Raw genomic sequence first — 144,179 nt, 5'->3', positions numbered from 1 at the left:
CACCCAGCACTCACTGTGACTTACTAAAAGCTTGGAGCTCCACAGGAGAAAGTCAGCCATCAGCCGGTCTGAACGGACATGTCCTGATGGGCGGCTGCTTGCACATGTCTCTCTCTTCCCACAAAAGTGCAGTTTGACCTTCAGTATCGTGATCGGGAAAGACTGTATTCTATAAGGCTCCTCCATACAATCAACACCTGCACTCAAAGCCAATGGTGTTGTAGGTTGGAGAAAAGTTCTGTAAATGAAGGAGCAGTCAGAGCTTCGGCTGGTTAAGGAAGGCGTAATCTCCCAAAGACGCACGAGCCTGTCAGTTACTGCCCAAAAACACAGAGACCACCTGGATAACAATGCAGTCTTTCCCTACGGAATATGTATTCGGCAGTGGAAGCTGTATTACCAGTACTAATTTAGTGATATTCCTGCAACTATCAAACGATACTTGAAATTGATATTTATAATATAATAAAAAGCATTATATATTTGTTGCATTCACTATCATGTGGATTGCTGCTCTTTGTAAGAGGTGTAGGACAGAATGTGTGATTTATATTCTTAAACCAGTTCAGCCTCCAATTTTAAAGCATAAAGTAATTTGAGCTCTGCAGAAAAGAATTTGAAGAATATAACATAATTGCTGCATTTGACCCTAATGACATTGCGCCATTTGTCATCACTCATTGCTGTTCTCACGGCTCAGGACAAAGATTTAATTCTTCGGAAATTGTAGAGCTTCATTTATTTCCCCCATTGGCAGGAACCTGGCTGTTCATTATAGCTGCTTCCACGGAAACATTCTTCACTCCGACGTGTCCACCATCCTGAGGAGATGCTATATGTCACAGTTAGCACAGGTAAAGAAAGTTCTCCTGCCGCATGACAATAAAGCCGAGATGGAGCGGACTGTCAGGAGCCGGAAGCTGGAAGGAGATCCTTAATAAATCATACACAGCCTGCGGGAGCGGAGAGTCGACGCAGGGGAAGCTGGTCCTCGCTCTAATGGGGGGGTTCATACGGCACTCTGCATCGCTGTGATGATGCTGCCTTTGAGGAACGGAAAGAGAAGGCTGGGGAGACCTTGTTCAGGGCGAGAACTTGCTGGGTGATGAGATAGGCAGCTCTGAGAACCTAAGCTATGCTTAGCCCTGATTCAGCGGCCGGTTCAGCTGGACCTTTATCTTAGCAGGATAATCTGAGCAGATTATCCCACTGTGTGAATGGTCTGGTTGATTAGGACAGTGCGTCTCATCCTGGTCTTCGGGGACCCCCAGGTTGAGACACACTGGACTAAGAGACAAGCCAAACCAAAGGAAGAACAGCGGGTTTGCACCAGAAGTGCATTTTCCTGAGATCTGTTTGTTCACTATTCCTCATAGCTACAGGATTGTGAGGAAGAAGCTTCATGGCTCAATGTGACTCCGGGTTAAACCTCGACGACAAAGAGAACAGCTGCTCATTTTGTGAAATCACAAAACCTTCCCAAGAATACGCAGACAGTGATGGTTATAATTTTCCCAAAACGGTTCTCACAGGTGAAACCTACTGCTCGTGGACAGTAGCACTGCAGGAGCACCACAGAGGCTGACAGAAAACATCGCCCTTCATCCCGGTGTGGCGGTATTACGTCAAACAATATCGATTTGCTGTTTTGGTGAAATATGAACTCCTCTGGAATTACAGAACACTGTCCAGCTTCAGTGGCAGCCCGGATCATTCCTCCTTAAGGACAGTCAGTCAAACATGTCTGTGTTTCTGAGAGGACAATAAAGGAGATTGTCTCATAATAAAAGCAGGAGAAAGAAAAAATGACAGGAAAACAGTAAATACCAGCATTTCAATCTCAAATGCAATAGGTCATATTTTGGTGTCATTTAGCACTCTAAACCTTACCCTTACCATAACACTTTCTTTGAATGTCATGTTTATAAGAATCAATGAAGATATTCATAACACATTATAATGCATTCATGAAGCATTATAAACATGGCTATATTTATAAAAAGGCAAAACACATTATAGCCATGTTTATTATGCATTATGAAGCTTGCCTCTATAATGCACTACAGATACCTTTATAATGTAGTACAAAGCATCCTGACCATTACTGACCATTATAATGCATTATGAAGGTACCTATAGTGCATTATAGATGAGCGCTCCATTGGAGCTTATGATCAACACTATAATGTATGAATGAGTGAATTTATACTTATTCACTCATTCATACCATTTATATGCAGCTCTGCTGCTTCCATTATTACCTAAATTCTAAACCTTTCAATATCGTTTACATTTCCCTTGTTACATTGTTGTTGTTGTCATACCTTGATTTTTTTCTCATCCTGTCTATCTCTGCACTTTATGTATATATGTAGCACCATGAACTTGGGATGTTATTTCATGCCACCACATGTTGGTGTGACAATGAAGCCCCACATGACGTGACTTGACATGATTAAATAACTACTGCCTATTACATCAAAGTGGAGCAAGAAATCACCTGAAATTATTATTATCATTAGACTGCTCTCTGACTGTCGATTATCTCGCATTGACTAAAGGACCCCAGAAGAAATTCATATGTTAAAAAATGCGACTGGCCGCTATTGCTTCTGTTGGATGTGCTGCACAGCGAGCGTGGGCTCAGGAGGTGTCAGATGAAGTATGAGGATCATTGTCCCAGCTGACTGCATGACAGAGTGATTCCACACGCTTCCCAGCGGTACAGCTCGGCTGATCCGTTTCATGTCAGCGGGATCGCTGGGCAGGCGCCGCGCTCTCTACCCAGATTACAAGTGGCTTCACGCAGAGGCTCCAATGTATTTCCTGCTAGTTGTCCAATTATTGACAACCGTGGCTGCATTTTAAAATGCGGGATCAATGCAGATTTAATTATCTCGCAGAAAAAAGGCACATGCGCAATATAACACAATTACAGCTACTGGTCTATTTTTGTTTATCGTTCCGCTAATCTCATTAGCGTTAGAATAGCATTATATACAAGGTAAAAAAGGAACTTCTTAAAACATGAATTAATTTGATATAAATATCCATGAAAGTAAGCATCCATCCGTTAGGCAATTGCTTATCTTGGTTAGGGCTGTGGGTGAGTGGGGGTGGGGGGCTGAAGTCTATCCCAGGCAGTATGGGGTACAAGGCAGGGGGGCACCCTGGACAAGATGTCCAGTCCATTGTAAGACACCCACAGTAAGTTACCCCGCCCACATTCAGGCTGCTGACTTGACTATATCTGGACTGTGCTTTACTGACATAAGTGTGTTCGGTTCTCTGTGTCTTTAACGGAAATGCACCGCTGGGCACTGCATGGCTCATCTCCACCAGCGGCTCTCAGATAAGAGAAGCCCTGACGTCTCCTGAGCTCCGGCCGGCTCTGGACTGTCAAGAGGAGCCGTGTGTAGCTGTAACTTAACCGCGCAGTGCTAGCTAAACTCAAACACCGGTAGCAGGATGGGAACCCAGCCATCGCTCCAGGATGAGGCCTCTTCATATAGCCAAAGTGCTTTCACAGGCACCGGGATCATGCTTTGATTAATAATGTGTTCGTAGGGGAAGATAGTGACACACAGATTGCATTTTTAATTGGAAAGACTTTTATATTGTTTTAAAGCTACATGCATATAATGTATCTATAGGTGAGATACTGTTTTGATTGCAGCTGAAATTTACAGTAAATTGAGCTCCATATCTACACCTAGAGGGGACGTTGTTATATTCGTATCCCGGCGAACACGTCATACACACGCACACGCACACGCACACGCACAATGCCTGTTGACATTTGAGAAGTTACATTGGCTTGGGCAGCCAGAAACAGTCAGCGAGACATTTTAAAACACTGACTCCGAAATGCCACCAGCTGAAGCCTTATATAATTCTTATATAATTCTGACTTAGCTGGTGGAATGGGGGAGTTTCCTACTGGAACCAACGCCCCCCTTCATTGCTGATTCATTACTTCAGTCAGGAACTTGATTCAACATCCTAATTACGGTGGATCACAGTTGTGTGCATGTGACTGCAAAGCTATAAAAAGTCAAGTCAACCTGCAGCAGCCTGTGGATAGAGGGGCTCTGCTCTTCCTGGCCTGAAAATGGACGTGCGGAAATCAGACGGCTCATTTGGTGCGACGGTTCAAAGTCGGCCCAATAGCTACACAGGATTTCTTACTATTGTTGGTTTCCTGTAGTGGATGATTACAGGAACCAAAGCAGAAACTTTCAAACAACCAGAGGTGGAAAGTTCAGGTTCAGGAACTACAAATTCAGACCAACCAGCCAAGTACTCTGTGACTGTGACTCTATATACTCAACTGCTTGGTTGAAACAAAACCTTGGTCTGGATTTGTACTTGCTGGACCTGAACTTTCCACCTCTGCAAATGACATGCAGTGTAGCAGGGTTATTGAGATCGCGGCCCTCAAGAGTCGCGCCCTGCTGATTTTACAGTCTTCCTTTACATGTGAGCCAGGTATGAAGCCTCATTTTGGAGTCGATGTCTGGTTATTCTTCTTTCATCACCATGACTTAAGTCAGTTTGGAAATCCTGCTGTATATTACTTAATTTACATATCAAATATGACCAAGAAGAGAAAATAAATGTATTCATTATAGATATTGGGGCCTTTTCCATTTCCCCGCATTCTTAAATCAGCACATTTTAGACCTGCTTTAGCGACTAGCATTCTGATAAGCTAATATCACAGCCGTGGACTGTTGTGTGTTTCTGATTGGCTGACAGTTACCTATTATAAGCTGCTGCTTATATTTAATGGCTGGTTTAAATTCTGACAGTTCCCAAAACTAAACTGCATACTTATTCATTGCCCACTCAGCGTATTCACACCAAAACCCACCACATGCTGAAACCTTCATTTCTTGGTTCTGTCTTTCAAAAATGTTAATTTCATATTTGAGCAAAAAAAGTAGTTAGTCGTTAATGTTCCGAACAGTTGACCATCGTCAGCCAACCCGTCCATCGCCTAAGTGTTTATCCTGGTGAGGGTTGTGGGGCATATGACATCACTGTGGTCAAATATATGACATGATGTTGTAAGTAGCAATGACTTGTTGGAGGCCACATGTTCACACACACACACACACACACACACACATACACAGATTTGTAATTATATCTTTGTGGGGACTCTATGAGGAAAACTCTAATCCCAACATGGCGATCCTAACCCCTACCCAGCCCTCACCTTAAGTAACTGAACAAAATATGAGACTTTTGGCATTTTCAGGTTCTTGATTGCATTCACAGGTCTTTGCAGGGACCTGAAAAACGGTCCCCAAAATGTCATAGAAAAACAGGCTTTTATTACATTGCGGGGGACATTTCGTCTCCACCACCAAGCCCCCCCCCCCCCCCCCCCAACACACACACACACACACACACACACAGACACACGAAGTCGTACAACAGAGCTCACACTCAATTTAATCGCACCCCACCCTCACACAAACCGAGAAGCATCTGTGTTCAATCCAACTTGCTGACTGCCACCTGTGGAGGGGGGAGGGGGGGGGGCACGGCAGCATCTCCTGCTCCACTAGACAGTAACTCATGAGACAACAGTTTCTGTTTTCCACTATCACAGCCCCTGGATCCCTTCTCATCATATGAGTAGAAAGAAAGTGATAAGTCTCGCTCAGATGGTGGTTATGTAGCTGGTGCTCCAGCCCACGGGTATCTCTCTGTGCCATAAGCTCTGCTGTTAATAGACAGACACGGGCAGTAAATCAGAAACATGAGAAAGATAATACTTTGTCAGATGAAGAAGGTTCTGGAACTAACCTCCCATGCAAATGCACTGTCAGCTTGGTGATAACTACCCCAAGTAAACAACCTCTACTCTTCCTCTAGTTTTTGCACCTGGATGAGAAATTAAGCAGCGCTGGCTTCAGAACTAAAGCAAACTGCTATGGATTAATTTCCTCCCTTCTGCCCTTCGGGCCCGAGAAGCTGTAAGTTTGCTGTGCATTAACAGGCATGTGCTGCGCAGCGGCCCGAGAGGGTTTGCAGTGCATTAACAGGCAAGTGCTACGCAGCGGCCCGAGAGGGTTTGCAGTGCATTAACAGGCATGTTCTACGCAGCGGCCCGAGAGGTTTTGCAGTGCATTAACAGGCATGTGCTACGCAGCGGCCTGAGAGGGTTTGCAGTGCATTAACAGGCATGTGCTACGCAGCGGCCCGAGAGGGTTTGCAGTGCATTAACAGGCATGTTCTACGCAGCGGCCCGAGAGGGTTTGCAGTGCATTAAGAGGCATGTGCTACGCAGCGGCCCGAGAGGGTTTGCAGTGCATTAACAGGCATGTTCTACGCAGTGGCCCGAGAGGGTTTGCAGTGCATTAAGAGGCATGTGCTATGCAGCGACCCGAGAGGGTTTGCGAAGAGCAATTGTATTTTGCAGGTCAGCATCTGCGTGTAAATGGCCTCATTGTTCTAACCCTAACCCTAACCCTTCCCATTTGATGTCTCCATGGATGCTGTGTCATTCTGACTCCTGGGACAGAGACCTAGACTGTCTACAAACTGCTAAGCAGCTGAGATTACAGCTACGCCCTGAGTAAGCTTGCATGTGCTTCATTGCAATGCTGCCTGACCACAGTCTATTTCTCTTGTGCATTTACAGTATGTCTAAGCTATTGCCTTGGTTGATGAAGTGAGAATTGTAAGCACCGTGGGCTGATGGACAGCGAGAGAGCAGTTCGCTGCAGGAAATTACCTCATGCACTTCCTCAGGGAATAGGTGTGATGCTGTGGTATTGTTCTGTCCACATCCTCTAACTGCAGCAATAAGCGCACAATTATATCATCAGCCAAAGTCAATCAGCCAAAATACTTCCCTGTTCTACATCTCATTGTCTCTCTTCACTGCCTCCTTATAAGTCTTCGCCGTTGGCTTTCAGAGCCACTAAAAGAACAGCACCTACGTACAGTGAGTCACTCGTCAGGGCTGACGTTCCTACTCGCCCTTTCCATTAAGCAAGCTAACGTCACCCTGTGAAAACAAAACATTTCTCACGTGTGGTTCTTTGATGGTACCGATTCAAATGTAGTCAGAGTTCTTCACAACTTTCATGAAGCATCTAAAGACCAATATCATCTGTGAAAGCTCCTCTCCTCCTGCAGCAGACCTGCTCTTTGTCTTTACTGACCATTCCTCAAACATCTTCTCTTACAGTAGCAACACCGATGACATTCATATATTTTGCACCTGTCTAGTAAGAACCGTGTGCTCATGGTATCTTCATTTGACTGACTTTTTAATGTTCTAACAATGTTTTGCATGGCTGATATGACCACTGGTATTCTTTACGTCTTACTGGTCTCAGTAGAAGCTCAGTCTTGCAGTACATCTACGTAACATGGCTCTTTGATGGACATTGTCAAATACCTCACTAGAACAATGCTGTGGACTGAATGAATGTGACCACTAAATAATCGATTCACTGTCGGAGTATAACAATAATAAGTAAATTATTATCACACTTTAACGGTGCTAGGATTCTTTGATTTTTCTTTGATATAGTGTCCATTGTTTAGATTTCATTTTCAGTTTTCTGGAGCCTGTTGATTAAGTCCTTTTACATAATTTGTTTCCAGCTGCGGACTAATCCAGACATTGGCAACAACATTTCTCAACAACTAATAAAATAAAAATATGACACAGAGTATAGCAGTGCGATAAGTGATAAACTGAATTTTAGGGCGAGTTTTTAAAGGTGGTGAACACTGCACTAAAACCTTCTATTGAAGCCACTTGGTTCACCTCCTAGACTAACATCCACCTCAAAACAGCCAAAAATATCTATTTGGGCATCCTGCCATATCTCTAGCAGCTCATCTTTTGACTGTCTTCACATCCTGTAGGTTCATTATCTGCTGAATAACAGTTATAACAATCTGGTTAGGGATTCCAAGCAAATAAAAAAAAAAACTTACATTAGTATGCGCATGAAATCACACAGAGCAAAATGCGTAAATAAGAAACCTGCAAAGTACTGAATTCACCAGACACCTACACACAGGATGACATTAATACCAAACGACCATATACAGGTAGGTCTTGATATTTGCTGAGGTACAGGCCCAACCTGGATATTGCAGTCTTACATTTCCCAAGCTTGATCCTCCTTCTGTCACCGCAGAAACGTTGCTAAGATTTAGTTTACCTCGTAGCAGAGTCATTGACTCCCAACACTCAAAATATTACAAATATGCCTACAGGACAATCAATCGACTTATCAAACTTATCGGAAAAAATAATTATATTAATGTTAAACCATATCAAAGTGAAAGACTGTTCCAGAGGCATTAAGTGGCTTTGTTTGATGTTGAGCTGTGACTGAGGTCTACACAGCCTCTAAGATAAGCTTATTAATCCATAGAAGACTAGCTTTGCGCAGACTGCAGGGCTCTCTGCGGCGTTTGGCATACACTCAAACATCTACCACGCTCTCATCTCCTAGCAATCTCATGCTTCCTCATATTAGTATTAGCTAAACTCCAAGGGGAGATTTGGGTTCATCATAATTGCCATGTTTCATCATCTAATGTCCAGTTACCCCAGCTGTTTATAGTCGCGTGGGTTGAACTGGGCTTTCAGTGAGTGATTTATTCTTTCTCCACTTAAGTATGTAGCCCAGCTTTCTACACTGATTCGGAAGCTGTTAAATATCTGAACTGTAAAACATCACTGGCATCATGCTGATGCATCCAATCATTTCATTAGCTGAACTGTAATAAATTAACGCCACCACTGATTTCCTTAAAATAAAATTTTACTGTGGAATGAGAACAGTTGTTGGCTGATATGTTCCAGTTTTATGGGCAGGGCCATTAAAAACGCACTTACTAATGAGACTGAGGACAGTAAGAAAAAGCTTCTGGGATATTCATCTTAGAACTTTAAGCATGTTAATACAAAATGTATTCTTAATATACGCAACTGAAACACTGAGGAATAGAAATCAATTATTGATGCCTGGTGGTTTCAAAGCTATTAATTGTGGCTCGAAGAAAAAAATGAATGTTGAACATGTAATATGTGGATAAATCGGTGTTCAGATGTTTAGATGAGAACTTTAAATGCATGGCAGATAGGCGAATCTTACAAAATATACATTTGTGTTTTTGTGGGGGTGGAGGGTGGAATTTGGCAGCGTTAACCAACACGTTGATGATAATTATATTCTAGAGTGATTTTGCACCGATACAAGTCTGGCTGATTTCACAGAACCTGTTTCGGCAACATTGTCCATATTTGTTTTTTTGCTTTTTAAAATAATACTTGACAATATGGGCAATTCAGTTGCATAAATAACAGTAGAATGTGGTATTTATAAAAATAAAAATTAACTGAAATATTGATGCTGATGTTGAACTTGAAAAAGCATCCATGGCCCCTAGCCTTATCTCTGTTTACAAATCTGTCGAAGCCAATGTCGATTATGATTACAGGCCCTGTACACAGACAAAAGAACGTGCAGATAATTGCGATAATTTATTTAATGAAATCCCCTGCTGTCTCCAAAGCAATCCCATCAAGACCCCCGCAGATCAATGAGAGGCTCCTTTCTCTAGTCAGACATCGTCAGCCCATCTCTGTATCATTTCAGCGCGTTTGCTGAATTTTAAAGTACTTCCATAATTAAATATTAAAATGTAAATGCTAAAATCCTTGCCTGGCACTCAGCCCAAATCATTTTCAGTTTCTGCCATTGCATGCATAATCTCCGGAAACTTCTCAATTGCCAAGCATATTAAACAAGCTAACAATATAACCTGAAGTAATTCAAAATTCCCAGCAAACATATACAACTGTGTGCATATCTATCTATCTATCTATCTATCTATCTATCTATCTATCTATCTATCTGTCTGTCTGTCTGTCTGTCTGTCTGTCTGTCTGTCTGTCTGTCTGTCTGTCTGTCTGTCTGTCTGTCCACAAACACATACAGCCAGACACACAAATGTCACTAGAGAATATTACTGACTGGATCACTACTATACTTTGAATAGCACATATCTGTGTAGCCTGATTTCTAAGCAATGTCATATTGTTACACATTCTTCCTCTTTATGGAAGCAAGTGCAGTAAATTACGAGAGCAGATCTATCCTTTCTAAAATGGTCTTTGACAGAGAAATGTGTATTCTGTGCTAGGTCTCAGAAAAGCAAACAAAAACAGATAAAGACGTAGGTCTTTCAGTGAGAGCTGAAGCTCCTGTCACACTTTTAAAATGGATAAATAGTGGGCATTTAAAGTGGGCTTGATGGGCTTATGAAAGCCATCTAAGCAGGCAGTTTCGATAGACGGGGACTCGTCCTCTATTTAAGTCGTAATTGAATTTATTTTGACGGTCACCTCTAATAATAAATGGAGTCTGAGAGAAGGAAAACATGACTAGCTTAATAATATTTCTCTGTCTGTCTGGTGAGTTCAGTGCAAACCAGGGGCAATTCTAGAACTTTTTTTGGGTAGTGGTGTAGGAGGAGGCATAATTCATACACGGGGGCAACATATCGTGAACCAATAGCATGCTTTGATTCAGTGAGAGACATGGGAGGAGCTACTCTGATAGCCAATCATCTTTCAGTGAGAGACATACCTGTAGGATGAGGTACTCTGTGAGCCAATCATCTTTCAGCTGGGGCCAGTGTAGACCCCCTGATGCAAACTTAGTGCAAACTTCCCGTTCATGCTGAGCACTGAGCCTGACCAATGACCATCAGCGCCCATAAAATTACACTGGAGAGAATATACCTCCCAGTTTGCTTGGGGGTACTTAGGCATCACATAATAATGGATGGAGTCTGTTGCTTTGGAGAGAAATGTCTGGTGTGACCTGCTTTAATGCTCCAACAGCAGCATCACAAAGGATGGATGGATGTTTTGAATCATTGTGCCATTTAAATTATCAGTACAGTTTATTTTGTTGGTTCGTGGCTCAGCGAGAGTCTGTTCTGGTGTTCCGAAGGTTGTTGGCTCAAATCCTGTGGTCAGCAGAGTGATTCTGCTCTTGGGCACTTGAGCAAGGCCATTAATCCTTCATTTATTATTTCTCCAAGGAGCGGCTGATCCTGCTTTCTCTATTGTACTGGTTAATATTTTAAAGATATTTTTGTGTGGTTAAGCTGATCGGTAGTGCTGAGCTGCCTTTATTGTCCTGTTGTTACCATCCAATGATGAACTGGCCCCCACCATACTGTAGGTGTCCCCCTAGATACACGCTATAGCAGGGGTCTCCAACTCCGGGCCCGAAGAGCTACTGTCTAGTAGGTTTTCTATCCTACCTGGTTTCTGATGAGTCACATCTGTTCCTGGTATTTGCATGAGAACAGATGTGGCTCCTTAGAAACCAGGTAGGATGGAAACCTACTGGACAGTAGGAGACCCCTGCCCCGTAGGGATACCCTGTATTGGAGACCCCTGCTCTGTAGGGATACCCTATATTGGAGACCCCTGCCCCGTAGGGATACCCTATATTGGAGACCCCTGCCCCGTAGGGATACCCTATATTGGAGACCCCTGCCCCGGAGGGATACCCTGTATTGGAGACCCCTGCCCCGTAGGGATACCCTGTATTGGAGACCCCTGCCCAGTAGGGATACCCTATATTGGAGACCCCTGCCCCGTAGGGATACCCTGTATTGGAGACCCCTGCCCTGTAGGGATACCCTATATTGGAGACCCCTGCCCAGTAGGGATACCCTATACTGGAGACCCCTGCCCCGTAGGGATACCCTGTATTGGAGACCCCTGCCCCGTAGGGATACCCTGTATTGGAGACCCCTGCCCTGTAATGATACCCTATATTGGAGACCCCTGCCCTGTAGGGATACCCTGTATTGGGGACCCCTGCCCCGTAGGGATACCCTGTATTGGAGACCCCTGCCCTGTAGGGATACCCTGTATTGGAGACCCCTGCCCCGTAGGGATACCCTATATTGGAGACCCCTGCAACACTATGATCCTGACCATGCACAAAACCAGAAGGTTAGGAGATGTATCTCTAGCTAGAGAGACTTATGTTGTATTCAAGAAGAACATGTGAGCGAGAAAATAATACATAGAGCTTTGTGAGGCTCCTAAATGCTTTATGCTGAGCCACAAGGGATTAAGACTAAGACTAAAACTAAGACTTCCTATGGATTACCGATGTAATGCTTGTTCTTCAATCCGCAGCTGAGTTGTCATTGAAAGGACACCAAGTTCCCCTGAAAGGTTTACACCCCAGGCTAAGAAGACCTTCAGAACCCACAGATAAGCCAGGCACTGAACCCCCGGGTGCCAGAACGGCACTCTGCCATTTGGCGACCTCTCGGCCTTGCCCTCCCCCGATGAGGTGTAAAGAGTTGTCCCTGACATGTTCGCTGGGGGGGTCAAGTTTGATCTCTACACACTCATTACCCACAACCCCTTTTATCTGTGTGAGTGCTGACAGGTTTTTACACAAGCCCTCTTCTTTGGCTATATATAACACTATAAAGAGGTGCACTGGAGTGGCAAAGAGACCCGGGACAATGGCCAGGATCATGTGGACTAAGCATCAAATCTCCTCTTTCTGACGTGCGTAATTACTGATTAGCTCCCAGCTGTGTTCAATGATCACTCTTCACCTTTACACTTAATTTGTTTTTCACGCCTGATTCGTCTTTCACAAGAAATCCAATTATATATAAAATGTCCAACATCAGCATCACATTTCTTTCATCTGTTTCCAGCACGTTCATTATAAAGTGCTCCGCCGCTGATTAGATGTTTCGTTGAAGAATTTCTCACGAGCATTCACTGAACAAACAGAATTTCACGTATCTCACTTTGATTGCTCATCACGTCTCAAAGAATCAATCATAAGTATAAACCAAATGAATAGTCATCTCTTTGATCCAAGAAAACAAATTTTACAAATTATATATTAATCGGCTAAATTGCTGATTCTTTAAGTAAAGAAATGATCGTCCTCCATGTATTTTTCTAAATTGTTAGTCTCTTAATTTGAAAACTTTGTGACATTTCAGGTTTTCAGTGTGGTCACGTTAACAATAATTAATAATAAAACACTAAGGCATGTTAAACAGCGGTATTAACCATTAAAGTTATGAAACGAATCTATTATTTAGTTTAACACTATTATGTCTATTATAGCCCCCACGATCAGAGGGTTGCTGGTTCAGATCCCTTGGTCACTGTTGGGCCTTTGAGTAAAGCCCTTAAGCCCAAACCGCTCCAGGGATTGTGCACCTGCTCTCTTAACTGTATGCCGCTTCGGCTGAAAGCGTCAGCTAGATAAATGGATGTGAATGGAACGGCAGGTTGCTGGTTCAGTTCCCAGGGTCGCCAGAGACATTTTCCTTGTTCGGTCCTGATCTTGCTTTCTTCAACAAAAAAAAAAGAAAATCCCTTTGAATAAACCATCGAATACATTAATAATGTCAACATTATACATGCAATATAACTGATTTGTTTTAGGAACAGTGCCCTGAAAAGTGTAAATGCACATAAAGTGGGATCACTAAGTATTACAAATATATGGATAGGACATGACCTGGGTCTCTAAGCATGCTTCATACCTTTGGCTTTCGTCTCCAAAAGCCCCACCCACAAACCCCCACACTCAGAGACCATGTATGTTGGGCCTGAAACTCACACATCTATCTTAGAATAATTATGTTTACACTGTTTCCTCAGTTTAAAGGAGGTGCATTGATTCCAGAACATCACTCTGACTCTGAAACAGAGCAGTGCTTCTCAACTGCAGGGGCGGGGGACCATTTTTGGGGGGTTGTGGACAAAAATGACTCCTCCCCCACCATCCCCCCCATCCCAGGCCAGAGGCTAAACCAGCTGCGAACCAATGAAATAACAGAGGTGACCAGCGGATAGCGGAAACAAAATGGAGAGTCCAGAACCCACTAGCGCTAACTGGTGCTAACTGCTTATGTCAATTTAAGTCATTTACATTCACATTTACTTATTTATGTAGCAGAAACTTTTGTCCAAAGCAACATGCAGCTCAGGCAGAACATTACAATGTAACCATGTTTTTTGACAGCTTCATCAGTCTTTTCTGTAAATAAGATTCGTAAATGTCAAAAAGGATTGGAAGCTTTTCACCCAAAGTTCCCTCTGTGATGTGCTTCATATTGCTGCGGTGGGATTGTAGGACACACAGTTACAGTTTTCTGTCTTTATGGGCTGTGATTGATCAAAATGAAATGCAGAGTGCAAAGCGCCACTCTAGCAGCAATTAGAATCTGTGGCTCACGTCCCGCCTGAGGCAGAAAAACACTTCTACAAAACTGACAGTTGTGGTGTTTAACTTTTTATCATCAAGAAACCGATTTTTCCAGTTCAACACATGTACTTCTAAAATAAAGTACAAGAGCACAGAGAACTAACTGTACAGGACGTTTCAAAACAAAGGAAATATGCAGTCTAGATACACTATACAGGTGTGTAATATAAACAAATTCCAAAACAGTTATATTTCACAGTTAAAAATGAAGCCATAGTATAATTTCAATCAGAAATGAAAGAGTCTTTCTGTCTGCTGATCTCGAACCAGATTAGTTGGGTCAGAGGAGACCTCTCCCCAAACATCAGCTGCATCCCTCTTCTTCCTCCGCTGTTGCATTCCACGCTACCACGTCAGGAATCATGTAGGCATCGACGGCCGGTGGCCTGGAACCGTGGGATGTGATTTCCGGCAGTGAGACCCAGCGAACACACGGTGGCGCGGGACGGAGCAGATCCGCCGGTCCGCGGCCCGCCTCCGTGCGTAGAGCGAGGAAGAAGGTGCCTCTTACTCACCATCGCCCACTGTTGCCAGACCAAGGCGAAGGATTATGGCAGCCTGGCGTCACCGGGGTGCAGTTATTTAGTGACGTCATTCATCCTGCTAACGACTGGGACAAATATAGATCACATGTCCCCACATTGTGTGTTTTTATTTGGGGGATTTGCATGATGTTGCTGTAAGAATTACGTTTTCTTTTTCCATTTGGGGGCATGAACTGAGTCATTTGACACGAGGGTGAAAAGATATCAGCCCTTGAATGAAAACCTAAATCTGCTGTTTTAGGTTTGGCTCAAGTGGGCCGGGCAGGGGTGGAAAAGCAGGTTTCTGGTCTTGGGAAAGAATGCAACTGTGAATGAGATCAGGCGAGCAGGTTAGGCTGCATGGTCTATGACCAGGAGAACATTAATTTACATCGTTGGTATCAGGTGAGTGGTCGGGAACAGTCACCCTACTGGATCTCCACATTCTGGGTCTATAAGACGGCGCCTGAGAGCCATATTTTACCAGCAGCACAACACCAAAGCCCACTGCCTCCTGTAGTAGGGGGGGGGGGGGGGGGGCGTACGGGGTCAGACTGGTCACGTGGGCCTCCTCTCGAAGAACCTTGGGACAAACAGCCTGCATTGGGCTGCGTAAAAAACTCTGACTCCAGTGCTGAATCGCCCAAGTGCCAGTGAGCTCTACTGACCCTGAAACAAGTCAATAAAAATACATGAGAGTCCATGAGTGTGGATTTTTAACGTTTATGTTGGGTAAAGGCATTAACAAACGTTTACATAAATGCACCCTGGCATATACTCTGTCCTTCAGGCTTTAGTTTCATCACTACTCTGTACCTGCTGGTCCTATGCAGGGGTCCAGAGCCAAATGTTATTATGTAATATTATTATGGGATATGGTTGGAATATTGGAATCTATCTTTCGCCATAACTCAGTCTCTCTCCAATGCTCACAGGAGTGGTGAGCTTACCCAGAATCCCGCAGTGCCAAAGCAGTCATTCCAAGGCCGCTGGGAAGCTCCCATCTTCGCTCACACCTCACAGGTGCTGATTCAGGACTCAGCAGATGTGCTTTGTCATCCCAGACCGGGGGGGCGCACTTATCTTCAGCATTAATAATCCTCGGCAATGAGGGTGCAGTTTAAAAAACGCTTCCACTGACGGGGGCTTCTGATATGCCGACGTGTGGCAATGAGCAGCTGTTTTTGAGAAATATTCAATGGCCTGTGAGTGTTACTGAGTGTGTAATGAGAGGCGCTGGACAGTACAAAGACAGATCTCTTACAAAGGTAGCTGGGGGAGGAGCTTCTGTCCTTGATAATCACACATGTGATGGACTCTCACTCACTTTGTATGTTTATCGTTGTTTTGGGTTAGAATGCACCGGGCTGACATTCCCAAGGAGGAAATATTAAAAATAAAAGGTTCATTTTTCTTCCTGACTTTGTCGCACACGCACTCTCTCTCTCGGGCTCCATGGTTTTTATCTTGTAGCAATCGGCAGTCAACCTTGAAAATCTGAGATGTTTTGACTACACATGATCAGATTGCTATCGAACAGGAGACACAATTCTGCCGGCATTGCGAATTGGGGGCCGTGAAATCTGGGCGATAGGGACGCATGGAATGGCGGAACACTGCGGCCTGCGTTCGCTTTGGGTTCTATCAGGAATCCTGTCAGAATGGGGAGGTGGAGAGGTGTGATAACTGCATTTAATGCCGCTATGCCTTTTGAACATACCAACGCACAAGCGCCAGAAGTGCCTAACTGCCTGTCTGTTTCACAATACTCATACGCTTACAGTGATTTTCAAAATCTATGATCTCTGAGCCCAGGTGGACTTGGTAAGAAAACCCAGGTGAGCAAAATCACTGCCATTCGATTTCATAGTGCCAGTGATTAATCGTGGATCTCCTCCTTCCCTTCGCGAAACGAAGCAGAAAGGAAAACGGAATAAGATTAGGATCGGGAACATTCCAGCAGCAGATTATAGCTGCACAAAAGACTTCAGATCATGCTGTCTTTTTACCCCCAGCGTTTAAACCAAGAGCTGATTCAGTTCCATTATTTATACATGTATCTTAATGCACCTATCAGTGAAGTTTTCTGCTTAGCATGCTAAATAAAAAAGTCCATTAAAGTCTTCTAAATCAGTGTTCCTGAACCCGGTCCTCGGAGGCCCCAGGACGGTCCTCGTTTTTGCTCCCTCCCAGTCCACATTTTTGCTCCGTAGCATTACATTGTGTTTAGCCTCACCTGGAAAAACACAGGATGAATTGCATCTCATACTGCTTCAAAACCGGAAGACAGCATCTTCTTTTTCAATACGGGATGATCTTTTAAAATACAGGATGGATGGCAAATCTAGGTTTAAAATTTTATTGAAGATGTTTAGTTGAGCAGGGGCGGCATGGTGGTGCAGTGGTTAGCACTGTTATCTCACACCGCTGGGACCTGGGTTCGAGTCTCCGCCTGGGTTACGTGTGTGGAGTTTGCATGTTCTCCCCGTGTCATTGTGGGGTTTCCTATGCGCCCTCCAGTTTCCCCCCACAGTCCCAAGACATGCTGAGGCTAATTGGAGTTGCTATATTGCCCATAGGTGTGTGAGTGTGCCCTGCGATGGCCTGGCCCCCACTCCTGGGTTGTTCCCTGCCTTGTGCCCATTGCTCCCGCAATAGGCTCTGGACCCCCTGCAACCCAGTAGGACAAGTGGGTTGGAAAATGGATGGATAGTTGAGCCCCCATTTTTAGCAGCCCGGGGTAACCCCGTGCATTAAAGCGGCCTTCAGCATCTGTGCTTCATCCAGACAGTGTTACACTGGAAGACTTTTAGCACCACTGGACTGAGAGTCAAACTGTAGTGTTATGTAGTTTGTGAATGACACAACACTGAAAATACTATGCAATACTATGAAAATACAGTATGCTACACTATAGTATACTATGCTATGCTATGCTATACTATATTATTTCCAAAATGCTTCATTGTATGCTGGAAGCTTATCTCTAGGTAGGATGTCAGGTTCTCTGTTATCTGTTTCTGTTTCAGTATACTCCCCTCCCTCCAACTTTGTTTGGGAAACTGCTTTCTCACACTGAAATTGCGAGATATGCTTCACTGTTTTCTTGATACAGCATAGCATGTCTGCCTATATATTTAATAAAGTATTTATATTATTTATTAATATATAATTAATATATACTTCTGTTGTGTGCTGCTTTGCTTTTAATGAACTGCCAAATATAGCTGTTCTATGAGGTGATACATACTGATACAAGAAGGAAAGAAGCATGTCAGGCAAGTTTTTTCTTTTTAATAAAGGAATGAGTGGGTGGGGGGTTATTCACGCATTCCGCATGAAACCCAAGCCCGGCCCTTTCTCCTTTATCTGATGCGGCGCTCAGACCATAAACGCTGCTGCTTTACTTGATGATAGCATCACCCAGATGGCTTTAGGCACATGTGTGAATCCGCCAAAGTATATTAACTGTGCAGCGCCACCACATGTCACAAAGGGATGGAATTATCCACATCTGATATCTTCACACATTATTAAATGAAGTTTCACTTGAAACTGGATTCTCAACTTCTTCTAAGTACACACAAAACACAAATAGAGAAGCAATCGCATTCAGTTTGGAGTACAGAGCCATGTCCCCTAATCTCTAGCTGGTCTTTACCACTCTGTTTCATTCTGGTTGGTTCTTGACATACAGTACATCTGGCTGGACGTGGCCCTGTCTCTCCTCCTCATCTATGGTTAGATTTTGTCGCACCTTTTTACTCACGTTGTTTCTGGCCACTTCTCCTCATCTAAGGTTAGTATTTAGGCAGATGGAATTTGCACCCAGTGTCAGTAGGCAACAATTCTATTTGCACTGAGGGTGGGTAGCCAATGTGGCTATTTGCAACCAGGGTGGGTAGTCAAAGTGGCTGTTTGCACCCAGGTGTATACAACAGGCAGGTGCTATTTGCACCCAGGTGTATACAACAGGCAGGTGCTATTTGCACCCAGGTGTATACAACAGGCAGGTGCTATTTGCACCCAGGTGTATACAACAGGCAGGTGCTATTTGCACCCAGGTATATACAACAGGCAGGTGCTATTTGCACCCAGGTGTATACAACAGGCAGGTGCTATTTGCACCCAGGTGTATACAACAGGTAGGTGCTATTTGCACCCTGGTGTATACAACAGGCAGGTGCTATTTGCACCCAGATGTATACAACAGGCAGGTGCTATTTGCACCCTAGTGTATACAACAGGCAGGTGCTATTTGCACCTGAAGATATTTATCTGCTCTAAGTAAAATGTTACCCCATTTTCTTTCTTTGTCACCATCTTCTCATACCAGCATGTCGAATCCTTTGTTGACCTTGGATATCTGGTCTTTTCATAAGACACTGGAATCTGTTGACCGACACACTTCTGATATTGGATGGATCTGATTACTGGGTACATCTATGAAACGTTTAGGCTAAAATAACTGCAGTTATAATCTTCTGTTTCTCACATGATCAGGATCAGCTCCATTTCTGAGTTTTTCACATATTCTCCCGCTGCCCAGAACCATCCCGTTCAGCTATTTAATGACAGAACTATTGATTGAGCTGAACCAGGAGACATCTTTGCTAAATGACTAAATTATCTCTATTCAGTTCCTGTTCAGGGATTTTTCATCAATCTAAATTACTTTGTCCCAGCTAACTTAATTATTTTTATTGGTTGTGATAAATTAGATTTTCTTTAATATTATTTGATTTGAAAATAGCAGTGAGAGCAGTGAAATGAAAACACACTCAGTCAATTTAGATTTAAAGTCTATCTACATACTGATTTTAAAGAAAACCCTGCATATCTTGTAATCCATATCATCGAATTACTTTGAAATTATAAAGGTACCAGAAAATATAAAAGGAGACATAAATTCCTGAGAGCGTAATTAGGGAGCTAGAACTGCAGCCCACACTGACATGAAATGAACCACTTTTGCAGTAAATCATCAAGAAATGACTGGTGGGAGGATTTCTCACAAATGCAATGAAAGGAGTTCAAAGTAACGCGGCCGTTCCATCAGTGGGCCCTTTCCAATAAGGGCTGGCCACATGGAGCTGCTTTTGAGTTATATTAGCTAATTAATCACCGGGGCCTGACTTCTGATAGGCTGGCGGAGGTGACACTGTGAGGCATGAGTCCTGGCTTCACGTTGCATTAGTTTAATCATTTCCTCATCATCTTCCTCACCCCTTTCCTCATCCTGAAGTCTCCTTCACGGATTTACCCACAGCCCCTGGAGTACCCAGCACGACGGGCATCCAGGTGATGCAAGGATGATTAAGGATTTTCTGCCTTTTCTGCGTCTGCTAACTCCTGGCTAATAAACAAAAAATGCAGTTTGAAATGGATGGTCGACAGTGAAAGTTAAACAAAAAAGAAAGCAGGAGGAAATAACAGCAATCACGCTAACAGCTATCCGCTATACTCTTGGGTGGAATTTTCTATACATTGACTTGGTTCTCAAGGAGCCTTTGGTCCAGTGATACTCGCTGTGAAATGATGGTCAACGAGCAAAGTCGGGAATCAAAGCATTCATTCCAGGCGATAATATCCCAGTTTGAGGCACTCTGATTCCTGACGAATTCCCAGAGAAACACGGGAACATATTGTCACTTATTTTTGTGAAAGCAGAGTTTAAATTTGATAGCTCCATTTTGTCTGCAACCATGTCCTCCCGTTGCTTACAATCTCTACTCCCGCTCAGCACGGCTCTCACGCGATACCCAACGGGCTGTCAGTCATTGTGAAGCTCCGCCCCCTTCCACTCACAGATAGTAAAAAACTGGCCCAGCTGTAAAAGGAAGCGAATGTAAGCATATCTATCTGTGCCCTGCTGTCTGAGAGGGACTGGTAAGGGGACAGCACTGGTTAAGAGAGCACTGGAAAGCAGGGTATGGGGAAAAGAATTAGGTTAGCAGCGTACAAAATAAGGAAAGATGGCAAGAGAAGCAAAAGCACAACATCTGGACTTGATTTTTATGTGCACTGCCTTTAAATCAACGTGCAGTATAGGTGTCCTTGCTTGTAATGAATTTTATAACAAATTTGTCAGAATGAGTAAACTGGTCATATGAACAGAATGCCTTTTCACTGCCAGGTGCTGAATGCTGAAGACTGGAAAAATGAAGTCAGCCCTTCCTCTTGTGTGACTGTCACTCTGAATTTGCCGGGATGAGAGCAGGCAGGGGGACTTTAATTCGATCCTTGTTTGACTCGGTCATATCAGTAGCTGATAAGACGTCAATGTTTGTGCCTCAGAAGATTACGAGGTCACCGTATGGCACTCCGATGTGAATTAATCTGTTTTTCTTTCTCTTTTTTTTTTAAATTCAATTTTACAGTCTGGTGGATCTCCTTATGTTATAGTATTTTAAACTAGCTTCTTCGATTTATTCCGATATTAAGTGGATGTTATCTTACAGCGGCGTAATCCTTCTGAATAGGTTGGTTTGCAGAATAAATTTGACGCGCTGCTTCTTGCGCGTCTGAAGCTGAAAGGACAAAAAAAAAGGGGGAATTTGTGGTGTTAAGTGTCTTGCGAATGAAAGGCTATTATTCTGACACATGGATCAGAGCACAAAGCCTAGCATGGGGCATGGGCGTAATCCAGGCCGGTTTGTCCGCGCCGCTTTGTTATGGGAGCTCGCTCGTAATTTCGCACACATTTATTTCCCCGCAGCGCATGATAATTAAGGGCATAACGGGCACAAATAGCCACTTCATGAGTCTAGTGGCAGAAGCATTGAAAAGGCTGACGCGATTGGCCACCAGCGATGTGTAGCCTATCCAGGTTTGGCGGTGGGAGGTCGTAGCTATAAGGACCAAGCGTGTGTTTACGTCTGTCTTTTTAGTGCGTGTTTAGTTTTCACGGCCAAATGTGAAGACACTTTATAAAGCGGGAGGGCCGGCCATCTGCAGTGGGTCATCCGCAGTGGGTCATCTGCAGTGCTGAGATCCCGTGAACTGGACATTATCTGCCAACAGTGGAGGCTGATGAATCCTTTATGTGTGGGTGACAGCATATAGCTTTATGTAATCACGACAACAAGCTTATAGTGCTAGATGTAATTATAATTTTTCATGCTTAGTTCCTGGAAACTGATGAAAATGGTCATTTTGTGGAATAATGCTCTAGTCCCTCACATGAGAAATGTAAATAAGTCAGAGACATACTGTACATACTGTAAATAAGTCAGACACACACTGTACATACTGTAAATAAGTCAGAGACACACTGTACATACTGTAAATAAGTCAGACACACACTGTACATACTGTAAATAAGTCAGACACATACTGTCACCTTTTGCTGCATGTTTTATGGGCTGTTATTGGTCCCAGAGCGATGGTCGTGTTTGTTACTGATTCCTTCTCATGGACCCATACTGTGATGAATGTTTTGCTTTTCATCTCGCCATAAACACAGCCTTCATAAGCTTAAAAAACGGGGTGTGAAAAACAACATAGTACCGGCGCGGAACATGGTCAGCAATCTGCACAGACTAATGCTTCTGTCATCGTATAAACGTGTCACCACTTATTAAGGTGGGCTGGTGAGGAAGGCCGCAGGGGGCAGGGCCAGCGAGTCAGGGGACCGGCTGTCCTATCGGGGGCGAGGCCAGCAAGTCAGGTGACCGGCCATCCTATCAGGGGCGAGGCCAGTGAGTCAGGTGACCGGCCATCCTATCGGGGGCGAGGCCAGCGAATCAGGGGACCGGCTGTCCTATCGGGGGCGAGGCCAGCGAGTCAGGGGACCGGCTGTCCTATCGGGGGTGGGGCCAGGCAGTCAGGTGACCACACAGATTTTTTACAGTGTTCTATCACCTAATCACTGTTTGTTTGCTTTCTTAGGTTATTTAAATGAGTCCATGTCCCCTCAATTCATCCCAGACTTGAGAGGTTTTTGAAAGTCCCATGTTGAAAAGTCTCGTGCTTGTTTGGTGATTCCCTTTCCTACCAAAAAAGGTTTCTTTGTTGTGTCTTCATGAATCATCGTGTTTTTGCAGTTTTGCTTAGGCCCATTGGTTCTCTCTTCACCCTGAAAAAGGAAGATTTCAAAGAAGTCTGGCTTCCCCCCTCCCAAATTCCCCAAGGTGCACTGCTCTGTGTTGGACCAGAGCCATTTCGGCCTACAGAACACCATTAAAAGAACAGGTTCATTACAATGATCCATGTGCGGATGGGCACAGTTAAAGCTAACTGCCGAAGTATCTGCATCTGTAGTGTGAGCGAATGTTTGTTCAGAGTCGTTCTGTGAGAGTGACCATGTGGGCATGCAATGTTAGGAGGTAGAAGACCCTTATGGACACAGAGAGGCCACAGATGAACATGGTGCTGGTGGTGTGGGGGGGGGGAGGGGCTCTTGACGCGTTTGACCCCCTCTGGCCGTCTTGCCGTCAGCGTTCCCTTTCGCTCACAACACGGTTCAGCAAACTCCGCCCCCCCCCTCCCCCCCAAGCTGTAGCAGCCTTACTCAGGAGCTCATTGCTATTCTGTGCTGGTTGAGGATGGCTTCAAACACAGAGCCCTGTATTATACCTGGGGGTGTTAAAGAGCTTCATGAAGCTGCGTGGACGCTTCACCACGCAAAGCCCAGTGTCTCGGCAAAGCGGAAAACACACCGCGGTTCTTATTAACAGAAACGAGAGAATATAGACTGATGGTTTCAGAAACAAATTTCCTCCTACTCCCATGAGTGCCCTTCAGGTGTAGAAATTTTTACTTTTCAGATGTTATTATTCATTCCACGTAGTATTCTCTACATGTGTTTGAATGATTTTTGGCACCTTGACAGGGAAATGTTTTTTGAAAATCTATTATTCTACGTTCCTTATTCTGATATGATTACCTTTCAGGAAAAATGTCCAGAAGGGACAGTAACTATGCTTTGAGAGATTTAAAAGTCAGTACAAACTAAGAGGAGACAGTCAGTGGGTCTGAAAGTGGACTGTGCGTTAATCCTATGCATTTCTAAAAAAAAAAAAACAATCTTTTGCCTTTGAACACTTTTTTTTCCCAGATCACAGATAGAAAGATAAATAGTGAGAATTTCATGAAGTCAGTTGCAGCAAGAGAAAACATAACGGTATAATAGGAATTCAAAAGGCACAACGGAAATATATACAGTCGACCGTTCTGCATTGTGACGTTCCCCATCCCGGTTTTGACATATTATGGGGTTGGTATAAGAAATTAACTGGGATTTTTTTGGGGAGCTCTGTTAAGACAAGATGAGAAGGCCAGCAGGTGACACACAAAGTTCAGTGACACGTAAATGCGCAAAATAAAGGTACAGCGCTGGTTTGGAGGACAGCAGTGTGTTTACAGCAGCCTCTCGTGTGATGTCATGCAGGGATCTTGCAGTGATCGTTGTATCTCGCGTTTCTCATACCTTTTCTCTTTGCCTTGCTCCACTCACCAAGGGGAGCAAAAAATTGAAGGTGTTTTTCCCAGATGACAGGGTGGGGCTGCACTCCTCACTCCCACGATGCGCAACTGACTGTGTATGTAATTAATAAGCAAATACAGGCAGCCCCTGAGTTAGGAACGACCAACTTATGAGCAACTCTTACTTACAACTGGACTATATTACAAATTCGGGTTAAATACAAGGATTTATTGTAATGAACTCATACCCTACTGTGTGACACTTGTGAAAACATTGCATGACTCCAGCAGTTCATCAGCTCAAGGTACAGCACAGTACCATATGTCATCACTTTTATAATTACTGTATGTAATAATTACTAATTCCATAATTACTCTATGATTATCATTACCATGTCTGTATTATTATTTTTTCCGACTTGCCTACAAATTCAACTTAAAGACAGACTTATGGAACGGATGTTGTTCCTAAGCTGGGTACTGCTTGTACATAATCCAAAAGCAAAACGAAGTTTGTAAACATGTGGAGATCCGCAGTTCAGTGCAGGCAGTTTTGCAGTAAGAGGTCAGGAGGGAGACCCGTCTTAGGGTCCCACGGCAGCTCTCAGAAACAACCTCAGGCAGCGGATTTATATCAGTCTACCGCTGGTGCCCTTTTCCTTGGCCAGAGTGTTATGCAGTGGGTGTAAGGCATTGTCCAGGATGCAGAGTATTTTATTGAGTATTTTTTTTCCGTATGGCTGCTTTCAGAGAGTGCAGGTCAGTTCCAAAAACAAAAGCATATTTCTGAGCAGTGTACCGAGTTGTTTTCGCTCTCTCCTGTAGTGATTGCTGCCCTTGCACACTGCAGCACAGAAGACTGGAGCAGCGGTACCAGGCTGCTTGAGTTCCTGTCTGATATATCTTTCTGGCTTCATTTTCTCCCTGTTTCATGCACCATTCTCTATAAACTGTCTCATAATGGATTGCCACACACCCATCTCAATCGCCTTGGGTGACTAAAATTCCTAATTGTCTTGCACTGTCTTGTCTTTTATTGCACTGCAGTTGGTCCTATTGCCCCCCATGCATCGGTCCTCTACCCTGCAACTGCAGATGACAGTGTCATTCTCTCCTGGTAAGTGAATTGCTGTCTTGTACCTATTGGTAAATTTGCACCACGACGAGCAACTGTTTTTGTTTTCTGCCCCAGTTCAGTTATCGTTCTTTTCCGCACTTCTGCAAATTGCACATCGCCCTCAGAATACCACCACCACAGTCACTTTGCAAGCATTTCTTGCACGTGGTATTCGTACACTAACACATTGTCTTTTGACATTTTGCACTTGTCTTCTGTACATTTATAAATTCCCTTGTATTCTGCAGTACTGATTAGTACTGAGTTCTGAGTCTTGACCTGAGGTTTGAAGTGAGCAAAGTTTCCAGGATCTCCATGGCGTGCGATGTCAAAGCCACTGGCCCATTGCCATTTAAAGCAGATTGCTGTCCTTTCTTGGGATCTGACCCCAGGCTTGATGTCTTCCACATCCCTGGGATCCTTTCCAGGCTCTGATTGAACATGCATCAGATGATGCCCACAGCTGCTGATGTGGCACGGTGATGTTTGGAGAAGATAGCATGGGGACGACATGGGCACCACAGGAGGCTGCAACATTTAGGGTTTAGACCACAGCGACAGGAAAGGGCTGATGGCTGCAGACCTGAGTGTCATGTGACAATTTCTCCTAATCACTTGGATTGAGTGATTGCGACTGGCAATCTTATTTGCAGTATTAGTGGGGAATGTGAAGAATAGTTGAAACTTCCCGCCATTTATGACTTGTTCAGGATAATTAAGACACCAGTGTAACATTGGCTTTTCATACATTTTTCCAAGCTATTATGATCTATATAAATGCACATGTAGACTATTGTAATGGCTGGCAGTGTGAGTGAGCTCAAATTGTTGACTCCTGTGCCAGTTCTGTTGTTATGTAACAATGGTTACATGGATGATGCCCTTTTTAGAAAAGACAGCGCAGGCTTCTGTAGCCATGTCATAATGTCTCTGTAAGCACATGGCCAGCAGGGAGGAGGAACATGGGGTTTGATCGGGGTGGAGCTGCTTAGCACAAAACAGTGGGGCAAATAAATGTGAGAAAAAGCTATTTCAGCAAAGAAAGTAAAACTACTAAAAAGAAGCAGGGCTGCCAGGGGTGGGAATGCAGATGCGGACGGAAGCAGGGCTGCCAGGGGTGGGAACGTGGATGTGGACGGAAGCACAGCTTCCAGGGGTGAGAATGCGGACGAGGACAGAAGTAGGGCTGCCAGGGGTGGGAACGCGAATGAGAACGGAAGCAGGGCTGCCAGGGGTCGGAACGCGGACGAGGATGGAAGCAGGGCTGCCAGGGGTGGGAACGCAGATGCGGACGGAAGCACAGCTTCCAGGGGTGGGAACGCGGACGAGAACGGAAACAGGGCTGTCAGGTGTGGGAACGCGAATGAGAACGGAAGCAGGGCTGCCAGGGGTCGGAACGCGGACGAGGATGGAAGCAGGGTTACCAGGGGTGGGAACGCGGATGACAAAGGAAGCAGGGCTGCCGGGGGGGGAATGCGGATCAGGATAGAAGCAGGTTTACCAGGGGTGGGAACACGGATGAGGACGGAAGCAGGGCTGCCAGGGGTGGGAACGCGGATGCGGACAGAAGCAGGGCTGCCAGGGGTGGGAATGCGGACGAGGACGGAAGCAGGGCTGCCAGGGGTGGGAACACGGATGAGGACGGAAGCAGGGCTGCCAGGGGTGGGAATGCGGGCGAGGACGGAAGCACAGCTGCCAGGGGTGGGAACGCGGATGCGGACGGAAGCAGGGCTGCCAGGGGTGGGAACGCGGATGCGGACAGAAGCAGGGCTGCCAGGGGTGGGAATGCGGACGAGGACGGAAGCACAGCTGCCAGGGGTGGGAACGCGGATGCGGACGGAAGCAGGGCTGCCAGGGGTGGGAATGCGGACGAGAACGGAAGCAGGGCTGTCAGGGGTGGGAACGCGAATGAGAACGGAAGCAGGGCTGCCAAGGGTGGGAACGCGGACGAGGACGGAAGCAGGGTTACCAGGGGAGGGAGATAAGCAGAACAACTTAGAGCTGCTGTTTATGATGCACAGACTCACACAGGTAAACTCAACATGCACAAGCCCCCGCCCGACCCCCCCTATTTCACTGCATCATAATGCTGAAACAAGCATGACTGTCCTACCATAGCTGAAGACTATGCAAAATGAACGACATATAAATGTCGCAAGTAGCTGAAGCCTCTTTATTGGCATCTATCAATTTATATTTAAGGTAGTAATTCTACTTATGACTGCTTAGGTCTTTTTAGGCAATTGAAAGTATGCAAAGATCAATGCAAAAACCTGCCATCTGATGTGATCTCTCTGCATGAAATGCGTCTCCTTAAGTGCGATAGGACTTAGGAGGACACTCTGCTCGTCTGCTCGATGCCTGGACAGTCCGTCATTTTACCTAAGTATTGTATTTGATATGACAAGTGGAAGATTTGCCATTCCTGCAGGACAGCCTCCTTGCAATTCTTGTTGTTAACTGGGCTCCCTGCGGCCTGCTTTTTTGGTACAAATTTTACCCACAATTCAATGTCTTTGAATTAAAAGGCTGTTAAAAATCAAGGTCTGGAACCTGTGAGATGTACAAACATGAAAGATGCGGCTGAAAGCTTAGCAGAAACATTCCGGCCCTCCGTAGCACCATTGTCTTTACGATTCAGGAACAAACAGACTGCTCACCCTTGTGATAATCGATGAGGTTACACACTTCCAGCCCAAGGAGCTGAAACATCATTCGTCATCGTGATGATAAACCCTGACACAATCCAATGGCTCCACCCATCAATTCTAATGGAAAAAGTGCTGTTCATCATAATGGCATACAGAAATATCATGTGACATAAATCACTGCAGCTTCACTTAAGAGGCTTGACACAAACATTACATCACAACACATAAAAAGGAATCAGGTGGACAAGTTACAGATTGTGCCGACATGACATATATCTGCATGTATAATGTTAAAATATATAATAATATTTTTAAAACAATGTGAATGGATCATATTATGGACTCAGGACACGCTGGAGAGATTATGTCCCTTGGTTGGCCTGAGACCAGATCGAACAGTAAATTCTAACAATAAAATTAATCAAATCCTAGTTATTCTGATCTGACAACCAAAAGGGGAAAAGCCCTGGAAAGCGTGTCTGTTAATCCTTTACTCATTTGCATAAGACGACTGCCAGACAGTTAAAAGTTCCACGGAGACACTTACAGTACCAAAAGTCAGTTGTGATGGGACAAGTTTTTAATTTCTCATGAAATTATAATATCACTTATTACATGCTGCTGCGTTTCCTTCTCTAGTTACAACAAATAGATACTACAATGGCTGCTTATGCATCCATCCATTTGAGCACTTATCTAACAGAGAATGAACATTCTGTTTCGGAAGGATACTGCTACAAATACATACAAAAGAGAAAAATGCTAACAAAAATATGAATAAATGCCACAGACTGCACTCCACATGCACGAATAAATCCGACTGCCCTTGATTTTACCCACAATCTAGGGCATTTTCATTCTGCTGAATTCAGCCGAAAGGTTTGCTGTGAGTCACCAAAGTGACGGTCAGGAGAGAGCGGCTCCTCCTCAGAGCCTCTCTGGCTTTTGTTCAGGCACAGCCTCCTAAACGACCACCCAAATGCAGCCATTATTTCTTTGCATTATTCCTCACTGTAATGCTTTTCTCATCAGAGTGATTTTCATAGTTCCTATCAACTGACAGAATGGTCTTAAAGATTTTTCAATATGTGATTATCCATAAAAGACAAGTTATGACTCTGATTGATATTAATAAGTGTGAATCATATAAAACAACCCATCATTTTATGATTAGCATTGATTAATTTTTTTCCATTTTAAGTTTTTAATGTAAAATGAAACATTAAGTTCTTGTTGGAGAGCATTCTAATGCTAGATGTATTTGTTGGAAAGACCATTTTTGTTAAATATGTTCTCAGCATTACCTGACCTTATTTTTCTTTTTTTTCTACCCCAGAATAATAAATGTAACAAGTGCTTTATGACTAATTGTCTTGAATGCAAGTGAGGTTACTTTTTAAAACACAGTTGTGCTTCGGTAAACTCCTGCAGTATTTATTGCTGTTTAATAATAACACATAGCAGCTATTTGTAAAGCTGTGTTTTGTTTGTTTTCTTGGATGGCATGTAAAAGACAAACACTAATTTACAGTGTTCTCAATTATAATGTCTCCATAGCAACCACACCACTCAGAAAGTGCTTGTGACAATCACTGCGCAGAGAGAGCGGCGAGAGCGCGTAAGAGGCAGTTCCCCCGGAAACCTTAAACAGCCCTGCTCTACCTTTTGCCACCTAATTCATACTCAGCATCTCTACAGTTATCATGCCTATTTATCAGCGCATGTCTTGACCATCTTTAGCGCTCAAAGGACGGCATTTAGGCTCCTCGCGGCATCTCAGCACTTTGTGATGAGAATCTTACACATCAGCCGCCTCGTAACGTGATAACATCTGGAAACTTTTGCTTTCTCTAAAATGATTCTATCAGCAAAATGGTCCCAGATCTATAAATAAATATAAGAATGATACACTTAGGAATGGAAACATCATCCATTTTCAGTAATTAGTCATTCAATTAGACGTGCCGTTAAATATTCATGATAGGGGATTCAAAACAGGTTATAACAATATTTTAATATTTCTTAATAATAAAGGAGTTCATTCATAATTTAAATCCCATCCATGGTGTCCACAGCCTCGTGCCCAGTGCTTACTGGGAAAGATTCCAGGATGTTCCAGTATTTGATAATCTGCTATAGAAAAGGCATGGGTGCCTTTATGTTACGTTATTATATAACAGTAAGCAAAAAAGTAAAAATGTTTTTGCTCAATTTAATAGCAAAAAGTAAAAATGTTTCCTGTCAGTTTAATAGCTTTTTTTCTTGGTATTTTGAATTGCACACATTACACCCTGGAGCTAAAAAGTGAATCCATTTTCAACATTTACTGTATACCTAGTATGTTTTCTGGCACAATCTAGCACGCATACCGATTGCGCCGACTGCTCTGCCTGGCTGCTGGTCCCACACAACATCTGTAGGCTTCTCACCAGTAATATCTCAAGCTTATTATTTGATTGCTGTGTTTGACAACCTATGCTTTGTTTTTTTTCTTACAATTTTCCCTAAAACTCTGAAATGCAAATAATGTATCTTTCAAATTGCTATAAAATCAGCCATCCATCGTACACCTGCTTATAGAATACTGAATGTGCTGCAGGCAGTGTATCGCAGGCCGTATGGGGCACGAGGTTACGTAAAATTCTGGCTGGCATGAAATTCTGCGACAGGACACAGACACGCACACACACTGTCTAGGGGATTTTACAAAAAAAAGTCCTGCCTATTTTTCAGACTTACAGTAAGACTTTAAGAAGCTAGTGTTTTTATTTTCCTAACATTCATTTTAAATATGTCTGGCCGGAGTTCAGTCCCTGCCTGGAGGTAGCTGTTACTTTTGCGATTCTTTGTAAGTACGCCTTGCACCAAATGAGGTTTTTAAAATGTTACACTTCGATAAATGTTCAACAAAACATGGTACCTGGGGCTGTGATTTAATGATTTTTTGTAATAAAGCAGAGTACGACTCAACAATGTAATTTCTTCTAAATGAGAAAGAAAGTAGCATTTCAGTGGTTCGTGTCACCCTGCCCCACTGAAGAGAGAAAAAGCCATTTTTATTTATACGGTCCAACATTCCTGCGATTGTCAGCTCTAGTTACCCTGCAAAATGTAAGATTCAGCACGGCTGCAAATAAGCTGTAAACGGTGGACTTGGGGTTGCCAGCAAAGCCTATCCAGACAGCTAATGAACATGCTGGCTCTCATTGTCCCACGGTGCATCACCTGCCGCTCACATCTTTGCCACTGTGGTCCTTGGAACATATGTAAAAATGAAGTGGACAGATAAACAGCCTTTTGGAACACCTATATTAAGAATAACATTTATCAGAAATGTGCATTTGCATTTGGCTCTGTTATGGGAACGTTTTATCTAGTGCTGACTTGAATGCATCTAAACACTGGGCATCTACGGGCAATACTAGACAGCTTGTTCAAAAGCCCCTCTAACAATTTGTGTTGAGAAATATTTCTCTGCTCTGAACTGAACCAAGCACTAAACAATTTCCATGTGGCATTATCTTGAACCACTGATAACTATAAAGAAATTCCCAAGGTGTACCATCATTTGTTTTTCAAATACAAGGTTCTGTCAAGATCGGTCCCTGTCCTGCCCTGGTCCAAATGACATTTCCCCACTTGGCCAGCGGGTGTCGGAAACATCCCGTTATGTCCGAGGTCTGTCAGCTCCTATAGTGTTTCCCTGTTCCTCTGGGCACTGCATGACTTAATGGGCTATCCTGACTTGTGGGTTTGACGTTTGCATGTATTTTTCATTTTTCGTTCTTCTTTTATTCCTGTTGTGTATTTAGGCATGGTTCCTTGTTTTGTACCTTTGTTTTATTCCTGTTGTGTATTTAGGCATGGTTCCTTGCTTTGTACCTTTGTTTTATTCCTGTTGTGTATTTAGGCATGGTTCCTTGTTTTGTACCTTTGTTTTATTCCTGTTGTGTATTTAGGCATGGTTCCTTGTTTTGTACCTTTGTTTTATTCCTGTTGTGTATTTAGGCATGGTTCCTTGTTTTGTACCTTTGTTTTATTCCTGTTGTGTATGTAGGCATGGTTCCTTGTTTTGTACCTTTGTTTTATTCCTGTTGTGTATTTAGGCATGGTTCCTTGTTTTGTACCTTTGTTTTATTCCTGTTGTGTATTTAGGCATGGTTCCTTGTTTTGTACCTTTGTTTTATTCCTGTTGTGTATTTAGGCATGGTTCCTTGTTTTGTACCTTTGTTTTATTCCTGTTGTGTATTTAGGCATGGTTCCTTGTTTTGTACCTTTGTTTTATTCCTGTTGTGTATTTAGGCATGGTTCCTTGTTTTGTACCTTTGTTTTATTCCTGTTGTGTATTTAGGCATGGTTCCTTGTTTTGTACCTTTGTTTTATTCCTGTTGTGTATTTAGGCATGGTTCCTTGTTTTGTACCTTTGTTTTATTCCTGTTGTGTATTTAGGCATGGTTCCTTGTTTTGTACCTTTGTTTTATTCCTGTTGTGTATTTAGGCATGGTTCCTTGTTTTGTACCTTTGTTTTATTCCTGTTGTGTATTTAGGCATGGTTCCTTGTTTTGTACCTTTGTTTTATTCCTGTTGTGTATTTAGGCATGGTTCCTTGTTTTGTACCTTTGTTTTATTCCTGTTGTGTATTTAGGCATGGTTCCTTGTTTTGTACCTTTGTTTTATTCCTGTTGTGTATTTAGGCATGGTTCCTTGTTTTGTACCTTTGTTTTATTCCTGTTGTGTATTTAGGCATGGTTCCTTGTTTTGTACCTTTGTTTTATTCCTGTTGTGTATTTAGGCGTGGTTCCTTGTTTTTTACTTTTGTTTCATTCCTTTTTGTGCTCCAGTTTTGTAAGTCTTGTTATCCCGGTATCTCCTAGTGTTTGAACCCCTATGTATTGTTTATAACACTCACCTCTGTCTTGTTCCCAACCATAGTCTTTGGCTAATTGTTATGGATCTGCCCCTCATGTAGTCCTTGTTATCTGCGTATTTTACCGCCTGCCCTCCCTTTGTTCCTTAGCTGGTCATTGTGTGACGTGTTTAGTTCCTGCATTGTCAGTGTTCTGCTCTTTGTGTGGTACCTCAGTCTTCTTTGCCATGATTTTAGTGTTAGTTTACCTTGTGGTTAGCTATAGTTTAGGTTTTGATCTTCCACACTCGTTTTTCACCCCACTGTGGTCCCTTTGTCTTCCATTTCTCCCTTTGTGTTCTATTTTGTTTACTGAATCCCTGTTTGTGACAGCTGCTACATGGATCGGCCGTCTGTTCACCATGCCCCGCTGTACCAGGGACTAGTCTGAAAGATGGACCACGTGAAATTTATTTTTAAACAGAAAATCAGTATAAATTAGTGAGCTACCTATGCATTTGTTCAGTAATATCTACAGCAAATAGTACTGCAATATAATAGTAGACCATTCAAGGTTTCTGAGGGTATTTTTTAAATGTTTCCATAAGAAAAAATTTGTTTTTTAAACGGCTTGGTGAGATTTCTGTTTGGTCCTACGGACAGGGTCACCGACTCCGAAGGGTTAAGGCTATTGCGATATAGGCATTGCCACAACCTATTTGAAGCCACTGGTTGCCGATCATTCTGAATAAAATGCAGTGCTCAAATAACACTGAACATAGATCAGTGACAAGAAGCAATCAAATAAATTGCATTTAAATGTATCCATTCTTCTCAGTTTAATTCCAAAATGCAATTCAATTCCGGAATATACTGTAGCCACGCATGGAGCCAAGCTGACTGAAGTAAGCACTGAAGATGGACTGTTCACTTATATTGGCTTAATTAATAAAAGTCTTGCATATGTTCATATATCCAACCTGACATGTCAGCATATGCTATACACATAATGGGGTTGCATGAGTGAAAGAAATTTAATCCAGATGGGTCCAAATAGAGGAAAATCGCCTCAAGAATTTCTATTCCTGGATCATGTCCTCCCTCACAGAACTTTACTCGAAACTAACAAGATTTAATGCTTGTAACCTGTCCTTGTATGGAAAATTTCTTGTGCTTGGGACTCCTTCAGCACGTCCTTTATCCTGCCACTAAAACGAAAGGCCAGTCCTGCTAGGTGAGGGGATATTTGCTCATTCTCAAGATCTGTCATCTGCTCTAAAAGGTAAGGTGAGGATCACTATCGGTTCAAAGCACTAAGGCACATGAAGGCTGCTCATTCAAGAATAGCCTGACGGCTGAATCAATTTTTTTGAGTCGCTTAGCTGAATGTGGCTGCCTCTGCTTCGTGACTTTCATCGCAGCACACGCTACGCGTTCTTCCTGCCGAATGCTGACGTTACTCCCTCACTTTTTCCACAATGAACCACTTTGAACTGCAATAGTGTTATTTAAAAGTAGTGACAACTGCCCCCCCCCTCCCCCAGCAAAAACATAACAAGGTGCAAAGCTGCTTGATAACGAGCTGTTGACACAATGACACGCGCAAGTGGAAGGTAGTGAATCCAACTGAGGGGGAAGAGTACGATTCCCAAACAGCTACCTCTCCACGACTGCCAGACCCCATGAAATATGGGTTTAATTATAACGATGGTGGGGGGGTAGACAAACTTAGAGGACGGAGCTAATCTCTGGAATAGGACTAGCATAATGCATTAGCTCTGCAAATGGCTCGAAGCTTACCAAACGCAAATGCCAAGACATGCCTACTCTCAACACTGCTGGATAACCGGCCCTAAGCTTTTTTTATATAGTCTAAATAATAATATAACAGTACAAATATCTCAGCAAATACATTACTGGGTCTGCCAATACTTCTAAGATGTTGAACACTTACTTTTTGATATGGAGACTGTAAAAGAATGTTCACCAGCTTTCCCCAGAGCTTATCTGTTCACTTGAATTCAATATATTATTTACTTTAAGAAAAGTATCTTCGGAATCAACTGAACAGCCACTTTAGAGTTTTAGGGAATTCTAGGGACCTGGATGGTTCTCGTTGTGAGCCTGTAGTGTCCGCTGGATACATTTTATATATGAGAGGCATCATCATAAGAGTCCTGGACTTCATCACTCTCTGAGACCCTAACACTCACCTGTCAGGCACATCACTGGCAAGTGACCAGGCGTAAAGTGAGGACCATTCTGGGGATAACAAGACAGTTCAGACCTGGGGGAATATCGCGGGTGGGGGCTTTTGGGCCCCTAATGAGAAACATATAAGTTATCGATTTTGTCTCTCCTGAGTCTTTACCAGTGCCCAGTTTTGAAAGAAAAGTAAGTTGTTGTCTTATTTCTCCACGGGGAAGTTAATACCCTCAGATGAAGTGTCAATAACAGTGACGGTTGGCTGAGAAAGGAACGAAGGTCACAGAGCCACATGCCACCGATACGGGACACATTCATCCCTGGGGGGTGTCCTTCTCAGTTTGCTAGATTGCACATGGACATCGTTCAGCCATCAGGTGCTGAGAAATCTAAAAGGTTGGACCTGGGGGCATTGTGTCATATCATTTTCTTGAGCACGAGATGATCTCAGAACCTCCTGAACAAAGTTAGGACTTTTTTTTAGAGCATGTACTGGGCTCTTCCAAAAGTCACAGAAATTCTGAGATGGCTTTGGTACGTCTGTGGGCGAATTACATGACTAAGACTGGCAAACTCGCCTGTTGTTTATGACATCGGAAATGGTGGGAGACACCTTGCGAACGCTGTAGCTTTGAATATGGCCTTGCGATTCAAAAATAACAGATCGTCATGGCAACGGCAGGAAATGTGTGTGGGATTTTACTATGCACCTGGTCTGTCACGTCCTGTCTCGGTGAAGACGGTTTAACTTTGTTGAAAATGGCTCTCCTCGTAACAGTTTTCCCTCCTTAGAGATCACATATAAAAGAACAATCCTACAAAGAAATCTTAAGTTAAATTAAAAAGCTCTGCTGCTTAAGATATTCTTAGGAAGTCAGCAAGGCATGAGGCGTTATATGGGAAAGGCGAACTGAGGGCATGGATGCTTCATGGAAGCTGCACGGTTGCAGGAATTCATCTGTACTAAATTATTAAGAGTATTATTATGAAAGACTTCATTTGATGAGAGGTCGCCTGCATTTAGTTTGTTTTTGGTTAGAGATCAAAACAGTGGTTTGTACCGTATGTCTGCCTGACCAATCTATCTGATTTTATCTCTAGGGTCCCAATAAAATCTCCCATTCCATTCTCCTGGATTTGTTCAGTCTCAAAAACAACACACAATCACACAACGAAAAGCACATTAATAACTGGATGTGAGAAGCAATGTTTCAGGACAATTTTTAACAGACTATGCAGCTTTACCTGTGTAAAGCTGTCATTTATAATGCATTATAAATACCTTCATAATGCATTATATAGTCAGTATAAGAATTAATAAAGCATTGCAGCATCTTCTATTCGCAGTCACAAGGCATTATAGTGTTGATTATGATACTTCATAAGCTCCCATGAAGCTCTCATTGGTAACACACTGTACATACCTTCATAATACATTGTAACGGTTTGGGCAAGAATTAAGGATGCTTTATTTCTGCATTATGAGGGTATCTATGGTGCATTATAGATGAGAGCTTCATAAAACATTCATAATGCGTAATAAACATGGCTAAAATGAGTTTTGCCATTTCATGAATATGCATATCCATGTTTATAATGCTTCATGAATGCATTATAATGTATTATGAATGTCTTCATTGATTCTTATAGACATGGCATTCATAGAAAGTGTTACCCATTAAGCTCTCCTAATCTGTTTTTAGTGTGCGGGCATATTCTTCACAGCCGGTATCCTGAACCCTAAGTAGCTGCATTGCCTTAATCTACTGGAAAATGTAGACTGAAAGAACCTTGCAATCCCTGCAAAAGTACTACATATCTTTGGCAGGTCTTCCTAAACCTAACAAGAGGTTTTAATTCCTTACAAGTCCTGTCTGGGTTAGTTACTGATCCTCTCTCTGCACTCAAAGGAAATTCCTCACGGAGAGCACAATTATGTCAGCGATCTACATCACTGACTTGAACACCAGCTACAAATCGTAGATCCAAATTAGCATTTAAAATCAGCCGAGGGCTGTAGGCATTATATTTAATTGCTTAGCTTTTGACAAATGTATCTTGCAGTTTTTCCCTATTTCGCCAGTTATTTTTTTGGTCAGCCTGCTGGTTGCAATTTTAAGTATTATTCATTATGCTGGCTTGCACATTATCTTTGCTCAGTTTGCTTAGAACGGCTTATTTAATTCCTCCCAAGTCCAATCGAAAGCCATAAATTAATGTGGTTCATGGCTTATGAGCAAAGGTTCCGGCGTGGTCAGATAACTGACATAGAGCTTACGGATTCTGTAAGTCGGTCCTGTAGAGTTAGCCATCTAGAAACATTAGTAATTAATTTCCCATGCACACTGCCAGCGAATGCATCGTGGTGATGAGGTTGTTATGGGAATGCAGAAGATTAAGGATGCCAGGCACTGACCATTGGTGCCCCCACACTGCCCTCTGCTGTCCAGAGCTTGTAATAGCTTGAGGAAAAGAGAAGCGGACATGTTACCTCTACATCACTTGTGGAGAGTGAAGCAGTGACTGATCATAGCAGGTGCTCAGCCCTGATGGAGCACATCAGCCAGAAGTCTTAAGCACACGAGAAAGACGACATGTTTAAAGTGAGCATGGTGGGACGAACCCACATTACTCCATAATGTTGTCGTCCCATCTGCCATGACAGCTATGGAATTTTTTCCCTTATTTTATTCCCAGATAACAGGGAACATTCCCAGAACTTCAGCCAACGTCAGTGAAGGTTTTCTCAAAGTTGCCAGATAACACTGTTACTGTAATGTTGATAGAACGTTTTTTTCCAGGTTATACATGTTCACAAAGGTCTTATATTAGCATGACAACATTATTTCCTGAGTATCCTTTTAACATAATTAGTGTTGAAAAACATTATCTTACAATAATAGATACTTCATCAGTCCCCATGGGGAAACTCTTCATGCCTCCCCCAACTCAAGCTGGCTGTGAAGGGCAGCCACCCATAGCAGCTGGGGGTTATGGGTCTTGCACAAAGGCCCACAGACATGCCAAGGCAGGGCTTGAACCAACAGCCTTCTGATCACACGCACAGAGGCTTAATCCACTGAATCACATGCTAGTACTATATGTGTACTGTATAATGCAAACATGCCATCCAGCCTTGAATGCGTGTCTGTGTAAAGATGCAAAGTCACAGTGCTCTCCACTGCTCTGCCGCACCTTTTATTTGCTTCCACATTATTAGTCTCAATTGTAGTGGGAATTGTAGTGGTAATTGTAGTAGTGGTAATTGTAGTAGTGGGAATTGTAGTGGTAATTGTAGTGATAATTGTAGTAGTGGGATAATGTTCTGGCAGCATCAGGAAAACTAGACACCTTGAACATTTCCATACCGTGATTGTAACGTTCAGTAAACGTTCCTATAAGGAAGAATTATCAGGAGGGGAGCAGATGTGTTTATCCAAAATGCAAGCTTAGGCAGGCAGCCACTGGGGTTAAGAGCTTTACTCATGGACCCAAGGGTGAAATCGCTGTGCCAATTACGGGATTTGAACCAGCAACCTTCCAATCACAGCGACAGTTTGCTAACCTGCTGCTCATCTCAATCCGAAAACAAGAGATTGAGGGTCGAATTCAGCGCAATGTACATGAGGGTGTTTGATTACTAGCCATTCAACTGCTAATGAATCCACATAAACCTTTTCATGAGGGAATAAAGCCATTTTCCTTCTCTTATTACAGGAGTTTGTGCAAAGGCCATTTCGTCCACCAAACATCCATCCTAGACAAGGTTGGGGGGGAGCAACACTGGTCAGAAGGCTGGAGTACATACTGGGGGGGGGGGGGCTGCGGGTCCATCTCAGGCACCTGTTTAAAAATAGCATACAAGACTCACAATGAGCATTTTAGAAACCTATTCATGAATCTTACTGGTATCATTACGATCAACAAAACCTTTAAAAAGTATTTCTTCGGATGTAAACAAGAAGAGTACATTTTGGTGTTTTTGCTATCTTGTTTAAAAGAGATATTGAAACAGCACACGTAGAAAGCTTTTTGCATCCTGGTCAAAATATGGGACTGGCTACAGCAGCCGTTATGTGAAAACCAGATAGAACTACAGTGATCAAACGATTGTTGTTAGCAATGACATGAAGACAGGTGAAAGAATTAAGTAAAACTACATAATATGTCCATGAACAAACATTTAATTGTTTTCACATGCAGAGAGTGATTTAAAAAAGGGTGGCTCTTCTGCTTAACTCTGCAGGGCTGGCAGGGAATTACCAGAAATTGGGAAAGGGCAGGGCTTTTCTGTTTTTAAGACTTGCTGGTGAGCAGTTTAGCACAGTGTAGAGTTTGTGTTTCATAGCATTAGCATGGCTCTGCAGTACGCTTGGATTAGCTCTGCAGTACACATTTTGTTAATATGTGTCTGTACTGCACAGTTAAAGCCACAGGATTCACAGCAGTGGCTGCCGTTTCAGCCTCCTCTGAGCCAAATGAACACGCAGGTATCATCTGGCAATGCAGTGATTCAGAGGCTCCCGCAGCCGCAGCTCCTGCCGCAGCAGCTCCTGCAAGCTTCTCCATTGTATCAGGCTGCCCAAGTAGCTGCAAGCCAGCCAGTGATTCAGAGGCTCCCGCAGCCGCAGCTCCTGCCGCAGCAGCTCCTGCAAGCTTCTCCATTGTATCAGGCTGCCCAAGTAGCTGCAAACCAGCCAGTGATTCAGAGGCTCCCGCAGCTCCTGCAGCAGCAGCTCCTGCAGCAGCAGCTCCTGCAAGCTCCTCCATCATACCAGGCTGCCCAAGTAGCTGCAAGCCAGCCAGTGATTCAGAGGCTCCCGCAGCAGTCCTTGCAGGTTCCTGTATCCTATCCGTTGGCAGCTGCAGGCCAAGCAGTGGATTCTAAGCTCCTACCGCCACTGTATCAGGTTCCCCAAAGCCAGCTAGAGGTTAAGGGAGCTGTGAAAAGCCAAGAAGTCGCGCAGCTGAGGCCACAGGTGCAATCTGTGAGCGCTGATTGCCAGGAGAGCTCTGTGCTGGTGGCTGTGCACAGGGACTTGTTTGGTATTGGCCGGCTGATCGACCCATCTGATGTCACCCTGGGAGGCTGTGCTTCAACTGGGCAGGATTCCTCTGGGCAGGTGCTGATGTTTCAGACTGAGCTACAGAACTGTGGCAGCACAATGATGGTAGGTATCCCATAGGATGAGAGCATGGCTATGGTTGACTGGTATACTAACTGGAATTGCTGTCATAGATGACTGAGGATACCCTCATCTACACCTTCACCCTGGTGTACACACCCAAAGAGCTTGGGCCTGGAGCTCCTATAGTGAGGACCAATGCAGCAACTGTCAACATCGCATGTTATTACTTGAGGTGTGGATTTAATGCTGAAAGCACAGGCTTACCCACTTGCCTTCTGTTGTGGGTATGAAGCTCTTAACCAATAATCTGAATGGTGCTCACTCCTGCTTAGGAAGCAGAATGTGAGCAGCAATGCCCTGGTGCCAACCTGGGTGCCATTCCTCACCACCCTGTCTGCTGTGGACAAATTGGTCTTCACCCTGAGGCTCATGACTGGTAGGTGAGCCAGACTGCATGTCAAGTCCAAATGCTACATGGTGACCATGCATCTCTCCTCCAGATGACTGGAAGGCTGAGAGGACCTCCAATGTCTATAGCTTGGGAGATGTGGTGAACATTGAGGCTGCAGTCATAGTGTCCCACCATGTGCCCCTGCGTGTCTTTGTGGATAGTTGTGTCGCCACCTTGGTCCCTGATGTGAATGCTGTGCCCAGCTACACCTTTGTTGTGAACCATGGGTGAGTGACTGACTGACTGACTTTACTGACTGCTTAAGCAGGAGCCGCTTGCGCTGTTCAGCTAATGCAGGATGTTTTGGTTCCTCAGGTGCCTAATTGATGCAAAGCTGACCGGCTCTGGCTCTCAGTTCATGCCAAGAACCCAGGATGACAAGCTGCAGATGCAGCTGGAGGCTTTCAGGTTCTCTCAGCAGAATAGCAGCTTGGTGAGTGGTTGGAGGTGACTGGCTGTGTACTATGGTGTTCCCTCAATGATCAATGGCTCCCATTCCTGACCCTCTACAGATGTACATTACTTGCTTGTTGAAAGCAACTGTGGCTTCTGCTGCCTTGGACATGGGGTACAAGGCCTGTTCCTTCTCCACTGTGGCTAACAGGTACAGCTCCTTCCAGGTGGTGGGTAAGTGTTGCTTCCTCTAGTGTGGCTGACTGGCTGCTCTTGTAGATGGGTGGATGCAAGTGGGGGGGACCAGCTGTGTGGCTGCTGTGACACAAGCTGTGATCTCCGGAAGGGCAGGAGCCTGGATGATGAAGGTAAGGCTCAACCTTGCTGTTCATGTGCATCACTACAAAAGCTTTCCAAGTGAGGGTTTCTGTCATCAGCCCCACAGTGGCAGGATGAAGCTCTCCTGGGTCCTTTCATTGTGTTGGAGAAGCCTTTGCTGGCTGATGTGAAAGCTGAAGCCCAGGAATCAGCCCAGAATGCAGTGGAACCAGTTACAGCAGGTATGTGATCAGAAGCAGACTAATCTTGGCAAGAACCAAGTCATACCTTGAACTGACTTCAGCTCTGAATCCACAATGGTACCTGATTATCAGCCTGCTCACTAGCAAGGCTGAAAGCATGATCTTCTGATGGTCCCCTGCAGATTCTCTTTTCAGTATTGCACATCTCAATGTAGTGCATTCCTGGCAACTTAAATTTCCAACCACCTGCTTAAAGCACTGTAGGACAGCTTAATAGAATGGATTTGGATGCAATGCAAGTGAATGCTAATTCTGCTGCTGTAGTAAATTGTATGGTGATTCCACTAGCAGATCTGATTGGCATACTAAGTAATGAACAGTAAACAGCTTTTTTTTTTTTAAACTTGGCTTGCTAACTCACTGCAGTTTCCTCACTGCATAAGCACATTGCTAGCTACTCAGTGTGGCTTGGTTGGTTCCAGTACACCAGTGGAATTCTGCCCCCCTTCATTTGACCAGCAGGTGTCACTGGCCATCCTGTTAGTTCCCTACTGTATGTGGTGGTTTCCCTCCCTACTCCCTGGACTGCTCCCCCACTCAGTGGGTTGAGTGCAGGTTAGATTAAGCTTCTGTTCATGGGTTTGAGGCTGGTGCTTCAATGTCATCTTGGTTCTGTACCCCAATGTTTGCCCTGTTGTATTTCTTCCTTATCTTGGTGTAACATGCCCCATCTGCTTTGCTAGGTTCCTAGTCATGTATCAGTAACTCCCCCAGTTTCCTAGTGTTAATTATTCTATTGCTTGCTCATCCTATGCTGTCCATAATTGTATTTTATGTTCCACACCTGTCTGTCCTCATTGGCCCAGTTAAGGCCATGAGTGCAGTCTGACTGCTTAAGGCTGCACCAAATAGTAACTTGTGGTTTCTATGTGCAGGCTTCTCAGCTGAGATGGTGGCCCTGGCTGGAATAGTGGCTGCAGTGGGGCTGGTCTCAATGGTAGTACTGGGAGCTGTGATTCGCTGGAAGTGAAATGTCATTTGCTGTATGAAGTTAAACCAATAAATGTACTTCATGCTGGGCTTCTGTGAATGGTGTGAGTGTCTGATCCAAAGACCACTGATTCCAGCCTTGGCAGAATGGCCATTTGGGGCCTTGGGTGTGGTTCTTGGCACCCCTGGAGCTGGGGGGTTATCACCCCCCCCCCCTAGCCTGGCTCTCACCTGCATGTCTCATAGGGGTGGGGTAGGTGGAACATTCCAGTGCAGATGGCAAAGGAGTTGACATGATGGGTATTGGCACACCTGGAACTTATGGTGATTGAAGGTAAATGGTAATGCAACTAGGAGGGAAGTCAAGCACTGATTCTATCTCTAGAGGATGGAATCTTCAGCCCATGAGACCCTGGACACCCAAATGAACAATGTCAGTGAGGGAGTTTTATTCTCTTGGGCACTGGCCTCATCCTAACCCTTATTAGCAGTGTGACTCTGTAGTGACTCTTAGCATGTTGGGCTTGACATCAAAACTATGGCCAAGCCCATAGGTAGGGGGTGCTACATATCACTTGCATCCTAGATCCATTATTTCCCTTAATGGTGTTGGGCTAAAGTAAATGTGAGGATTTCTCCTGGATTGTGCAGAAGTAGAATTGATCCCACTAGGAAAGTGGGCAGGCTCATCCAGAAAAGACTCAGGTATGTGGGTTTTCAGTGTGTCTCTCTGGAGAAGCAATGAGTCCTCCATAGATGAGTTTGAACAGCTGACCTGAAGGTTACCCCAAAAAGCCGCATACACACTGGCTCTCTTCTCTAGAATGTAGTTCATGGCACCAAGATGCTGTGTAGGGTTGACTGACTTCGTTCTATGAATGTCAATCTTGTCTTGCCAGGAAGTGCTTTTGGAATCCAGACAATGGAGTTGACAGATCATGAAATGTAACCAGTTTGCATACTCAAAGGGAATTATGGATACTGGTCAGCTGCTGTGGTTTCATTAAACTATTGCTGTGAAACATTTTAATGCTCTTATCCAGTCTTTTCCAAAATTCATTTGAGATTATTAGCTACTTGATCTTAAGTAGTGATAACTGACTGGTCAGGGATTAAAACACAACTGGATTTGGTGCTGCTGGAAATGACTGCATATGTTCCCTGGGCAGCCCTGTCACTCTGCCCATCTAAGCAGTCCTCGTCCCACACCACCAACTTTCACAGTTGCTAGAAGTACTGGAAGGATCACCTGAAAATGTGAAAGTTTAGTCTTGCCTGAAAACTGTACTTATATGTAGGAGTAATTATTGTACATTACATGACAATTTTCCGAATCCCCACCAATCACATGGTTACTTGTATTTTGTTTTAATGTCCATGTTTGAGGATATCTGTATTGTATATATTCCTTATTACAACAGTATTCTGGATTTTGTGTATTTTTGTTTCAATGTAATAGAGCAAAACAGTAATGTAAACCTGTTCAGTCTACTCAAAATAAAATTCATTTTTTAAAGTACCTGATACATAATTACAGTATGTGAATAGTAACTAATACCTCTTTGCTGACAGCTTATCAATGTGACCAACATTTCCACTTATAAAAACACGTATAACCGATGGCGGGTACACAGAGGGAGGAGACTATTCTCCCGTCAAGTGCTTAAGTCAAAAAAGCATTTAAGCGTTTAAGTTAACGAGATAGAGTATCATCTTTGTGTCTAGAATGCACAAAAGTGTCCGTAACTAGAAAGACTAGGGGCCAGTATCACAAAGCCAGATTTCTTGCTTAGCCGGAGAACTTGGGCACTCAGAAGAGGTAACTGGCTGACTATGTAGCAGGATACGTCACCATGGTAACTCATGCTCTGACTTTCCATTATCACGATGCTGGCTGACTACGTAGCAGGATACATCACCATGGTAACTCATGCTCTGACTTTCCATTATCACGATGCTGGCTGACTATGTAGCAGGATACGTCACCATGGTAACTCATGCTCTGACTTTCCATTATCACGATGCTGGCTTACTATGTAGCAGGATACATCACCATGGTAACTCATGCTTTGACTTTCCATTATCACGATGCTGGCTTACTACTGTATGTAGCAGGATACATCACCATGGTGACTCATGCTCTGGAGCACTGTGGCTCAAAAAATATCACCAGAAGTTGCAACTGACTCTCTGAAATGTGGCTAAAAGTCTTTATCTGTGTGTATTTAGCTTAGTTTCCTGTATGCATCAGTTTGCAATCATTACTGAAATAAGAGAATATCTAGTATTGCATTATTATGAGAATGTTACATGCTTGGATTGTTACTATTGCTACGACTGCTTCATTTGTAATTCTGTATAAACAAATAAACTCCACAGCATGCACAACTATAATTATGCAGCGATCCTAATATCCACCAGGATGATCAGAGACTCATCCCAGCAACTGTCTGTTTGAGCTGCTGAAGTCACGCAGACGCATTAGGAGCATTACGGTAAAAACAGAGACAGAGAGGAGCTTCTATCCTCCCGCCGTCAGAGTCCTTAATCAGGACATGACACCACTACACCCTCAATATACACAAGCCATGTAAACCCTTCCCAACTGTCACCAACCTGCTGTTTTTAACAATCTGTAACTACATTTCCATCCACCTTTGCTGCTTATATTTATATTTATATTTATGTCACCTGCACTTTAAATATAAACTTCTAGCATCATATGCACATGTACAGTTTTAACCTTAAGATTATTTTCTATATTAGAACTTCTGTATTTCTCTATATTATGTATACGTTTTTTAGTTATTGTAACTTTTTAGTTTATTGCTAGATTTTTAACTTGTTGACTTATTCTTAATACTGTTTTTGATTTGATTTGCACAGTCTAAGGGTCGTTCAGGGTACATTCCACTACATGTGTACTAGTATGTGACAAATAAAGTATCTTGTACCTTGTATATTGTGGCAGCAATGACATATTGGACCTAGAACAGACAGGGTGACTTAGCTCTCCGCACAGAACGTGCAGAAAAATGGGGGTTAAGGTATAGTGCTTACTGGTAAATGAAGGTCCGTGTCGTTATGGTACGTCACTGAGGTTAAAATGCCAAAATATTGGTACCTGTAGTTACAAATCACAGTCGCCTAAAATGATTAGTACTGTATATGTAAGTTTTCTGTTGATACATACAAGGTGCTCCTGAGCTTTAGCCGTGCCGCACGGCGATACCCAGAGGAAACGAAATTTGGAAATGAGATCTCATACCTGTTTCATTTTTTTCTCCTAGACACCTGAGATGTATATGAAAGCAACATGAAACTACGGCTTGCTTCTCCTGTATCTCTTTTTTTTTCTCCAGAGAAAAAAGAGACACAAAATATTTCTCATTAATGAGACTAAGTTAGGTTTGACAAGATATCTTTTGTTTAGCTCAAATGTGACGCTTGTCCTCTGGCTCACCTACGTGTACTTCATCTCTCCTGGCAACTTTTATGAGATACAGATCAGACAAAATGTGAACTGAGCTGAGGCTGAAAAAGGAATCGCAATTCCTTCTCCCCAAGACATAGGACAGAAAGCTTTGAGCGCTAAAATTTTCTCTGGGCATCATAGGATAGGTTTTGTGTCGCTAGACAAGATTTTTAGTCGCTAGGGAAGGTCAAAAAGTCACAAAATTGGCAACACCGATCCGGAGCAGGTTATGTTTCAGGTTCACGGATCTCAGACAGTGCTTGGACCGAAGACAAGAAGTCAGTACATCACCTGATATAACAGATGGACTTTACCAAACTCTCAAAACTAAGGATGGACAGAATTACTCTTTTAGGGACACGGCTCATTTGATTTGGTTCACGGAAAAGATTTGCTCTGAAACATTCACCCACTCTTTGAGAGGCACTTCCTGTTTGGATAAAATAGAACTGAAATACTGATATTCCAATATGTCAAAGAATAGCACAAAATTTAGGCTATATAGTGCTAAGGAGTGAGACAAATACCATCAATAAATCATGTGAGGCAAAATGATATTGAATTACAGTAATTAAAGTCTTGGCAGCATTGTATCTTTACTCATGTTTGTTAAAAAGGCAAACCTAACATCTCATAACAAACACTAACGGACCTTGGTTAAAATCATCTTAAACTGTGAAAATATGATCTCTAAAATCTAGTTGCATCATATGGGAGGTCACTGCACAAGTAGGCTATACATTACCCCAGTAGATGGTGTATTTCAGTAATGACCCAGGTACAGGTCTCTCAGTCAGTTATGACCAAGAGGTAGCCGATCTGAGTCTCTCCGTTACTCACACACTTACCAACTCGGTCCACTCCTTCTGGTCTCTCGTCCAGTCATGTCCAACAAGTTGCCCGTCTGCATCTGTTGTTCACTCATCGAGAGTCATCGAGAGGGGAAAACTTTGTTCCATTTCCCCCACTTAAGTGGAAGCACACTGAGACGCTACACATTTTGGTGACGTATGTTGACGTAAGACACAAAGTCTGCAAAGAGCTCAAGACCTGGTCATTTCTTGAAAACAATAGAATCTAGACTGTGTCGGAATGTAAGATGTGCAGCTGCATCATTCGAAGACCGGATGCATCGCAGCAGCATGACAGGCTGCCCCATGCTCCTTCAAATACAGCCTCGAAATGCGTCATTTTTCTGCAAAGGAGTTGCAAAGGATACACCCAAAGAAACACATAATCTGCACATGGAATGATGTGCATCGTCTCCCACAGTGCAAGTTGAAACTGGTTGTGAGCAGTTTTTGTGGAGTTTGTTGGTTGTAGTGTTAGTGTGGCTTTGCAGTTTAGTATGATTAGCTTTGCGGCGCTCGTTTCATTTGTATGTATCTGTAAGGTGCAGTTTCTATATGATTCACAATCACAGAGTTTGTCATCGCAGGGATCGCAACAGCAGTTATTCCAGCTTCGTCCGAGCCAAACAAATATGCAGGTATCTTCCAGCAATGCAGTGTTCATGAGGAATTCCTGACCCTCTACAGATGTACATTACTTGCTTGTTGAAAGCAACTGTGGCTTCTGCTGCCTTGGACATGGGGTACAAGGCCTGTTCCTTCTCCACTGTGGCTAACAGGTACAGCTCCTTCCAGGTGGTGGGTAAGTGTTGCTTCCTCTAGTGTGGCTGACTGGCTGCTCTTGTAGATGGGTGGATGCAAGTGGGGGGGACCAGCTGTGTGGCTGCTGTGACACAAGCTGTGATCTCCGGAAGGGCAGGAGCCTGGATGATGAAGGTAAGGCTCAACCTTGCTGTTCATGTGCATCACTACAAAAGCTTTCCAAGTGAGGGTTTCTGTCATCAGCCCCACAGTGGCAGGATGAAGCTCTCCTGGGTCCTCTCACTGTGCTGGAGAAGCCTTTGCTGAGGAAGGTGTTGGGAGCCCAGAGATAAGTAGGTTCTCTTCGTTGTAATGTCCATGTCAACATGTCAATGCCTCTGGAGGCTGTATGGCCAAACATGACTGTGCAACATGACTGTGCATTTGCAGGCTTCTCAGCTGAGGTGGCTGTCCTGCCTGGAATGCAGTGAGACTGGCTACCAACATCAAGCTGTGCTGCAAGTGGAGGTCGATTGTACCTGACGTCGCAGAATAAACGTGGGTGAATCGTGCTGGTCTTGTCTGGCAATGTGGTTTATTATGCAGCACAACAGGATCTTGCTAGAAGTAGACAGTCTTTCAAGGGATTTCAGAAGATAGTTCAGCCTACTGCTGTAGTTGCCATGGTACTGTGCCTATAGTGTCACTTCCCCTTATGGGATCATAACAGACTCTTGGGACACATACAGGAATAAACAAGCCTGATGCCGAACAACGGCTCTGAACTCAGGGGCTGCATCCTTCACGGAATGTAGGCGTGGTCTTCGCAGGCTGTGTTCAAAGGGGCTAACAAAGCTTTGACAAATCGCCTGGTCTGGCTGCCACCAGGTATTCCTGCCCTTGCCCTTCAGCCACAGCGTGCCCCTCTCATCTCACTGCTGGGATGCGCCCACTTTATCTGTGCAAGGAACCTTTGTTTAGGTACAAAGGATCCATTGGATGAGTCCTTCGCAACACTGCAAAAGGATGATTCATTTGAAGGAGCCTTCCGAACAGGACAGCCTCACTGCGCTGCTGTGACACACCTGGCCTTTGAGTGCAGCCCCTGAGTAATGGTGCATGATATGCCTCCACTGTCTGGTTTATAATGGAATCTTAGCTGGTGCCTACAGCACACTGCACACTGCACACTGCACACTGCATCCTTGGTGCTATACTGTACCCTGCCAATCGACTCAACCCCCAAGTTCACGTTAGCCTGCTTCCGTGCCGTCGGGTTACTGGCTGTTAATTGAACACTCTCCTAGTTACTATGGCAATTGCTCCATAAGTAAAGCACTTCAGTCATTTGTGGGTGTAAATGTCCTTTGAAAACTCATGAATATGACTGCCATTCCATTGGCTAAATAAGTGCCAGATTGTAGGTGCCCTTAGTTTTGTGTGAAATAGTTTGAGTGGGTGATGACAGCAGATGATTCCGCGAGGATGTCTGCTTTGCATTAGAGCGCTTTTCCACTTGCGACTGGCCTGTTTAGAGTTTCAGATCTACCCTCTCATGCCTGGGTTTTACTTTTATAGGATGTTGACAGGTTTAACTGCTAACAAAACTGTTTTTACATAATAGCCTATTAATACTCTACTATCACAGTTTATGTTCTGTGGACTTTAATTGCTTTCCAGTCTGCATCTGCCCCGCAGAAGAAGGGTGTCTTTATTCAGTTATTTTTATTTGTTTTTCTCCAAATACAGGTATTACACGTATATTTGTATTGTTTGAGACTATCACTCCAAGAAGAATTTACAATGAATTCAAAACGAGAAATTTTTGTTGATGTCACAGTTAAAGATTTTTTAAAGTGTGTTTCAGTGATTCCAAAGTTTTTCAGCTTTGTGCATAAAAGCATTGCAATTAATCACAGCTGTTTTTGGCTTAGGTGCCGTTTAGCTGTGATGCATCAGGGCCTCGATCTGCAGTTCATATATTTCAGTTACCTAACGTCTCCATCCAGCCCTCAAGGCCAGAAAAATACCAGCATAGCGCAAGAGAACTTCATGTGGCTTTGCTGGACACTTGGGATCCCAGGTCCTGTTTTTTTCTGGTATGGTATCTATAAAGGTATATGCTACACATAAGCTCAGAGTGCAATACTGCTATACTGAGGGAGCCCTACTCCACCCCACAGCCAGGGGGCAGTAAAGGGCCACAGAAATATGCATCCTTTCCATACACGTGAAATGCCATGCGATATTCACGATACATTGCCCAGCTGTTCAGCCTCCCGTATCTGTGTTATTACTATATAATACTGGCATGTTTAAAGGAAAAAAAAAGAGTAATATCATCTGCAGTGGCCAGGCCACGTCAGGAAATCGAAAAGTCAGACATTTTGGCAGCCCCTGAGAGCAATTAATCATAAACGATTCGGCTTAGTATAGGGGGATCACACTCTTCAGCCTCCCTGCTATTCGGGGCTTCTGGAGAGGAGGGTCCGCCGGATTGTCGAACCTCGGATTCAGGAGGAGCAGTGTGGTTTTCGCCTCGGCCGTGGAACAGGGGACCAGCTCTATACTCTCCGCAGGGTTCTGGAGGGTGCGTGGGAGTTTGCCCAACCAGTCTACATGTGCTTTGTGGACTTGGAGAAGGCATTCGACCGTGTCCCTCAGGGAGTCCTGTGGGGGGTGCTCCGGGAGTATGGGGTGCCGGGCTTCCTTCTAAGGGCTGTTCGGTCCCTGTATGACCAGTGCCAGAGCTTGGTCCGCATGGGTGGCAATAAGTCGGACTTGTTTCCGGTGAGGGTTGGACTCCGTCAGGGCTGCCCTTTGTCACGGATTCTGTTCATAACCTTTATGGACAGAATTTCTACGCATAGCCATGGCGTTGAGGGTGTCTGGTTTGGTGACCTCAGGATTAGGTCTCTGGTTTTTGCAGAGTTGGCTTCATCGGACTGTGACCTTCGGCTCTCGCTGGGACAGTTCGCAGCCGAGTGTGAAGCGGCTGGGATGAGAATCAGCACCTCCAAATCCGAGACCATGGTCCTCAGCCGGAAAAGGGTAGAATGCTCTCTCCGGGTCGGGGATGGGGTCCTCCCCCAAATGGAGGAGTTTAAGTACCTTGGGGTCTTGTTCACAAGTGGGGGGACGATGGAGCGGGAGATCGACAGGCGGATCGGTGCAGCGTCAGCAGTGATGTGGGCGCTGCATCGGTCTGTCATGGTGATGAAGGAGCTGAGCCAAAAGGCAAAGCTTTGCAGTTATTTTAGAGTTTTCAAAACTAAGCCGAATCCATCCATCCATCCATCCATCCATCCATACATCCATTTTCTGTACCGAGTTGTCTTATATTTACATATATATTTGACTTCTATGATGCACAGTTGATGTTTTTCTCCAAGGCCAGCTTTTTTTACCGGAAAATTTAACAGCAAGTACTTTTACATCTGCAAAAAAATGCAGAATTTATTTTGGGATGACATGCAAAGCAAGCAAGAACGATCAAGATAACAAAAAATATATACACAAGTTAATGTGCTAAGTGCATATTTATTGTGGTATTTCACCAGAGTAATTCCAGGTGAATACCTCGCTCGGCGCTGTGACAGCAGTATGACGTCGACAGGCATTGTTAACAGCCATGAAGAGCCATATAAGCACTAAACTGCATTTAGCAGAACTGGATCCGTGTTTAAAAGTATCACATCTAAGTCAAATATACTTAATGTGTTCGTGCAAAAAAGGCTTCCAGAAAGGAATTGTATTTATGGGTCTATTGTTCGTTTAATCCATTTGCTTCAACAATAGAAAAGATTTTTCCCCCCGAAAAGCATTTATTTTTTATCATTAAACATTTCCTCACTGGAGCTGGTAGAATAATCATATCGGTATAATGTGATCGAGACAAAAAATTACTTGTAAAGAGCAACGACCAGTACGTCGTATGAATAAAATCACGTGCACAACAATGACGGGCTATGAAACGCTGGTAGTTTTAGGCGGGAGGCGACTGCGGGGTTTTTACTATGCCAAATGAAATGAAACCAGTAAAGTGGAATTTGGTGATTTTCCAAAAATAATGATTTATGACATGAATGTTTGTATGTTCCTACTGTGATTACCACCATTACATTGGATTGTATGCAGAGTCCCACTATCTCTATGGCACATGCACAGATTTAGGTCTCATATTTCAGTCCAAATTAAGGAATTGGGACAAACATCCAGGTTTGACCATGACTTTGAACATAATGGTGCAATGAAATGTCTCATAATACACTTGACAATGACTGACGCAAGGCAAACGCTACGGGGCTTGTTCGCGAGTAAAACTTAACTGTTAACTTTTAACAGTGTATCACCATGTAAAAATAAAGAAGCCAAGCCATTATTTATGTACATTTCATAATAATCTGCTAATTAAAATGTAGTTAAATTACAAGAAGACTTGCAGGTCTGAAACTCGTTTTCCTTAATCAAAGGAATTTCCTCTTCTTCCTGCCGGTAGCCAGAAGCAATAGCTTCTTCTGGACGTTAGATGGCGGTATTTGTCCATTTTATCGCTGTTTCGCCCAATCAGGTGAATGCGATTGAACAAATCAGTGCAACTCTTTAACACAAATCAGGCACCCCAGTGAAACCAGTGTCATTTTAAGGGAACATGCTGGTTATTATTACCGACATAAAGTTGGAAGCCAGGGATCGAAGATGCATATTTGAAAGGGTGTTTAAGTTGTGTTTTCTTCATTATCATATTTTAACTAACTGAACTCACCTGCACTGTACCTAAGCTCTTTGCACATTACATCCATCCATCCATTATTTATTTATTTATTTATTTATATTGTCCACAGTTCCTTGTACCTTTACCTTTAGATGTTTATTTGTATTATGTGTATTGTATATGTATTTTTTATATGATGATACCACCCGCAACAAAAGAAATTCCTTGTACTTCTCTGTACTTGGCGAATAAAAAGATTCTGATTCTGATTTCAGACGCGAAGAGATCAGGCATATACCACGTCATGTTTTTTATTGTAAGTAAATGTCAGGTGAACTTGTTCAAGTTGGAATAAATGAACATAATGATGAGTAACCACACGTATTCGAAAAGAAACACCCACACTTTGTTATAGTAGGATTTATCCTTACTTTCAGTTTTTCTTAATGCCATTCAGGGAGAGGGAAAAATCTTTCATTTTAGGGACCTTAAGGGGTCAGCATATAACCTTGTATAAGTTAATTCATTAAAGTTATTAATGCCAAGTTTAAGCAGAGCAGTGCCGCTACAGGGATGTCGCACCAATGGAGACGCCGGTGGGCGGAACGTTTCCCAGAGTAAGAAAGTTACCGATCAGCCCCCGCTAAAATGACCGGACTCTTCATACCGTTATTTTAACCCACATGCACGGGAGAAACAGGGATCTACAAAGATAAACTAATGTTATAGGCACAGGCTTCCACTAATCCTTTACTTTTATGAGGCGCCGCGTTAAGCAGTTTGCGCTAAACAGTGCGCGGAACGGAAAATCGGATTTAATCTTCTCACTATAATATTAACATTAACAAAAGTGTTTTGAAATGATCAACTTTGGGGAGTGCAGAGAGTTACGGATCTACCGCTTTTGGGATTTGCCTTAAAAGGATGCGCAACATCTCCTGACTTTTTTTATTTTTATTTTTCTACCACAGGAATAAAGTGGTATAAAATGAACTGAATTTCGCTTTTAAAATTGTACAAGGGATGCACGCATAATTCGCCCGCAGTGAATGAAATTATTCCGTACAGCACTATTAGAATAAATCCTTTTTGATTTACATTTTGGGTAAGTCAGACGAAGTTGATGCATAACCGGCAAGAAGTTTGTCCCGGGAAGGTGGACTGGAAATTTCACCATGGCCATTTCAGGTAGGCTTTTGAGGGGGCTTTATTTGATGCTATTAATGCAATGGACTTTATGGAAAAACTGCACATCCAGACACGTCCGCCAAGAGTTCCAGGTGCTGGAGGAGCAGCCGCTCGGTTCGTACGTGGGCGCCATAGACAGAAAGCCGGGCTTCACCTACCGCTTCGGCGAGAACCATAGAATGTTTGCAATCAACGACACGACAGGTGCAATTTACACGACGTCTGTCATCGACAGGGAGGCTTTGCAGAGTGACGTTATCAACGTTGTGGTTCTGTCCAGTCAACCTACCTACCCCACTGAAGTCAGGATTGTGGTTTTGGATATAAATGACAACGCGCCGGTTTTCCCCGACGCTTCCATCGTTGTGTTTTTTAAAGAAGATTCCAGGAGCGGCAGGCAGGTCATTCTGGACACCGCCACGGATTCTGACATCGGAAGTAACGGAGTGGATCATACAAGCTACAGAATAGCGAGCGGAAACGAACAGGAAAAGTTTCGTTTGGATATTACAGTTAATCCAAGTGGGGAAGGAGCGTTTCTGCACTTGGTTTCAACTGGGGGTTTAGATAGGGAACTGACACCATGTTATCAGCTCTTGATTGAAGTGGAAGACAGAGGTGATCCTAAGAGATTTGGTTACTTGCAGGTAAACGTCACTATTCAGGATACAAATGATAACCCTCCCATTTTTAATCAGGATCATTACCAGAATAGTGTTTTTGAAGACACAGCAGTCGGCTTCAGTGTTTTGCAGGTCACAGCGGAAGACCTTGACGAGGGGGCAAATGCAGACATCAGATACTTTTTAGAGGAAGGTACACCTTTTGCAATTGACCCTAAAACTGGTATTATTACTATAAAGGAAGCTCTTGACTACGAGAGCAGACGGCAGTACTCTTTGACCATTCATGCTTTTGACAGTGGAGTCCCCAGACTTTCAGGTCGCTGTGAGGCAAATATTACACTTTTAGATGTCAATGATAATGACCCCATGGTTAAATTCAGGTATTACCCCCCCAGCTCAAAGTTCGCTTCCGTTGATGAAAATGCAGTCATTGGTACAGTGGTTGCTCTATTGACCGTCTCAGATTTGGACTCTGACTCTGCGAATGGGAATATGTCCGTGTCGATTTTAGCAGGGAATGAGCAGGGTCACTTTGATGTTTACTCTTCCCCAATTCCAAAGTTGAGCCTTATAAAAGTGGCCAGTGTCTTAGACAGGGAGCGCATTTCCTCTTATAACTTCACTGTATCTGTTTCTGATAACGGGAAACCCATAGCCAGGTCCTCGATTGCTAGCTTGGTGATTTACATAAATGACACCAATGACCACCCTCCAGTGTTCCAGCAGGCTGTGTACAGGGTCAACATCAGTGAGGATGTTCCTAGAAGGAGCTTCATTGAAGGTGTTTCTGCAACAGATGGCGACTCGGGGCAGAATGCCAATCTGTGCTACTCTCTGGTGTCTGGAAACAGTTTGGGCTGGTTTGCAATCAGTGAGAACAGTGGTCTGGTCACCACTGCTGCGTTACTGGACAGGGAAACTGCATCACAGGTTGTACTGAATATTAGTGCCAGAGACCACGGCATGCAGCCTAAGGTCTCATATGCTACACTGGTGGTGAATATCGCTGATGTCAATGATCAAATCCCCATGTTCACGCAGGAAAATTACCACGTCTTCCTGCTAGAGAACTCACCCGCTGATAGTGAGCTCCTGGTGTTGTTGGCTACGGACAGCGACCTGGGGTACAATGGGACTATCCGTTTCTCCTTTGACTCCGCCACGCCACCCAACCTCCAGGACCTTTTCAGTCTGGATGCGGCGTCTGGCAGACTGAGTACGGCCAGGGTTCTGGACAGAGAACAGCAGGCCTCTTATGAGCTCTGTATCCAAGCCACCGATATGGGAGTTCCATCACTGGCTTCCATTGCGAAAGTGAATATAACCCTTAAGGATGTCAATGACAACCGGCCCACATTCTACCCTGTGCGATACTTTGTCAACATCAAGGAGAATGAACCTCCAGGCACGCATGTCACAACAGTTAAGGCAACAGACTTAGACCTTGGCAGGAATGGAACAGTCAAGTTCACAATTACGCTTGGTGACCTGGTCAGATTTCACATAGACAGCAAAACAGGCAGAATTACCACGCAGCAGTCCCTCAGTAGAGAAGATGGCACAACCTACGAGCTAACGGTGTCAGCAGCTGATGGAGGCGGCCTTCATTCTCTCCCTGAAGCCACCGTCATTATCTCTGTTGTTGATGACCAGGACAACCTTCCGTCTTTCATCCACAGTGCGTATAGTTTTGTGATCTTTGAAAATATCCCAGTTTCCTCTATAGTTGGCACAGTGTCCGCATCTTCACTCGATTCCATCAACAATGTCACATATCAGATCACTGATGGTGACCCAAAGGGGATTTTCCTAATAAACCACATCACTGGTCAAATAACCACAAACAGAGTCATTGATAGAGAAGAGCAGCCATTTCACCAGCTCCAAGTGATTGCACGGGGTGGAGAGGTGACAGGGCAGGCCCTGGTAAACATTACTGTTAAGGACCTGAACGATAACGCCCCCCATTTCCTGCACACATCTGCGAATGTGAGTGTGATGGAAAGCTGGGCGGCAGGACATCCCATATTTCAAGCTAAAGCTGTGGATCCTGATGAGGGCCCCAATGGCAGGGTGGTGTATAGTCTTAAGAAGAATCACAAAGGCCTCTTCCAGATCCAGGAACAAGACGGCCTAATCACACTAAGGGGGCCTCCGACTGTAGCAACCAGTTCCTTTCAAGTGGAAGTTCTGGCTTCTGATCTGGGTGTCCCCCAACGTGCCTCTTCTCTGATTGTCATGGTCAATGTTCATGACATTAACGACAACTCACCCATGTTTGAGCAGCTGTCATATGAGGTCACTATTTTAGAGTCAGAGCCAGTGAACAGCAGGTTTTTTTGTGTGAAGGCCACTGACAAAGACTCTGGTTTGAATGGGGAGGTTACATATGAAATCACTGGCGGAAACACTGGTGGTGTGTTTGGCATCTTTCCAGACGGAGAGTTGTTTGTTAGAGCAGAGTTAGACCGAGAGGTCAGGAACCAGTATCAGCTGCTGGTAGTGGCTACAGACCGAGCCACAAGACCGCTAAGTGGCAGCGTCAATGTCACTGTGGTTCTGGAAGACGTCAATGACAATCGACCCCTCTTTAACAGTACAAGTTATGTGTTTTACTTTGAGGAAGAGCAGCAGAGGGGCTCTGTTGTTGGGCAGGTCTTTGCAGATGATAAGGACTATGGATTAAATAGTGAGATTCGCTTTTCCCTTGAGACTCCACAGCCAAGCTTTGAACTCAACACTATCACCGGGGTGTTAACTAGCACAGCGCGGCTAGACCGTGAGTCACTGGTGAGACAGCAAGGTGCTGCAAAATTCAGTTTTTCCATCACGTCCTCAGACCAGGGGTTCCCAAGGGCCCTGGTTGACCAGGCCAAAGTACAAGTGTTTATACAAGACGTCAACGATAACCCCCCCATATTTACTAAAGACGTCTATCAGGTATCTGTGTCAGAGTTAGCTCAGAGCATGACACAGTTAGTGCGTGTCTCTGCCTCAGATATTGATGAGGGTAGAAATGGACTCATTCACTACCATATCGAGGGAGGCACCGAAGGACTTACGTTTTCCATTGATGGCAGCTCTGGCCAAGTGACGCTGGTGGACAGACTCGATTACGAAACAACATCCTCTTACTCGCTCAAAATTATAGCAGTAGATTCAGGAATGGTGCCCCTCTCTTCTTCTTGCTTGCTGAACATCTTTGTTCTGGATGAAAATGACAACTTGCCTGTCTTCCCTAAGTCTACACTGACCACTGATGTTAATGAGAACATGCGAATTGGAGAGCTTGTGGCCTCTGTAACAGCTACTGACTCTGATTCTGGGGACAATGCGGAGTTAAGCTACAGTATCACAGCATCCAATAATCGGGGGACATTCAGTATTAGTGCCAAAACTGGAAGTATCTTCTTAGCCAAGAAGCTGGATTTTGAAACACAGATGCTGTATAAATTTAACGTAACGGCACAGGACAATGGAAGACCACCTAGGTACTCATCAATACCTGTAATTATAAATGTTATAGACTGTAATGATAATTCCCCAAGTTTTATGTCTGGAGATATTTTCAAATCCATTTCAGAAAACTTGCCACTTGCAACCTCCATAATGACTGTCACAGCACATGACATTGATTCTGATGTCAATGGCCAACTGGAATATTCCATAGTTCAACAGACTCCAAGAGGAAACCATTTCAAGATAGATCCTGTAACTGGGGTCATTTACACAAATAAAGAGATTGACAGGGAATTTTCAAATCTTTTTGAACTAATAGTCAAAGCAACTGACCAGGCTATTCCAACGGATCTCCGACATTTTGCCTTAAAAAACCTGACTGTTTGGGTCACGGATCAGAACGACAACGCCCCTGTGTTTGTTTCTCAGAGTGCACTGGTTGCTGAATCAACCATGTTTGTTGGCTCGGTTCTCACCAAGGTGGTGGCCCTTGACCCCGATGAGGGGATGAATGGAGAAGTCGAGTATGAATTAGTGAGTGGCGACCTTGATACTTTTATTGTAGACCGCTACACTGGGGACATTCGAGTGGTGTCCCCTCTGCTGCCCTCGCGATTGGTCTACAACCTGACCATGCTGGCTACTGATCGTGGGGCAGACAGGAAGGCCTCCCAGACGGACATGACTGTCATCCTGCGGGGTGGGGATGGTCCTGTGTTCTCCCAGCCCAGGTACGTCGCTGCTCTGAGGGAAGATCAGCCCCCAGGAACAAGTGTCATCTCTGTGGATGCCTCTAGCCCACGTGGTGTTGGCAGCCAGGTGCAGTTCTACATCGTGTCGGTGCAGAGTGGTGCTCAGCCTGTGGGACGACTCTTCACTGTCGGCCGCTTCACCGGCATCATCGAGACGGCGGCTGAGTTGGACAGGGAACGGGGTCCTGACATCTACCTGGTGGACGTCTACGCGGTGGAAGCCGGCGCCAGCTTGCCCAGAACGCAGAGAGCCGAGGTGAGTCATGCCGTTTCTTTTGTTTTTTTTGTTGTTTTTTTTTTACTTTGGCCTCTGATGGGAGCGGATGGAATAAACCGCATGCCTCTCCGGGAAAAAAAAATAAAAATCTGTGAAATCTACAAATGGTAGATTCAGGCGTGACACAGTGGCAAAGCAGTAACCAATGTTACCTGACCCTACTGAGACTGGGGTTTGAGTCTCTGGTACTTGCATGTTTGCATGTCAACTGCCCCCCCCCCACAGTCGACAATCTTGCTAAAGTGAACTGGAAACTGCCCGTAGGCGTGAATGGTGTGTGTGCCCTATGATGAGTTGGCACCCCATCCTGGATTATTCACTGCCTTGCCATCCTGCAGTGGACAAGCGGCATAGAAAGTGGATGGAAATGCACTAGGTATCATTCAGTGTTTCAAAGTCCCGTGATTTTCTAGTCGCCGGGTTTTATTTCTGCCCGGCTTCTCGTAGTGGAGAAGCATTGTTTTGGCGACAAAGCCATTGTTCCAGTTCCCAAAAACGGCCAGGCTCGCACAATGACCGAGTCGTTTGTGTGAATACTCGAGGAAGGGGAAGTGAGCACAGGGCATCCTGTACTTCCCTGGGGTCCTGCTGCTGGAATCCAGTATCCTCTCTTACTGAGCGTAAACTGCATTAGCCTGCATGAGAGGAATTTGAGAAACAGTTTTATTCATCCTGGCCATTAATCATGTTGCACGGCTTTACGGTCTTAAAGCATGATATATGTCGATTAGCGATAGGAGGAAAAGACGCTTTGTGCGCTTCAGTGGATGCTGTATGGTTTTACTCATTTGTGGGCTGTTCTTTGGAACTAAATGCAGTGATGCGAGCTGGAGGTGCTGTTGAATGGTCTAAAGGGGTCCATGCGCATAGATTACCGATGAGTTAGGGACAGAACAGAAGCCATGAACACTGGGATGTCCTACAAGATCACGTGATGCATGTGCAGGACCAGAATTCTCATGCTACTGGGGGTGTGATGTGATCAGAATACTGGGAAGATTTGGAGTTTGCTAAGGGTCCCCAGCTCGACACAGGGCATCCTGAACGTTGTGTTCAATCTTCCCTGTGGGATGAAGGAAATTTTCTGAAGCAGAATTGAGAAATTCTAGACCTGGTTTGTGTGACTGAATCCTTGCCACTGTTTAAATGAAAAACAAATGTGATGTTATATATAAGCATTGGAAAGTTCCTCTTGAAGCTAACATTTTCTGTTATTATAGGTTTGATGGTACATGTTTATAAATTCTTTTTTTTTTCAACCATACCCAAATGATATCACTGCTGTTTACTTGAAAATGTGTTTTTAATTATTACATTGAAATTACACAACATTTTTAGAGGTTTTCATAAGCGTGTGTGTGACCACATCTCCAATCCGGCCTTTGTGAAAGCTGGGAAGAGAGTTTAGTCCTTTGGTGTTCATAGTACAGTTACGTCAGCATAAAACAAATTAAACCGACCATGCAGCAGTGCATTCCCAGTGACAAATAACATTTCTGATTTCAGCCTCAGTATAAAATCTGATTTCGGTCTTGTTTGAATGGGCCTTAAGGTGAGAAACTTCTCAAGATTCTAAGGTATTTAGAGCACGATTATCAAATCCAGGCTGAAAGGATGAGTGGGTTGCACTGACTTTCTGTGATTTCGGAAACAATGAGCAGAGTTTAACCATCCCATGCACTGATTGCATGGTGGGGGGCACTGCTGGTTGCTTGGCACACTGCTAAAAAAAGTTTAAAATATTTTGACTGCCTGGTATTTTGCCTCAGAATCATGGGTCACGTTGTCTGATTTTATGGGCTTATTTCTGCCAGTTTAGACTGGAATTCCAAACTTGTTTTATCACGTCCATTGTGGGGAAACGAAATTAAAAGGTATTTTAGAAAAAGATACAGAAATAGTATGAAACCAGTTTGTTTAGGGTTTTTTGTGCTCTTCCCCCTGGAACAGAGTCCACAATTATCTTAATTACTCATTTTGTGATCGGTTTTAAGTAGGTTTTTGCTTCCTTTTGATTCATGAGAGCGGTGTTTTTGTAGCGGCTGCCTCTGGGAGCCGCGACCAAGGTGTAGCTCTGACCTCGCTCTCTGTCACAGGCTGCAGGAAATGGGAGTAAAATGCATTTTTGTTCCTTTGCGGCCTGTGAGGTTGGCAGGCCGAACCTGCAGTGGATGGGGGGGGGGGGGGGGCTGAGCGTTCCCAGCGCCACTGGGACTTTACAAAAGGGAGACCAGATGGTCGTGGAGATAAACGTGCCCTGTTATTGTTTGTTTTACTCCGCAAGGTCTGGCGAGTTCTCCAAGGGCGGAGCTAGTCGGCAGAGGGTCCGTCAGCGCCTGCCAAACTTTCTATCAGGAGTTCCTTGTGCCCGGCCGAGTCCTCTACACTGCGGAAGCTGCGGGATAAGACGAGATGCCGCTAATGCGAGCAAAAATGGCAAAACAAAACGGCACATGGGCGATGTTCCCGAAGTGGACCGCGTGCCTGTTCAGCTTCAGGGTGCAGTGTCTGCTCTGATGAAGCTCTTTCTGAAGCTCTTTCTGAAGCAGTGTAACACACTCATTTTGTCATTTGAAGAAGCTCAAGAGCTGCCAGGGGAAAGAAGGTTAGCCATTTTTTAGGCCACATGTCGCGTTGACCGCTTCCCGTAGCTGAACTTCTGTTGGCACTTTGCCTGAACTCCAGTCCCTGTAGAGCAGTGGTGTCAAACTGCACTCCTGGGGGGCCGGAGCCCTGTGTAGCTTAGTTCACTCCAGTCCTGGGGGGCCGGAGCCCTGTGTAGCTTAGTTCGTTCCCTGTTCCACCACAAATGATTCAGCTCAAGAGCTAAGTGGTAATTAGCACAAATAGTTGAATCTGGTGTGTTAAATGAGGGGAAACCCAAAAATGTGCAGAGCTCCGGCCCACCAGGACTGGAGTTTGACACGTGCTATAGAGCAACTAAAATGATATCGTTGAAAGACACAATGCCATGATTACATAGGTCACTCAAAATATTCCCAAACAGTTAAACCCCAAACCAGTTGAATCTGTTGCAGTCTGCGAATCTGTTCATTAATTTGGCAGATGTGAGATGTGGTGATGGATTCTGGCTGGAGATGAGAGACGCAGCCATCTATCGCCCCCAGTGCAAGTTACTTTGGCCTCCCAAGTAGCCGCGGTGGCTGTCGTATGAGTCTCTTTAGATGGCTTAGCCCACTATTGTTCATCATTTTCCATACATTTGGACCCAGCTCTGGTACCACTGGTCCTGTGTCTGTTCTGGGTGTCTCTCTCTTTAACAAGAGCTTTATAACGCTCTATTGTGCGAATGTCAATGAAGTCTGGCTCTGTAACCCTGACCAGCAGACCAGGGCCTCAGTACTGCATGTTTAAACTCCCACAGCCCCAGTTCTGTCCCGATTCTGACAGCTGGCTCCTCTACGTAAAGATCTAACCTGCCCAGGTTCAGCAGTTGAGTGCATCAAGCAATTGACTGATTCTCAACATAAACATGAAACGTGTCCCTCGGAAAATGTGTGCACGTCACCGAGCTCTCAACGGGCTGTGGTGTTAGAATTTCAGTTGCCAGCAGACATCCTGTCTTAAATATCACAGCGGGCCTCCTGGATTTGGTACCCATGAAGTTGACGAGGTTACTCCAGAGTAGGAGATGTTAATGTGCATCTATGCTCTTTTGTGAAGATGCTGCTCTGCATTTTTGGCACCTGTATCTTGCGATTTAAATGTAAGTTTCTCAGGATAACAGTTATAAATGACATAAAAATGATCAATAATCCAATAACAATGACCATGTAATTAGATTAACTTACCCCATTTGATCTTGTTAGTTGTTATAAATAAATTGTAATAGGATGTCTTCTCAGCTATTCTGAATACTTTTAACAGATGATACATTGGCTCTTTGACAATAATGAGTATTACCAAAGGAGTTTTACTAGTAGTATTATCAAACTACCATTGAATAAGATCCCAGGTTCTGGGCCTCAGAGAGAGATCTTTCTCAGGATTCAGTGGAAAGACTTCGTTTCAGCATTTGAAATAAAATTGTTATGGATATAATTGATATTTCGGTTGTTGAGGGAGAGAGACGGATTGACAATGCAGGTGTTTCTCCGATTTCTTGGCCACATTCCACCACCAATGTTCTTTATATTTATGCACAAAACCCCAGACATTTGCAGAGCTAATTTATTGAGATTGCAAACTGCCACTTGGTGTCTACATGTCAAATCAGCACTATATAAATGAAACATGTCTATCATCTTTTATTCAGATCATTTTCTTCATCATCGTGCCCATTGATGCTGCTCAGTAGATGTGACACAATACCAGTGATGGTTGAGCAGAAATCATAGATTATTCATTGTTATTAAATATCACCTAGAAGGCCTTTCCTTAGTCTCCCCCTGCTTTGTGTGTGTGTGTCTGAGTCTGTGTGTGTGTGTGTGTCTGTGTGTGTCTGTGCGTGTGTGTGCGTGTGTGTCTGTCTGTGTGTCTGCGTGTGTGTGCATGTGTGTCTGTGTGTGTGTGTGTGAGTGAGTGTCTGCGTATGTGTGTCTGTGTGTGTGTGTATGTGTGTGTGTGTGAGGCCAGCATGGGGTTAAGGACCACAGCTGCTTTTGGCCTGAACGCTGCACGTTCCTGTCGTCCCGTAGAAGGTTTTGTTCCTTTGTGGAGATGCATTTTTTCCCCCAGCTTACAGCTTGATTGTCACGCCTCATTAGCAAAGCGTTTTTAGCCTCCTGGGACTCGTACCCGGGGGGGTCGTGTTGGAGTCTGCGCCGGACCTGCCGGCGAGCTTATGTCTGCACGGCACTGCACGGCACTGCACGGCACTGCGGGGGTGCCGGATAGAGACCACAGTGACAGGGGTGATTCTAGGATTTATTTAAGGTGGGGAACATTAGAGGGAGGGGCATACTGCATACAGAAGGGCCATCATTAGCCAGTGATATGTATCAAACTGCTGATTGACATTGCAGGGGTACTCCGGCAGCTAATCAGCTTTCACCTGGCTATCGCCCCTTGGCCCCGCCCCTTTCTATGCCCTGGCTTCGTGATTTCGGCGAATGGACGCAAAGTTCTCATCTCAGAACTTACAGCTTACACAGCTCAGTCAGTGTCCTGCCCAGAGATGTCAGAAGCGTTTTTACACACGTTAAAAACACAACTGAAAATGTATTCTCGTCATACCACAAAGCCACCACAAATGTAAACCTGTTCTTATAACCTGTACATGCCCAAGATTTTTTTGTTTGTTTTACATTGCAAGCTGTTCACTGTAGCTGTTCATTTTCTTAACTTATCCTACTGTAAGTGTTTTGGTTGACATTGTGTGGCGTATACAAAAATTAGAATGAGCTTGTTTTATTTTTTTGTCTCACACCTTCAGCCTTTTGTTTTCCAGCTATATTTAGCTTTGCTGGTCACAACGGCATGTCTGTGTTTTTTGGATGGGGACTCAGGAGCCGGGAATATAGATGTATGATTAGACTGAGTCAGGATGCATGAAGAGCCCAGAGTCTAAAAATAGACTTGGAATATTTGTCCACATGCAGACCAAAATGCTTCTAACTCCTGCCCCAGGTTTATAAATGTAAATGTACTACAGTGGGGGAAGGTTTGCAAATGTAAGTTTGTTCTTGAAGTTTGATATTGAAGCAACATTGTTCAGTTGGTTGAAATTTGCCTGTCAGTCTGTTTGCGTTCCTGGTTTCGGTCTATAATGCCAATTTCTGTTAGCACATTATTAAACACTGCCTTCCCTTTAAGGTATATAGATGTTCCTTCATCATAGAACCTACAGTGCCTGTGCTGCCTAACCTTATGGCTGAACGCCATCTACATGCTACTTTATTAGAATGAGAGCAGGGAGACAGGGCGGCGTGCGAAGTCTGTGTGTGAGAGGGGAATGGTGTCAGACAGCGAGTGTGAGAGAGCAGGGAGACAGGGCGGCGTGCGAAGTCTGTGTGTGAGAGGGGAATGGTGTCAGACAGCGAGTGTGAGAGAGCAGGGAGACAGGGCGGCGTGTGAAGTCTGTGTGTGAGAGGGGAATGGTGTCAGACAGCGAGTGTGAGAGAGCAGGGAGACAGGGCGGCGTGCGAAGTCTGTGTGTGAGAGGGGAATGGTGTCAGACGGCGAGTGTGAGAGAGCAGGGAGACAGGGCGGCGTGCGAAGTCTGTGTGTGAGAGGGGAAGGGTGTCAGACGGCGAGTGTGAGAGAGCAGGGAGACAGGGCGGTGTGTGAAGTCTGTGTGTGAGAGGGGAATGGTGTCAGACAGCGAGTGTGAGAGAGCAGGGAGACAGGGCGGCGTGCGAAGTCTGTGTGTGAGAGGGGAATGGTGTCAGACGGCGAGTGTGAGAGAGCAGGGAGACGGCTGCGTGTGAAGTGTGTGCGTGAGAGGGGAATGGTGTCATACAGCGAGTGTGAGAGCAGGGAGACAGGGCGGTGTGTGAAGTCTGTGTGTGAGAGGAGAATGGTGTCAGACAGCGAGTGTGAGAGCAGGGAGACAGGGCGGTGTGTGAAGTCTGTGTGTGAGAGGGGAATGGTGTCAGACAGCGAGTGTGAGAGAGCAGGGAGACAGGGCGGTGTGTGAAGTCTGTGTGTGAGAGGGGAATGGTGTCAGACAGCGAGTGTGAGAGAGCAGGGAGACAGGGCTGTGTGTGAAGTCTGTGTGTGAGAGGGGAATGGTGTCATACAGCGAGTGTGAGAGCAGGGAGACAGGGCGGTGTGAAGTCTGTGTGTGAGAGGGGAATGGTGTCAGACAGCGAGTGTGAGAGCAGGGAGACAGGGCGGCGTGTGAAGTCTGTGTGTGAGAGGGGAATGGTGTCAGACAGCGAGTGTGAGAGAGCAGGGAGACAGGGCGGCGTGTGAAGTCTGTGTGTGAGAGGGGAATGGTGTCAGACAGCGAGTGTGAGAGAGCAGGGAGACAGGGCGGCGTGTGAAGTCTGTGTGTGAGAGGGGAATGGTGTCAGACAGCGAGTGTGAGAGCAGGGAGACAGGGCGGCGTGTGAAGTCTGTGTGTGAGAGGGGAATGGTGTCAGACAGCGAGTGTGAGAGAGCAGGGAGACAGGGCTGCGTGTGAAGTGTGTGCGTGAGAGGGGAATGGTGTCATACAGCGAGTGTGAGAGCAGGGAGACAGGGCGGTGTGTGAAGTCTGTGTGTGAGAGGGGAATGGTGTCAGACAGCGAGTGTGAGAGCAGGGAGACAGGGCGGTGTGTGAAGTCTGTGTGTGAGAGGGGAATGGTGTCAGACAGCGAGTGTGAGAGAGCAGGGAGACAGGGCGGTGTGTGAAGTCTGTGTGTGAGAGGGGAATGGTGTCAGACAGCGAGTGTGAGAGCAGGGAGACAGGGCGGTGTGTGAAGTCTGTGTGTGAGAGGGGAATGGTGTCAGACAGGGAGACCGGGCGGTGTGTGAAGTCTGTGTGTGAGAGGGGAATGGTGTCAGACAGCGAGTGTGAGAGCAGGGAGACAGGGCGGCGTGTGAAGTGTGTGTGTGAGAGAGGAATGGTGTCAGAAAGCGAGTGTGAGAGCAGGGAGACAGAGGGGTTAAGGTCAAGACTCTATGGTGGCCAATTCATGTGTGAAAATGATTCCTCATGCTACTGAACCACTATTTGACAATTTGAGCCTGATGAATCTTGGCTTTCTCACCCTGAAATATGCCCATAACATAAGGAAAGGAAAAATCAATTCATGGTGGATAGAGGGGTAACCCGGCAAGTCAGTAGATTCAGGTTCTAACCTGACTTACTGCAGCATAACATTGCTGAACTGTAATAATGATCCAGTCATTGGTATTTACCGATTTAAATTCGAATTGGCCGGGCAGTGTATAAAAAAATATATTATTCAGTTTATCGTTTTGATGCTAGACTGAACACTCCCACATCTGGATATCATCGTCCACAACAACCCGGTTTGTTTTAACGGGCAGTCAGAACATCAACAGGTTCTGTTATAAAACACAGTGTATCCAAAGTAACCCTGTGTAATCACCAACAGTATTCCTAAGAACAGCGCTTTTTAAACTTTTTTTATTCTGTCTAATGAAAAACATCTGGATGAAATATCATGCAGGGATTTCTGGATCACCTGAGCTCTTTGTGAGACAAGCCTAAGCTTTGCAGATAGAATACTAAAAAAGGTCATTTCAAGACTGTACTCTGGTGTGCAGTTGTTCTACAGAGAGGACAGAGAGTTTATAGATAGCTACAAATGTTACGTTTTGCTAATTAAAATCTGATCCAGGTACAGGTACTTGGGGAACACTGCACCTTCCTTGTTCAGTGATGTTTTTTTACACTGCATGAAACACTTTTCCGACATGAAGCATTTTGGATGCTGCAGCTACAGTGTATTTTCCCTAAATCTTCCTAATATGTCATGTAATATGATTTGGTGGTAAGTTGGTAATTCGTTCTATGGTATTTTGTGAAGGTGAACATTAGGATAGCTTTGTAAAGGGCTGGACCATCAGTCGTCACCTTGCGATAAATCCTGGGAATCCCTAATCAGCTTGTCTGGAGCTCAGTAGTTGACGCAGCTCAACCCAGAAATTCTGTATTTTCGCTTTATCAGAGCATGCCAGTGTTTTTTTCACCTTTTTAAATGAAGTCTATCTCTCAGTGCACAACATAACACAGTAACTGCAAAACAACACTCAGATGTGGCAGGCAGGTTTTCGTGTAAAACATTTCCCATTAAATAAATAAATGCAATAAAATGTATCGCATAAATCTTTTAAATAAAAGGTGTCATGGGTGGATTTGGCTTTCTTAGCTGGCTCAGATTCTCCATAGTGACCTCCAATGAAAAATTTATTATTTTGTGAAATTAATATATACTTATTATGTCATTTAATACCCTGAACTGAACAAGAGGTCAGCCGGATGAAGCGCTGACCTTCTTAAAGTAATCGTAGCTGGGTCACGGCTTGGCTGCATGAGAGGCCTCCCGGCCTGACTTCAGGGGTCAGGTCCATCAATCCGCATATTCTTACCACTGTCCTGTCCAGCTGGGAGAAGCTCTCTTCTCAGTTTCCATTCTCGGCAAATAGCACTTAGTGATGTAATTCTGGACAAACTGCAACACTTTGTCAAGGGTGTGTTCCTCGATTTAATAGAATAACTTTGAATGATCCGAGATGTGTGGTTCTCCTACACTAAAAACTTTCTGGAAATGTTCAGTCAGTGACCCCCCTTCTTTTATGGTACTAAGTGTGGGTGGATTGTTGGGTAGCACTGTGACCTCACACCTCCACGGTCGTGGGAGTGACTCCTGGCTCCATCTCTCTATCTCCTCCCCATGTTCCCTCCAGGTCTTCAAGTTTCCTCCTTCAGTCGCATAAATAAAGAATTGTGACTGTACATTGCCCTCAGTGTGTGACTGTGTGTGTATGTGTGTAAGCCCTTTGAAGGACTAGCATGCCGCATACAGACAGTCCCCGGGTTAAGAACACCCGACTTACACCCGACTTACACAGCACTCATGCTTATGAATGGGCTGCCGGAAAGCCTGTTAGATTAAACATTCTCATTAAATGCGACGGTTCGTAATAAGGAATGCGTGCACTACCTTGCGACACTTGTGAAAACATTGTGCGGCTTCAGTGGTTTGTCGGCTTGGTGTACAGTACAGTACAGTATGTAGTATGTAGTTAATTACTATTATTACCATGTACTGTATTATCTTTCCGACTTACCTACAAATTCGACTTAAAGACTGTGTACTTAGGGCAGCCTGTACCGCCGTGTCGCGCCCTGTACTCATGGAACGGATATCGTTGGTAGTCTGGGGGCACTCTGCTACATGTAGCTATACTGTACTAGCTATACTCTGCTAGCTATACTGTACTAGCTATACTCTGCTAGCTATACTGTACTAGCTATACTCTGCTTATTATACTTTTCTAGCTGTAGTTCTCTCCCCTTTTGTGCTTCCCATCCTGTGGTCCTTTAAGACGCTGCTGTACTGTGCCCCGGACTCCAAGCCGCCACAGCCGATGGTTTCTTCATGTCTGCTTGGCACTGCTGGCCGGCTGGGGATTGAGTCAGACAAACAGAATAGCCGGTTATTGAAAGCATGTTGCACACATTACCACCCGCGGCCGGCCGAGAAGGGGCAGACGTCCTGAACTGAATGCATTTATGACAGACAGGCCCGCACTGTAGTGCATGATGGGAAACGTCTCCCGGGTTGACCTCCTGGGTGACCCCCCCCCCCCTCCGTGACCTGTGAAGGGTAGCCACAGTCCCTACACATACTCCCAAGCTGTTATTAGGTGAAAAGTGAAAAACTCATCACACCTCAATGAAATGTGTCCTCTGCATTTAACCCATATGTGACATAGCAGGGGGCAGCTAATTCAGCGCCCGGGGAGCAGTGCTGGAGGGGGGGGGGGGGTACCTTGCTGGTCAGGGATTCAAACCAGCATCCTTTTGCTCACATGTGTAACCATTGCCAACCTGCCCCCCCCCCCCCCCCCCCCCAAGGCAGTGGCTAGCGTCTCCCATCGTCCGGGAGAGACTGACCCCACATGCGGACCCTGGATGGTCTGTACCAGTCATTTCTCCAGGATCGTGTTTTCCTGTTCTCATTGTTGTTCGAAAGCTAACCTTGTGGTGAATTTCATTGTTTAAAGCAGTATTTGAAGGGGGGGGGAGAAACGTAACATTTTGTTGGTATTGAGTCGCTTACCCTCAGACGCGCACTGTAATTGACCCAGCTTCCAAATGGCTACTGTACAGTTTTTGGGAATCGGTCTGTTTTCATACGTGTTTCTGTCTCACATGAATTCCTTCAGCTGACTAATCAAAACTAACCTACAGCAGACCAGTGTCATTATGGGTTTTTCTTATTCTTGTTGTTATTTGATTGTTTGTATTAGAAGAATTTGTGTCCACATGATTTCTGAATTTAAAAAAAACACCTTCAGGTTAACAATGATAAAAAAAATACAGGTCAGAAAGCCGAGTTTGAGCTTCTTTTCCGTGTCTGACGTTAAACTCCTCAGGCATCACGTCGGAAAGTCATTTACAAACACTCGGATCGTGCATATCTTCAAAGGTCATCAGATTGTCCCCCCCCCCGCTTGTTACATTTGCCTTGCTTGTCATCTGGACTACATTATCAATCTGTAGTTTGATCTGCTAACTGAGAAATGACCTGCCTGAAGCCTGCATCGAGGTTAGCGTCCAAGTTAAATATGTGGCAGTTCTTTGCATGAGGGTAAACCGGTCCGTACGGCACACACCGTTATCTTCGTGAGAAACACATCACAGAGATCAGACCCGTGGAATGTTTGCTACAGATCAGCTGGGATCGACTGCTCTGTGTTAGCTGTTTACACACGCAGCTGCGTTTCCAGGAATAAGAGTTAAAAAAAAAGTATAATTTTAGAAGCGCTTCATATTCCCTTTAAACAATCCATTTATTTTCTGCAACCGTTTATCCAGTGTTGGGTTGTGGTGATCCTGGAGCCTGTCCTGGGAGTGTGCAGGCTGGCACAGCTCTTAAGAGGGTGCACTTTCTCAATAAGGGAAATTTAAAGGCATCTATCCGCCTAAACTGCATGTCTCTGTAGAAGGACACGGAATTCCCCCCATTTTAAATAATCTTTACAAGAACTATATATTTTATTGTACTTATTTCACATTTTATTTAATATCTCAAACTAAACTGGAACATCCTCTTTACTTTCAAGAGCAGTTTTTAGGCACATTTTGAAAAATGTAAGGCCTCGTCTTACATAACGTCCGTGTCGGTGAAAAGTGAAAAACTGTCATCACACCTCAACGAAATGTGTCCGCTGCATTTAACCCATATGTGACGTAGCAGTGGGCAGCTAATTCAGCAGTGTCGTTTGAGTAAGTTTCTTTTATTTTATGAATATTTATGGTAATATAATATAATATGCATCATCTATTAAACGATCATGGTATGTATGGGAGGATTGATATATTGTTGTTCAGAGGCCTTGGCTGTTTGCTGCGACCTGTGAAAATATAGCAAAGCTGTTTAATGGTCACATAAGTTCCTCTCGGTAAATAACATCCACACTCATCCACACTTACAATTAAAAAGCATGAAACATGTAGCATCAGCTGATAATACAGAGGAAGTTCCAGTGTGGCCTTACAGCAGCTGCTGTGCCCATGTGCTGTCAAACTTTCATTTTTCGTGGTATTACTTTTATTAATGAACATAATACAAGAGGCCCATCTTTATAGACCTGCCATCCACAAGGCTTTATTTTAAGTAATGCCCTTAGCAGATTGTTAAGCTTTCGGAGAATGTTTCAGAAGGCGAGCCCGAGCGCTGATGCTTTGTCGCTCGCTGATTAGTGACACTTTAATAAAGTCATTGGAGGGTCGGTGGGATGAATTTCCCACCTTTTTAGCCGTTTCTATGGTCACGGGCAAAATAACGTTAATTCTGGCCTCTACGCTATTATTTAGATGCAAATCTTTAGCCTGACTCAGGGTTCCCTCCGATAGCTGTGGCAGACGGCTTTCTGTAAAAACATGGCCCTCCGCTTCCTTCTGTTTTCTCGATTTGACAGCGATTCACTAAATCGGCCCTTAAGACACTGACAAGATGTTGGCAAAACGTCTTTCTCCCCCCGTGGTTCTTTACGGACGAGCCAAGGCAGACAAAGACCTTCCTCCATTCCGCTTGACCGGATCAGCTGAAGCTAGTGTTTTGGGCGAACGCTTTTTTAAAAAACATTCTCAGCATTCTCTTGCCCTTCTGACTGCAACACTGAGAAGGAAACAACAAATGTGTTGAATCCGCGACGCTGAAGTTGTTCCTTCAGTGGCTACGTGCTGCTTCTTGTCCCCAAATTCCCGCGGCGAGGTGCAGCAGTCGGCACTGGGCCGTCACAAGCTGCGCTGCGTGATGTGGACACCAGCATCACCAAACCGCACCTTCACGGCTAAAGAAAAGGACACAAAGTGCCGAATCGAATTGAAGTTTCCTACACCCTCCTGTTTCCATTACTCCTCTCTTGCCCCCCAATCCCTCAGTTTCCTTACCGTCTGCTCCTGGTCAACCTGCATCCAGGAATCCAACGCCGTGGAGGTTTCTGCAGCTCTTATCTGTCATGGTGCTTTGCGGCTAAGTTCTGGCCTTCTCAGAGACGGGCCTTTAGGGATGCTAGTCTGGACCCTGATGTACTTATCTGGCCGCTCTCCCAGGAATGTTGTTCTTAGATAAGGAGCTAAGCACACGCAGGGCCTGGAGGCTGTAAAGTGAAGCCTAAAGCAGGCGTTTGGCCGCTCTGCTGCTCCGCCACACAGTTCAGAGGGATTTCCCAGAAGCCCCCTGTCCGCCATCTCCCTGGCTCCACTTAAGCCCCTTCCTGACCCCAGTGTCACTGTACTGTTTGACTCACGGATATTCAAGCTGATTGATCCCAGTGTGATGAGTCCCCCGGATATTATCGGTACCGCTGGACCCGTCTTTCTGATCAGTCTGTGACAGTGCTGGGCACTGGGCACAGTGTGTTTGGAGGTGAGAGCACTTATTCTGACAGCGCTGGTTGGCCCATCCTACCCTAATCATGCAGTTTTACTTGTATTATGAAATTGCTTCTTAACTCCATTGCGATCATACTGTTTGTTCTGACTTTGATCATTCCGTCTGCCCCAATTATGATCGTACAGTGTGATTGCAATCTGATCAGTGTATTTGACCCAGTTGTGGTCATTTTGTTTTATTCCACTGTAATTTAGCTATTTGATTCTACTGTTTTTGATGTTTCACCCTATTATGATCATTATCATAGCTATAATTATTATTGTAAATTTGACACTATTGTACGTAGACCTGCTAAATAGCCACATTGCAGTTTTTTTCTTTAGATGCAGACCGTACCGTTTGACCACAACATCACCATGCTGTTTAACCGCATTGCAGTTCATAGGCCTTATACTCATTTGTGACCGTGCTTTTCAACCGCACTGCGGTTTGGCCATTTGAAAATATAGTGAAAGTGCCATTCGATCCCATTTGGTCTCAGGCGAAAAAAAGAAAAAGACAAAGAAAGATTGTCTCCCGCTAACTTATTACCTCAGTGTCTGTTAGGAGACTAGAGACAAGGCTAGGGGCCTTTACCTGCCACCGATGCACCATCAAGAACGACACTACCAGACATCAGCTACATACAATAATAGATCCCATTCTAATTCTCCTGGTCCAGATGTCTGAAGATAATTCCTTCACATACCCTTGTCTGTTTCAGGACAGCCAGCTTGTAGAATCTTCCATATTGCCTCTCTGTCGGTCTCAGACATTCATAAATGCCAAAAGCATCTGACAAATGCAATGATTTGTGATAGTTATGATAATTTGGTAAATAAATGTTGTTGGTTTGCCTTTGATTACTGAGATGCTCTTGCTGTGGCCAGTTGTGGTTATGAATACCTCTTTAGTGAAGTGCTTAGGTTACCTTCTGTAATTCATTTTCTCCACAGTGCATATCACTGTGGGTGAAGTTCGGGTTTAGGGTTTGTTAGGGGATGGCCCTGATTTTGACCACTGTCGCCAGTTTTCCCTCATTTTCCCACATTTTGCTTTGCCTTTCAAGCATTTGCTTGGAGTCTGAATGACGTAATGCGATCCAGTTAGCGATTCATGCTGACCACAGCCACAGGGTGGATGGGGACCAATCAGATTTTCTCGTGCCGGGTAATGCAGTCACATGGCGGTCTGGGTAGAAGGATCCTTGCCATACACAGTACTCGGCAAACAAATGACTTTTTTGGGGGTTGATTTATTTTCTCTTTTTCATTAGTTGTCGCTAAACAAATTTTGCAGATTCAATTTTCTTTTTTGAGCTCTTAATTTTAAGTACTGGCCACGTCGGAAATAGACGCATCAACCATAATGTGGCCTGTTTTTTTCCAGTCAGAGAGCAAGCCTTTACGGATATATAGCTCTGAAAGTTTTTATTTGGAAAAAGCCAGAACTCAACGCATATAGTTTTCGCATTAAGCCCTTGAGCTTGATATCCATATAGTATCAAAATCATTTTCTTAATTCAAAACAAATGCAAATTTTTGATGTGGAGTGGTGAAGGAGTCGACACAGACTTTCCTGGAGTCCCGGTGAAGTCGGGATGTTTTCCCATTGGGCGCCTTCACATTTCTCATGACCTCAGAGCCGGGTGGGCGGGGCTTGACGGACACGTGCCCTTCCTGACTCATCCAGCCTGCCCAGAGGAAGGGTCACATTCATGCCTGGTGCATGGCCTGACTGTCCCTGGCAGCAATCTCCACGGTCTGACGGGTAGCTGCCAGCCATTTCCCTCGTTAAACTTGGAGGAGGAAAGAGAAGAAAGCTGGCCTTGGATCCCATGTGTGTTTATACCATTAGCAGCTTCTGCGGTTGTGGTCCGTCCGCCATCCTGGTCGCTCTGCCCCTGACGTCATTTAAGAAGGCTGCAAACACTGTAGTAAATGGTGGAAACTGATGATGTCTTCCAGAAGCATGCAACAAAAAAATAGAACGAAAACCCTGGTATACAGGTGGATCGTTAACTCAGAATTTCCCTCCCCGCGTGTGGCGGTAAATTGCGATGACTCAGCATCCAGGGTTTACCCTGGTTTCTGTCCGTAGAATCTCAGATTAGACTCTGGATCACTGCATGCCTAATGGATGCATGAGTGTTGGTCTTTACGGTTCTTGCATCCTGGGTTATGAGTGTGAAAGTACAAAAGCTTATAGTTCATTTTGACCTCTTGAGTCACTGGAGAATTTAATTACTGACCTTCATTGCTCATCAGTAAGTGTTTCCAGTGTATTACTGGGCATAAGCAGGTTCACTGGCGGGGTGTCGGAATCCAGATGTCAGACCCCTGCTGCAGTGTTCTAACTGCTCCTTATCCACTTCAGGCTGCCTTCTGGTGGTTGACATGCTAATGGCTGCTGGTTAACAAACACAGTTTGCAAACTCAAGCTAACCCTCCTCAAGAAGACCATGGTATGGACGAAAGTGCTCGACAACAATGGGGCTTAATCCATCACGATGTTTGAACGTGATCGGCATGATTGCTGCTGTTTAAATCCTGCTGGATTTCACGGCGACTGGGTTTTTAGTTGAATTCCCCGAGTAGGTGTGGATTGTAAATATGATTCCGGAGTAGATCTGCATGCAGCAGCATGGAGGAGAGGGGGGTTCACTGCTGGAGAAGGTGTCCAGAGAGTTAATGATGTCAGTCTGCTGTTATGTTCTCTACTTTCTCCTTGTTGAACTCCTTTACTCCTCCTGTTCATGTGCTTTTGGTAAAGCCAGTAATACTCCGTTTGGAAAAGCACAAATAAAGTAGGGCTTGTAAAATCCGAAGGGTAGCTGCCAGTATTGAAAAGAGCCGTAAAGGTGTATGAAAATACCATAAAAGCTCAGGCCCTCATTGCTGTAAAAGTGGACAGGCCGTGTCTGGCAGCTTGATTTCATAGTGGATTTGGTGGAGAGCTGAGGTTATCTATTGGTAGTCTACAAGTAGTCTACTGCTAGTCTTCTGGTAGTCTTCGAGAGGTCTTCTCTGCTTGTTATGTATCCTGGTGGTCCAGGTAGTGCTGCTACTCTCCCTGTTGCTAGACTTACCCACGCGTACCCCTTTGCATCTTAAATGAATCAATGTTAATGTAAGAGCTACCTTCTGAAGGGGAAACACCTTGGGTTGTTTGAAGCCCTGGTCGTTTGTGTGACTCGCCTTTCTTTCAGTCATCTCCACACTCACTCTAAAACAGCTGAATAATAGCAGTTCCTATAAGCTACAAACGGCCAGAAGGACCCATAACCCAGGCTGGTCTGCCCTATATGTGATATAGGCGATCGTTTTCAGTCAGGTACCCTGTGATACTGAGATGTTTTTAAATAGATATGAGCTGACAAAGCTTTTTTTTTGCTCTGGAGGGGGGGGCGGGGGGGGGAGGTGGTTGTAGTAAAATTCTCGCCTAGGATGCTGGAGCCAGCTCTGCTCATATCCAACTTACGTCTTTCTTAAGTGTGGTTTATCTTATATTTATTTTTATGCCTCAATAAGTGCATAGAATTTAATCAAGATAGAATGATTTTATTATGATTATGGCTTTCTTATATGCAACACAACATGTGTAGAGTTCTGGGTTGTGTAAGAGGACGCTTCCTTAGGTAATCGTCACCTGGTGAGTTCAGAGGGAGGCTGAGGGCCTCGTGCTGATCTTTAATGCGCTCTGCAGGATCCGGAGCAGAGCGGCATCTCCTTCTCTTCCTGCCGATTACCGTGCATGATGGTAATGCAGTGCAGAGGTAACGGGCTCCAGCAGTGAGTCATCCCACTGCGTATCAGCGGTTCCTCACTCCACACTGGAATCCTATAATCTCCAGCACTGGTCCAGGGCCAGATCCTAATGGGATCGTCTTTGGAGCTTGGTATTTATCATCCATTATACTTGAGGGTATTTACATGCCTCACGGCTGGAATATCTCCTAAAAAAATAAATAAATAAAAAATACAAGAAAATCATGTGTTTCTTGTTCTGTGGATTGTCTCATGCTGCAGGGTCTGCGGGGCGTTTGTGGGGCTGCATGGGCTCTCGTTACCTTAATGAGGATGGAAGTGCTGAAGAACCTCTCAGCTTCCAGCAAGGCACTGGAACATAACATTACCCTATGGCATTTTCTTCATGGGGAGGGAGGGTCGTTGCTCAGAATGGCTTACAAACAGATATTCCATTTCGGGTGAATATCACAGCTGGAAAGTAAGCTTTTCTAATGCGCTTTTTGGAGAATGTATACTATCGCTTTGTTCGGCTCCTTCTTTGTGCGTCGGGGTAAAGTAAATGGGGCTTTATTTGTGAGCTACAATAGCTGTCCAGACCTTTTGTACCTTTAAGAGCTTGTGGGCTTTCTGTGGTTCTGCAGGCAATTGACCTCTTTTACCCAGGGGCTGTTTACCACGACAGGAAAGGATCTGCCCCACCGCTACGGTGACACGAGCGGCTCATGGAGCTGCTGGGGTGAGATTAGCTCTAGGGGAACTTTTGCTCCACCTCGTAGAAGGTTTACAAGGGGTCCATCACCCCCCCCCCCCCCCCCCCCAACAGGGTCAGGCCGCCCTTTGCATTCCTCCAGTGCTGCTAGTAGCACTTTTCATGCATCATGTGACTTATACTACAACCCAGCGGGGGTGGGGGGCAGGTCACAATGCCTTTTGGCCCGAGAAAGAACCTTAAATTCCCCAGACGGTTCCTGCTATTTACAACCAACAACAACAGGAAGGTTGCCTGAGACAGCAGTTTTACCCTTTTTCCTTCTGCGACCTTGTTCTCGGAGCCGAACAGGTCACCCTGCGTCCCCTTATCTCAAGTCGCTTTGTTTACAGTGGAACAAGCCGGTAAGAAAGCCCTTTCGGGACAAACTGGGCCATGGAGTCACAATGCCAGGTATCATGGATCATCAGGAGAGTCTCCAGGCCGGAGCTGAGCTGGCAGATATATGAGGTCCTACAGTCTCCATATTCGCCTGCCAAGTTTTAACTGGTATCAGTTTTACTTGCAGGACCCCATTTGTTTTAATGGCAGAAATCATGTGCATCATTCTGTGTAACATAAACGTATGTTTGTTTTGCTGGGGCGGGACGGTGGTGCAGTGGTTGGCGCTGCTGCTTCACAGGGAGAAGGTCCTGGGTTCGGTCCGCGGTCCTTTCTGTGTGGAGCTCGCAGGCTCTCCCCGTGTTCCCGTGGGTTTCCACCAGGGCCCAAAACCATGCAGGGCAGGTTGATTGGTGAGTCTAAATTGGCCCTGTAGTTGTGAGTGTGTGTATGTGCGTGTGTGTGTGTGCGTGTGTGTGTGTGTGTGTGTGTGTGTGCGCCCTGCGGTGTGTTGGCACCTGCCCAGGGTTGGTTCCCACCTGCGCTCATTGTTCCCTGGATGGGCTCCGGTTCCCCCCGCGACCGCAGTTGGGCTTCGCCATTTCAGAAGATGGATGGATGGATGTTTTGCAATAATACTGGACACTAATGTTCGGTTTATTTACCAAATGTGTTCAGGTATTGTTTGCATAATTTTTTATTTAACTGGCTTAAATTTGCTTTTTAAAGTACTGCAGAGTCTTTAGTTTGGTTTTTAAATGAACAGACTGAAAAGTTGTGATTATCTGGAAAATTGATTATAATGCATTTATTTTAGCATTAAATTTCACTTTAGAGTTAACATTTTTAGTGACTCTAATTTAGAATAAATAAATATAACAAGTTTTTCTTTTTCTTTGTTTATTCCAGTATGGCTAATTTGCAGACAGTTGTACGAGATTCTTTCTTTCCTGGAAGCAATTAAAATGTTTGTTCTCTACAAAATAAAAAGACGTGCTGCTCCAATATAGACCAAAAACGAGCATTTTCAGGAAATTACTGCTGGTTTGTAACTAGTAGAAAAAGTAGGGGCCTTAAGACTTGAAAATTTACAAGGACTTTAATTGAATAGGTGTGCAGAACATGTTCTTGTTGCTAACAATGAAATCATCAATCGTTTCATTCCTCTACTAGCTCAGTGCTACTTTGAATTCCATGCATTCTGTTACGATGCCCCTCTGGTCCTTGAATAGGTTCTTATGCTTACACTTGTACCTGGGCATTTACTGGAAGTGCGGCCCTGCTGTGCTTAAGCCTAGTCGACTCCTTGACAGCACTTACTGTATGTTTGTAAAGTGTTAATCAAAGAAGTGCGAGGTCAATGTTGCATGCTGCACAATTCCTCCGATTTTCTTAGTCTTTAAGTGAAGCCCAAAGCAAGCCTAGGATCTGCTTCCAGAATAACACTTAGTTACATAAAAAGAGCCTTCAGAAGTTCTGTTGGGTCACAGGAAGTTTATCTTCGTGCATCACAGAATGGAGAGCAGGCATATAAAAGATGGACCTGTTTATGGTTTTCAATGCAGATTCGCAAATCGCCTGACAAAATGGTTTCCAGGTTGTTGTCGTGCTTTTTTCTCTTGCCTCCTTTTCTGGAGCGGGCTCATCTCCAGAAAAGCTCTGTAGGGATCTCGCGCAGAGAGAGTCCATGTGAACGGCACATTTCCCGCATTGCCAGCGGAGCGCGGGTGCGTCACGACAGGTGTGATTTCCGCCACGGCCCGGCCCACGACTTGTGGCTTCCGTCGCTCTGCTTTAAACCTCAGCACAACGGGTTCCAGGGCGGATCGGTCCCTCAGACCCTAAATCCAGGGCATCTACAGCCCCAGATGTTGCCAGGGACAGAGGCTCTCTAGCCGTGGTTATGCATAACCAGCATCGTTCTGCAGTGAGCGTGTTTTAAATCTGGCCGGCGCCTCTTGCAGGCCTGTCTGTTGCACGCTGGTCCGTGGTTACCGTCCTGTGGAGATTTTATATTCCCCCGCTCTTGGCCCGGTCTTTGGCTGAACAGGGGATCTTCACACCAACTGCTTCAGATGTTATCTGGCATGTCTGAGATGCGTGTGGCTGTATATTCAGTATATCGGCTTAAACAGCAGTATTCTGACGCGTAATCGTGTACCAGACTCTCAGGATACATTCATGCGGTCCAAACGATCGCCGTGTGTAAAGTAGTGTATGGTAAGTAGAATGTGACCTCAGAGGTCCTGTGGTTCCGTAAATTTTAAAATTCCCTGTGTTTAGAAAAAACGGCTCTGCTGATTAAAAACATAAAACTATTGTTTCAAACAACATTCCTTTTCTTGAAGTAGGGCAAGTTGTTGCAGACCTACACAAATCTGGGTATTTCCCAAAGTTATATTTGTGAAAGTGGGCAGAGGTGGTAGTTATGCTCACATAACCCCCCCCCCCCCCCAGTTCTCACCTCATAACTGAAATGGTTACTGCTCACTAAATCTCAAGAGTCCTGTGCCTTTGCAGACACGTGAAAAGCAGTCTGGATAGAATTTATTGTTTTTACTTTTGCTCTTAGTGTTAAAGGTTTGGCAAAATGTCATGTCTGATTAGCTTGTTATGGGTGTGTGTGGACTGGCATCCTGTCCAGGGTGTACCCCTGCCCTGTGTCCTGGCATCCCATCTAGGGTGTACCCCAGCCCTATGCCCTGTGATGGATGGATGGATGGGTAAAGCAGTGAATTCACTAGGAAGGGTGAGGCTGTCAGTTTGTCACTCTTGTTTGTTGACGATTCAATGATTAAAGCAAAAAAAAATAATACAAAGGATTCTGTTAGTTCTGACAATATTTCCTGTTATGACTTGAGTCTGAACTCATTGTAGTGGCTCTGCTACTTTTCCTGAGCAGGGAATGTGTTGTAGATGTTTCAGTGTAACAGTTAGTATTACTTCATACGTGCCTGAGTAATGGATGAGTAATTCAAGGAGCTGGAAACAGCTTCAGCAGGAGAGCTATTGGTACGGCCCAGGCTGTGCTATATTGTGATGTTCGGAATGTACGGCTTGTTGTTCTAACGGCTAGGAACAATCCAGCATTCCGATCCCCCCAGCGGTGACGCCGGCTCCTAAACGGAAGAGGAAATAAAGCCAGCCAGCCACGGCTGGCCAATGAGGAGGTCAGACGTTAGACCTCGCGTCCTTCCACTCCGTCCCTAGTGTTAGAGAGAAAAAAGAAAGATTTTCCCCGCAGTTTTTTCACTGGCTCACTAAATGTGGCTTTTATGATATTTTTGCCACTGAAGATGAGGGTATGGAAAGAAGTTGGCCTTTGTTTGCTGACATCTGGGACTATTAGGACAATGAGGGAACAAAGCCCCTGTTCCACCTTTTGGTCTGGAAAGGATCGCAGTGTCTTACTGTGCGATGTAAAGTGATATCATATGATGAGGGAGGTCCAGCCTCCTGCCGATTTCTATTATGAGCTGCTGCTGGTGTCTCGTCTTAAGTATGACTCTTAGGACTGTGACACGTGCCTTTCCCAGTGGCTGATACACCCAGCTTACTCACCACCTGTAATGGCCTCCAGAATCTTCCTATATTGTGAATAATGGAGCGGGGTGAGTCTGTATGTGCAGTTTTTGCTCTGACTGTGAGAGTCTAGGGATGCCTGGGAAAAAGTGGGTGGATGGATGAATGGATGGATGGCAGATTCGTGGATGGATGGAATATTTATAGATTGTTCATTGGGAGACTCCGCAGTGTTTGTCTAATTTACGATGTGCGAGTGCATTAAAGTGTACTGACTGTATCTGAATCTGGAATTGGTATGAACTTCCCAAATGGGTCATTATTATTCATCAGCACGCCTCCTAACCGGCAGCTAATACTCCTGAAGCATATGTGGGATCTATGTAACAAATAAAGATTGAAACACTCCTGGTAACTGGAAATCACGGTTTCATTTGTTAAAACGGTTGTACTCTGATAGAACACAAGTCATAGATAAAAATGTACTGTAGGCTGGTTGGTTATTGAACGATCTTAGAAATTATGCTACTGGCCCTGAGTAGTTTGTTCTGCTCATTATACTTTTAGGAGGCTTGTGGGAGTTTTACTTACACAAAGATGTTCTGAGGGCAGAAGGAAGAACGATTGGTTCAGGGAGATAACCAATCAGATTGTATAGAAGGTCCAAGACATCTGATTGGTTAGTCCCACCTTCTTTAGTTACTTGGACCCACCTCCTTTATATGATTGGTTATCTTTCTGAACCAATCATTCATCCTTCTGTCCTCAGAACATCTTTGTGTAAGTAAAACTCCCATGAGCTTTTAGGAGTCACTGAAAGGGCAGAGTCAGGCAGGACATCACCCAGCAGCCTGACTCTAACCGCCTTTGACTCTCGACGGGAGGGAAGCCCTTCACTGGAATAGCTTTCGGTTATTCCTGCCAAACAAACGGGCCTCATCAGGGCTGCGTCCACTCCCTCGCCGCTCTGCTGACTGGCTCGGTTTACGAAGGGATCACATGTGCACCTTTTAACCCTCCCGCAACCCGGCTCAGTCCCTGTTACTCCGGAGGCATCAGACTCTGTAATGTCCGCTGACTGGTCTCTAAGCTGGTTTATCCCAAACACACGTAGATTGTTTTGGTTTTTACCATGTTTTTGTGGGTGTCGGTCCAGTAATTGCCACATGGACCCAATCAGCAACCCGCTCTGTATGTTTATATACACTGTTTTTGCTCACATCTCTCATACCACACGTCGCTCTATTAAGTCCCATTGACCATGAAAGAACACAGTTAGGGCTTTAAGGTGACATCAAATGTGGGGCGTGGTTTTTACCATCCCAACACCTAATTTATGAAAAAATATAAACGTTATCCCTAGATCTCAGGAGGATTTATAAAGTCAGTAACATTTTACTTGAGGAGGCACAAGTAACTTAGTTACGACTCAAGAAGAAATCATGAGCAAATATAGCAATTGGATGAAATACGAAGTCATGATTGTTTAATGATGAACAAACATGGGATCAGTACATAACTAACACTTAGTTTCTGGTAAATTAATACAGTAAGTAAGTCTGTACCACTGCATTTTCTGTGACCCCTCAGTGTTAAATCTGAAATCTTTGGTGGTATATTCTTTGGTCGCCGTCTTTCAGAGGGTTAGTGAATAGCTTTCAGTTTTCCTCTTGTCATTGTGGGTGTCTTCTCTGTTTTTGATTCCCGTCCCAAATCTCTGTGTAGGAATTTGTCACAAACTCACATGAAAAAAGCAGGCAGGTCTTTGCAGGGTAACACTGGGATTGTTTGGACAATGTAGTTTTCCAAAGCTTATCTGATCGTCAATGAAGAAGGTTAGTGTTTCATTGATAAGAACCTCCGGCAAAAACTAACAGTGTTTGTTTGGTTTGATAAAAACTTTTGAATTAACACGATTGACCTTGAGGGCCACAGTTTTTCAGTCTGAATTTGGCTCTGTTTGTTGTGATATCTGCATTAGCACCAGCCTTTTGCTGGTCCGTCACAAACGCGTGTTGGTTTAGAGGATTCGTCTTGGGAAGACATGCTGACAGAGGTGAGGGAAGCTTCCGCTATGTTAAATTGTGTTTATGATCTACTGGATCTGAGGATTCTGAAGATGTCTCTCCGCAGGCCAAACAGTTTGACCTTGGCTGTGTTTAAAGCAGGGGGTCTGGAATAGAGAAGCGCTAAACGACAGAGCCACCCATCTCCTAGGGTGGCCTGCAAGGACCATTAGAGGAGAAAGTAAGAAATGGCTCTGTTCTCAAGGAGGGCCCGAGCGTTAAAAAGAAGAGTGAATGATGACCTCTGACCCCCACAAATCATCTCATTCAAAAGCAGCATGGATTTTCATTGGTTTCTGACTAACTACAAGTGAAAACAGCACTCCAGTCTTTAGAAAATATTCTGGATTGTTTCTGTCACTTAGGGCTCATTAATGGGTTTATGTGCAGAAAATTGTTTGCCAAGGGTTCTGCATTAAAACTGAGATGGATGTTTTTTTTAGAATAAAACGGTAGTTAGAACTTCCATAGGCCTTCTATAAAGTTCCTTTATGTATCCTGGAATGCTTATAGGGAAAAGTTTAACGATTTCTTAAGAGCATGTGTGTAGCTAATCATCATGACAACATAGTCAAAAGATTCTTACCCCTAGCCATTTTTTTAAAATACTTTAACTTTCATAATTTATTTCAGCGATGCAGAAACAGTTCCATAAAGAAACAAGAATTTTATTGCTCAGTCATTTTCTTGTGGATGTACGCACCAGCAGTATCCATTTCTGATTAGCTTGATAGTAGAATTCTTTTAATATCTACCAGACGCACACAGAACATTCTAGTGTATTTTTATACTGCAAAATTTAATAAACGAAAATCAAACTGCAGTTGTTGAAAAATCTGTGTACTTCCAGTTTTTAAAGATTGAGAGTTTTTATCCCTTTAATAATAATAAAAAAAACTTTATTCTGCTTTACATTAAATCAAGGTTTTCTCTTTGACCATTCCTGCCAGAAGTTTCTTGTCAAGCCTCAAATTAACGACGTAGGTGCACGTGTAAAATGAGCAATAGCTGCAATTCTGAAAAAATAAAATAAAATCCAACAGAGACTTTTGGATTTAACACCGGCCGCAAGAATGTGTTGATTGAAGCTGAATTTGACCCAAGTCTCCTCCAGATCACTCCCACTACACTCACAAGTTCCACAGTTTCAGATTTGCAGAATTAAAATTTGAGTTAGTTTCTGAACAGATACTCTTATGTGGGATCATTTTCAGTTTCCAGTTTTGCACATTCTTTTTAGTATCTTTTTACAGCTGTATAGCTTAAGCTGGCTGTGTGGCTCTGTGGGTTTGGATTGCGTGCCCCTGGATTCTGTGCCTGATGATCGGAAGGTTGTTAGATCAAATCCCGTGGCTGGCAGAGTGACGTCGCCGTTGGGCCCTTTAGCAAGCCAATTAGCCCCGTTTAAGCCAGACGCTGTCTGACCCTCACTGGTACCTGTCGTCTGACCCTCACTGGTATTTCGCTTTGGAAAACAGCGTCTCCATAAATAAATGTTTAAAAAAGGGAAGCTTTTGGCTTTTTAACCAGCGATATTTTGTCCTGTAACAGGCAGACTATCTGGTTTGTATTGCAGACTCTAACTGGACATACTGAATATGCATGGTAAACGCATTATTAACCTAATAGCCCATAATAGTTTGAACTATTTTCTTTTGTGAAAAGTACCACATTCACATTAAACAAAGGCACTGATAGTTTAGTTTTTGTCACTCATTAGACTGTGCAGTGAACCGAATATGTGTGATATTATTAGGAACACACAAATATGTGAGCCATCATGTTCGCTGCTTTCCCAGGTGCCTCATTCACCTTCGTGCTCCTCAGATACACCAGTATGACAGGATAAAGTGCCTCTATCAGGTAGATTATAGGCACCATCCCGAGGTGGTGATTTGTTACCGCGCACCAACCCCCTGTCCAGATTGCAGGGTTCATCCAGAACATCAGGGAACGAGGAAACGGGGATGGGATCCCAAGCTGTCCATGTCCAAGGACAGATTGTCCGAGGTCGTCCTCGTGCATTCAGAAGCCACACATGACTGGGCTGCGCGGATGCGTCACGAGCCTGGGGGGTACCAGACTGTGGCCCCCAGTGATTTGTTTACCTCAGATGTTTTAAAAACTATGCTCTCAGTTGGAGAATATTCCGGGCACCCCCACAGTTCTAGTCCAAGGCTGAATTTCCCAAAAACGCCGTCGTACTTCGATAACTGAAACATCACAGAGAGAGAGAATTTAATATCAATGTTGTCCAAAATATATATATATCTCAAAAAAATCCATTATTTCAGGAGTGTGAGAAAAATTCTCAGAAACTGTTTAACGAAATAAACCAAAAACAACGTAATGAGACACCCTTATCTTTACACGGCCGTCATGATGTAATGTTTTACATAGACTCACATGGATTTAATGGGATACAAACAAATCTCACTTAATATTCACAATTAACATCAATGTTAGTTAGCTAGCTATCCAGCTATTAATGTTAAAGTTGTTAAAATTAACAGTATGAAGTAATCCATACAAATGACCTTCATGAATACAAATGTCAGCTAGTACAAACATAAATGGTGTTTAAATAGATGACTTCATAAAACATCTTTTCATTGGTTAATTATATGTACAATGCTATTAATAGATGGAGGAGAACGGGCATATTCCATTTATAGTAAAAAGTGTGGGGTTTTCATTGCATATAATGACACAGCAACAACAACAAATAAATTTTTGTATAGCGTGTTATCACAACATTACATCGTCTCAAAGTGCTTTACAGCGTCCCCACCCAAAGCCCCCAGTGAGTAAGCCATAGGCGACAGTGGCAAGGAAAAACTCCCCAGAAGGAAGAAACCTTGGGAGGGACCAGACTCAAAGGGGGAGCCCATCCTCCAGGGGCCGGCAGGGAGAATCAACCTTAGCGATGGGGGATTCAAATATGTAGCAGATACCAGAGACAGGAGTTTTGGTGAGATACAGGATCAGGCAGGGACACGGGCAGACACGGGAGAGGTGGTGCACTCGTATTGGGGGATCGGGGGACACACTCACGGTGCCGGGTATCGGGGGATTGGGGGACACACTCACGGGTTAGTCCTTGGCAATCAGTTAACGACGAGCGCGCCAACGTTCTTCCAAGGCGTACGGAGTGAGGGGGCGTGGCCACGCTGCCGGAGCGGACTCTGGCCTTGCACTGGGCTAAGACTCCTGTATCCTAAGATCCTAGCACCGTCCCTGGCCCTGCCCCAATCACGTCACTAATTAGCTTTAAGTTGTGGTAATAAAACAGTGTGGGCCCTTTTATAACGATCTGAAATGCATGGTCTGAAGCGCATGATCCAAGTTCATTTAGGGTGCGCCCAAATCCACTTTCGCAAGTTTAAGTGGTTTATGGCTGAGTGGTCCTGTGCATAAAACAAGCAGGCTACACGCGCTGGGCAGGTGCCTGTGGAAGCGCATGTTGCTATCTTCATAACGCAACTTAAAATAACAATGAAATACTGCGGCACTGATTTTATATTAGGTTTTTGTTGATCATTCGCACAATTCCTTTATGCTGCCCCAAGATCACGGTGCTGCCCCAAGATCACGGTGCGCTAACAGTGTACAGTACCTGACTCCACCTCATTTTACGGCCGTCACGATCACGGGCTCAAGTACATTTACTATTTACACGACGTGGGCGCTGGACGGGAGAATGACGGCTGCGTTGTGCCAGGTGCTTTGCGCCGGGTGTACGATAGGACCATCCATCTTTCTCAAGTCAGCAGCTGGACTGAAGGATTGATTACCTTACATGAGCTTAATAAACTTGTTACGTTATGTTCGTTTTTTTGAGTCTTGTCACCACTCTAAGTATCATTCTCAGTCCAAGATCAGTATCCCTGAAGTTGATTGTGATCGCCAGTAGCCTTTATAGGCTGATGGGGATTCGTATCTTTCAGTTGTTGGAGAGGTTCCGTATGTAAGGGGATTGATTGCTCAGGATGACGGTAAAACTTAGCTGGACCTTGAACGAACAGCTAGAAGACAGTTTACAGCTTTAATGTTATTCCACTCAAGCAACGGTTCCACAGCTTGGCCACACAACAGACTGGATGACATCGAAAGTCTAACAGTGAAAAACATCCCCGTATGTTATGGTCTGCTGTAATTAAAAATTCTTAAAAATAATACAAAAAACATGTTAGATCTTGGATGTGTTGCATATAGTAAAACACATTAAAATTAAGAAGTCAGGCCTTGTCCATCTATTTTTTTACCTCTGGTTTCCCCCTCACTTGGGGCTCCAGTATGAAATCCTCCACCATAAGATGTGTCTCACATACAGTTCACGGCAAGATCAGAAGTATCGTGGTTCCTTCCAAGCAGAATAGATAGTAGCCTCCTTGTTTGTGGAGCAGAGTCTGCTTCCGATAAGACTCTTGCCTGTGGTTTCCCCTCTTTCTTCTGCCCGAACATCGCTATCAGTCATTCCCTGACTGCGGTAATGAAATGCATGCCCACCACACTCGTCAGCGCCAAATCTCTTCTTTATGAAACCTTGGATTGTGACATCACTAGCTTGGAGGAGCTCAGTATCCTTGAGATTTAGTAGCTTTGCGTCTGTATCCCTGGAGTTCGAGTTGAAAGTACGCACAGGGATACGAAATGCAGCCTTACGGTTCTAAATCACTGCAATTGAATGGCACACTGCTAATCAAAGAGCTGTACCGCTAAAATGCATGAGTCTGGCATCTAACATGATGTCTCCAGACTGATTTTCATACGATTATGCATGTGCCTGCTGCCTTTATAGCTTCCTTCTGGTTGGCATTGAACATTTAGCGATAAATTAGAGATGGTTAGCTAGACAATGCAGTTCAATTTTTCACTCTGAACATCTTGTCTTCTAATAATGACAGTATTATTCTGTTTTATTGTTTGAAACTAGCATATATTGGATTGGAAAAAATACTTGGAACATCACAAAACCAGAAAACAATACCAAAAAAATGCAAGTATGTCAATTTTTACAGCCCTCAGCTGTTTGCTGAGGGCTCTGACACGGAACCAGAGCAGCCAAGTAAACTGTGTCATTTTAACCATTTTTTATCTATATTTATCATGTATTTCATGCTGCTCATATAATCAGTTTGCATTCTCAATATGAATAAGCAGGAACTGTCAAGAAGTCTTTATTTAGACCATTGTTGACTTTGAGTCGTGAAGGTCATTGTCATGGTTAATAGACTGTCAACCTGCTGTTGTTCTGGGGAAAGATCTATAACGTTGAGGTTTTCTAACCATGAACTTCTTATCTCTCCAGAACCTGCTTAGGGGAAAAGTACAAGAAGGAACAAAGAACAAGAAACTTTTCACACGTTCAGACCAGCACCGAGGGCTGGGTTATACCTCACACGTTCAGACCAGCACCGAGGGCTGGGTTATACCTCACACGTTCAGACCAGCACCGAGGGCTGGGTTATACCTCACACGTTCAGACCAGCATTTAGGGCTGGGTTATTCCTCACACGTTCAGACCAGCACTGAGGGCTGGGTTATACCTCACACGTTCAGACCAGCACCGAGGGCTGGGTTATACCTCACACGTTCAGACCAGCACTGAGGGCTGGGTTATACCTCACACGTTCAGACCAGCACCGAGGGCTGGGTTATTCCTCACACGTTCAGACCAGCACCGAGGGCTGGGTTATACCTCACACGTTCAGACCAGCACCGAGGGCTGGGTTATACCTCACACGTTCAGACCAGCACCGAGGGCTGGGTTATACCTCACACGTTCAGACCAGCACTTAGGGCTGGGTTATACCTCACACGTTCAGACCAGCACTTAGGGCTGGGTTATTCCTCACACGTTCAGACCAGCACTGAGGGCTGGGTTATACCTCACACGTTCAGACCAGCACCGAGGGCTGGGTTATACCTCACACGTTCAGACCAGCACTTAGGGCTGGGTTATTCCTCACACGTTCAGACCAGCACTTAGGGCTGGGTTATACCTCACACGTTCAGACCAGCACCGAGGGCTGGGTTATACCTCACACGTTCAGACCAGCACTTAGGGCTGGGTTATTCCTCACACGTTCAGACCAGCACTTAGGGCTGGGTTATACCTCACACCTTCAGACCAGCACCGAGTGCTAGGTTATACCTCACACGTTCAGACCAGCACCGAGGGCTGGGTTATTCCTCACACGTTCAGATCAGCACCGAGGGCTGAGTTATACCTCACACGTTCAGACCAGCACCGAGGGCTGGGTTATTCCTCACACGTTCAGACCAGCACCGAGGGCTGGATTATTCCTCACACGTTCAGACCAGCACCGAGGGCTGGGTTATACCTCACACGTTCAGAAATGAAACAATGCGGACGGTCTTTGATGCAAGCATGCCTCGATCTTCATTGGCCAGGGGAAGAATCTAGCAGAAAGTCAGAAAGAAAATCAAACTAAAGACTGTAAACTAACACCTCCTCTACCCTCTCTGATCAGACTGAACATAAACATGGTTAGAAGATTCAAAGAAAGGTTTACTAAGCAAGTCTGAAAATAAGAGAGATGTATGATTCCTTGCTGCGAGATTAGAAAGACTCTCAGATGACTTGGATCTAAAATATGTTTGCAGCATGTTTGTAACTGCAACATCAGATATCTGTGTCCTTGCACACTGCAAGTACATAATGCACAGTTAGTTTTGGTAAACTACTTATTTTTAATGTAACATGCACACTGTACTTCATAAACATGACTTAATAGCAGCTTTGGCCTACAGTGCCACCTCAGCCTTGGCGTGAAAATAAGCGGCATGACACTCCACACTCTCCGCAGCAGGTATAAACCAACCCTTAGTGCCACATTTTCCGCTCAGGGAGTGTTGAATCCCATAACTTCTGGTATCAGGGTACAAACTTGGCAGTCGTCTTGAAGGAACTCCCCAAATTCTTCCCTTTCCCAATCTGGACCGACTCCAGTTGCCAGGGAACGCGTTGCTGACAGTTTGGGGAGATTCATCATCCTGCCTCACAACTTGTGTTGATAGACCAAGCTAGTTGCTGCCATGGTGGAATAAAAAGCTGGCCCTTTTATTATGTTTTATTATGTTTTTATCTTGATTACACATAGTGCTGGAACAGTGCTTAAAATTTACAGTTAACCCGTGAAATTGAAGTTAATATTGCCCTAAATTTTTTGGCCCAGCAGCCTGTCATTAAATATTAACTGTGAAGTGAACGACGGAAAGAGACTCATTTTAAAAGGCACCGTTGTTCTGCCTCTCATCTGTAACTGCAAGAAACCGACCGTGGGCAGAATGCACACCTTACTGTACTTTCATTGGGATCACTGCTCCTACTGATCATTATTTTTTTGGGAGGATGCAAGCAAGTATGTTCAGTTTGAAAAAGCAGCCATGCCCAGTTTTGAAGTTACTTCTGTGGATCTGAGGAATGTTTCACGGCCCGGTTTCCCTCCCAAACACAGACTGTCTGTGAGTCCCTGACGACTTTATTGGGAAACACTGGCATAGACTAACAGATACTGGTCATTAATGCTCCTAACAGAGGTCAGTGTTTTGGCCTTAATGTAAAGTACAATTTTCTGTAATATTACAGCATTTCAGCAAAGTGTGACCCTTTAAAGATTTTAGTGATTTTCATAATAATGTCTTTTTGAAAATGTTACAATTGTTTTATCTGAAATTTAAAAAAAAATGTAATTAGTTTGATAATGTAATTTAGACATTGTAGACTGCGTATTCTTGGGTGGTTACCTTGCAGCTGGAATTATTTTATAAGGTTAGGAGGTCCAGCACTTTTTAAAAGATTTTTTAAGAATTTTTCTGCTGTTTTAGAAAATACCGTCTCTTTCATACCAGAAAAAAACTCATTTATAAATGTCTGTTGGGTGAATGAAAGAGCTGGAATTTGTTTTAATATTTCTCCATCTTTCTAATGTTATATCACTGGAAAAAAAACAATATCAGCTGCAGTCGCTGTCTTTCTCCACTCTAACAAAAAACAAAACTTTTTCTTTCTTTCTTATATAAGCAGTGCAGTGGAGAAAGGTACAGGTCATGCATTATGGAATAAGGCTTTATTTTGAGTTTTATAGGAAGAAAAGCAGTCAGCTTTCCTTACTGGGCATTAGGGTGAAGGAAAACAGGAGTCATTTGTCCAGATTCTCAGTGCAGAGGGGCGGACCGGCAGCAAAGAGCGGACCGGGGATTTGCGACCCAATTTGATAGGGTGGGAGTTGGGGTTGCTGACCGGGGTGGGGGGGGGGGTGTTCTGGTACAGTATATTTTGCTGATCGCGATCCTCGGGGACCCAAGTCCCTGCCAGACGGCACATGTTTGTCCCCTCTCAGCTCCCGGTACAAAAACGTGGATTGTCTGCGGGTCCCGAGGTCCGGCTTGGGAAACACTGATACTGACTGCTGGCTGCCAGTGTTGGGGAAGAACAAGCGGCCTTCAAGTCCTTTCCCAAAATCCAGCCCCTGCCTGTCAAATCATAACAAAATCTGTTTGTTATACCCCCTGTTGCCATGGGCAGGTTGGTGATGCGGGTTTCAGGTGTGCTGAGTGTGTAATCACCATTGTGGTTTTGCAAATGGATGATGCTAATTCACTCGATAAGCGCTTTCACTAGTCCACCTGTGCTTTATTCCCACCTGTGCTTTATTCCCACCTTTGCTTTATTCCCACCTTTGCTTTATTCCCACCTGTGCTTTATTCCCACCTTTGCTGCATTCCCACCTGTGCTGTATTCCCACCTGTGCTTTATTCCCACCTGTGCTTTTTCCCACCTTTGCTTTATTCCCACCTGTGCTTTATTCCCAGGCCTATAAGACTTAAACTGATCTAATCTCGGCTTTGTTTTCTTGCCTTTCAACTTGTCCTGACGACAAAATGTACATATTTCTTTATTCCTTCCACTGTTGTTGCGAAACCTGCCCTCTGTCCTGTATCCCTATAAAGTCCCCTTTCCCTCCCCCATACTCATGTCACATGACTCTCTTCTGCATCCCTACTCAGAATAAGCGTGGTTTAGGGACTGCCATATCCCAAGCTGAAGCTAACAGATGGCTGCCCTTATGAAGGACACTATGATGGCTGAGGACACAGATGTGCCTCTCGTGCAGTTAGACTCCTGTGGTTCCTTAGAATAGTGTCTTCCTCATATATTCATCCATCTAAGCCAGGGGTGTCAAACTCCAGTCCTGGGGGGGCGGAGCCCTGTGTATCTTAGCTCCTTTCCTGTTCCACCACAAATGGTTTAACTTATGAGCTCTGTGGCAATTAGCACAAGGAGTTGAATCAGCTGTGTTAAATGAAGCTAAACCTAAAACTGTGCAGGGCTCCGGCCCCCCAGGACTGGAGTTTGACACCCCTGATCTGAGCTAATTGCGGACACTTCATTTACTAGATTTGATCACAGGACATCTTGCGGCACAGCATGAGAGTCTCTGGGGCTGTTTTAGGGGGCTTTAAGTGTCCACTAATTAGTTTAAATACTGTGTTCTCATTTATTTTCATTAAAATCAGGCCGCCCAAGTAATGGCTTAGTCCCCTGTATCATAAACCTCTACTAACGCTTCTGCTCCATGGTAATCGATGCTGGACCCCCGGTAACTCAGCTGATGCTGATGCCCTGTCAGTCATTCTGTTTTCCAGTCACATGATATCAGCTTGGCAGGGAGTGTGGTGGCCCGACATGGAAAGGAATCATTTTAAACCAACACGTTCCACCCAGGCTGACCTCTGACCTCCCATGACCAGCTGAACATCATCTTCCTTCCTCTTCTCCTATTTCCTCTCAGCAATTTCTCACCGTGCCTCATGAGGGCGGTTCAGAGATACGTATCAGATGATCCCATGCTCACTGACCTCCGTGTGTCAGAGGGCTTTATTCACAAAATGGAAGAATGGGAGCGCTAGATGAATGGTCACTGTTAATCGACTTTGGTCTGCACTTTTTGGCTTAAGAGCAAGTCGGGCATTTGAAAGCAAAGCTTCTTTGTGTAATTATGGCTAAAAGGAGGATGAAAGAAAGAGGATGTTCAAACTCCAACAGCCACATAACTTTATGAAAACAGTGGAATGTTTTTTATTTAGGATTCCTAACATTTTTACTTCTTTTTGTAAAAAGTGTGAAATGTAGGAATATAATGAAGTTGACATAAGAACAACCATGGAAAATTCTCCACTTCACTGGCTAATTACGTATCAATATGACATATCGTAATGGAATAATTCTGTACTTTATGTAAATAATTGCAAGTATTACAGAATGGTTATATTGTATGTAAAGAAGTCCAAGCAAATTTTACTGTTTTTTGCATATAGGTATTTTAACACTACAATGGTACAGCCCAGTGAAACTCCTTGCATTGCAATTTGCTTTTGGTTTATTCCATTGTCATTATCAATGTCATTGGTTTTGTGAAATGGAAGAATGCGCTCCAGAGAGAGTACAATACAGTCTTTGCACGAAACTTTATTTTTTATCGTTATTGTGATTTATTTTTGTATTTTGTTTTACCTAATTGTGATTGGTTCACAATTTAAATAAACCTGAATGTTTTTTTGGATGACTCACGTCAACCAACGCTGATATGTGAAGAACTGGAAATTTAAACAGCGAACAGCACTGGACACTCTGAGTTCCAATCATATCACAATGCTTCTTCTTATTTACTATAACAGGATACTGGCAATTATTTACATACATTTACATGTAAAAACAAAAGAACAAAAATCACATGGTAGAATATGGACAGTACAGTGTTGTTCACTGGATTTCTAACAGCAAACATTTCTTCAGTTTTGTCACCAAGTTGCTGGATCATTCTATACGGCCAAATCTACGGAGACGTGGTGGGAATTGAGGAATAAAATCCCCTTAAAGAACCAGGCAGCTGGAGGATTTGTTGTTAAGGCTGCTCTTTCTTTTTATCTCGCAGGTGGAAATAACGCTACAGGACATCAACGACAACCCGCCGGTCTTTCCGAGCGACACCCTCGACGTGACCGTCGAGGAGAACATCAGCAGCGGGGCTAACATCGTGCAGCTTAAAGCGACAGACGCTGATGAAGTAGGACTTCCTAGTTTCCCAACCATGTCCTTGTCTACTGTTGCTGAATTCATGAAAAACCCCATCAACCAAACTGCATTAGCGACATGGCTATAGAGTGGAGGCAGTGTGGGAGGCAGTGTGGGAGACAGTGTGGGAGGCAGTGTGGGAGACAGCGTGGGAGGCAGCGTGGGAGACAGCGTGGGAGGCAGCGTGGGAGGCAGCGTGGGAGACAGCGTGGGAGGCAGCGTGGGAGGCAGTGTGGGAGACAGTGCGGGAGGCAGCGTGGGAGACACTGTGGAAGGCAGTGTGGGAGACAGTGTGGGAGACAGTGTGGGAGGCAGTGTGGGAGACAGTGTGGGAGACAGTGTGGGCGGCAGCGTGGGAGACAGTGTGGGAGGCAGTGTGGGAGACAGTGTGGGAGGCAGTGTGGGAGAATCTGATGATTTGCAGTCTAGGAACCCAATAAATAATCCACTGACTTGTAGCTGAGCAGCTCAATACCTGTTGGTGAGAGAACAGGACCTCCTTTATATAGGCACAGCCATTGACGTATGTGCTATCTCTCAGCACTGCATAAACCGAAAGCTTTGATCCTGAGATAGTCTAGAAGTGAAAGGGTCACCATGAAAAGGAGATGAAGGCTGAGATTTCAACAGTACGCTCACCTGAGAGTTTCCCCCAATACATTGTCCTCCCTGTCAGATGTTTTAAATGGTCATTTTGGCGCCGGCGTGATGGATGGAAAAGGAAAAACTGATAGCGGTACATTGACTTTAGCTATGAAGCTTCATGACAGATGCCTTGCCTGTCCAGGCTGCAGTGTTTCAAAGTGTGGGCCTGCTTCGTGGATAATTGTGGATGTCTGAATGCAAAACATTACAAAAGGGCTGAAAAGCACTTTCTAGAAAACCATATTGTCTTTTTTTACATTGCTGTACCCTCTGTATACGCGACCGGCAAATCAAATGGCAGCGATACGCTTAGGACTGCTTAGGACTGCTCACAAACCAACACATATCCATTTTTTTGTAATTTATTTTTTCCCTAGTTTTTCCCCTAGATTTCTATCAGGAAAGACAGCATTTTCCGCACATCCTAGAACAAGAAGGTAGATCATAAGCCAAGGAAGGAGCTTAGCCCAAACTGGGCAGCCAGCAAAGACCTCCATGTGTGCGAGAACAGCCCCACGCAGCCAGGATCCCAAATGCCCAGTGCTGGGCTGAAAAATGGAATTACCAAACCGCAACAGCCCTGTTCTAAACTTCCATCCACCATCACTTTAATTTCTGATCTCCATTCTTTTAAGCAAACTGTCAGTGGTCACAGTGCGTTTCGTACTGCAGGATGATTTAGCATCTGTCATAGGAATATATAAGAGGACCACATTCCCAACACCTCTCCAGAGTGTCCCTCGTGTACCTCTCTGAATCTTTCCATCCGTTAAGCGAATTTCCTCCCTTCTGTTCTCCAGAACTCCGATAGAAGGAACAAAGTGAACGTTAGAATAATGTCAGCTCCTACGTTTCTAAAATACCACCCCACCCCACCCCCCCCCAACCCCCAAAACCATTCATTTGTGGGAGGTGCTTGCGGTTAAATCGCTTTCCCAGACCGAAGCCTGACTGATGTCTGGACGAGCCGTTGAAGTGGGAGGGACCTACCGCTGGAGCTCAGGACTCCGCTTCCTTGTTGTCCTCTAGGGCCAGCATGTAGCTGTGTGGTTTTGGGATCTATGTCCGCATCCGGAAGGTCATGAGTTTAAAACCCCTGGCCGGCAGTGTGATCATATCACCACTGAGCCCTTGAGCAAGACCCTTAACCCAAAACAAGCTCCAGGAACGCTGACTGACAATGCTCTCTGATCTACAAACGTCTGCTTAAAATATGAAACAAGAGTCTGCTTGGTAAATACAATAAAGAAATAGGATGTGTGAATAGGGCAGTTAGCAGTTAGGGAAACCAGCTTATAAGCAAAAGCATTAAGTAGAATCATATTCACCAGTAATGAGTGAAGCTGCCTCAAGTAAACATCAAGTAAAGAATTAAGATTTGTCATTATGATAACTATACGGCCGCTGCTTTAGCTGGAGGTTACTCCAAAAGACCGCAAAATCCAAAATATGCAGCTTCAGTTCAAGCCAAAGTAAATGCAGCAACTCCTTGGATTCTGTTCCGGGGGGGTGTAAGTCTTAAAATATTTGATAAATTTAGGGAAAAACGTGGATACAATGATCAGCTGTGAGAGTTTCTATTAGAGAGTAATTCTCACTGCCTCAAATCCCCTGTCACTAAAGGTATGAAAAGATCTGCATTAATTTCAGGGTGAGCATTTATTTGATGACTAGATAGGAAGTGGAGCCCGTAGCTTTAAAGCGTAATAATAAGCTCTGAGAGATTGCGCTGCCCCACTCTGTTCCTGCTTATAATTATCGGCTTATCCTATAATTCAGTGGTTGCCACATTTGCGCTCGCGTGTTAAAGGGGGAGCCACACATGCTTGTGTCCCTACTCCCAGGGTCCCAATGCTCTGGTGACGTACGCCATCATCAGCGGCGCCAACGACAGCTTCCGCGTCAACCCCGAGTCGGGCGAGCTGATCGCCACCAAGCGCCTGGACCGGGAGAAGCGATCCAAGTACTCGCTGCTGGTGCGTGCCGACGACGGGAAGCAGTCGTCGGACATGACGGTGAACATCGCGGTCAGCGACGTCAACGACCACACGCCCCGCTTCTCACGTGCCGTGTGGTCCTTCGACATCCCAGAAGATACAGCTCCAGGTATCAGGCACCTTTTATTACCTTTGTTTACTCCATAAATCGGTAACCTAATGGTAACCTGATAGAATAATTCAAATCAGGGCTTAAGTCACAATATAATAGAGAATTAGGTAACACTTTACATAAAGTGTACCTTCATAATGGATTTATAATGTATTCACAGAACAGTAACACTTTACCGGAGGGGCCACAATTAACTTAATTACTCAGTTACTACTCTAGAATAAATGATAAACTAATACAGTTTCTGCATGATATGCATGAACTGTCATGATTGATTAATGATGAACAAGCATGGGCTCAGTATGTAATTAGCACTTAGTTACTGGTTAATTAATGCATGAAATATGCATATACTGCTACATTATTTGTGCCTCAAGTGTCACCCATAGAACATTCGCAAGCAGCATGTAAGTATACTCTGACACACCTTAAAGAATTGCATCCATAACAAATTCAGTGAACAAGATACGATGGCTTTATTATGCATTAATAACAAACTGGTAATGATTTACATTGAGGGCACCATCATAATGCATTTATAATGCATGCACAGAACATCATATTAAGGCATACTCTCATGCTCCTTATTAATGTTCTATGAATACATTATAAATGTGCTTTGAAGGTGCACTTAACGTAAAGCGTTACTGAGAATTAATTACATGACATTAAAACTGAAGCTGGACTTATGCTAAAGCTCAAAATAAGCTTTTATATGAAATGCTAGTAATATCATAATTGAATTTTAACATCTCTGAAACAGGCTCCATTGTGGCAGCAGTACTGGCCAGTGACGGAGACTCAGAGGCCAACGGCGAGGTGACATACTCCCTGGACGAGGATGAGGAGGACAGCGCCTTCTTCCTGAATTCAGTGACCGGAGTCTTCAACGTGTCGCGGCCGTTGGACCACGAGGCCCAGCAGTTCTACGTGCTGACGGCGCGGGCCGAGGACGGGGGCAGGCAGGCCAGCTCGGTGCGAGTGTATTTCAACATCCTGGACGTCAATGACAACCCCCCCGTTTTTGGGAGCGGCGGCTACAGCGTGTCGGTCGCGGAGGACGTGCCTGTGGGATGCAGCGTGGTCAGTTTGATGGCCAGCGACGCTGATGAAGGTACTGTGTGACAGCTGCTATATGGGGCAGCTATTATACACAGGGGACTGTTGTGCATATGTGGTGCACAAGGTAGCTGTCACACTAGGAACTATTGCACAGGATAGATACTACACTGTTGTATGGGGAACCTAATATATTTGAACCCTAACATATGAATTTACTATTATAGAGAGACTGTATAAACGGTCATATGGGTACAGTTTGGTACAAGATAGCTATGACACTAGAAGCTGGTACATGGTAGCTGTATGAGGGCAGTATTTTAAATATTTTTATGGTAAAAAATGACTTTGGAGGGAAATGTGGTGAGATTGATTCTCTCCTGCTATACGGCCATGGAAACTCAACAGGCAACTTGTCTCACTCACAAATGAATCACATCGCTCTGCATGGCCCAGAGTCTGCAGCATGGATGTGAGGACATGGCTTTGGTTAAGACTCTCAGCCTCAGATTTCATGGGTGTTTTCGTCTGCGAGGCCGGAGCTGAGGTTTAAAGTAGCGTGAGTTTCACATTAAACTTGGGTCAGAGCGGCACAGATGTTAAGTGCCAAAATATCTGCAGCTCTTCAACAAGGCGAGGCTGATGACGGGGAAGAAAACATCTGCAAGCCTTAAACAGCCTAAATGGAACCATACATGCATCACTTATATCTGTAGAACATTCTATATATAAAACCCTAATTCTGATGGAAAAAGCAATTTAGCATGATAAGAATATAATTTCTGTCAATACAAATTACAAAGATTAAATTAGCCTGTGGTTTTGATAACCAGAGTATTGTATACTTTTGCGAATAAGTAATAGTTATTATGCCAGCTGCCTCTCTGTGAGTAATTCAATTGGTATTGTATTGCACATTGTAGTAATTCCTAACATTTGGGCGTAATTAATATTAATATTCATTACCAATTAACTTTATATTCAATCTTACAGCTGCATTGTTACTTAATATGTGTAATACTGTTAGAAATTTATATATTAAAGTAATAATTTTCACTGATGCAATACATAAAGTTTTTATCTGCAAAGCACCTGGAAAGTGTTATAATTTGAGATAATTTGTTTTGCTTTTTTTTAGTGTTAATTTATAACATACATTAGCAGAAAGGGTTTTTTCTTATGATACTAGAAGCTTTTAATCATGTAATAACTTAATTTGTTTTCACTGAAAACAAATTATTTGCTGCACAAAGTACTTGGTAGCCTTACATACGGCGTTATTAATATACATTAATGATATTAATAATAAGATATGAATGATAAGAGAAGTGTTTGAAAGACTAACGTCTGTATTTGTGGTGTGTCCTGTTAGGTGAGAATGCAAAGCTCCAGTACAGCATCACCTCTGGAGATCCACGGGCCAGTTTCCATATTGATGAGACTGGAGTTCTGAAGACCAGGAGAAGCCTGGACAGGGAGACTCAGTCTTTCTATAACCTCGAGGTCAGGGTCCATGACCTCGCTGAGCCCCCCATGACTCGGTTCACCAGCACCGCACAGGTTTCCATCATTCTGCTGGATGTGAACGACTGCACTCCCAGCTTTACTTCCCAGAAGACGGTCTATGTGAAGGAGAACACGCCGGTGGACACAGTGGTGTTCACCGCTCAGGCCACTGACTGCGACAGCGGGCGTAACAGCTATGTGGAATACTCCCTTGGCCATACCTTCAGGAATAAGTTCAGTGTCGGAGGCAATGATGGACACATCAGGCTCATTGGAGAACTGGACAGAGAGGAACGTTCAAACTATGTGGTCAGCATTGTGGCAAGAGACAAAGGGGAGCCGCCGCGCTCTTCAGAGATGGATGTTACTATCGTCGTCCTGGATGTCAATGACAACACGCCCATATTCAGTCAGGCTGTGTACAACATCGAGATCGAGGAGAGCATTCTATTGGGCACTGACGTGCTGCAGGTGTCTGCTACTGATGCAGATGAGGGGACCAACGGTCAGATCCTGTTCTCGCTTGTTGATGGGGACAGCGGTTCAGATTTCAGGATAGACTCCATCACCGGGACTATCACAGTTGCCAGGGCGTTAGACCGGGAAACGAGGCCCTCCTATTCCCTGGTTGTCAAGGCAACAGACCGTGGGAGCAGCCCAAGGATGGACCGGGCCACAGTCAACATCATGTTACTCGATGTGAATGACTGTGCACCGTGGTTTGAACTGTCTCCTTATACGATCAGAGTCCAAGAAAATCTTCAGCATCCACCAAAGAACGTGCTACAGGTGAGAGCTTTCTAGCATCAGAGTATGAACTGTTTATTAGGGATTGAAATGCGCTTGATCGTAAGTAGCCTTAACCACTGTAAGACGATGAGGAAAGGGAACCATTCAGTTGGGTCATTAAGCGGTTCAGTGCAGACTTCTGCGCACAGTCTTTAAAGGGTATATCTGTCAGAAGGATCTAGATTTCATTGTACCAATATGAGAGTGATTCAGGAACAAGGTCTTTTGTCTTTAACCAACGAGGCCTCACCCACAGGTCATGGCGCACGATGACGACCAAGGAGAAAACGGCCAAGTGAGCTATATGCTAAGCGACGGAAATGGAGCGGGTGTGTTCAGCCTCACGGCCGACGGTCACCTGAGCGCAACCCGGAGTCTGGACCGTGAAACCCAGGAGATGTACACCTTGATCATCACAGCCAGTGACTCTGGTATGAGCACATTCAACAAATATTATTTAGAGAGCTGTGTATTGTATCTGTATTGTAATATATGTGCACTTGATGTGTCTGCACTTTCCATATTCATCCATCTTCCAGCACATATCTTGAATAGGGTTATAGGGGGGTTGGAGCCTATCTGGGACGGTCTACAGCATAAGGGAAAAGAATGGGCATCCAATCCATTGCTAGACATACATACATACTATAGGCAATTTTTAGATGCTAGTTACGTAACTGCACGTCTTTGGACGATAGTGGGAAACAAGCATTTATGTTGCCAATTCAAATTGGAGCTGTTTTGTATAGTTTTCTTACTAATATTGCATGTATGTACCAGTTCTTGAAAGCTGCATTCGAAAAGGTGATGTAATGGATAGAGAGGTCAAGGCTACACAACCAGATCATTTGTGGGCCCTTCTCCGCTTGTTGGACTCGACTTTCACGGAAAAAAGCCTTGAGTCTTAATTCAGTGGGATGGTGAGTTTGTTCAGCTGTAATCACCTTAAAATTTGGCTCCTCCAGTTAGTCTGTGATTTACACAGTTTCTGTAACATAGGTGCTTAAACTATAGAGTGTAGATTTTTCCTTAAATAACTCTGTACCTTCTTTTACTGGTTTTTTTTTGTAAGTGGACAGTTCAGCAATTTTTAACTCACACTGTAGGTGTTTGTATATTTTGGGGTCTTATGTATTCATTTTTCTAGAAATTTGCCAGGATTGATATAATAACTATATTTTTGAAAACTTTGTAGGTTTTTTGCATAGTTAGAAAGGAACTTTTTTTTTGTTTAATATACAATTTATTATTATTATTGCCATTTTCTAATCCTTGTCATGATAGAAACTTTGCAATAGTTATCATATTTACTGGGAGACACGACTCCATATATTTGGTTTATATGGTGAGTTTGTTTTTGTATGTAATATATTGGGGAGGTCTGCTTCAGCACGGTACTGAGTGCAGGTAAATGTGCATATTGGCTGTACTGAAGATCCTTAGTGGCAAATAACAATGACATTGGAAACCCAAGGAGCTGATGACAGAGTGAGAAGTACTTGGTCTAAGAGCCACTTTATGAGTGTCACCTCACATTTGTCACGAAGTGAACGGAGCCAAATATGGCTTCCAGTTTAGTGGATGCTGGCTGGAGATTATATGGCCGGTCATGATTTTATTGGTATTTATTTAAGCTTTTTAAGGTTACAGAACTTGTGATGGTCACTGGTTTGCATCTCAAGAAAGGAAGCTGCTTTAGCCTTGAGAAAATGACTTGACCTGAAGAGATGCAGTAAAATACATGGGTATAGTACAGTGGCGGGTACTGCTGGAGTATTTTGGATACTAATGTCGGGCAATATTATTAATTAACTAACTAACGTGATGCAATGGACAATCATGGACAATAAAGTGTAAGTAAAGAAATCAGAGCAGCTCCAGTTCTGTTTGGGTTAAATTGTGTAAACATTCATTGAACATACAGTATTGATAAATACTACGCAGCTCCATGGACCAAGTTCTCCCATCCATAGGGTGCAACAACAGGCTAGATTTGTTTTCCCTTTGGTCAATCTAAGTTAGTTAGCCTCCATGACTTGATGCTATTAGTTAGTTAACTCACTGACTTGTTATAGGTCTTGCTTGGAAACTTCTTTGGCATCTCCTGGAAGATGCAGTAGCTGTCATGTGCTCCCTGGTGACCTCGTCATACGTTTGTGTGCTTCCTGGAGTGCATCAGAGACCATGGAAGGAGACTTAGGAATGTAATTCATCCCAAGAAGATCAAGGGTCATCTGTCAGCTGGACCAGGAGCTTGTTAGTTCAGGCGTGTTACCAAGATGGAGCTGGGAAGGGCACAGACGTTGAGGTCAGGCTGGACATCAGGCATTACTGCTTTCTTCCTACCAATCACCGATGCCTGTTTTAGTCATCACTCTCTCCCCAATGCTCCTCTCTCCCTTTATAGCAAAGCACGCTCCGCAACATTGTTCAGCTTAGTGTAATCTTAATTTCTACGGAATGTTCTGGAAGGTGAACCATCTGGTACAGCTTGTTGAAGGGGATTCTTGCCAAAGAGTTACGTATAAGTAGGCAGTCAAAAGCTCGACATCTTACTGAAAGACCTTCTCGTAGAGTGCTTTGGGACATACCTAGGTGCCGGCTGTCAGATGAGAGATATTTATAACTCACAAGGACACGCTATGAAATACTCCATTCATGCACAATACAACAGTTACATGCGGTGGAAATCACCGACTCGTGTCCTGTAAGGACTTATTGGGGAGCCATTACGGAGGAGCATTTACCATAATGACAACATGAGCCGTGTCCAACACACTGAGGAAAGACAAACCAGCTCAAACTCTCAAAGCGTTCAACGGGACATGACAGATTAAAAGATATTTTAATCTTACTTTGAAAAGTCATTTCCCCCCGATATGTAGATTTAGCTTGACGCCGTCACTCCCCTTCCTTTTGGGCAGTGAGGGAGTGGAACTCCAGCTCGGGATGCCGATCCTTGGCTCTGTCAGCGTCGCTCTGATTACTCTGTGCCAGTGTTGTAATTGCTGAGGGTTTCTAAGACACTGACTGCACATCTTCTTGTATCAATCAGTTGCTTTAGTCCCAGAATTTCCCCACTTAACACGTATGAGAGGAGTGACATACATAAACAAAATCAAAGGAAGATAAAAAGGTGATTTTACTGATTGACAATTTTTGGGCAGCACCACTTCTCTCTTACTGTCCATCCTGGATGGCTGACTTGGGGGGTGAGCGGAAGGGGGGGGGGCAAATCATCCTTTATTTGGGTTGCTGATTGGATGGCTCAGAAATCTCTGTATAGATTGGCAGTGATGGGTTATAAACGGCCATCTTCCCACAGGGGAATGTTTGGCTTATTTTTCAGGAAATTATACACTATAATAATTTTCTATTTAAACGCCCCAAGTGTGGCACATATTTATCGGGCTAGTAAAGTTTGTGAGAGACAGATTGACCAATTTATTTTGATCTCAACTGTCTTCATACCATTGACATAGGAGAGACTTTGAGATTTGGTAGAACTTAATTATTTGAATACAAACTTAATTATTTAAATACCAATATCTGTTGATTGGGGGGGGGGGGTGGGAGGGATGAATGAAGCCAAATTAAATACTGGGTGGGGGGGGGGGGCACATCCCCCTGATTCCTATGTCCCTGCTTGGAGTGAAAATGATGTTGACGCAGAAAAGGATACTGGTGTTTGAAGGTCATAGAAAGTGTTCCTGTTCCTGTTCCAGTTGAGGGGAGAGACTGGTTTTATGAAGGGAAGCTATGAAGCACCATAGCAGACTGGAGGAACGAAAGCAAAGGACAACTCTTTTGGCATCAGAGTGGGGAAGAGTACACATGAAAATAAAATGGGAACATGGTCATGGAACAGGATTATGTCTGGGGCTGGGCTTTGGGGCTGGGGGGTTTTTACTGGGTCTGTGACAGAAAAAAATACTGAGTGAAATATGGTGAACATTGGATCATGATTATCAAGAAATTTGTTGTATTTTACAACAGAACATAAGTAGAGATTTGACGGGTGGTGCAGTGGGATGCTTGGTGACATCGGTGGGTGGGCCGCTGTCTGTGGAGTCACAGAGTCTGACTGGTTAGAATTAACCTGGAAGGTCATTTGACACTGGAAGCTAAACCTGGGGGTCACAGAGGGTAACAGGGCACAGCACTGCACTGGGGTGGTCGTCATGACACTGCTGATCCTGCAGCCACAGATTAGCTTCAGTATCGCTGCAGAGTTACGAAGATCAGTGATCTGCCTCTTTAAGGAGATGCATTTCTGTATACCACTGAGTACCTGGTTAATTCTCCCCTTGTTTTACCTGAGCATAATCTCTCTTTAGATCTATCGATTTCTTTGCCCATCTGTAGAGGATTGCAGTCCAAATATATTTACGAGTGTACTCTTTCAGAATTCCATATATTCCATAAAGTTGTTATTCCATTCACTTCAATTTTATGTGAACTTTTCAGCAATTTTGAGAACGCTGTAAATGTTTCCGCATCTGGCTATGATTCTGCCATAATTCACACTGCTTGTGGCTCACAGCTGACCGTGCTGGATTGATTCTGAGCACCACAGTGTAACACCCCCCCCCCCCACCACGAGTATATCCCCCAGGCTGGTTTATGTTTCTCATGGAGATCACACTTTTACTTGCATAGAACATGGATTTGCATTGAGATTATTACTGTTGTTATTGAGTTATTCTCCAGTTACTGCTTTGCGGGTCACAAACGTTACCATTCACTGTAAATGACGTCTGATTTCACTTGAAAGTCATTGGAAGTATCACAGATTTTTGTTGCTTGAGAAGAAAATCTGAGACTACATGTCTGATTTTTCTCTAGATTAATACATTTATTAACACATTTATAACCACAGTATTGTCAGCCATAGGACTATAAAATTAAGGTTTCATTTACACTTTATATATCAGTTTGTTTAAGGTTATTTTTTCCTACTGAATTACAGGTGTTACTTTTATAATGAAAAAGTTACATTTACAAAATAATAGCAAGCAAACCTGCAAGTAGGTTTTGCATTCACTTACCATTAATCCAGTTTCAGAGCAAAGGAAGTGTACACTAGGGGCAGTGGAGAGTCACCAGTTCATGTGAGAACAGCCTTTGTGAAATGTGAAGGATCTCCCCAGAGCTCGGGCTGGATTTGAATCTATAGCCCTGTGGATTATAGCAGGTTATAGTGCGTTAGACTGTGGATTATAGCAGGTTATAGTGCGTTAGACTGTGGATTATAGCAGGTTATAGTGCGTTAGAATGTGGATTATAGCAGGTTATAGTGCGTTAGACTGTGGATTACAGCAGGTTATAGTGTGTTAGACTGATGATTATAGCAGGTTATAGTGCGTTAGAATGTGGATTATAGCAGGTTATAGTGCGTTAGACTGTGGATTATAGCAGGTTATAGTGCGTTAGACTGTGGATTATAGCAGGTTATAGTGCGTTAGACTGTGGATTATAGCAGGTTATAGTGCGTTAGACTGTGGATTACAGCAGGTTATAGTGCTTTAGACTCCCCCACTCTTTCAGGAGAATGTATTGATCCAGAAACAACCCCCACCCCCGTGTTGATGTTTTCTGCAGGGTCTCCACCTCTCAGTGGCTCTGGCACGGTGACCGTCCTCGTCAGTGACGTCAATGACAATGGGCCCCAGTTCTCCTCGCTTTCCTTCCATACCTCCGTGGCAGAGGACGCTCCCACGGGTGCCGACGTCCTGCTGGTCGCCGCTTCTGACTCCGACGCTGGCCTCAACGCCGCCATCAGGTGGGGGGGTGTGAGAGGGAGGTTTCCCTGGGTGCTGGGGCTTCCAGTCTGCCCCCCCCCCGCTGGGGTGTCCCAGGCTTAGGTTAGGAGGAGGGCCTTGGGATTAGCAAACGGAATAATGAAGATGTTAATTGGCAGTGACAGAACAATCAGTGCTCATTATGGCTTTAATAAAGCACAAAATGAGTCATAATCTTTTACCTCCTGTTTTCCCACATCATTAAGTCTTTTTTTTCCATCCAAGTTTTCAATTTTTGTTTGTTTTATATGGTTATATGGAAGACCTTGCAGGGTGTATACATAGATAACTATGTCACAAATTTTTAAATTTCTTTATTTTGTAAAATGTTGCTGAGCACAGTGTTTCACCGCTACACCAAAACGGAAAGTAGCCACATGAAAACTTAGTATGCAGTTCAACTGTAGCACATTTTCTTGCAGAGGACACTGGATTCGTATTGCTCCGTTCTAGAAATTATTTGGCTTGAACATTGAGCAATAAAGTTAAATATTTTGCTCGGAATAATTAATCATTGTTTTACATTCTGAAGAAATATAAGCGTCTACTGGAATATTCTAGCACAAATGAGGGCACTATACACAGGACAGTCTTCCAGTGGGGGCCCCTATGTGACCATTCTGGTATTTCCTCTCTGTAAATTTCTGGGTTCCCTTTACAAACACAGTCACATGGATGGAGTATAATTTCCATGGATAATTCTTCTCACTTTTTCTTCTCCAGCTACAGCTTGTCAGGAGGGCATGGGCAGTTCTCCATCAACCCCACGACAGGCCAGATCATAACCAGTGCTCTGCTGGACCGTGAGGTCCAGAGCTACTACATGCTGGTAGTGCTGGCATCCGATGGTGGGCTGCCCCGTCCTGCCTCGGGCTCCGCCACCGTCCGGGTGGAGGTGGGCGACGTCAACGACAACCCGCCTCGCTTCCACTACCACCCCTACGTCACCCACGTGCCAACACCCACCCCTGCAGGTGAGTCCTGCTAACAGCAGACTCACTACCAACCGTCCCAGACAGTAATAGCCAATATCACATGAATCCTCATCAAAATACAATTGAAAGAATTATACTTTAATTAATATTTAATATCAAATTGCGACAGAATAATATATATAATACATTATAAAATAGTAACCCAAACCTTTGTTAGCAAAAAAACTGAGCAACTTTAAAGCTAGCTTTTGAACATTTGAGTTGTTGGTGTGTCCTGTGATGGACTGGCATTTTATTTGGGGTGTTGTCCTATTTTATGTCCTGTGCTGTCTGGGATACCCACTAGGACCTCCAACTCGGGGACCCTGTACGGCAGGGGGGTCAAACTCCAGTCTTGGGGGGCCGGAGCCCTGTGTAGCTTAGCTCTTTCCCTGTTCCACCACAAATGATTCAGCTCAAGAGCTGTGTGGTAATTAGCACAAGGAGCTGAATCAGGTGTGTTAAATAATGAAATATTCTACATACAGTAGAGTCTCGCTTATCCGACATAAACAGGCCAGCAGAAAAATAAGCAAAAATGTCGGATAATGGGAGGTGTTAAGACAAAGCCTATTTAACGTCAAACTATTTTATAATTTTACACATTACAAACCAAATAATCATGTTTTACAACAAAACAATAGAAAGAATTAACTGAAAAAATGAACTTACAGTTACAGAATTGTCTGACATTAAATACAGGATGTACTGTACAGTCGGGGTAACTAATTAGCTGTGGTAGAGTCGGGAGCAACAAAAAATAGAGTACGATCACACTCACACTCACGCTCACACTCACGCTCACGCTCGCAACTTGCAGTTCTTGTTGGGGTTTTTTTGCGGTGGGACGTCGGGTAATGCGGAATATCGGATAAGCGAGACTCTACTGTATATGAATTCAATAATAATTTAGCTGCCGTCGTTGTTTTATTATGCACAGGTTCCTTAGTGTTTGCTGTGACCGTGACAGATGACGACGCAGGATCCAACTCACAGCTGTTTTATTCCTTGACTGGTGGGCACTCTGAGAAGTTCCACATTGACCAGGCAAGAGGCACCATCACAGCCAATGAAAAGCTGATAACCAGCAAGGAGGTCACCCTCACCGTCAGTGTGAAAGACCGTGGGGACAACCCCAAGTTTGACACAACCACAGTCACTGTCAGGTTTGCGTCAGGAGGGGAATTCCCAGTCATAAAACCAGGGCAGTCTGCTTTCACATTCCCTGAGAGTCAAGCAACAGGAACACTTGTTACGAAAGTCACAGGATTCTCCAAAAGAGGCGGGGATTTAACATACTACGTTGCAAGTGGAAATCTTGACAGTGCATTTTATTTGGACCAGCAAACTGGAGAATTATCTATCAAGAATGCTCTGGATTTTGAGAAAATCCAGAATTATGTGCTTTGGATCGAGGCTAGGGACCAAGGGTTCCCCCCTTATTCCTCATACAAGAAGGTAGATATAACCGTTCTAGATGTCAATGATAACTATCCAGTATTTGAACAAAAGCCTTTTCAAGCCCAGCTATTAGAAAATCTTTCACCACAGAGAGTTGTTGTAGTGTCAGCAGTTGACCATGACAGTGGGCCTAACGGTCAAATAGATTATACCATCATCTCTGGCAACAATGAGAACTGCTTTGTAATTGACCAATCTACTGGAGAAATCCGAACCACTAGGCCTCTGGATCGAGAAAAAACAGCTCGGTTTGTATTGAGTGTCAAAGCAACAGATCAAGGTACCCCTCCAAAAAGCTCAACAGTTGACGTTATCATAACAGTTCTGGATGTGAATGACAACAGCCCAAGGTTCTCCAAGATTTTCAGTGCCACGGTGCCTGAAAGTGCCCCGATCGGCTATACAGTCACACGTGTCACAACCTCAGACGAAGATGCGGGAGCAAACGCAGTAAGCCATTACTCCATCTCCAGTACCAGTCTTCCTTTCGCTATTAATTCCGAAACTGGTGACATTAGCATTAGACGTCCTTTGGATAGAGAAGTCACTGATCGCTACATTGTTAAAGTATCAGCTCATGACTCGGGCTGGACTGTTAACACTGATGTCACGATATTTGTAACAGATGTTAATGATAATACCCCCAAGTTCAGCAAGCCATCCTACTACCTTGAATATCCTGAACTCGCACCTGTTGGGTCAGTTGTGATTCTTGTTAATGCCACTGACCCTGATGAAGGCTTTAATGGGCAAGTGTTCTATTTCATCAGATCACCGACTGAATTCTTCCAAATTAATACAAGCTCTGGGGAGATCCTCATTAAACAGCCCCTGAGATATAAAAATTCCACTGTACCTGGCAATCTTAACATGAACCGCCATGATTTCATTGTAACAGCATCAGACAGGGGAGCTAAACCTTTATTGACTGAGACAACCGTCACTGTAAACATTGTGAAAAGAAATGACAACCCACCTCAGTTTGAATACTCCAGTTATTATACACCAGTTACAAAAAGCGCCAAAGTTGGAACAGATCTGATTCAAGTGAGAGCCAGTGATGATAATAACTTCAGCCCGATCTCTACGATGGAATACTCAATATCAGGAGGCAACAGCTCTAGTAAGTTTCATCTGGACAGCCTGAGTGGCTGGATTACTGTATCCTCATCAGTGGCATCTGATGTCAGTAAAGGTTTCCACATTGAAATCACAGCTACAGATAATGGTAATCCACCACTTTCATGCAAAGCTACAGTGCGTGTCCAGGTGACCGAAGAGAACCTCAGCACGCCAGAGTTTTCACAGAACCATGTCACCGCCACTGTCCCTGAGAGCTTCAGCATTGGAACCACCATCAGGACGCTCTTAGCGAGAGATGGGGACAGTGCAGTGAACGGTCGTGTCACATATGGCATCATCTCTGGGAATGAGGAAGACTATTTCTCATTGAATAGCACAACAGGAGCCTTAAGCTTAAGTCAACCCTTGGACTATGAAAAGAAGAAGTCTCATACACTTAGGATTTCTGCTACTGATGGAGGTTGGATTGCAAGGACTGGCTATGCCATGGTCACCATCCATGTGACTGATGTGAATGACAACCCTCCTGCCTTTGACTCTGAGGAGTACTTCCCAACCGTTCAAGAGAATGTCCCCAGTGGTACAGTAGTCATGAGATTGAACGCGACTGACAAAGACTCTGGTGCAAATGCTTTAGTAGCTTATGTAATTCAGTCCTCTGATAGCGACTTGTTCATAATTGACCCAAACACAGGAATTATCACCACACAGGGCTTCTTGGATTATGAAGTCAAACAAGTGTACCATTTAACCGTGAAGGCTTTTAACATCCCAGATGAAGACCGCTGCAGCTTTGCAAATGTCAACGTCCAGCTTAAAGGGGTAAATGAATACATCCCCCGCTTTGTGTCAAAGCTGTATTATTTTGAGGTATCTGAAGCAGCTCCCAAAGGGACAGTGGTAGGGGAAGTCTTTGCAAGTGACCGCGACCTGGGAAAGGATGGAGAAGTCCACTATCTTATATTTGGGAAGAGCCGAAAGAAGGGCTTCGGGATACACAAGACCACAGGGCAAATTTACATCATGGGCCACCTTGATCGAGAAAAAGAGGAGAAAGTCTCCCTGACGGTGCTGGCAAAGAATGCAGGATGCATAAGAGGAGCAGATATCGATGAGGTATTGGTGAACATCACCATTCTGGACGCTAACGATGCCCCTGTCTTCAGCTCAGAGGTATACAGCGTGAAAGTGGCTGAAGCCCTTTCCATTGGCACTATTGTGATATCAGTCTCTGCCACGGATTCTGACTCCATTCCAAGCTGGAACGCATTCTCTTATTCATTAGCGAATGATAATGATAAGATTGACTTCTCCATCAATCCTCAGAATGGTCAGGTTTCAGTGGCAGCTGAGCTTGACAGGGAATCTGTACCTGTTTACAATGTCACCCTACTTGCTGTGGATTCCGGCTCACCTCCTGCGACTGGAAGGGCCACCCTGATTGTGACCCTGGAGGATGTCAACGACAATGGCCCCACTATTGTGACCACCAGTGGAGAGGTTTTGGAGAACCAACACCCTGGAACACCAGTCATGACCCTTCAGTCCACTGACCCAGATCTACCCCCGAATCAAGGGCCGTATACGTATAGTCTGGTTGCTGCTGGTTCATGGGCAAGCTATTTTGACCTCAGTCCCAGTGGATTGTTGTCCACACGACGAGAAATTGACCGGGAACAAGTGAGCGATTTCTTCCTTCCCATAGTAATCAGGGACTCTGGCATCCCACAAATGTCCTCCACGGGAACAGTTCACATCAGAGTTGCTGATCAAAATGACAATCCCTCAAAGTCCAGGACAGTGGCGATCTTTGTGCATTATTTTGGGACAATGTTCCCTGAGGGTTCTCTAGGCAGTGTGAAACCCCAGGATCCTGATGTGGACGATGTCTTCCGCTGTTTTCTTATGCCGGGTGGGGCCAGCATCTTTACCATCTCAGCAGACTCATGTGACCTCAGTTCCAGTGCCCGCTCCACAGATGAAACCTTTGACCTGGTAGTCAACAGCAGTGACGGCGTGCATCGCAGCGTCAACAACCAGCTGCAAGTCATCTTCATGGGCTTCAGCAACGCCACTGTTGACAACAGCATCCTGATTCGCCTCCGTGTCCCAACTGTAAAGACCTTCCTCACTAACAGCTACCTGGCCTTCATGCAAGTGGCTAACTCACAACTAGCTGGCCTCGGATCCAATGTGCAGGTCTATGGAGCTTTTGAACGAGATAGCCAGACCTATGTGATGGTGGCAGTGAAGAGGGGCTATAAGCAGTATGTTCGCCCCAGTGGCGTAGCCACATTTTTCCAGAGCATTAAGGATGTCCTCCATCGTAAGAGTGGGGTAGAAATTGATCAAGTAGACTATGATCCCTGCACCTGCAACCCTTGCCAGAATGGGGGTTCCTGCAGGAGGCGTCTTGCTGTGGGGCCTGAGATGAAGGTAGAGGAGACCATGCCCATTATCCTAGTTTCTAATCAGCCCCTACAGCCCTACGCTTGCAGCTGCCTGCCTGGTTATGCGGGGATGCTGTGCGATGCTGATATCGATGAGTGCCGGCCAGCTCCTTGCCACAATGGTGGGACCTGCCACAATCTTGTGGGCGGGTTCTCCTGCACATGCCTCGAGGGCTTCACCGGAATGGCCTGCGAGCGGGACATCAACGAATGCCTGTCCAAGCCCTGCCAGAATGGAGCACTCTGCCAAAACTACCCTGGATCCTTCAAATGCCACTGTAAATCAGGATTCACAGGTATGCTTTGTCTCTACACTACCTTGTTCATTATTAATGAATTGTAATGCATCTTTTATCTCAATAGCTACTATATTTTGTTATGATTGTACCTAAGTAGCAAATGAGTTACTACTACATTACTAAGGAACTGTATTGTAAAGTGTATTGTAAATATTGCCTGTTCTGTGCATGTGGTTTGCATGTTCTCCCTATGTTCTGTGCGTGTGGTTTGCATGTTCTCCCCATGTTCTGTGCGTGTGGTTTGCATGTTCTCCCCATGTTCTGTGTGTGTGGTTTGCATGTTCTCCGCATGTTCTGTGTGTTTGGTTTGCATGTTCTCCCCATGTTCTGTGCATGTGGTTTGCATGTTCTCCCCATGTTCTGTGCATGTGGTTTGCATGTTCTCCCCATGTTCTGTGTGTGTGGTTTGCATGTTCTCCCCATGTTCTGTGCGTGTGGTTTGCATGTTCTCCCCATGTTCTGTGCGTGTGGTTTGCATGTTCTCCCCATGTTCTGTGTGTGTGGTTTGCATGTTCTCCCCATGTTCTGTGAGTTTCGTCTGAGATTCCCTCCCACAGTCCAAATATATGCTAGATTAATAGATTAATTGGTATCTCTGAATTGCATGACCCACAGTGTATGATTGTGTGTGTGAATGTGTTCATGTGTATCACTGTTGTCAAGCTGCAGTCCTGGGGGGCCGGAGCCCTGCACATTTCCCCTCATTTAACACACCAGATTCAACTCCTTGTGCTAATTACCATACAGCTCTTGAGCTGAATCATTTGTGGTGAAACTAAGCTAGAGGGCTCCGGCCCCCCAGGACTGCAGTTTGACACCCCTGATGTATGTGCTCTGTGACGGCCTGGTATCCCGTCCAGGGTGCCCCCCAGCTTTGTGCTCCAGGCTCCAGGCCCCCTGCGACCCTGTCGTGTTTAAGTGGTTAGAAGATGGATGGAATGATACATGTTTATTTCAAGTTATTTGTAATATTGATTCGTCTTGCCTATGTCCCAGATAAAATCCCAATATAGTTTTTGTTCAATTCTCAGTAAAAATCCTGAACCGTGAAATTTTGGGCAGCATATGGAAATGTGTTGTTTTCATTACTATAGCCATTTCCAAAATGACTTGCACAGTCTACCTTTCACACTTTTCCCAGTTATACAGCTGGATATTATTAGTTAAGGGATTTTAACTCCTAGCTCAAATGTTTTTTCAGAAGATTTCTTGCGAGTTCACCTGGCAGACTTTTAGTTAAAGGTCTGTCATTGATCTCTCAATATTTAACGATCACGTACACTTCAGATATGTCATAGTATACTTGGAATCAATTGACTTGGTCTCATATAACAAATAAGGTCAGTTCACGTTCCAAATAATTTACCTTGTCATTGAGAGAGTGAGCAAAAGGCTGCAGCATCCACACCAAAATATGCTCTGGGGGTGTTTTCCCAGTTTGACCGTGTTGACTAGTGCAGCTTCATTCGTCCTAATTTGTGTCGTATTGTTCGGTGATCCAAGGTACATCATGTGAGTCTGCAATCAACTACTGCGAATGCAATCCTTGTTTTAATGGCGGATCCTGTCAAAGCAATGTGGACGGATATCGCTGTCATTGTCCATTCGGTAAGTGGTAATTGCACTAATCGGCTAGACCTTCAGCTCTTGGCTCGCCTGCATGGAACAACTGCCAAAAATGATCATTTCTAACCTGGTTGTAGGCCAGGGTAATGAAGACTGTCTGCCTGAGTTCATTTGGGTCAGAGGAGCAACAGCTGGCATTAGCTGACAGCGGGTCTTGTAAAGACATTTGAGCTAAAAGGATGGTTTTGTTTTACATCCGAACGCTAAGCTATGTGGTCAGTTTTGAAAGCCTACTGTGTGCAAGTGTGACATCATGTCCTATTCTCTGTCACTCACCTGTCTTGAATAGTCTTCAAATATTTGTGTTTATAGACAGTTTTTTTTTCCAAATAAACAGATATTCATATGCTAATGACATGTTTATGAATAGTTCAATAGATAGATTGAAGATCAGATATAAAAGACAGAGTTAGCTTCATTTCAGTTACTCAGTCATGCATTTTAAGTTATTTAGCATTTGAGCTTAAAGGAATGCTATGTTCATTTTGTAGTCATCATGAATTATTCACCATTATTATTTCCAAGGTGTCTTTGGAAAGAATTGTGAACTTAGTAGCTATGGCTTTGAAGAACTGTCATACATGGAGTTCCCTGCTCTGGATCCAAACAACAACTACATCTACATGAAGTTCTCCACCATCCAAAGCCACGCCCTTTTACTGTACAACCATGACAACCAGACCGGGGAGGAGGCCGAGTTTCTCGCCCTGGAAGTGTTCGAGGGCCGTATGCGCTTCTCTTTCAACTTGGGAAGTGGCACCTTCAAACTGATGACCATGAAGAAGGTTTCTGATGGCCAGTTCCACACAGTCATTGCCAGAAGAGCTGGAATGGTGAGAAGACCGTTCATTATGTCAGTCAGAGGTGGATTGTTTACAGCCAGAAAGTGAAAATGCAGACCAAGATTTTGTTTCAATCAACCAGTTGAGTACTATGTGACTGTGGCTTTTTATACTCAACTGGTTGGTTGAAACAAAATCTTGGTCTGGATTTTTACTTTCTGGACCTGAACTATCCACCTCTGATATCACTCATCATGCTTCATTAATGTCCTGGTGTTATTATAAAGAATAGGTCTTTATTCTTTATAACTTGGGAAACAGGTAAACCATTAACCAACAGAGAGGTCTCTATTTGTGGGTTCAGGTCTGCATTGCTAGGAGTGAAATAAGACAGTTTTTAATGTTTACATATGTGTGTGGATGTGTGTATATGTAGGACATTTCCCAAATTTTCCCACTGGTCCAAAAGTGATCGTTTTTCATGGGTGTCTCAGTTGTATCAATGTGTAACTGCCAAAGCAGTAACTCGGTAAGGATAGCGTGTAATTCTGCTGGCCCTGACTGACACACTCACAGTCACATGTGTTTATCCAACTGAAGAGTACGTGTCTCATTAAAAGGGTCAAAAAAATGCAACGTTCGAAAGCCCAATTCCATAATAAATCAACAATGTGAAAGTTTAAGTGATTCATTTTCATGCATGAGACCATATGTATACCATATGCAAATGGAATCCATGATTCACAATTTTTTTCATAAACTCGTTATGTACAATAAGTTCATTTTATGCTTGGGTGGTATATATTTTTTTCATACTGTCATACCTTCTAGACATTTCACCCCAGTATGGTAATTGACGAAATAAAAAAAAAAATACATAAATCACTGTAGGCTTCTGTAAGCTGCAGAATTAGGGAGCCTTAACCAGAAGACGACTCCTTGTTGTTAAAAAGATCGGCCTTTGTTTGCTGACATCACTTCGCTTCTTCGTTGTCACACAACACACCACGTAACCACCACCAGCGTGTGTGGGAAGCGCAGTTAACCAATCTGCTGTCTACATTGGCTAACGCATACGAACTTGGGCAAGATCGCTGCAGTATTTTATATGAAATATTAGTCTTGCGTGCAAATGGTCTCCACAAGCAAATAGTTTCTTATCCACTTCCAAATAGTTCTTCTGTTGGCTAAGTTCCCTGTTGTAATAAATTAGTTTCATTTTGGATTTGTATTTTCCATCAGTTAAAAAAAAAAAACAGTTGCAGCTTCTATATTTCGGGTAACTTCATTCGAGTGTTTGGTTCCTTTCGTCCTATTGTATCTGTGTGTCTGTTCCAGTCTGCTTCCCTAACCGTGGACCAGTGCACCGAGGACCAGGAACCGGGATTCTGCACGGTCAGCAGCATGGCGTTACACAGAGACTGGTAAGGGGACGCCCAGACACAGGCCTCGGAACAGCTGTCAGCGTTCAGTGAGAGAAAGGCCCCGAGTCCGAGGGCCTTGACAAGCTGGACAATGAGCAGAACTGTGGAGCACATTCTGACTGACCCGACTGTCACATAAGCAAAGGCTGCGGTTAAAGCGGCGGGTGCCGCGGGGGTGCGGCGGCCATTGTGCTGCTGTCAGCCAGTCGATCAGCGCCAGTGTGTGGCAGCCCGAGCGCCAGTGTGGGCCTTGTCGTTGCCCGAGACGCTGATCCCGCCGCCTCTTTGTGCCTGGCAGGGTGCTGGACGTGCGTCCCAACAGGCTCTCGGTGGGGGGCATGCGATCCACGGAGCCCCTCCTGCGCCGGCCGGGGCAGGTCGCCGCTCACGACTTCGTGGGCTGCGTCATGGAGCTGGCCGTCAACGGGAACCCGCTGGAGCCGGGCCAGGCCCTGGAGACCCATGGAATCACGGACAGGTTCGGGGGGGGGCGGCTCCACAGGGCTCATGCGCTTTCAGTCTCCCATCGCGGCCTAACATTTAACATATATTATGCCTTAAAGTGTATCATTCAGTGCTGCCGCATCGCATGGTGTTCAGCACTGAGCATCCCTTCGCTGCACGATATGTAATGTTTGTCATTTATTATTTACTCAATGGCCAGAATTTAGCTTTCAGTGACACATGACTGCCTGACATTTAGCATTTAGTGTCTCCTCACTGACTGGCCTATTCATCGCCTGTCTATCTCCTGACATTTAGCATTTAGCACTTCTTCATTGCCTAACAGTAACATTCAGCGTTTTATCGCCGCCTGACCCTGCCCTGCATTCAGGGTGCTCTCATTGCTGAACTCTGCACCCATTGTTACAGATGCGCCAGGATGGAAGGAGCGTGTGCAAATCAGCCGTGTCACCACAGCGGCACATGTGTCGACCGCTGGTCTTGGCAGCAGTGCCATTGTGGGGAGGGATTCACCGGGAAGTACTGTGAGAGATGTAAGCAACTATCTATTAGGTTTGGAGTTCATCTGCCTGTATCTGTGTGTGGTATGCAAATTACCGGGTCCAGAGGTCATTGGCATCGACGTGTGATTGGGACATCAATATTTGGGTTCAGGCCTCATTGACTGTGTCAGTGTTCTTTTATATAGATGAGTGACTGAGTTCAGAATTCAATGACCCATGTCTCTGTTTAGTGCATGAGGGGTTGGGTTCAGAGCTCATTGGCTTCTATGTCTGTGGTTCATCTGCAGTCATGAGTGCAGACACAGCTCTGTCCCTGAACGGCTACGGCCGATTGGACTACTCTCTGAAACCCGGAAGGAGGCGTGACATCCTATTGGCAGAGACCCTGCGGAGCCTGGTGAAGGACCCCGCCCCCGGCCCAGCCAACCCAAGCAGTCTGGAAATCCGATTTCGCTCACGGAGCATGACGGGGACTTTACTCCATGTGCAAGAGAGTAGCAACTACACTACGGTGAAGGTGAGCAGACTCATAAAGCCAATACTGCCTCCTCCGCAAATGTGCTTTGACTCGATCCTACATGTTTAATTATCTACAGCTCTGACTAGTCCAACGCCATCACTGCTAATCCTAAAAACTGATTGGCCGAACAATACTGTAATAAATTTACATTCGATCATATTCTTAGCTCTGTTTCTTGTGCATACTCCCTATTCCTCAATCCAGTCTGCATTACTATCCCCATTACAAAGTGTAATCCCAGTTCCTTTTGCCTCCCTTGTTCTCATTTCCCCATTAGTCCTATTCTCCTTTCTAAGGAGGGTAAGGATTCACCCAATCGCATCGGTGCACTGGATACAATTTGGGATGAAGTCGGGATGCATCATTTCTAACATCTTTGCATCGACAGAATCCAATTTATTAATATATAAGTATTAGTTCAGGCCTCATGCTTTTACTATTTAGAAATGTGATTTTAACCGGTAATTTAATATCTTGATTGATTCCCCCTCTCTAAACTGCTCCTCCAGCACAATCTCTCATCTCCAGCTCTCAACTGCCGTCAAACTGTTTGTATTATAAGAACATAAGAACTATACAAACGAGAGGAGGCCATTCGGCCCATCGAGCTCGCTTGGGGAGAACTTAACTAATAGCTCAGAGTTGTTAAAATCTTATCTAGCTCTGATTTAAAGGAACCCAAGGATTCAGCTTGCACTATGTTATCAGGAAGACTATTCCATACTCTGACTACACGCTGTGTAAAGAAGTGCTTCCTTAAATCCAGTTTGAAATGTTCTCCTGCTAATTTCTACCTATGGCCACGAGTTCTTGTATTTGAACTAATGCTGAAGTAACTATTTGGTTGAACAGCATCCAAACCTGTTAGAATCTTATAGATGTCCCCCCTCAGTCCCCTTTGCTTGAGGCTGAACAGATTTAGCTCAACTAACCTTTCCTCGTATTATTTCCTCTAAGACCAGGAATCATTCTTGTGGCCCTACGCTGCACCTTTTCTAAGGCCGCAATGTCCTTTTTAAGATATGGTGACTAAACCTGCACATAATATTCTAGGTGAGGTCTCACCAAGGAATTGTATAATCTTAGCATTACCTCCCTTGACTTAAACTCCACACACCTGGAGATATACCCCAACATCCTATTGGCCTTTTTTATTGCTTCCCCGCAATGGCGAGAATGAGACATGGAAGCATCAACATACACACCAAGGTCTTTCTCATAATCAGCTACCTTTATTTCAGTAGGTCCCATAAAATACCTGTACTTTATGTTTCTGCTCCCTACATGGAGTACCTTACATTTGTCTATGTTAAATTTCATCTGCCAGGTGTTGGCCCAGTCACTAATTAAATCAAGATCCCACTGTAGCTGCTGAGCCGCTAGTTCAGTATCTGCTACACCACCCACCTTGGTGTTATCTGCAAATTTCACCAGTTTACTGTATATATTGGTGTCTATATCATTTATGTAAATTAGGAACAATAGTGGTCCTAAAATTGAACCCTGCGGTACCCCACTATGAACGCAGGCCCACTGTGACATTGTGCCTCTTATAACTACTCGCTGCTTCCTATCTGTTAACCAGTTTTCAATCCTGGTCGCTACAGTTCCTAAAATACCTGTCGCTTTGAGTTTAAGTAAGAGCCTCTTGTGGGGGACAACATCAAAAGCCTTTTGGAAATCTAAGTAGATGACATCATAGGCCTTCTTATAATCAACTTCCTGAGTAGCTTCCTCAAAAAAATCCAACAGATTTGTTAAACAGGATCTACCTCTCCTAAATCCATGTTGGCTATCCCTCAAAATGTTATTTGAGTCCAGGTAATCTACCATTTTCTCTTTGATTATAGCCTCCATAACTTTACCAGTTATACAAGTTAGACTGATTGGCCGATAGTTTGACAAATTACTTCTATCCCCTTTTTTGAAAATGGGCGTTATGTTGGCATGCTTCCAATCAGAAGGTACCACACCTTCAGATAAGGATTTTTGAAACAGTAAAGTTAAGGGTCGGCAAATAATATCCCTCATCTCTTTTAACACTATAGGTAAGATGCCATCAGGGCCCTGTGATTTATTTATTTTGAGCTTAAATCATAAAATGGCATCACAGTGCCATTTTATGTGGAATACTGGGCAGTCCTAGAAAAGTATAGCCATTGGAATTTCATAGCATCATATTCTTTTGCATCCCGTCGTATCCCTTTGCATCGCGTCGTATCCCTTTGCATCGCGTCGTATCCCTTTGCATCGCGTCGTATCCCTTTGCATCCCGTCGTATCCCTTTGCATCGCGTCGTATCCCTTTGCATCGCGTCGTATCCCTTTGCATCCCGTCGTATCCCTTTGCATCCCGTCGTATCCCTTTGCATCCCGTCGTATCCCTTTGCATCGCGTTCCATATCATCTAAGGTATCTTCCAGCTTTAGGTTTAAAGAGGCTCTGAAAACCATAATGTCTTGGTCAAGTATTTGTAATTTCCACACCATATTTAATCAGGCCTCAGCAAGGCTTTACATGTCCCTAGCGTTTAGCATGTATTTGGTGTCTACTGCTCTGCGCTGCAGCAACAATAACAAAGACGGAAAATCTGTGCTACCATTTCTGTGAGGATAATCGTCAGCATCGCATTCCAGTTTATCAGGACACAATACTCAGTTTCCACACATCAGAAAACATCCAGCATCAAAGAGTATTTTTAATGTGATATGAAACCTAGAAAGGAATTTAAAATTATTTCCAAAGTAATTAAAATACTTCAGATTATAATTGTTAGTTACACATCTGACTTTGTGGTATTGCATGTTAATTAAAATATGCGCTATAACCACAGTAACCATGGTTTAATTGCAGTCAGTGGTAAAACTAGGGCAAAAATGGGATCCCTCGAAACCTTTGAGAAAACCACAGTGCCATTTTATGTGGAATACTGGGCAGTCCTAGAAAAGTATAGCCGTCGGAATTTCATTAGCTTGGCACAGACTTCTTTGCATGTTTTTTACATTATTTTTGTTGCTAATATTTACATAACCGATTGTATCTCTGGCCAGCCGCATTACACAGAGCGAATCAGGTTGGAAAGCAGGATGTGTTTGATCTGCATGAAGCCATCGCAGTGACTGACTGCAGCCCCTTTTTTTTTACGTCCAGCTGAAGAACGGACATCTGCTGTACATCTCGGACGCCGGCGTCGGGGGCAAGGTGGAGAGGACGTTAACGGAAAAGGCGGTCTCAGACGGCCAGTGGCACACTCTTCTGCTTCTGAAGCACCAGTTGGCCACTTCACTCAGAGTTGACAACAGCCCGCCCAAGGAGATCCTGCATCTCACCCAGGACTTTGGGGGGGTTAATGTCCTAACCCTCTCCCTCGGGGGGGTCCCCTCAGAGTCCATTCAGAAGGACGGCTCAGGTGAGTCAGTTATCTTGAACCTGACGTGGACTTTAAAGCGCTCTTCTGCAGCACCATTGAGGAACAATGCAGAGCTATATTTATACCACAATGACAAACAGGAATCCATGAAACATCTTCCAGCTGGAATTGACGCTCATCTTGCGTACGATGTTGTATCAATTAAATTTCAAAACGACATTCCCAGTATTTCCCTAATGACTCTGTTCCTGGTATTGTTAAGGAAACAATCTGGCCCTGTCACATATTTTGAAAAGAGATTAGCTCCGTTTGGTCCGGATGCTTCATCCCGGGCCGATATCCAGGGCGACCTCCCTGTGTCTGAACGGCTCTTCCTCTCTTCCAGGCTTTGATGGCTGCATAGCGTACGTGAAATATAATGGGCAGATCCTGCCCTACAGCGGAGACCATGATGTAGTCACCATCTCCAGAACGCACCCGTCAGTGCAGGCGGGCTGCCGTGGGCCCGACGTGTGCGCCAGCAACCCCTGCCAGGCCAGCCTGCTCTGCGTTAACCACTGGTACAGCCACCGCTGCACCCCCCCAGGTGACTGTGCCTTGAGCCCCTGTCAGAATGGGGGCAGCTGTGAGCCTCAGGACCCTTATGGATTCACCTGCACCTGTACAGAATTCTTCACGGGACGGACCTGCCAAATTCCACTGGCTTGCCTGGGCATTGAATGCCCCCAGGGCACCCACTGTGAAATGGCCCCGGGCGGGGGGTTCGTCTGCAGCCCGTCTCCCGCAGAGGGAGGACTCCTGCCCGCTTGGGCCATCCCAGCCATTACGGGGGGCTGTGCATCCGCCCTGGCGCTCCTGGTACTGGGCCTCATTCTATGCAACTGTTTGCGGAGCCGCCGGACCAGTGAACCCAAGGGAACAAAGGCACCCGAGGAAGAAGAGGAAAAGAAGAAGAAGGGCAGTGAGAATGTGGGATACAATGATCCAGACAGCACACAGTCATATGGGGACGACATGGCGGTGCGTAAGCAGCCCGAGGGCAACCCCAAGCCCGACATCATCGAGAGGGATAACCCCTATCTGATCTACGATGAGGCCAACCTCTCGCATGGAAGTGGACCGGTACCAGGGGCCAGGCCTGAGGCGGAAATGGAGCACTACGACATCGACAATGCCAGCAGCATCGCCGCCTCAGATGCCGACATCATCCAGCACTACAAGCAGTTTCGTAGCCATGCTCCTAAGTTCTCGATCCAAAGGCATAGCCCTCTGGGTCTGGCCCGGCAGTCGCCCATGCCATTGGGAGCGGGGAGCTATGGGTACCAGACCTCGTACGGGCAGACCCTGAGGTCCACGCCCCTCAGCCATGCCACCAGTCCTACCACTGCCCCCCTCTCTCGACATAGCCCGGCTGCCTTTACTAAACCATCAACGCTGTACCGGCACAGCCCTGCCCGGGAGTTCACCTTGGCCCGCAGAGAGAGCAGCCCCCTGGACCCCCACAGTGAGGCCTTCCAGTATGCAGCACGACTGGGCCGGCGAAGCAAGAGTCCCCAGACCATGGCGGCCCAGGGCTCAAGACCCAGCAGCCGCATGAGGCAGCCCATCGAGCAGCTCCCCTTAGAGACAGGGCCCCCCGTGGGGCTCACCATCGACGAAGTGGAGAGGCTTAACACGCCCCGGCCTCGCAACCCCAGCATCTGCAGCGCTGACCACGGGCGCTCCTCCTCCGAGGACGACTGCCGGAAGCCGCTGGCCCGTGGGCGGAACCCCGCCGACGGCATCCCTGCCCATGAGTCTTCCTCTGAGAGTGAGTCACATGACTCCTTCACCTGCTCCGAGATGGAATACGAGCGTGAGAAGCCCAGCTATGGGTCCCGGGTGCCCAAGCTCTCCCAGGTCAACGAGTCTGACGGTGACGACGAAGACTACGGCGGCCGGCTCAGACAGCGGCGCTACTCGAACCGCCGACCTGAAGGTGTGGGAGGTGGTCCCCAGGTACCAGTAACCGAGCACCACACCCTACCCTACAAAACGGGCCAACAAGCTGGGGCTTTCAACTGGGACAGTCTGCTGAATTGGGGACCAGGTTTCAGCCATTATGCAGATGTATTCAAAGACCTGGCTCTGCTTCCTGAAAACACAGCTGGGAAAGACATTGAGATGCAGACCACTGATGGGGCCACGTTCATCCAGAGCAATGCAGAGGTGGAGCGATATTTGTAAAATTTTATTTATATTAGCCTCTCGTTTCACGGGCCGTTGCTGAAACGAGGAGGACTGACGCGGTGCAACTCGTGAAAGAGGACTTGTTTACATTCCCTCCTGATCTCGGAAACATGGTTACGTTCTTTCCGTTTGCCAAACCCGCACCTGAATCCGCGTCTCCTAAAGAATCTCGCCAGGCGGTTTTGATAGGTGACCAATGGCATCTGTTTAAAAAATCTGTCTGTCCCGTAATGTCCGATCCCTGTTAAAAACGCCTTGGCATGTTATGTATACATGTCACGTGCTTTTTAAAATGTCTGTTTAAACTTTTTAGCTTCTTTTTTTAATGAAACTGATACGATACATTCAATAGTGAAAACAAGCACATGGGTTTCATCTGTCACACCTGAAATGCTGTACACATCCTGGGGCGTGGAAGGAGAATGTTCCTTAGCTCACCGTTAAATCCGTCACGCGGACGCTAACGCCACTTATTACACATCCCGGGGCGTGGAAGGAGAATGTTCCTAAGCTCACCGTTAAATCCGTCACGCGGACGCTAAGGCCACTTACAATCCTTATCCAAAAGGGCTAGAGGGCCTGGGATGGAGGATGACCTCTCGTCTCCTGCATCTTTGACGATTCGTTCTGAAGGTGTAATAATGCTGGTGGAAGGAACCCGGGGGGGACGTGGTGAGAACCACCCCCCCATGCCACGAGGTCACCCCGTGTCAGAAACATGAGGGGGGTGGGCCGCGAAACGACCCCAGACCACCCAGCAAGCTCTCCTGCACGCTCCCTCAAGAGAGCAACTATCGTCAACCTTGTGTTTTCACAGAAGTGATCACTTTCACTCTTGTGTTCAGCGACAGCTAACTGTCCCGTCTCTGTATCGATGCTTGCAAGTGATGAAAAATTGTTTTCTTACTTTCAGGGAAAGTAAGACAATGTATGTGTTTTTACAAAGACGAGTTACTTATGTAACAGCCATTATTCCACTTTACAAAGCCTAATGTGTGCTTTGTGTGTGTAAAAGCCAATAACAATAAAAAACAGTTAAAAATGACAGCTTTAATATATGTGTGGTATTGGGGGGGATAGGGGAAGCAGGGAAGTCAGATTTAATCAGGTATGTTATTGAGGTAACATTTATGCGCTTATTTTCTTTCCAAACAAAAAAACACCCCTTGCACGGACATTACCATTTTCTGGGAGGTACGACATTCTCAGGGGCCTCGTTCTGATACAGGTTTTTAGCCCAGAGGGTCTCTCGCTGGTCCTGCGTTATAAAGACACACGATCAGAACCGGTCCATTCTGGGCCGACAGGGCTTCCTTGCATGCCAGTGATGGAGCAGGATTTTGCCAAGCGGATCAAAAAATTGTTAAAAGAATCGCCAAAATAAATCTCTGTGAATGAAATTCCTGTCTACACACCCTAAGCTATTTATGCTTAGTGAAATGAAACAAGCAATATTGGAATGCTTCTTTTCATTTACCCCATTGTGCTCTCCTTTGAGACACACTGACATACATGTAAGGGATAATGTACAGGCAGCCGGTAGTTATCGCAGAAATAAGCCCCGACAGTGTGATCAGGACCCGACGCAAAGCGGAGGGTCTTGTATCACACTGAAGGGGCTTATTTCGCGATAACTACCGGCTGCCTGTACATTATCCCGCTTATTACACGGCTACTTGCCACATAAGGAAAACGACATGGACATGAATATGAATTTGAAACATTTTATTGGCATATTTGTTTTAAAATAACATTTTTATCTTTCCGCGAAACGATATAGTACCACGTGACTATGCGTTATTACTTTGGAGCGGTTATTATTTGAAAATAATGAACCTGCAAATGTCTCAACTGACCAATCAGAATCAAGCATTCCAGAGAGCCGTGTAATAAAGTGAGAGAGAAGCTTGACATCTGACCACATCTTCAATCAGCAATGAAGCAATCAGCATCCAAACTAGCAACTAGTAAGTAATGGAAGTTTAGGAGCATGAGACATGAAAACAGAGAAATGAAAAACAAATGTGGATCTACAGGTACAAACACCAATCATTTCCCTCAGCGGGCGCTGGCCCTCCCTGACGGGCGCTGGCCCTCCCTGACGGGCGCTGGCCCTCCCTGACGGGCGCTGGCCCTCACTGACGGGCGCTGGCCCTCCCTGACGGACGCTGGCCCTCCCTGACGGGCGCTGGCCCTCACTGACGGACGCTGGCCCTCCCTGACGGGCGCTGGCCCTCCCTGACGGGCGCTGGCCCTCACTGACGGACGCTGGCCCTCCCTGACGGGCGCTGGCCCTCACTGACGGACGCTGGCCCTCCCTGACGGACCCTGGCCCTCCCTGACGGGCGCTGGCCCTCACTGACGGGCGCTGGCCCTCACTGACGGGCGCTGGCCCTCCCTGACGGGCGCTGACCCTCCCTGATGGTCTGAAGTCTGAAGTGAAGTGAAGGTGCATTTCAAGCTGAAGAAAGGTGGATGTTTTTGTGTCCAACACGAACTTTGAAAAATATCTTCAGCCCAGAGACCTAAACGTGTGCCAAGTTCCTTTCCACGTACAGTTCCGCAACACATGTTGCATTTTCACTGCGTTATTTTGTGTGAGGTTCCGAGCCCATCCAAACCTTACATGTGGCATTGCAGGATACCAAACGAAGGCCCTGGCACTGCGTTTTGTGACTTGGACCATTCAAGTAAAATATACGATTTCCCTTCTTTTTTGATCATTAAAAGAAAACTGTGTTTCAAAAGGTTCTGTTCTGTTTTCTGTTTTATATTAAGGTCTCATAAGTCACTTTAGCAGTTTCATTTATGCCTTGATGATTAAAACAGAAATATTTCCCTGCTACAGCCTAATGTACCTCTCCGGGGGGAGACTTGTCATTGTGTGTAAACATTTCTTTTCATAAGTGGTTTTACTGTCCCTGGGATTGTACAGTGAAACTTCACAGTGAATCTTAGTCTGCCTTTCAGCATTCAGCACTGATATTATTTACTCCCTTGTTGACAAATGATGTTTTGGAAACATTTATACAATTAAAAAAAAATTGAAGTAAGTTCTCTTTTTGCATATAGAATTTTGGGAATTAGGAAATCTTATCATTTAACATGCATTCTGCCCTGTTATTCTTCTGCAGTGTTCAGATCCAAAAACTTTCAAGAATAAATAATATTTTTATCTTAACAGTTGTGGTTTATCAAAGAAAGAACTTTTTTTGTGACATGTGTGAAGAGCTTCCGGCTGATGCTCCTCTGGCAAGGAGAATGGTTACGGTTCATCTGGCAAAAATGCTTTATTCTGTCATAATGGTTGGTGGGGGGGGGGAAAGCTGTGGTTCCTTTCAAAAGAGGTCAGACAATACCAACAGCATGATTACATCCCACCAAGAACCTTAAAGCCACAGTACAAATCGTAGTAAATGAGTTAGTAGTTTTGGTTTAGCGTTCTGATGCACACCAATACTTGGGCTGGCCTCCCAACGACACGGGAGACCCATGATTGGCTGATGCTTCCCGTATGGCCAGATTGTGCTGATGTGTGCCGTCGATTCGGAAGCAGGAAAACTCCGGACTGAAACAGCTGTGTGGTGCACGATCTCACTCCGCATGTGACACAATCCACAGGAATAACACAGCTCCACCTTGACAGGACCTCACCTGTGGTACCCTTCAGGGTCTGAACATCTCAAAGATTCTCTATCTAATAACTGGAATATCCACGGTATAAAACAAAAATCTCACCAAATCGTATAAAAAACTCTGCAAGTTCTTGTCGTAGATACATATAAAAACACTCCCAGAAACCTTGAATGGTCCATTTTAAATATATACTGTATAGGTAGAAACTAAATATATTCTTTAGCTTTGTAAGGAAAATAAAAAGAACAAGAGTTACTGATTCGAGTCAGAAAGCAGTCCTGATCACCCATCATTTGCAAATTATAGGCTCCAGATAACTATTGTATCTCATGCTGATGAACCGCTAAACCCAGGCAATGTTTTCTTGAGCGTCACACAGTAGTAGTTTGTTATTACGAATCATTGCATTTAAGCCAAATTTTTTATATTATAGCCTTCATGGCAGTGTGTTCGTAAGTACGAGTTGTTCGTAAGTCGGACCGTGGCGACCCGGCGACTGCATGTATATTTTTCGCAGGCGAGTGGCATCCCGTCCAGGGTGAACCCCCGGTACGTGCCCCATGCTGCCTGGAACGGCCTTCAGGTTCCCCCGCAACCCAAACCAGGGTAAGCGGGGCATAAGATGGATGGATGTCCCAGGGCCGCGCTGCCATTACTCGGCCTGCGCATTTGTAGAGGAACGGTAATTAATCATAGGCAAACAAACGTCTTTCCTCTATCTAATGGAATGCGTAAGTCTTGGCAGATCTTTAAAGGGAATAGATTTCCACAGTAGTAATTGTTACCTAAGAGGGCCTGGCCGTTTCCGACAGCCGCTTAATCTCCCCTCGGCTTTTCCCATGCCCCTGGTATCGTTCTTAGACCTTTTATCTTTCATTCTACTAGACTGCCGTGCAGAAGCTCTGGTGGTCATATTCAGGACAGGGCCTCCGCACACCACTTCCCAAAATGCTGGCTGTATTCCTCCCTACTTACCATCAGTTTTAAGGTAGTCTGGGCTGAATGTAAGTGAAGAAAGATAAAATCCGTTTAAACTGGGGTACCTTAAATCTGAAAAGTTATCCAGCTAAGCACGAAATCCAGCTTTTGATACAGACCCATGATGGTAAAACTATTTTACTTTTGGTCTGTCAGCTTAAACTTGAAATGTGGCATTGCAAGAAGGCCTAGGATTTTCATCATATTGTGCAACGATGTAAATAGGCGCTAGAGCATATCAGTGCTTATACAAAAGGAATCCAGACCAAAAGAGAGCTTTATAAAAATATATTTTATAATATTAAACCACAAACATGCACATGACAAGCAGGTACAGAGAATGCATAAATGGAATTTTTGTTAATGAATATAAAAACTTTAACAAGGTAGACTTACAATGTGTCTGATGAATATCCATTTTAATATTTAATTTTTATTTTAATATTTAAAATAAAAGGTATATTGTTAGCTTTTGTGTATGTGGTCAATGTTCAATATAAAGCAAAAAAAATGTGAAACCAGTTAGAAAGATGATGTCCCTCTTAATGCATCCAAGCCAATCTGTGCATGCATTTCAGCATAGACCTCATACTGATTACCTCATTAATGCCATAGATTTATCCTGTGAAGACCTGATCTTCCTTTAGAAAAGTAAAAAGGAAATAAAAAAAGAATAAACATCATTAACAATTCAAAGCTAACCAATTATTAGACAGTAAATATAGGCCTGATTAACTCAAATTGCTTCCATGTTGTTACTATTTTTATATATTTTTACATTCTGTTTTATTTTATTACAGTTTTGAAGATATCAACATTTGTTTGGGGTTAGCTTCAGTTGAAAATTTTCTCACCGATTAAAACGCAGTAATTAAAATTATGGACAAATATGAATTATTGTGCAAACCGTTACATCTGTTTCGGTTTATATGGTACAAACTATGTTCTGTAATCCTTGTTATCTTAGTTGTAAAACCCAGATGAATGTGTAGTACACTGATTAACTCTTAAATGGAGAGTCTATGTGAAAGTGATTACTCACGTTTTTATTTAAAGGGTTTTGATCTGTATCAGTTCTTGGGGGCACTTGTTTTATGCGTGTTTTTCCCCTGTCATGGAGATGGAAGTAATTATATTCTGCTTGTAACTGGGTAAATACACGGCTACTTCTAAAGGCCCAATTTCACCCGGTGAGCCCAAGAGTTGCAATGTCACAGAAAGGGGAGAAACGTCAGCTGAAGGATTCAATAAAGTCCAACAAAAACGAAACAATTCTAAAGGTAAAGGGTGTAGAGTAACACACCTGTGATGGCAGGCTGTGATATTAGCTACACGCTAATGCTCCGTTAGTTAGTCTCATGTGGGGCTATACTAATGAACTACGCTCACAGCTCAGAGCTTCATGCGATGATGTGCCAATCCGTACAATGAATGCTTTCTCAAGAGCGACAGAGGCGTCTAAAGCAGCTGTCAGACCCTGCAGTGCCAGTGTCCAGCACGTTTTCCATCCATCCAGGATCGGGGTTGCCTACCCCTCGTAAACAAATGCATTTTGGTATAAAGACTCATACTTCGTATTTAACAGGGTTCGAAACAATCTATTGGCTGCAGCTCCTTACAAAAGTGAATCCCTAGCGCGTACTGCTGATGAGGTGAGCGTACCTCCTGGGCCGGGAGGAACATGCGGTCACTGGGCTCTGTTTTCAATCAGGAACACAGGGTGGGGATGTAGGAACTCTGGGCCAAAAGCTACTTTTATAGCCCAGTTGTGGAGATGGTGTGATGAGCCTGAGTGCTGAGCCTGCTGGAGCCACGGATGTTTTTATACACGAAAGCCCACAATTAATCCGAATGGTCTACATAAAAATCAGCTCTAGGTTCATAATCCATATTTATATTCAAAACTCGCTTCAATGTAATGAATCATGTGAAGGAACCATTTCACAAAAATACATGTGTAATGTGACTCAATTGGACAATTACTTGGGTGAAAAAAGTACTTTCTGCTTGAATTTGTAAAACAGTTAAATATGAGTCATGGACCAGTCAGTTTTAAACTTGACTGTGACTGATTTGTCGCATGTAAAGGCCACCCCCCCCCCCCAAAAAATACATTCTAGATTTCGATCGTAACATATTCTGGAAGGTACTGAAGTTCATTATTCCAGAAGACAGTGAGCTCCTGTTCTCACTGATGCTGTATGTGGCATTTTACAGAGTTACAATCTAATCTGGGGACAGCAGATTAAAGATGTTGGTGTTTTTCAGAAAACAAGACCACACACTCCACACAGGCCACACACTCCAGCACACAAGCCACACACTCCACACAGACCACACACTCCAGCACACAGACCACACACTCCACACAGGCCACACACTCCAGCACACAAGCCACACACTCCACACAGGCCACACACTCCACACAGACCACACACTCCAGCACACAGACAACACAGGCCACACACTCCACACAGACCACACACTCCACACAGGCCACACACTCCAGCACACAGACAACACAGGCCACACACTCCACACAGACCACACAGGCCACACACTCCAGCACACAGACAACACAGGCCACACACTCCACACAGACCACACACTCCACACAGGCCACACACTCCACACAGACCACACACTCCACACAGACCACACACTCCAGCACACAGACAACACAGGCCACACACTCCACACAGACCACACAGGCCACACACTCCACACAGGCCATACACTCCACACAGACCACACACTCCACACAGACCACACACTCCAGCACACAGACCACACACTCCAGCACACAGACCACACACTCCACACAGGCCACACACTCCACACAGACCACACACTCCACACAGACCACACACTCCAGCTCACAGACCACACACTCCAGCACACACTCCACACAGACCACGGACAAGGGTCGACCTGCTGGCAGCCATCACAGCTGTTCATAAGATTTCTCAAATGTAACAGAAAATCTCACAAGCTACAGATTCACATTCTGATGAATTATGTGACAATGTTGGAACTGAGGAATAAAATGACTTCGATTGCCCATCCTGGGTGTTAGTCCAGCTGGGGAACTTTAGGGCGTATGTCTTCTGCAGCTTTGGATCGAGCTGTTAACAGTTTTTGGGCTTAAGTATGTACATAGTCTACCACGATCTTAGGATGAAATCGAGTGGAACAAGACGATCCAAAAATACCCTGACCTTTAGAAAAATTTCTCCCCTTTAACCGTCGTTTAAGTTGTTTAGATATGTTTACTCAGGAATGGAAAATATCCAGACTTTAATCACTTTTCCCAATAATCATATTTTTCTTCTGTGTAAAATATTGTTTATGTTGCAGCTTTGCATTCTGCTTTCAGCATTTTTGTGAACCACACCACAGATTTACTAAATATTTGATTGTAAAAGTAAATGTTTAAAGTGCAGTGTTTCTATTTGGCTGTCATTTCTAAATAAATGGAGAATGGTAGCATTTTGCACGCTTAAAAAAACAATTCCATTGGTAAATTATTGATGTAAAAAGATGTGGGGATTTTCTGTGTAAAAGGTCAGAGAAATTACAGAGAAACTTAAAGGTATCAATGAAATAAGCCATAAACTCATGTATAAGGTTCTAGATGGCGGGTGTAGCAACTTGTCTGGATGCTGGCTTTTCCCCGCTATACTAACATTTACCCCCAATTTGATAAGGAGCGTAGTAGTATGCCTAAAATACTGAAACCCAAAATCCTTATGTAATTTAAATTTGGTTAGCAGACAGAAAATGCTATTATATAATGGAAGAATTTTTCGAGATATTGTGGATAAACAAGGTAAAAAGACGTTGGTGGTGTGGTGGTTCTTTTCCCAGTTTAAAATCCGACTGTCACGTCCCAGTCATGCCACTCCTCCTGTGTGCCACGCCCCCTCGTTAACCTCCTGTGGAATCCCCGTGTTACCAGCTGTTCTGAATAATGCCTAATTGAGTCTGTGTATTTAAGTGCTTCCCTGCTAGTCTTTCCTGAGTCCTGTCATTGACCTTCTCCCGCTTCCCTGGTCTGTGCTCCCTGTAAGGTGTGACACCAATACATCTATTGAACATAAGGAGATGTTGAATTTATGTAGACTAATACATGTACAGGTAAAACGTGGATCAGGGTGCAGAGAAGCAAATGCTGGAGAAGTTGTTTATGTACTCAAAGTGTTTGCCTGGTTGACTAAGGACAGCTGAAAACTTCAAGCTCTCTTGCCAGTTCATCTTCACCTAGCTGTGCTATCTGTGAAACATAGTTAATTATTAGCTATTTTGCATTTAATCACTGAACTCCCAGCACAGTCATCCACAATCACTAAACTATCTGTCTAATTAGTCTAGTCTATCTGTATATAAAATGGATGGACGATGTCTGACATAAAATGAAGATATTTGGTACTCACAGAAGAACAAAACAGATGTAGGCTTTTGATATTGTTTCTTACAATTTAAAACCTCTACAAAGTGAGTTGACTGTGTTGAAATCCAGCTGTCTGTTTGGAAAATGTCTCATTTCTGAATAGGCCTGTTAATGCTTCACATCACTGGTAGCTGCCCTCATTGCAGGGCTTGGTCTCTTTAGTGCCGAAAGGTGCGCATCTTCTGACCTTACTGAGTCATGGGAATCTCTTCATTGGACTCACAAGCTGACATAATCAAAAACAGAATCTGAGAAAGGGACAAAAGAAGAGTCATTATATAAATGTCTGTGTCTCACAGCCAGAGATGAGACTGAGTAGAAATTGACTTCATTTTGGCATCCATGCGGTATGACCTTGGCCCATGGCTGTGGTCCGGCTCTTTTATGTTTCTTCAATACATAGACGTGTCTGTTTTGCTTTTCATTTATCCTGCTTCTTCTCCAATGACTCTTTGACTGACATTTCTCAGCTCATTTGCCTCAGAACTTTGCCTCCCTGGCATCCATGATTGGGGACGACTGAAAAATAAGCAGAACACAATGAACAAGGGTAATTCTGCAATTGCCAGGCGATGAGGATTATGAAGGACGCAGACAGCTGTCCATGCCGTTGCTGTATGATCTCTCTCTGTGATTTTGCTTCCTGGCTTCAGTGACTAATGCCGTGATTGTAAATGTATAGATTCAAAGGCAAGAGAAGACATCTGACTAATAAAAGATGGGACTAGACCTCTGGGAAGGTGCCGGAAGGATGCATACAACAGGAAACTAAGATTCCGGCGCTGTACCACAGATGTCTCAATGGCCGAAAGTTCACTGCTTCTTTCCCCATATGCTGCAAATCTGAAGCGCTTCTGAATGGCTCTGTATGCTTCACTTTGAAGGCTACATTCTTTGTTCCTGTGTTAGTTGAAGGCATACGGCCATTCAGAGCAGAGGGATCTGTTTCCCATTACGCAAATGCACTGTGATGATCTTAAACCTGTTTGCGGTCGGCCTGAAAGTTTCACGGACAGGTTGCATGAGGTCTCATACTCACGCTTTGAACGCGAGCCTCTCCATCGCAAAGCCTGCGCTAGTTATAACAAAAGTTTAAGAAAAGTGGGACAAGCCTGGTTGCCATAGAATCACCCTCTTTGTCATTGTTATGCTGCTTCATGGGATAGACGTTCATATATGGGATCTGGATAAGCAGAATGTTCAGGAATTAGAAGTCTCGGGTGGCTTTATTGTCATTATGTCCCCCTGCACCCTAACCTTGATAAATGGATGAACAAGGTGCACCTCTGGAGCTATTATTACATAGTCCTCTGTGCACAGGTCTGACAGGTCATTCATTTCCTTTCATGCTCTAATACAAGAATGTTAAAAGCCTTTAATAGCTGTCAAAAAATCTGCTTGCATACAAAAGTAATTCTTTCTGTTCGGATCTCAGGAGTTCCCACACTTCTCATGAGTTCCACTTAAAATGTAGATATTTATTCCTTTTTTCTTTTAATAATTCTTTATTTTTATAATGATGAGTGCTGGAGAATGTCCAATGATGGCTAAATGGCTTGCTGATATATTTTTTTCAGTCCTCTTCAGTTTTTGGTTATTTTCATGTGTTGACTCTTTGAGTGCGACCTTGCGTGATAGATTAGCAGTGAACTGAATATTAATTAAAGTGGTTAAAGTTAAAAAGCACTGGCTTCTGACCACTGACAGTCAGGGTTGGTCACCCCTCTATAAAAGAAACACTATAATGTTCAGAAATCTCACCTTAAGAGACCTGATAGGGTTTTAAAATATGTTCTAGATACTTTGCAGTGAATAGCCTAATGAGGGCTTGGCTCTGTTCATTTTTAGATTTATTTGCCTTCTGGGCCAGACGGGCTGCAAAGAGACCCACAAACATAAAGTTTGAAAGAAAGATAATTTTATTTCCTGGAAAGTACAAGCGGTTTTCAACACAACCTGCTGGACACAGAGATCCCACAACACAGAGACTTGGGCCACATATCAACCTTGTGTGTTTACAGCATAAGATAAACATTTCAGGGGAAAATGCCCAGTGTCTGAAATATAAAGCCAGACAATATAGCCTGGATAAATCTTCATTTAACAATCCCAATGTTTTTATTATTATTTATTACATTGTTCGGCAACACTTTACTTTAGAGGACACAGTGTAGTACACTCTTAATGCATTAATTAACCAGTAACTAAGCGTTAGTTATGTACTGATCCCATGTTCATTCATCATTAATCAATCATAATGTTTCATGTATTTCATGCAGGAACTATATTTGTTCATGATTTGTACTTAAGTTGTGTATGAGTTACTAATTTACTTGAGCCCACGGGAGTACAGTGTTACCCATTGTTCTTTAGTATTTTATTAAGGGCTTTTTGCTTAAAATCGTAGTGTGTCCTTTGGTAGCGTCGCACATTTGCCATTATGATGTAATGCCCTGGTCACTTGCCATAGAGTGTCCCCCACTGACTGTCCGCAGCGATCTCTTTAGTAGTTTATCCGGTCTGGATTGCATCGTTTGCCAAGCATTGTCAACCTTTCAGCACCACAGGACTAATTACTGCTGGCTTTATCCGATCAGTCATTTTTAAGGCTAAGTAAACAATTCCTTCGCAGTCCGACTTTTAACCTCAATCTTTGTTACAACTTAATATATTGTGTTTCCTGTGGTCCTTTAACCACGTGTATCTGCTGTCCCACGTTAACTTCACTGTTTAGGTGTGACGTTCCAGTGTTTTGGAGGGAAAGACAGAATGATAGGGAAGCACGATTGAGTTAGGTCCTTTCTACAGGTTGAAAGTAATTCATTAATCAAGGCTAAACCCCCCATGGCCCTTAAAACTGCTTACAGGTCTAAATACTTAAAGAAATATACTGTGTGTTTACTCCCAACCCACTCAGTTTAAGAATTTGCCGACGGACTTACCTTAATAGATACAATTTCTAGCGGACATTTATAGATCTGGCTCCGCCTCTCTTATCTTGGTATGCCGTATCCGACATGAGGCGGTGAGTGAATGAAATTATTCTCAGAGGAATACTGACGCCATGGGAATATACCATGCATGGAGTTTCACCATGAAGCAAACGCATGAGTGTTTCTGCGTTAGTAAACGTACCCAGAAACCAGGCATAATCAAAGTCTCAGCGAGAGGCCCATAAGGAAAAGAGCCCCAAGTCAGATTTTACACGGGTTAAGAGCAAGAACATTGCAAAAAGGAAACAGAATCATGGCCTTCAATGAAAGAATCAACGGGCGGCAGCAGTATACCAGGCCAAGCATGGGTTTGGGCTTTTACATCTCAAGAGGAACAAAGTCCCCAACCTGACCTTCTCAAACACAGCAATGGCTGTTTCCAATGCTTCACAGAAATGGAGGATATGGAATCAGGCTCAGCCGGCCAGGAATCCTGCCCCCCCCCCACAGTTCCTCTCCCATAATGCCTCTCCTCGCCCCCCCAACAGTTCCTCTCCCATAATGCCTCTCCTCACCAACCAAGGTTGTTTACTTGGGCCTTCTCTAGATCTTTTGGCACAATGGCGCTAAAAGTATCTCCTGGTGGTTCTGCAGTTTCCTTTCTCATCTGCCAAACAAGCCTCCCACTCCTTTCTATAACAGGTGTTCTTTTTCAAGCCACTCGAGGCGGAACCCGACCCGAGCAGCAGTTTCCGTCACTCCGGCTGAGTCTTTGTGCTTTTTCCTGATAATGAAAAAAATACGGAGCTCTGTTGCTTTGGAGTCACCGCAGAGGGATTTTGCAATAACTGTGTAGTGCGGCCCAGGGTGTGTAGTGCGACCACCGATACAGAGCCTCTGAGAGAACACCTACACACCTAGCAACATTCTGGTGAACCATCTGTTAAGGTCACTGGCATTAGGCCAAAGTGCGCGGAGCAAATTAACCAAAGAATTGCACTTCTGGCTTGCATTCTGACCTAGCGTGCAGCTCATGTTCTATGAAAGCATTACAATGCAGATTTCTTGGTGAGCCAGATAACTTGACAAATTTAAGCTAGTCTATTTAAACTGGGGTACCTTAAATCCCACAAGTTATCTGACTAAGCAAGAAATCCTATTTTGTGATACAGGCCCCTGAGCTGGTCAAATTGTAAACACTGAATCGTTAGGTGGCCCATTGCATTTGTTCAACCTTGGTTGAACTCCTTACCATTTGGGACTCAAAGTGAACAAAACCAAATACATTAACAGATAAATAAATACAACCCATAGTCCTTGTCATGGCACAACATTAAGAAACTATAACTGAGATCAGATGATTTGTGTGAAACACAGGCAACCTGTCATTTAAATACATCATAGTAGGTTGTTCGGGTTACAAAACATGTTTACTGCCCCTTCTCGTTCATCCGTGAAGAACTGGGCTTCATTAAAACTTGAAAACCTACAAAACGTTCTGAGATGCCACAGCCTGAAACCAGTGCATTAACACTGTCACAGATCTTTAAACATCCATGCATCTAAAAACAAACACCACTGACATACAACAAGCAGTTACGCATCAATGGTTAAACAATCAACCGGTTAAACAAAAGCATTTAGATCCATTCAGATCTGAAGCTGAACACTCAACGGCAACCCCATCTGACGACTGACATCTGTCAGAAAATACTTCAGAGGAGGTGCGTTGACACGTAAGACATTTATTTCCACAAGGACTGAGGCCTGTGACGTTGAACCTTAGGGCCAAACCCTAGGCAGAAGAAAGAAGTGTTCAGTGGTGACTGAGCACCAACTTTGCATCATTATTCGTGTTGTATACATCTGGCTGATGTTCTTACAGAATGACTCACTGGATGACCAAGGCCAGGCCCAGCTACAGATGCTGTTCTGTAACTTGAGCGACATCCAACTGCACGCCAGCGACCGCTAGCCATTGTCTGGCATTTGGATACAGTAAAAATGACGTCGTTAGATTTGTTTGGTTTCCCCAAAAACCTGCAGCTCAGTCCTCACTAGCGGCATCCCAACTAAATGTCTTTGGTAGCAGCTGCTTGGCCGGTCATGCTGGCTGCGGCCTGCCGCTTGGCTCCGCTAGCAAGGTTACCGCGAGTGCCATGTGACACCGGACCTCCCCGTGTCCCAAACAGCATCCATACACAATCAGATGCTACATTTATTAACTGAAATTGTGTATCTTTAAGAAAAATGATTTACATGAATATCTTCAGTAAAAAGCCCAGCGGTATTTGTACGATTAAGGTTGCAATAAAAATTTAGAAATAAGGCTTCAGTGCCACTTTAAGATTGACTCACACAGTCACACCTACGGGAAATTTGGTCATTCCAGCCCATCTTAGCCTGTTTTTGGACTGTGGGGGGACACCGGAGTACCTGGAGGAAACCCCACGGCGACACAGGGAGATTATAATTACTCATACCAGGCTCCAGCTTCCCCACAACTCTGGACTGGATAAGTGGTTGGTAGATGCATAAATGAATGCAATGTGGGATTCATTTTGAAAGTGCTGTATCAGCATTAGTGATGCTGCCCTGTCTAGGGGGGTCCCTTGCCCTGTCTAGGGGGGGTCCCTTGCCCTGTGCGTCCTGGAACCGGCTCCAGGTTTCCTGCAACCTTACACTGCATAAAGCAGTTATGGAAAATGGATGGATGAATCAATGTGTCTCTGTTAAGTTTTAAAGGTTTTTTTTTCTTATCTTGGTGAAAACTTTCTGCACCGTAATATTTTAATAATTTCAGAATTCACTGCTCAAATATACACAAGCATATGAAAACCACCAAATGTATTTTCATCGAGCACATCCCAGGGTAACTGGTGGGAAATAAACTACTATTTATTAACTATTTAAAGTATATATAGTGCATTATAGCTTACAGCTTTGTAAAGCATTCATAATGCATAATACACATGCCTATAATATGTTATGCCTATAATATGTTATGCATGTTTATAATGCTTTATGAATGCATTATTATTTGTTATGAATTTGTTTATAAATTACTAAAAGCATTGCCTTAAGTAAAGTGTTACCATCACATTAACCTAAAATGCTGTTTTGATTTTCACATGCAGATATGATTCATCCAGGCACAGTGCAGATGATTTGATACATGCTGATGTCGCGTTTTGCTCAATTATCCTTATTTATAGGCTCAGTGGTCTAATGATTACTGAGAGTCTGAGAAATTCATCTCATAAAGGACCAATTAAAGCACAAGAGCAAATGTTTGTTCAGTCAGTCGTGTCTTTTCAAGTCAAGCCTCCTTCAGTGATTCATTCCCAGGGCGGCTTTTTCTGGAACCTCGGGGTTCTTGCTCTTTGTGGAAGGGCCAGTTCCACTTTGTTTTTTCCACCTGCTAGTCTAATAACAGAGCCTGCCTTTCCATCATGGGGCCACCTCTTTTTTCCACATCCATTTTCCTCATTACGGCAACGAGCACTTAATTTGGGGAGTCAGCCTCTTCAAAGAGGATAATGGTGATTGAACAGATTACCAGTGTCAGCGAATTCTGAATATCTTTGAAGCTACCTAGGTTATGGTTCTTGTTGGACTGTGTTTTCAGGAGAACCTGAAAAGGCTTGTCCTTCCACATTACTCTCTGAACTGGGATGAAAACAGTGATTGTACCTTTCTAATGTCTATTTTAACTGATGGTTCATATTGAAGAACTTAGGCATTGCACTACCCCACCCAGAATTTAAAAATTCTCTAAGGTCTCTTCTTTCTATCAGAATCAGAATTAAACTTTGTTTGCGAAGTACAGCCCCAGTGCAAGGAAGTTGTTCTGGTGCAATTGGTCGCATAAAGTACAAAAAAAGTACATTTACAAAAATAACATGATACGGAGTTTTTACATATAACAAAGACCAAACAGCAGCATTAAATATAAACAAATAAGCGAAATGTGGCCAGTAAGGTGCGATGGAGCGAACTGGCCAGACAGGCCAGTGCAGAAAGTACAGCAGAGGTGCAACAGTATTGACAGAGCAGCAAAGCGTTGAGATTAAGTATTATACCTAGATATGAATCACCACAACACTGATTAATAGAGTAACATAGGAAGTTTTCTCATTAAGATGAAGGAGTTCATCCCTAGAGGGCCTTGTCCTAATTGCCCAACTATGTGCTTCTAGTCTGTGTCTATAGAAATGAGTGAGGCGTAACTCGGATGAAAGCGCCGACAGAGGAGAAAGTGACAGGCTGTTTACACTATACGGACTAGAGAGTGCCGCTTCCTTCCCCATGCCATCTCTCGGCCACTTCAAACCCACTGAGCGGCCCCCCCACTAGGGACCGGCCCCGGGGCCCCTCTAACACGAGCTGACAGCGACCAGGCAGAAGACATTCCTGGTTTAACAGTTGGTCCCTGCGCCCTGCACCTGAATTGTTGTTGACACTTACAGTACTCAAAGCTAACTCTGTCATCAGTTCACTGCAGTGCTCAGCACTAACTCTGTGGTCAGTTCACTGCAGTACTCAGCGCTAACTCTGTGGTCAGTCCACTGTAGTACTCAGCGCTAACTCTGCGGTCAGTTCACTGCAGTACTCAGCGCTAACTCTGCGGTCAGTCCACTGTAGTACTCAGCGCTAACTCTGCGGTCAGTTCACTGCAGTACTCAGCGCTAACTCTGTCGTCAGTCCACTGTAGTACTCAGCGCTAACTCTGCGGTCAGTCTACTGCAGTACTCAGCGCTAACTCTGCGGTCAGTTCACTGCAGTACTCAGCGCTAACTCTGTGGTCAGTCCACTGTAGTACTCAGCGCTAACTCTGCGGTCAGTTCACTGCAGTACTCAGCGCTAACTCTGTGGTCAGTCCACTGTAGTACTCAGCGCTAACTCTGCGGTCAGTTCACTGCAGTACTCAGCGCTAACTCTGTGGTCAGTTCACTGCAGTGCTCAGCGCTAACTCTATGGTCAGTCCACTGCAGTACTCAGCGCTAACTCTATGGTCAGTTCACCCCGCTCACTGCCCTTTGCTTCTATATCCAGCACTCTCAAGTACATGCTAAAGGACTTAAGGGTATTATCGGAATGCTCAAAAATCCCTTTGTGACCACAGAGGACGTGAAACAAATGGACAGATATTATCTGTGTGCTGCAGAAGAAAAAAAATCAGCAAGTATTAGCAAGTATAAAGAAAGAGGCAAAGGATTAAAGAATTAGAAAGCATTTAATAGGTAATTAATTCATTTAATATGTAATTTAATCCTCAATATGTTTCTCTTACCTAATACTTATATTCTGCAATATAATAATCATTGTCTTTGTCGCGTGTCGGACTAGAACTGGGGAACCCTGCTATATATTGAAATAAACTAATGTTAACAGGTTGTTTGCAAGCTTACTGTGTGTGTGGCTCAGTGGGTTAGGATTTTGTGGTTGGAAGGTTGCTGGGTCGACCCCCATCCTCGGTAGAATCACATGTCCTTTGGGTCCTTGAGTAAAGCCCTCAGCCCCCTGAAATATCCACGAGTGATGGGTAAATGGCTGATCCTAGGCTCAGACCAAAAGCTTCACTCTCAGCTGTATATATGTGTGTCTCAAAGAAGAGCACGGCGGGACATGTGAAAAGACGCATTCCAATGTCCCTGTACTTCTGCAAATGGCAAATAAAGGATGATCTCATGTACTGATCCACTATTTTATTGTTATGTAAGATTATAGACCGGCTCCCCCTGCCTTGTGATAGGCTGTCAGTTTGCCACAGCCTGGACAAGCGGTTGGATAAGTGATTATGGAAAACGGATGGATGGATTGATGGATGGGTGGAAGATTAAAGTTATGCTTAGATTCCTTGTGGATTTAAATCCAGTTTTGAAACATAATAGGTTTTTAATATGGTCTATAGTGAGTTTTCTTTTTTCTTTTTTATGTGTGTTTCTTTTTTAATGTTATAAATCATTAAAATTGGACTTGACAAAATGTTTTCCCCCCATGACCCTGTACTAGATAAGCAGATGGAAGATGATAGATCGATTAGAGGATGTTGCCAATATTTTATTTATTTGTATTTTTTTTTGGAATAGCTTGACCCTTGACCCACACCATAAGCTGGCATTTCTGTACATGTAAGGCATTTAAGCAGTGATTTACGCCCCAATGTGGCCCGACTACACTTTGATTGTTGAGCCGTCGCTTATCTTTCCTCAGTCATGTGCATGATTTATGGTGTTTTTGTCGTGCATTGCTAGGAGCTCGATATTTTTCAATATTTATATGGATTTCTAATCAGACTGGCAGGGGAGTCACAGAAGATTGCTTGTAGGGTGAACAGATTTATAGTCTGAATTGAAAAAAAAAATGAATAGTGACTTCAGTTTTTTTTTTTCCTGAAATATATGGAATTCCTTTCGGATTATAATGTATCTCCACTCACAGTCATGGACCAGACTTCAAAGTTTCCGTGGAATTAGCATGAAGATGGAGTGCGCCGCTGTGCTGATCATTCAGGGATTACCACTGTGCCAAGCTGTCTGGAAAAAGAGAGAGCAGTGCTAAGCATTTTTGGGAATGACGAGGGTTCATTCTATGCTTTTTGGGAGAGGAGAATGGTAGTGTTGTAATGGAGAAGAATGTGTTAGCAGTGCACTACTGTCTGGAAGTGGACAGGGTTAGCAGTGCGCTAAGCTGTCTGGAAGAGGACGCAGTTAGCAGTGCGCTAAGCTGTCTGGAAGAGGACGCAGTTAGCAGTGTGCTAAGCTGTCTGGAAGTGGACAGGGTTAGCAGTGCGCTAAGCTGTCTGGAAGAGGACGCAGTTAGCAGTGCGCTAAGCTGTCTGGAAGAGGACGCAGTTAGCAGTGCGCTAAGCTGTCTGGAAGAGGACGCAGTTAGCAGTGCGCTAAGCTGTCTGGAAGACGACGCGGTTAGCAGTGCGCTAAGCTGTCTGGAAGAGGATGCAGTTAGCAGTGCGCTAAGCTGTCTGGAAGACGACACGGTTAGCAGTGCGCTAAGCTGTCTGGAAGTGGACTGGGTAAGCAGTGCGCTAAGCTGTCTGGAAGACGACACGGTTAGCAGTGCGCTAAGCTGTCTGGAAGTGGACTGGGTAAGCAGTGCGCTAAGCTGTCTGGAAGACGACACGGTTAGCAGTGCACTAAGCTGTCTGGAGGAGGACGCAGTTAGCAGTGCGCTAAGCTGTCTGGAGGAGGATGCAGTTAGCAGCTTAGCAGTGCGCGAAGCTATTTGGAAGCAGACAGGGTTAGCAGTTTGCTAAGCTATCTGGAAGCAGACAGGGTTATCAGTGCACTGAGCTATTTGGAAGCAGACAGGGTTAGCAGTTTGCTAAGCTATCTGGAAGCAGACAGGGTTAGCAGTGCGTTAAGCTATTTGGAAGCAGACAGGTTTGCAGTGCGCTAAGCTATTTGGAAGCAGAGAGGGATAGCAGTGCACTAAACTGTCTGGAATTGGAAAGGGTTACCAGTGTGCTAAGCTATTTGGAAGCAGACAGGGCTAGCATGCGCTAAGCTCTCTGGAATGGGAGAGGGTTACCAGTGTGCAAGGACCCATACACCGAATTCTGACTATGGCTCCAGAGAGTCACAAACTTGGCATCATCGAGATGTGCGTAATCAAATAAATTTCCTAAATGTTACCAGATGTAAATATCTTCACAGTAAATTTGAACTGATTCATAAGATTAAATATGATGTAGCAAGCACAAAAACAAAAACCTCAAGCAAAACAGAACTACTGCAGAAAATTAGCTTTAAATTTGCGTTAATTACACGTTGATGGAGCACTTCAATGAGTAACACAAATGGTCAAATGTGGCACGAGATGTATGTGTGGTAGCACAGAAATGCCATTGGTGATCATCCCGTCAAGTGCGCCGATGCGAAAAATGTGCCGTTCCCCTTCATAAGCTGCATCAACCGTGCCAGAAGTGGAAATTCGTTCACACTCTTTTTCTGTACACACATCTGTCAGCCAGGGATCCCTGATTTACTGCACCAAGCGTTGTGTTGCCACGGCTGAGAAGTGTTAATGTCAGTGAAGCTAGCAGCTGTCCAGCTGTCAGTGTTCCAGTCGGAGTCCAGGTGCTGCTTGCAGTTGCATAACAACCAACCAGACTTGTCACAAATAATGCACCGACCTTCACCACGGGATAATATTTCACACTTACTGAAAGCTAGACTCTAAAAGCAGCTTTTCTAAATAAATTGAATCAATTTTGATTAATTCTGTATGAAATAACAAAGGATTTTTAAATTTTATTTTTCAGTTACTAACATGTGCTATGCAATTGTTTGCATGTGTATGCCTTGGCGAATGTGCCGCGAAAAGCCTTAATGTCTTATTGATCATTTATTCAATTTAACCGTGTAAAAACATACAAAATGCTGATAAAATGTAATAAAATTCATTTTCTTAACAAAAATAATTAAATAACATACTTCTATTAGACTGTGTCATCAAAGTATAATGTCTATTTAATATTTAATATTTAGTTCTTGCTTAACTTGCATTTCAGAATGCCCCACTTTATTCTGCATGATTGTAGAGCAGGGGTGGCCAATTTTATCTGCAAATCTTATCCGCAAAACCTGTGTGTGCAGGTTTTTGGGGTAGCCTTTAGGTCAGATGTTCAAACCCAGGTGTGAGGACTCTTCAGCCAATCAGTCCTCTAATTAGTGACCTAATTAGGGAGCTGCAGAAAAAACCTGCATACACACGGACCCTTTGCGGATAAGATTGGCCACCCCTGCCGTAGAGCATCAATCCAGTCCTCGGGGACCCCCAGGGAACTGGGAGAGAGCAAAAATGAGAACCATCCAGCTGGGGGTCCCTGTAGTTGAGAAACACTAATCTAATACATGTAGATCATGCAGAGAACCGTAACCCAGGAAATTCAACAGATCAGTTCAGCTCAAACAATCAATGAACATATTATTTCAAATGTACTCAGGAGAATCAGGAGTGAGTCTTACCTTACATTACCGTAAAAATATTTTGTACAGGAATGAAAAAAATTGCTTTTAAAATGTTTGAAGTACGAGTCAGGCGCAGTTCTTCAAAGCAGTGAAAACATTGCACGATTCCAGCAGTTCGTCGCCTCAAGGATAGTACAGTATTGTATGCAGTTACTTTTAATATCACTGTATAATGAAAATAATAATTATACTATTCTGTACTGTATTGTTTTTTTTCTGATTTAGGTAACAGGATCTGTTTCGTAATCTGAGGACTGCCTGTATTCATGACGTTATATTTGTAGCATATAGCGGAAAAATGCGCAAAGTCTTAAAGGCACACTTACTGTGTTGTCCAGCAAAGGTATCTATCTTAATTTGGTGCTTTTGGCTCCGGGA

The 144,179-nt window shown here is 44.4% G+C and overlaps 2 protein-coding genes across 2 annotated transcripts; both read left to right on the top strand.

Moving 5' to 3' along the window:
* Window positions 1-39,385: 39,385 nt before the first annotated feature.
* LOC111855392 (zona pellucida sperm-binding protein 3-like) lies at window positions 39,386-42,670 on the top strand. The gene is made up of 9 exons (XM_072707555.1): window positions 39,386-40,267; window positions 40,336-40,457; window positions 40,558-40,661; window positions 40,726-40,903; window positions 40,992-41,109; window positions 41,189-41,280; window positions 41,349-41,437; window positions 41,507-41,629; window positions 42,526-42,670. Exons 1-9 carry the CDS (start codon window positions 39,452-39,454, stop codon window positions 42,618-42,620), a joined length of 1,737 nt encoding a protein of 578 aa, XP_072563656.1. The 5' UTR covers window positions 39,386-39,451; the 3' UTR covers window positions 42,621-42,670.
* Window positions 42,671-53,019: 10,349 nt separating this feature from the next.
* LOC111855394 (protocadherin Fat 4-like) lies at window positions 53,020-123,856 on the top strand. Its single transcript, XM_023834355.2, has 17 exons — window positions 53,020-58,642; window positions 93,578-93,709; window positions 96,207-96,468; window positions 97,235-97,585; window positions 98,903-99,825; window positions 100,082-100,256; window positions 105,427-105,607; window positions 106,350-106,600; window positions 107,541-111,890; window positions 113,397-113,501; window positions 114,045-114,352; window positions 115,640-115,725; window positions 116,024-116,203; window positions 116,599-116,723; window positions 116,981-117,210; window positions 120,363-120,621; window positions 120,968-123,856. The coding sequence occupies exons 1-17, from the start codon at window positions 53,537-53,539 to the stop codon at window positions 122,806-122,808; spliced, it is 14,865 nt and encodes a 4,954-aa protein (XP_023690123.1). The 5' UTR covers window positions 53,020-53,536; the 3' UTR covers window positions 122,809-123,856.
* The last annotated feature ends 20,323 nt before the right edge of the window (window positions 123,857-144,179 follow it).

The sequence above is a fragment of the Paramormyrops kingsleyae genome, chromosome 25 (genome assembly GCF_048594095.1).
Source record: "Paramormyrops kingsleyae isolate MSU_618 chromosome 25, PKINGS_0.4, whole genome shotgun sequence".
NCBI lineage: Eukaryota > Metazoa > Chordata > Actinopteri > Osteoglossiformes > Mormyridae > Paramormyrops > Paramormyrops kingsleyae.
This window is presented reverse-complemented; position numbering and strand designations above follow the sequence as displayed.

Excerpts from the sequence above, each read along its gene's own strand:
- LOC111855392 (XM_072707555.1), top strand. The coding sequence starts at position 39,452 with ATGGCTCTGCAGTACGCTTGGATTAGCTCTGCAGTACACATTTTGTTA. Across the intron at positions 40,904-40,991 it reads ACCTTTGTTGTGAACCATGG|GTGCCTAATTGATGCAAAGC; the intron begins GTGAGTGACTGA and ends TTGGTTCCTCAG. Across the intron at positions 41,281-41,348 it reads TTCTCCACTGTGGCTAACAG|ATGGGTGGATGCAAGTGGGG; the intron begins GTACAGCTCCTT and ends CTGCTCTTGTAG.
- LOC111855394 (XM_023834355.2), top strand. The coding sequence starts at position 53,537 with ATGGCCATTTCAGGTAGGCTTTTGAGGGGGCTTTATTTGATGCTATTA. Across the intron at positions 99,826-100,081 it reads CACCAAAGAACGTGCTACAG|GTCATGGCGCACGATGACGA; the intron begins GTGAGAGCTTTC and ends CCTCACCCACAG. Across the intron at positions 106,601-107,540 it reads GCCAACACCCACCCCTGCAG|GTTCCTTAGTGTTTGCTGTG; the intron begins GTGAGTCCTGCT and ends TATTATGCACAG.